Below are 144,179 nucleotides of genomic sequence, written 5' to 3' on the forward strand. Positions count from 1 at the left end.
CCAGTTCATTAAAATTCCAACCTCGTCAAGGTCGCAGTACTACAGGAGACACAGTACTACTTATTTCCCGCTGTCATACACATCGCTTTTTCTCATGTTTATTTTCTCATCATTCTCTCCAGTACATTTGAATAAAACTGCTATTAACCGAGAGCACAACACTAAAACCAAAGCGCAACTAGCGGTCACCATTACAACTCAATGATGTGATTCGGGGCATTACGTCGCGAGAAAACTGCAATCATTAGCGACGCAACAGTGGCTGCGTCTGGGGATCCATTTTGCCCAACAGAGGGTTCTTTAACGTGCGCTGAAATCTCAACACACGGCACACCACAATTAACGTCCCTCGCGGAACACAGCGTCTCTGAGGAACATCTACCCTTCCACCAAGTTGTCACCGTAGTCGGCTGGATTTGAACCCGGGATCTTAAAACCAGCAGGCGCACACGTTACTGACTGAACCCACGAGGGTGGCTCAGTGAAGTATTCCAGTTTCACTTGTCACTTCAGTGGTAGCAATACGCTAAAATGTATCGGCACAAAGTATTCTTTTTGCTCTTTGTGAGTCACAAATAAAGAATAACAAGGGGAAAGGTTCAACGCACTTGGTATCACTACTAGTAGTCAGTCTGTTTAGATACTCGGAAAATTAACTACCATCCCCACATGAGTTCTAAAGCGCTGCATATCACAGTCTATATGTTTTCGAGGATACATGCCATCAGTTTCTATGGCTGGCGACAGCTTCTACAAATATGTGCTTTTAAAAAATAGCTGAGTTACAACTACAGATACCCCTTGGTCGAAAACACACTCATACAGCTACAGATACTTCCAAAAATGTACGCAGCATTTTTATATTTAACGTTTTCCATTAAGTTGATCGGGTTGATTTAATGAGCCGTTATTAGTTGCACTACGATTAATAAAGGAAATTGCCTTGGGTCACATGATGTAATAACAATGTTTTTTCATTATTTCTTTTCTTTATGGATACTGCACACGGCCCATATACGAACTATTTCCCAGAAAATAGACAGGACACTGACCAGGCGGCACACATTAACAACAGCAACTTGATTGATTTGATTTTAAGGAAAAATAGGAGATTTTGACGTTACTAGTGTGAGGCCAGCAACTCCACATCACTTGCGCCAGTTGCACTGGTGAAAAAACTCTTGGAACGATGATGATGGTGGTGATGATTCCAGCAACTGATCTCAGCTCTTTCCTTTCCTTCTTAACATTTCTCTTTATTTGCATGCCTTCTGTTTGCACGAAGGAGGCACAGTGCTACTTCTGATACCCAACAAAGTGCATCTTAAACGGACCACGAAATGATTTTCGCGAATTCCGAGTACTCTGCCAGAAACAGTTCTCATGATCCCTCATTATCATACACACATTGACTTTTAACCGTATTCAGTGCACCGGAGGCGCTATTACCACGCAAAAATAGCGGGGCGTGACCACCGAATACATCTCTTCGAAGTGGGCTTACGTCATCAACTTCGCGACCTCTCAGCCAATTGTGGACAACGTGGGTGCATCGTTTCGGTTTGGACAACGACGACGTCGTATATCTGCCGTCGAAATGAGTAGGAATATGGCGAAACGCAAATTGTCAGCGATGGAGGAAGATATTATGCGACGCACACAGCGTCTAGGAGTCGTTCCGTACGCAGCAGCTCCCAAAAGGCCACCGACGGATATATTTTCTGACGAAGAAGCAGCTCAGAAAGAAAACGTGCTCCGGTACAATGTTACCAGATACTGTCAGTTGGCAAACTCCACTTGGATCGCCAGAGGAAACGTGACCCCCTTCCGTTGCCGCTCAAGAGATGGCGCTGCGCTCGTTGTTTGCCCGAAATTCTGCCGTTTTGCCGCGTGATCGCTCGCGCTCAGATAACGCCATTGTGTCAGCCCATTCCATTGCACGGCAACCGTGTTCCACAGTGTGACAAATTGACTTGAGGACATGTCAATTAGCAGGACATGATGTCGAGCTAGTTGGTTCAAGGGAGGGAATCCAGCGTAACATGTTAGGTGAGCACCGGAGAGACGTAGACTGGACGGGCACCTGTCGCCCATCTCACCTGTGCACGCCTTACCCGTTGTGTTAATTCGGCGTACCATTTTAGTTGATTTCGGCAGTGAGCCTTGTACACACGAAGAAGACTGATTCAGTAGTAAAGAGAGCGAAAAACAAGACGAGGATGAGTGTTGCGTAATCCAACCTCCCGCAGTTTAGTTTTCAGTAAGGATGGGCCAACCGAATCGGCGAGTCCTAGGCAGAGATTCGAGGTTCAGGTATCCGAATCCCAGTGGCCAAAACGGCGAATCGAATCCACGAAGCACGTTTGTTTGTTTCTTCTCAATATTGGCGCCTCAAGAGTCCGCGGAGAGCCAGATTGGCTCTCAAATTGATTGGCACCAAAAACGTTCCGATTTGAGGAAACTGTCGACAAAGTACCTGATCACACCTCCTCGACAGTAATGTCAGAAAGACTCTTCAGCACATCAGGTGTCATAGATCTGCCATAGGTAGAGGTGTGATAAAAAATGCATAAGCTAGACCCAGAGCAAGTGAGAATGGTGGTGTTTTTTGAACAAAAATCTGCAGTAATTTGTTTTCAGCTACATTTTTTGTTTGTTTTCTCACATTGCTCTGGACTGTGAGTTCAGGTAGGAACTCATGTTTAAAAGTAATATTTATTGGTTTTGATCATTTCTTAGTTTAATGGAAAGAATTCAGACTCATGAGTTTATGTATTTCCTGTAGTAGATGAACAGCACATTAAATATATTTAATTTAAGGAGAAGCATAAGGGGATGTTCTCTCCTGAAAGCAAAGTATTATTTAATTTGTTTTCATTAAACAAATATATAAACTTCTGCTTCAAAACACTTTTCAGTACAAGTGTTGCCCCTGGCTTTTCAAAATTGATAAGAATGATTCAAAATTCATAAGATTCGTGGATTCACAGAACCTTGGATTCGTATTTGGAAAATTCAGGATTTGTCCCATTTCTAGTTTTGAGTTTCTAAACAGAGATTCTGAAATCGTCCCACTGATCAGGTGGTCACTGAAGAACACAGAACTAGTGGTGTCCAGTAACATGTTTTTTTTTACTTATTTGTAGTTACTTTGCAAGACATGAGCAATTTCCTATCGTGATAACAAATGGCATGGATCAATTCATGGATTTAACGGAGCTCTACAGGAGAATAACTTTCTTTGTGGCAACAGCAGCCTTTTCGCTACTCTCTAGGCGTCGATTGACATCTCTAGTATAGAAATTCATGCGGGTTAGTAAAAAGAAGTTGAGTATCTCACACGTAAATGACGACATGTGCTCGACACAGCCGAGACGGGGAAGATTGCGCTGCTCGAGGTTGTCCAACACTTTCCAGAAGAGGTCTGCACAAGGGCCACATTCATCAAGAGATGCCGAAACAGTGCTGTTTACAATTTTAATTACATCCAACATTTTTGCAGTTGGATGATTTAAGCAACCTTGCTTGAAGCTTCTGTAAGCTGTTAAGTATGCATCACATGTAACTACAGGCACTGCACAGCTAATATCCCGAATACATTCGTCACATGCTTTGTGCTTTGAAAATTTATGGATTATGTACCCGCGGTGTTTCGTTTGGCATATGCATGGTCATCGTCTCTCGGAACAGAAAAATCCGTGACATTTGACACAATCTCCAACAATTTAGCTTCAATGGAGTGAAGCAAAGATGATTGCTGTGTGCGACACGTTACCTTCGTTGTCTCCAGTGTATCTTGAATGTGAACACGAACATTGCTTGGGGCACCTTGCACACTGCCACGTAGAGCTGTCTCGATGGGCGTGTACAGGCTGAGCAAAAGAAATAAATATTTCTTTTGCTCAGCCTGTACACGCCCATCAAGAAGTGAAGAAGTAAGAAGAGTGAAGTTCACCGCTGTGGGATGTGACTCGTCGCCTCCGAATGAACGCACCAATCCGAAATGTCGCTAGAAAAGATTCCAGTGTCATTGCATTGTAGTGAATTGACTGTAATACACGAATGGCAGTATGTTCTCACCTCCAAAGGACCCTGATTCAGCTTGGCCGTCAGAACATAGCTGGCACCTTCATGTAGTAGGTACTTGATGATGTCTAGCGTAGATAAGAGTGTGACCCGCAGTGACTCTGTGGTTTGTTTTGACGCAAAAAGCTTCAGGTTCTCCTGGACTGAGTTTTGTTCTGTTTTGTTGAGCAAGTCCAAGAAACCTTTAATTACCTGAAAATGGTCATTGTGGCATGACTGACAAAGCTCACTGACAGAAAAATGTTGACATGCTTTAAATAGCACAGCAGCACAGAGGAAGGACACGGTGGCACACCTGTATTTCCCTTGACTCATGTCTAACTCCTCTTGATGGCAGCTTGATGTTTAATGCATCAAAGAGGTCATTTAACAACCTTGTAAATATTTCTGGACGTTCAGAAACTTGCATCCCTGGAACCTTGGCTTCTCTGTACACCCTGAGGCCAATTGATGTCCCACGGGTAAACAACTGGTGAAAAAAAAAAGTAAAATCAGAACCATCTGTTCTCAGACATAAAAACTAAGATATCCCTTCCACCACACAGCCGTACCTGAGTACCAAGCCTGACACTCATTTTACGAAGATTGTCAGGAGCGACATGCTCTGCTGTCAGCCTTGGCACAACCCGTATATGCCTATCCTTCTCTGTTTCGTAGAGTGTGATATAATGTTGGAAGTTTATCTGATGGTCACCAGCCTGTAATGAAAAGTAAGCAGAAATTACGTGACAAATTCAGAGCACATGGATCCTTTCGTCATACCATGCCGTAAGTGTGCTTCTTTAGGTGATTCTTTATGCACTTTATGATATGCGGAACGTCACACATGAAGTACATCTTCTGTGAAGGCTCTAACGGGTGTTCGATGTAGTGGCACACTGAGTCCAGCTTTCCGGATATTCCTAGCTTGGTCCACATTGATCGATTGTTGCCAGCCCCATCACTGATGATAGCAAGCACTGGGGCATTGTTCTTGTAGAGTTCCAGCACTGCACTTATTAAAAGTTTGGAAAGGACATCCCCAGGAGCAGCTCCTCCAGTGCAACTTGCAATGGGCTGCACCCAGTCCTCAAAAAGTGGCACAAACATAAGAACTAGTGCGTGGTCAGCAAGCCTATCTGTAGCGGTGTCACTGACGTCCCCATAGTCAACAAATCCATCCATCTGATACGACAACTTGTTGAAGGCAACAGACTGCTTAAGCTTAATCTCGTCGAGAAGTAGCACACCACATCTCCTCAGATGGTGCTTTCCATGGAAATGCTCCTTGATGCTCTTCAATGCAATTTCATTGTAACCATATTTGCATGGAATGCCACTGTTCATTTGATGAAGACGAGCCCTCGTTGGAAGCGGCAGCACCTGCATGTCAGAAATTAGAGTGTAGGCCTTTGGACTTGATATCTGCAAAAGGAGACATGTCATCATCCATTCCTCGTCGTACCGTCTCCCATTTTTGGATTTAGCTTTTGCAGCCATCAATGCAGTCTTGAACAAGAGTTGTTGGTTTTGTGGGAGAACAATGAGCACGCTCCTTATATTTGCCTCACTGACAGTAGAAAGTTGTTTCTTCATGGCAGCCAGCTCTTGCTTCACCTTCTCTCTTTTCGTGGTAGCCCGAATGGCTCTTCGGCATAATGACTTTCTGCTTACTCTTTTTTGGCTGCCGCTCTGGTCTTGTTTCTTCACACGTTGCAAGAAGAGTTTGTTCAAGGTTCTACATTCACAGCAGGTGGTGTTCATTGTCAATGTTGTACAGGTATTGCGTCGCCATGTGTTCCCATCAGTGGTTGCCACAGATGACGATGTGACATCTGGGTACTGCTTTGCTGAGATCCCCCTGCACTATTTCAGCTTTTCCACATAGCAGAGAAACGACTTCAGATCTGCAAGAGTCTTGATTTCCACAGTCGAGTTGATAGTGTAGACACATGGTGGCACTAGTCGACCGTCAGCACCAACAGAAAAGCTAAGGTCCTTCAACAACAACACCGCCTTCTTGACACAAAGGGTGTTCTTCAGCTCCAAGTGGTACACCACAACAAGTGAGTCCACTACATCCACCAACCAACCTTGTAGCCGTCGACCTGATTGCGCTATGACCGAAAGCTCATCAAATAGAGATGCAGCCCTGTAATCCACGAAACTCGAAGCGTCGTAATTGTCAGCGTCAGGTGACGTATTTTCTTGATCATTTTGACAGTGCCTCTTTTGCCGCTTGCACTGGCTTCGACAGGTATTTCGTGCAGTTAGGAAAGATAGGGGGACAGCTCCGTCTTTCAAAGCCCACTTGTCGCGTGGTATGACAATCAAGTCATCACCAACATGATACACAAATTCTTTAACAATGTCTCCTTCGTCAAAATGCACATCACAGACAACACATGTGCTCGAAAGTACCTCATCAATCCTTGGAATCGCCCGTTGCCACTCTTTCACACGTACAGGATTACTCGGCGGTTTGAAAAAGTGTCTTTTTGTTGCTGCAGTTCTAGCAGACTCATTACCACTTCTGCAGCCAGTCACAAAACAATGCGGCATCTCTCCTATTCGAAGCAATGTTTAACCGTTTAACCACATTCGCACATTTGATTCAACACATTTCCCCACACATAGTTCAACACAAAGCAGACGCACTGCAACCGGGCAAACACTGCTGCGCGTGGCCTCTCGCGGCGCGCCACGGAGAGGCGACACGTACGCCGGCGGAGTTTGATAACTGACAGTATCTAGTAACGTTGCTCCGGTAACCATGCTGACAATCAACGGCTACATTACAGTTCCGGTAAGATTCTGTGTCAAGGATTACATACGATCTTAGCTCCAGGTCACGTTAAAACATAGGGTGTAGTTCCGGATCGGGACCACTCGTTTTTAAAAAACTAGTGAGAGCGTTAGGAAGGTAAATATTGCATAGAAGTGGAAGGAGGTCATATACTGAATCTAAAAATGTAAGAATTATAAAATTATGTGGACTACAAGTCTTTTATATGCATTTCGACAACCCCATCTGATTCACTTTTAGCGCAGGAGAAACACGGGAATGCTAAGCCTAACGAACTCGAAACTTGTCATGTTGCAAGAGGCAGGGTCGTTGAATTGGGCCAAATCACCTCACTTTACTGAGGTTAGTCTGGGTTAGGTTCTACAGATTGGGGGACGGGGCGCCCCTCCCCCAGGCACGCACGGGCGTCGAGACTGTGCCTCGGGTTGGATCAGAAGGTCATCAGTAAAGACGGCGGATCGCCTTCAAGAAATGGGCGATAAAATTTAATTTTTATACGTTTCATGCAATATACGAGGGTTATTCCTCTTTAGTTTTGTTACTAATTAGCTCCTCTTTCACGTAAAAGCGTTTGATTTCTGTTTTTATTCTTTTTCTTTAAAAAAAGTCAGTGGTCCCGATACGGAACTACATCGAAAACATATTTCATAGCGAAGTTTGCGAGCTTACTTGCAGATTTTGCAATTTGCTCGCAAAAAGCCGCCCGCGAATCGACAACATCCGCTGTGATTGACGTCACGGGCAGCTCGCCTCGTATGCGGGTCGTAGCAGCCGCCGTTCACGGCCGTAGTTAATATCGAATGAAAGATGGAAGTCACTGAAAAGGTTAGCCAACTGTAGAACTCGAACCCACATATTCTGGCCACCCTCAGAGTTCTCTTATATCTAATATTGAATATTTTCGCTACTTGAACGATTTTCAACTTCATATTTCATAGAATGAATGCTTTAGTACGGAGGAAAAAATTGAATGTAAACGTAGGCTTGTCAAATATCATTTCATGGTCCCTTTAAGATGCTGTTGAAACGGCCTTTCTGCCCAGGTAAGCCATGTTAACCTAGCCGGATATGTATTTGCAAGTCTACGAATACCTAATAGTAGACCGTGTCTTCCTTCGAGCAGCTTTTCTGCAAAAGACTGTCCACAATACTTTCCCTGCTTAGCATTGTTATTTTAGCTAGTTCGTTCATTCAGTAGGCTAAAGTAGCAGTATAAATCAGGTATGCAGGATCTCAACTCAAATTCGTAGTTGTATGAAGAAAAACAAAGGCTGGTTGGAGGCACCTACACCATGTCCTCTAACCCTAGCTGCGATGACCAATGTGACTCGCCAGGCCGCACTGCCCTCTACGGGACATATACTCTGCTGGAGACCACTTGCAACCGTATCATCCACTTTGAGTTGGTGGGGGTATTTACTTGTACTTGTTGTACCTACGACAGCACTAATCCGGTCATGCTTATCAAAAAGGAAACTGTAGTTACCAGTAGCAATGCGATGGAGAAGGAGAGTCTGCTGTTGTGCAAGACATGGTGATTGACACCCTTTTCACTGACAGCCGCGTGGGCATAAAGACGATGATGAGGTATATGTGCCCTCACATCAAGCATAGCTTTGATGTCTGGCGTGTTGTGAAAGGTAAGTACATACAGAAAGTACAGCATTTGTGGAACACTGACGTCTCTCTTCACATTGGGCATAAAAAAAAAAACGCCCTCTTCGCCCTTTTGTCACACAGCAAAGCACGAAGTAGTGCAGCTGTGGATTGACAGCATCGTGAGTCATGCCTATTGGTGTCCCAATACAAGTGGCGATAATGGGGACATGCGCCTGGCGAAATGGGTGTCTGTGGTGAACTACATCGTGGATGTGCATGAGCATGCATGAGAACATGCGTGACGCATGTTCTGGTGTACTACCTTTCGAAATGGCGCAACCGTTGCAGCACGTTGCAACCTCCCATGCTCTTTGTGTTTCCGGAATCATTGGATGTCTGCGGTAAATAGTTATAATATTATACAGGACTGCTATGGTCTTCTGCTATGTTTACTTAGAAGCAGACGATAGAAGAAAGCTCGATAGGTGACGCGCGCGCAGCGGCTATGGCGCTCGGCTTCCGGATAGCCTCACAAACTAATTAATAATTGGGTGTTTACGTCGCGAGACAACTGAGATCATGAGCGACGCCACAGCGGTCGGTCTGTGGATTGCTTTTTGCCCACCTGAGGGTTCTTTAACGTGCGATGAAAGCTCATCACACGGCACCCCGTATTTAACGTCCCTCGCGGAAGACGGCGTGTCTAAGCAACTTGTACCCTGCCACCAAGTTGCTGGCGTCCTCGGCCGGGTTCGAACCCGCGATCTCGGGATCAGGCGAACACGCTACCGACTGAGCCACCGAGGCCGGTAGCCTCACAAACACCATTAAGTGGAGACACCAAGGGTACGTTCCCCTGAGAATCCGGGATATGGCGCTCGGGAGCCTGCCTAACATGCCCAATATTGACTGGCAGACATCTTGGGACAGGTAAACCAATAATAAACTACATAGTATCAAACCCTACGTTGGCACCAGTTCACCAGGTATAGCCAATCGACTACATGAAGTGCTATCCTCCCGCCTTCGTCTGGGACACACATACTTGACGCATGGGTATCTTCTACGAGGAGAAGACCCACCAGAATGTAACCACTGTGGGGAACAGCTTTCGACCATACACATCCTCATCTCGTGTCCAGCGTACCAACAACTGCGTCAGCGTTATTTTGCTTCCTTTTATGGATACTTTTTACCACTCCACCCAATGCTTCTGCTGGGTGGTGACAGTTTTATACCCTTTGAGAACGTGTATAGATTTTTTAGGGATACTGGGCTTTTAAAAGATCTGTGATTTTAAATACTAACGTAACAGTTACTCCAGTTTTAATCATGAACATGTACTTTTTAACTAGCTAGTCTTCAGTGGTATTTGGTGCATTATGGCCTTAGTAGCTGATGCGTCACGAAAACCCGAATCATCATCATCATCAAGCGGGTGCTTTTCGCAAGACCGCCATCTTGTCCTCACACTTCATAGGAAACGTCATTTTGAGGTCATGTGACTTTGTTTACATGTCGCTCTAGCGCTTACCGAGATATTCACGCCGGCATAAAGCCAAGGGATGAACGTATTTTGCCGGCGTAAACTATACGGCGCTTCTTCCGCGACACACAATTAGAAAAAAAGGCTAGTAGAAGGTTAGCAACGGTTGCAGTTACTAACCTCCAACGCGGTTACTAGTCTTTCACTAGCTGAGTACTAGCTGAGAGATTTCAAAAGTAGTAACTGCTATCATTACTAGTCATAAACCCTTGCTTAGTAACTTTCACAAGTTGAATACTAATGCATTCTTTCATAGATGCTATATCAGTATCTGACGTTTATAGCTGCGCCATGCCCTTGCAAATGAACAATTTGTTTTACGAAATGGATCTGACACCGCTGCAGTGGTTGTCCAAACTATTCTTACGTTGTAATAATTGGGGACATTGATTAATTAACGCCATGATGACTGCTCATGACATCTTTTCAATCACAGAGGGTAACAAATTATGTCTTACAAAATGTGATATGCTGAAAGTTTTTATGAATAGTATGTTATTCACGAGATCTGACGTGTATAGCAACTACATAACTGATGTGCAAAAAGGCAAACTACTACTTAATTAACATGCTCTATTATAACAAGTTTTATTCTGTGCAACAAATGACAATGATGAGTAACACAAGTTTATTCGTCTACGATTACCTCTGGCTTCAATACCAATTCACAATCAGAGAACAAATCAAGGACTTGATATGATGGCAACTCATTTGGTTTCACAATCAACTGTTCTCCTGTTCTACAAACTCGTTATGACCAGCGATGCCGGTGAAACAGCACAGTTCTTAAAACATTTACAAGAAGGAACAGACTGCCACAGTACATGTAAGGCCCTGCAATCTGCCCAAAACTTGGCAGTTGGCATTTCTTCAGGATAATCACATCCAACATTTTGTATGTCCTTTGCTGTATGCAGGCAGAAGCAACTTGCCAAGCTGGCACACCATCTGTGAAGATTGTTCGAATGCATGGAGCCAAGTTTTCATGTGCAACAAGCTTGGGTTTAGTTGTCTGTATGCCCTTGTCCAACTCCAAGCATGCTAGTTCAAAGCTTTGCAGCAGCTGATGCCGTTTAGCTATAGACTTGCATACGAGTATGTACCTGAAATTCTGGTTGCGGGAAGCAATCGACTTTACATACTGATGCTTTGCTTCAAAGCGAATGCACCAGTACTGTTTAGGGGGACCCAGTTGGTTGATAATCCTCGGATAATGTCTTAAAAAATGCAGCCTTGGAATCGTTTTAGAAGGATACAGCTCAATATATGAAGACAAGAAGTATCGAATCTCATCCTGGAGGCATGCAAGGTCTTCTTGTGGCACTTCATCAGCAAAGGTCAAGTCAACAATCCTCCTCAACCTGAGATTAACTTCCCAGTGCTCGTTGTGTTGTGGCACACTGTCTGCATAAATAAGTGAGAAGAACTTGAACAAGCACCATTCTTGGGATGCAGTACCTTTGCAATTTCCCTCAGTCACAAAGCCTCTGTCCAGTGGTTCTGGCTTGTTATTTCTATCATGTGAGCCATAATTGAAATCCACCACCTTGTCTAGGTCAGAGTATGTGGTGACATTAGTAGTAATGAGGCCCCGCATGACTTCTCTAATTACGTGAGGGATAGACCCTTCGAGCAAGTCGTGCATGATGTCCGGAGGCAGTTGCGTGGTGACGTCAAAGTACCCAATACAGGTGAGTGGTGATTCACTCTTCACCCCATAGAGTGCTGTGCTTAGTGGCTTGTTCACTTTTGCACTTTGAACATGGCTGCTGTGTACACTTCTGACTTGCACGTCTTTTTCGTGAAATACAGTATTAATCTTTGTGGATAATACAGTGCAATATCTGCATGGGCGTCCTTTGCTAAAACAACAGGTGAACCCACCTAATCTGTTCATAGATAAGTTATCACCAGTAAACGCAATAAGGAGAGCTGATATCTTCAGGGTGGCAGCGCCGTCATTTATGGTAAATCCCATCGTTCCCAAAGTTGTGACATCATGCAACAGTGGCTTCAACACTGCATCAATTCCATGCTCAGTTGCAAGCTTGTACCGCGCAACTACTGCTACATGTATTGTACAGGGCTGCGATCTGTAGCGCGCATGGATGTTTAGCACACTGAAGTATACAACTAGGAGCTTGTGTATACCACGCTTCGATCCGAGGGGGTTCACAATCTCTAGCTCGTCACTGTAAAGGGCTAGAAACAATGTGTACTGGCTTCCATTCTGTAGTAGTGCTGAGATTTTTTCTTTATACATCAGCCCGTCATAAAAGCTGTGCAGCAGTGGTGACTTTTCCGTGGGTGGCAACGTGTGATCCATTGAGTTCAAGAAACTTTCAGACATCACCAAACTCCGCAGTACACCAATGATGGGTATGTACTGAAATGTGCTTGCATCACTTAACACATGTTCCTCTGGTTCGACATAGCAGAGGTTTTGCTTTGCAAACTGCTGTCTTTGGTAACTGCTCTTCACCCCTAGAAACACGTCGTCGAGGAAGTCGCAGGCGAGAAGCGTTTGCGTCGAAAACAGCTACGACTGCAGCAATGTCACTTCACCCATTAATTCCTTCATGAGTTGCACGCGTCTTAGCACACCAAGTCGTTACACGTCTGAAAAATACCTGACGAAATCGGCAGAAGAAACATATGCTTTATTAGAGCTTGCAGTGATTATCCTTTTTATGCAGCACATCCGCAACACCATACGAACCATACGGCTCCGTCGTTACTCCATTTTCTCAGATAGCCTCGTTCCCAATGCTAGCCGAACGGCCGAACCGCTGAAGCGGTGTTTTACTAATATTCATACGCGTAGTTATTTACGCCTATAACTTAATTAAATTAATGAATAATTGAGAGATACATGCTGAATACGACACAGAATTGCATAAAGACTCGTTATTCTGGAGTGTGACCCTCTTAAACACTGATTTTCTCACGTGAAACCATGCTTAACACTGGACTGCATAGACCCAATGTGATTTGTTTTGACAGCGTGAATTTCAAAGGGATGGATTTTGAAGGGTGGATTTCTTAGCGTGGATTTCAAAAGTTTTATTATTAAGAGTGGGTAACAGGGCACACACGGCAAGTCACCATATAAGTTTCTGTCTACTAATATGTTGTGTATTCAACTCTGTAGTCATCGGAAGGGTACGAGGTTCTCGGAGAGGAACAAGCACGAGCACGTTTCACGTTTTTCACGTTTTTCACGTGTTTCACGTTTTACGTTTCTTTGAGCAAAGCTCAAAGAAACGTAAAGATGCGACTTTCGGTGTTTGATTGTTGTCTGTTGGATACACAGTGAAAATATATATTAACTCATTCAATTGCTGGTTAATAACGAGCGGCACATCTATTTGTATCACACCTACACAGAGAGTCTGTGATGTGAATTCGCATTGTACGGCCAAAATCACTGCAATATCCTGTCGATGGGTATTTGAAGGAAGCTCCCATCTCTGTACAGATGTTAACTGGCGTTGATAAAACCAGGCTTTAGTGTTTCACATGCTCTTTAGGTAACAACAATGGTGTTTCCCTTCAGCGCTGCTTGAGTCTTTACCGTAGCTAATTTCCATTCTCAAAGCTCTAGTGCTGATGGGTCCATGCATATTCACCACAGGTGGCGATGCTTCAGAAGTATGGAGGTACAAACACAACGGACGCAATCCAAAGAATTCTGCGTGACCTGATGACGGATGAGGTGGCAACATATCCTTCAGTTGGCTTGCGGAAAACGAAAACTGAAACTATGTGACATTTTGTACAGCAACGCAGTATTCGGTGAGTTTTGCTTCCCAAAGCTCCATAACTTTCGTTGTAAAGCTTCTAGAGGGAATCAGAGTAAAAGTGCAATAAACTAAGTTCTAGTAATGTTGCTGTGAAGTACTGAGTACTCCCCATAGTGCATCAGGATACGAAAAAGTATGTATGAGTAACAGCAATAGAATACTGTGTGTATGATGTGTAGGACCTGACCTTACTGGGTTGTATGTAGGCCCTGGCTTTCTAATGTTATACCATATTATGCTCAACGTTTATCCGCCCCTCCCCCCGAAGCAAATGAGCACCAACCAGGTGACCCAATGTTTCCCCCAAAACTGCTGGACCAGGTGGTTCCCAATTCCCCAGACCGAAGAAAAACAGAGAAAGAAAACCTTTTGTTGAAAACAAATAAAATGGTTATGAAGAGCGCCACAATAAAAACGTCATGCCGACTAAACTGAAAGTTCACACCTGATTCGACCACATTGAACCCAATCTGGGTTCAGTCAGGTGCTCTGCAACACCTTACACCGGTATATTTACCCCCCCCCCCGAATTTAGTAAAAAGATATAACTCCCAAAAGTCAGGCCCTAGTTATACTTTTCAGCAAATTCGGGGATAAGTATTATGTTATTTTTTTCTAGCAAATTTAACTGTAATAAGATTAAATTCTACACGATGGAACCCTGTTTGGTTTGAAGTCAAGCCCTAGTGATTGTCGTGTTTCTAACATCTGTGTCATAATTCTTCTTGTAGGCATCGTGACCTCCAACCGGCTACTTAGGAATTCAACACGCAACGAAGTGGAGCACCACATAAAGTCTTGGCTGAGGCGTGTCATGGAGCGTTACGACAGGGCATCTAAATAAGTGGCAAGAGCGGAAGGACTAAGTAAGGGCAAAAGTGGCAGTCATGTTCAGTTTTCTTGTTTGGCGACATGGTCCAGCAGACTGCGAACGTGGAATGCTTTCACAATGTCTTACTATCTTGATGCATTTCCATCAGTCATGCTGATTTTGTATAACTACAAAATGCTCAACAGGGTGAACATGTTGAAAGAATGCGGAGTGGAACACTAGGCACGGACTAGGCACTAGGAAGGCGGACAAGCACGCACATTCAGCTACAACCAACATGCGTTACTTAGCCCATGTATCTCCCGGGCTCTCTAAAAATATGACTTCACTGGAAACAGGCTTAGAAGTATATAGTGGCTAATGTTATTCCCTGCGATATCAATACAGAATGACTGAATGACCCCTTCCACGACTTGATGCGGAAGGGAGACCATTACGTCCTTTTGTGTTGATATGGCTGTGAATAATGTTAGCAGCCGCTCACTAATCCTGCTTCCCGGTGAAGTCATCTTTGAAAAAAGATTGGAAGAGACATGGACTAAGTAACACTTGTTGGTTGAAGTTGAACGCTGTATATGCGTGCTTGTCCGTTTTAGTGTTCCTGTTAGCATTCTTTCATCCGCTTAACTTTAACCAACATTCCATTTTATCGTTTCTTTTTGAGAGGTGATAAAGGAACACTTCATGCTGCTGCTACGTTGTGGAGCTACAACTCTTTTCGGTCGTCTTTGAACCTCAAGTAAAACTTCACGCATGCTCTACCATGTAGGAGCAGGGTGAATACCTGGGAAACTGTTTTCTTTTTATCCCTTACAGCATTACGTGCAATTTTGTGTTATACAATATCACCTGTACCGAAAGTAAAAGTATTTTCCGTTTTGGCAAAGTCGAATTTTTGTAGGAATAATAACGTACATCAATTGTGTTGCTTGTAACCTTTTGCACTGAACAATTAGTTCTGCTGCCCTTCATTAAAGGGAAAATCATTGTTTAAAATGTATTTAGTCACGTGAGGCTTCTTTTTTTCTATGACCTTAGTTATCTGCGCACCATAAAAACCCGAATCATCATCGTCATTCTCTCTCTTTTTTTTTTTTTTTGCTGCAGCTGTTTTGTGTGACAGCTTACAATGGTTGAAACAGCATTATCTTATTCATTTCACATATTTCAAAGCATTTACTTTTCCGCAACGAACTTTTTGCTTTAAACATTTAATCTTGGTGCCATTCATTAAAGGGAAGTAATCATTTATAATGCAAGTTGTAACGTTAAGCTTTTGGGTTCTTGCTACAGCTGTTGACAGTGCATAGTTTTTTACTTTTTTCTGCGTCAGCGAACTATGATTGAGAGTGCATTATCTTGTTCATGTCATATGTTTACAAAGTGTTTACTTTTCACCAACAACGTTGTGCTTGAAACTCGCAATTTGCTGTTCTTCTGCAGTTTGGAAAATTAATCATTTGTAATGCAAGGACTCACGTGCACTTCTTTCATGCAGGAGTTGTTCATAGGTTTTCCATGTTATTTCCAGTTGATTTTGTGTGTAAGATATTACTACGCTCATTCATGTGACATTTTTCAAACATACACAAAACTAGCAGACACAGACACAAAAATTGCGTCGTCGTTGTCTGTGTCCCTTTCTTTTGTCGCCTTGCTCAAGGATACATAAAGCCTTTATACTTCTTTTGAAAACGACTTCATACTTAACTAGAGCGAATATGTGAGTACATGAAACTTCCGTTTTGTGTGACGAACTTCAGGTCGCATTTGTCGTTTCTGTAAGTGGGTTCCTCTGATTACAATGTTGGGTTTAAAGCTTTATTAGTGGCAAATCTTAGTCACTTGCTTCTAGTCATATTTGAGCCTATTGCACCTGTTAATTCCAATAAAGAAGTCATGGCAATGTGAATTAAGCAGCCTCCTTGTGTGACGTTTATTTTTTTAATTCCGTGTTAGCGCCGCTAAGCAACTGCTATCGTGTCATAGCATCTCATTTCCCACAATCAGGACACCATCTCGGCACGCTTCAACGCCAAGATGTTGAAGCGTGCTGAACAGCCGCGGTATTGTACGCATATCCCGACAGGTCCATATCATGTCCATGATATGGACATGACACACAAAGACCATACAACGACCATACCCCACACAAAGTCCATGCGATTGCTGTCGGACATCTTTTAGGAGTCACCGGGATGTCCCATGTATCTCCGCGAGATATGGTGGGATATCCTCGGGTTATCCCACATTTCCACTCGACGTCACTGTGTTGTCCCAGACAGAACACCATCTCCTACGGACGTCCGAAATAGATCCCAATGTCCATATCCGGAAATCAACCTCCGTGGGACTTCCCTCGGATACTTATGGTGGGATATCCCTAGCCGTATATCCGCGGGAGGTCCTGGCGCGGCTGTTTCACGGATAGTCCGATTCAGCTCCGTTATGGGGCGCTGTACGCTCATGTATTGGTAGAGTGAGAGATGATGATGATTCAGGTTTTTATGGCGCACGGACAACTAAGGTCATAGTGCGCCAAAGCTGTGGTGAAAAGACAATGGGGATGGTTGGTGACTATGTAAAAGCAGGTGGATTAAACTCATCGTTTTAGAAAGGTTTAGATGTTATTCATCATTAGACATTTAAACACGATACATGAGCAAAGCTGGGTAAAACTATATTGCATTTAAATAGCCAATATCTTTAAAATAGTTAAAAATTCGCATGAAGGGTAAAAGAGGGTCAAAACCCAACAACAAGGCTGGGTGAAGCGGCAACTGATATCTGTAAAACTCTTTAAAGTGATAGTGACGATGAGGTTCATGTACAGGACACGTAATTAGGATGTGCAGCACAGACAGCTGCTCCACACAGTGCGTGCATTCTGGTGGTTCCTCCCGACGCAGTAAAAAAAACATGTGTGAGGTGTGTGTGACCAATGCGTAAACGGCTAAAAACTATTGAATGGAGACGATTTTTAAAACTCGTTATGCTTCCCAAAATTGTGTTTTTTTGACAGCCAAAGCTTGTTGTTTTCTCGTGTAGCCCACTGTCGTTGCCATTTTACATTAATTTTCCTCCTCAGGACTGACCTAAGGTCTTGAGAGGGACTCTCCAAAAGGCTCACTTCAGAAGATAGCGCAACTGCATCTGCGAGTTCATTACCGGGTATCCCAAAGTGGCTGGACACCGAGCAAAAACCTAAACAGAGACCTTTTTTTATTACCTTGGTGGCAAGATATCGGGCCCTTAATACAAGATGATTTTTCTGTTTCTGTATCGTACAGATGGCTTTAAGAGAAGTCAGTGAATCGCTGTAGATGATCGAAGACTTGATATGGCGGTCTAAGATGAAGCTAAGCGCCATGATTATTGCATATAGCTCTGCAGTAAAAACTAATGCAGAGTTTGGAAGCCGCTGTGACTTCGTGCAAGATTCAGTAACCATTGCACAAGAAACGGAAGCGTGTGTCTTTGACCCATCGGTATAAAAAGCAGTGTGATCTCCAAAGCTTTCGGTTGTATAACTGAATTCTTGTTGGAGCACAAATAGCGGAGTGCCATGTTTGTTATATTTAGCTAAAGAGTAATTGCATTCTGGAAGTACGTCCCACGGCGGAGCTCCCACACACACTTGCAAAATTGGGGTGTGATACTCAATGAACTCATACGTTTCGATTCCCTGTAGCACACGCATACTAAAAGGAGGTATAACTGTGGGTTTGCTGAGATAGAACTGTTCAACCCGTGTCTCCCTCACAGACTGGAGTGCAGGATGTTCCGGATAGCCTTTCACTCTAAGCGCATGTGATGCTGACAGGTAGAACCTACGTCTCTCCAACGACCACTTCTTGGATTCGACATATAGACTCTCAACTGGTGATGCACGAAAGGCACCAGTTATTAAACGCAACCCCTGGTGGTGAACTGGGTCCAAAAATCTTGAGAGCAGATTCGCGGGCAGATCCATAGACAATGCACCCATAGTCCAATCTTGACCTCACTGTCTAAATGTAAATTCTATGCAAGGTGTCACGATCTGCGCCCCAGGATCTGTGTGACAGCATCTTTAAGATGCTTAGGGACTTAGAACTTAAACTCATTCTCGAGGGACCATGTGGTAAGCTTGTTTAGAGCTAACTGCATCTGACGCTGGCATATTGCGAGATTTGTAGAAGAAAATGATATCTGAATGTCATCTACGTATAAGGAGTATGACACGGAACGAGGAATTGCATTGGCTACTGGATTGATTTTCCCAAGGAGTAGAGTAACACTAAGGACAGATACCTGTGGCATTCCATTCTCTTGAACCAGAACACGAGATAGCGTCGTTCCAAGTCGTACATGGAATAATCTTGTTTTCTAGAAAGTCCATGATGCACCTGAGTATGCGCCCCCTGATCCCAAAAGAGTACAGATCTTGAAGGATACCATACCGCCACGCGGTATCGTATGCCTTCTCAAGATCAAAGAAAACAGAGAGGCAGTGTTGCCTTCGGACGAAAGCTTCACCCATCATTGTTTCTACTCGAACGAGGTGGTCTGTCGTGGACCGTCCGGCACGAAAACCACACTGAAGTTCAGAAAGACGTTTGTTTGCTCATTCATACGGGAAGGTCCCGGACTGTTGACAACCCATCGGCCGGAGCTTGACCAACGCCCCGACCGCCTTCGTTCAAGGTTTCTACCCTTCGCCTTACATCCCCTCGGCACGGTGTGGATAACGCTTGGGACTGGCGGCTGGGGTCCGTGGTGGCGCCACTTACCAAACACCAGTCGAAGCCGGTGCCCTCTGCGGGGGAAACAGAGAGAGGAACGCGGGACGATGTAGCGCTGCATAAATTCGACTTTTCATGGACCAACTCACTTTCTCAAGCCGAATGAGTAAGAAACACGGACGTTACCTCCATGGTGACTTAGTACGCCAAGCAGTTCCTAATTTCAATGTTGTTTGTGTACGCAATCGAACTAAATTTAGACATCTCACTCTTCATTTTGAGTCACATGCGAACACGGCTCTCGAGTGTGTAGAATTCAATTCAACTCAATTTTATTCAATTTAACGTATACATGGTTGGGCAAAGGAGTAAAAAGCTGCCAGCTGGCAACTTGACAAGGCTCCGCTGCCCACGGTTCGGAAGCAGCATTTCAGACAATGGAAACACACAGTAGAAACAGTTTAACAAATGTCTGAAACAATAGCTGGAATGTCACTTAATGAAGTCTGCTACAAGGATTATACATGCAAATTAGAATACTGATGATGATGATGATGATTAGAGTTTTATGGCGCAGCGACTACAAAGGTCATAATGCGCCAAACACGGTTATGAACACAGATGAATTAAGTTATCAGAACAAAGTGACTGAAATTCAACCTAAAAATATACTGATATAATTAAAAGTTTTCTTGCGGAAAGTAACTAAAAAGCTATAGGCTCCCAAGCAGGCCTATGTCGATAAAAAAGTTCTGAACATTCTCAAAAGGAATGACAGGCTCATCACCCAACAAGAGTGCTCGGTGAAGAGGTGTACAATGCTTATAGCATTCAGTGAAGTAGCGCTGGCGATGGGGTTCATGTTGTGGGCATGTGATGAAAATGTGAAGTATGGAGAGTTGCTCGTTACAATGGGTGCACTGCGGTGGCTCCTCTCCACGAAGTAGATGGCGGTGCGACAAAAATGTATGCCCAATTCTGAGCCTGTGTCTCAGCACCTCTTGGAGGCGTTGCTGGATTGCATGTACCTTATGCCCCATGTGAGGTTTTGTGAGATGAAGCTTGTTTACAGTTTGTTCATCCCAGAACTGCTGCCATTTTTCATTAATGGCCTTTTTTAATACACGTCTGAAGTCATGGAAAGGGATGTCGAATGGGGTAATTTCTGATGAAAGAGCTGTTGCTGCGGCTCGGTCTGCAAGTTCATTTCCTGGGATACCCACGTGACTGGGAACCCAACAAAATGTTAAGTTATAACCTCTGTTTATTATCCTATTGGCCAAAGAACGTGCTCTGTGAACTAGAAGGTTCTTAGCCCACCGCAGACTACTCATAGCTTGCAGAGAGCTAAGAGAGTCTGTGTAAATTACCCCAGATTTAATACCTGTTTGCAATATAAAATTAAGTGCCAAGATCAGTGCGTATACTTCAGCAGTAAAAATGGATGCTGCTGGATTTAAACGGTGCGACCGTGTCACTGCTGCAGATACCATGACGCAGGAAACGCTGTCAGCAGTCCGTGACCCATCTCGGTATATTTCAGTGTGGTCGCCAAAGGAATGTTTTAATTCGAAGAACTCTTGCTGAAGGACTAAGGGCGACGCATCCTTTTTATTGTACTTAGTTAAGGAGCAGTTGAACTGTGGCTGTGATTGCCAAGGAGCACTTCGTCACCCTGTTCTAGGATCCAGGAATCCTGATATAAAAAGTTATAAAAATCTTGATATTCCAAAGCTCGCATGCTAAGAGGCCATACCACTGATGGTCTGTGTACAAACAGTCGCTGAAGCCGTGTGTCTTGGACACAAGGCAGAGCTGGATTCTGACAATGGCTTTAGACTTTAAGACCATAAAGAATAGTGAGGTAAACAGGTCGTCTGTCCAGAGACCACTCGCTGGACTCGACGTACAAAATTTCCACTGGTGAGGTGCGGAAAGTTCCAAGAGCTAACCGCAGGCCCTGATGATGTACTGGGTCAATTAACCTGAGGACTGACGTACGAGCAGAACTGTAAACAACACAACCATAGTCCATCTTGGACCGAATTACTGATGCATATATTTCGTGGAGGGTTGTTCTATCTGCTCCCCAAGACCTGTGAGCGATAACTTTCATTAGATTTAAAGACTTTAGGCATTTTGCTTTTAGTTGTTTGATGTGCGGCAAAAACGTAAGCTTTCTATCAAATACCATTCCGAGAAATTTGTGTTCTTCTCGGACAGCAATGTCCTCACCATTCATGGAAAGTGTAGGGTTCGGAAGTAGTCCCTTTTTCCTGGTAAACAGAACGCAGATAGTCTTTTCCGAAGAGAACTTGAATCCATTCTGGTCTGCCCATTTGACCAATCTGTTTATTGCTAGTTGTAACTGCCTCTTACAAGTTGCCAAATTTGCAGACGAGTAAAATATTTGAATGTCATCAATGTACAGCGAATACGATATAGACGGAGGAATTGCAGTGGCTATGGAGTTCATTTTCACAATGAATAATGTCACACTAAGCACGGAGCCCTGAGGAACTCTATTCTCCTGTAGAAATGGTTGTGACAGAGTGCTGCCCAGTTGGACCCTGAAAGTTCTATCTTGTAGAAAGTTAATGACGCAGCGTAAAAGACGTCCCCGTATCCCTAAAAAGTACAGACCCCGGATGATACCATACCTCCACGCAGTATCATATGCCTTTTCTAAATCGAATAATATTGAGGCACAGTGATTCCGCCTGACAAACGCTTCTCGGATTGTGGTCTCCAAGCGAACAAGATGGTCTGTCGTTGAACGCGCATCTCGGAATCCACATTAGTACTTATCCAGACAGTTATTGCATTCAAGCTAGTATACTAGTTGGCTGTTAACAATTCTTTCGAATGTTTTGCCCAAACAGCTGGTGAGTGCAATGGGCCTGTAGCTGGTGGGATTTGATGCTTCTTTGCCAGGTTGGAATTACAGTTGCTACTTTCCATGCTGTTGGCATCTGCCCGATCTCAGACTTTGTTGAAGAAGTTTAGAAGACACTCTTTGGATTCCTCTGATAAGTGGGTGATCATGGAATAGGTGACCCTATCTGGACCAGGAGCACTGACCTTCACTGAGGACAATGCTCGCTGGAGCTCTACCATTGTGAACGGCTGGCTGTATGCATAATTTTCACCACCCACAGTTGAAATTACTTGTTTTTCTTCACGGTTCTTTACAGACAAGGACGTTTTGCTGTAATGTGCAGACCTGGAAACATTTTGAAAATGCTCACCTAGGAGGTCCGCCTGTTCGTCTAAACTCTGACATGGAACACAATTGACTTGAAGGAGGGGAATGGAGGAACTCTGGTAGCCTCCTTTTATTTTCCGGAGCCTATCCCATGCTTTCTTTGATGGGGTTCCATGTGTTAAAGAAGAAACAAAGTTGTGCCAAGAAGACCTTTTTGCTAGCTTTCGTGTCCACCTTGCTTTGGCACGTGCTTTTTTGAAGGCAACAAGATTCTGTGATGTGGGGTATCTACGAAAGGTACACCAGGCACGATTCTGTTCCTTTCTAGTCTTTGCGCAATCGCCAGTCCACCAAGGTTTTGGACGCTTGGGGAGCCGACCCAATATCTGTGGAATAGATTGTTTGGCGGCATCTATGATTGTGCTTGTAACTAAAGTATTTGCCTCTTCGACTGACATGTGTTCAAAAGAAGAGGACTGGGGGTTGGCTTCCCTTTGGAATAAACTCCAGTCAGCCTGAGCTAGTTGCCATCGGGGTGGTCGTGTTGTGAGTGTATTTGTAGCACCACACAATTGCACGATGACAGGAAAGTGGTCACTCGATGATGATGGTGGTGATGATGATGATGATGATGATGATTGGGAGTTTAATGGCGCATTGACAACAAAGGGAAAGTGGTCACTCCCTCGTGGATTTTGTTCAACTGCCCAGTCTAAACTGCTAAACAGGGAGGGACTGCACAGCGAGATATCTAGAGAAGAAAAGCTTTGTGTCGCTGCATTGACGTAAGTAGCTTGTCCCGTGTTGAGGAAGCAAATTGGCCTTGACATCAAAACCCTTTCAGCATTTTCCCTCTGACGTCTAACCTTCTGCTGCCCCACAGGGGGCTGTGGGTATTCAGGTCCCCAAGAATAAGGAAAGGTTGAGGCAGCTGGTCGCAAAGATGCTCAAAGTCTCTTTGGTGGATTACTACTGAAGGGGGCAGGTACAATGAACACACTGTAATGACCCTGTCGAGGCATATTTGTACAGCTACAGCCTCAAAGTCTGTAACAAGTGGAACGGAATTGGAAGGAATTGACTCCGGAGTAATCAGAGCCACACCCCCTGATGAACGTGAGGTGTGTGTGTGTGTAATTGAAGGTTTTATGGCGCAAGGGCAACTTGGGCCAAAGAGCGCCAAATCAATGACTTAATGACTATGAATGTTTACGATGTTGACCAATATAAAAAGCTTCTGTTCTCATCAAAAGCATGGTAAAAACGTAAATGCTATTACTTGAAAACTGTCGCTACCTGGGAAATTCATTTCATTACAGAACTAGATGTATTTTCTCAACTTTGTAGAGTCTAAAAAACCAAGGATACTGTCATAAGAGACAATCCCATCGTCACCTAGTAAAAGAGATGGATGATATGGTAAGTGATATCGATAAAATATCGGAAAATGAGTGATGCGGTGGCGGTCACACAAGGGACAACTGATAAGAACACGCAGTACGGTCAGTGGTACAGTGTTGACAGACCGGTTGTTCCTCGGCCCGGAGCAGATAATTATGCGTTAGGTGGGAATGCCCAATTCGCAGTCGTGTCAAGATTACGTCATGGTGTCTGTTACCATGAGTGAAACTTCCCCGCTCTCTTATGACTGGCTTTACCAAGTGCAACTTATTAGCTGCTTCTTTGTTCCACCTCTGCTGCCACTGGGAGAATAATCTGTGTTTCATGGCAGCTCTGTAATCTTGAAACGGTATTTGTACTGTGCTCTCCGCAGTAGTTGAGGTTGTATCTCTCGCTACTCTGTGAGCTAGTTCGTTCCCAGCAATCCCAGCATGGCTTGGGACCCAACAGAAGTGAATCACATGTCCATTTTTATACAAGCAGCAAGAGATGAAGAAGAAGAGCGTTCTGTGTTGGTTGCCGCGTTTTCCTTGCCATCATGAGGCTCTTAGAATCGGTGTAAATCACTGCCTTCTTTGTTCTTGCACTTTGTATCATTTCGAACGCTATTAACACCCCGTACATTTCAGCTGTGTACACGCTCGCCCTTGGGTTTATGCCGATTGAAGGAATATTGTTTTCTTGATGTACGGCAGCTGCAGCTACTCCATTTTTTTTGTTTTTGAGCCATCTGTGTAAAATGCTGAAAAATCTCTATATTTTTGCTTAATCTCCAAGAACTCTGACTGTATCACCAACGAAGAGGTGGCGTTCTTGTGAAACTTTAGCAACTGAAAATTGCATGAAACTTCGTGTCGCAAAAGAGCCTTGCGAGCTCGTGTCGTCAGCGCATTCCATGGAGCTGGCCTCCACGGCTTGCGATGACGAAGGTGGCGTCTGTGAAAATGGCGCCACGGAAGATGATAGCGAAACTGTAGTTACTGTTACAGGAGGTGGTGTTTGAGAAAGAGGTGTACACGTTTCTTCACTTTGTATGGTATTCTCTGTCTGTGTTGCGCATGACATCATCCTTGGTTTTTCCTTGATAACAGATGAAAAGGATTTCTGGAACTGGAAAGGAGATGCCTTCTTCCTGGCTTCTGGATAACTTAGTTTCTGTGTTACTTTGATGTGCATCACCTCTTTCTCAAACTTCCACTTTGGGCAAGACCTAGAGTACAAAGGATGGTCACCTGCACAGTTGACGCAGTGATCCGGCCCTCTGCACTCCTTGGAGTTGTGGTCCTGCTTGCTGCAGCGAGCACAGCATGCAGATCCTCTGCAAGTATCGGAAGGATGGCCAAAGCGGTTACACTTGAAGCATCTGAGTGGATTATGAATATATGGCCGCACCCCTGCGGTCACCCTACCGTTTTGGCATTTTTCACGTGTCAGATCATGCATGCAGGAACCATCAACATCCTGGATTTTCATTATTTTTTATATTTAGAATCCCATCAATTGTGATGATGAATAGTGGTACAACAAATGATTTCTACATTTTTTTTATAACTAAATTGAGTAAAATCTGGCAATAATAGGAGTGTTTCACTTTTGCCATTTTTGTACGCGTATATCTCCTGAGTATCCAGATATTCTTGTGAACGTTTTTATGCTTGAGCGTGAATCCGGGCCAGTAGGCCACGCGCAAATCTCGCCACGCACGTCCAATGTTTTGTGATATAGAAAATAGTGAACATGCTCTCTCGAACAATTTTGCTCCATCTTAGACGTGTGATTTCTCTGGCTATAAATGTCCTTTTACTCAGATTTTAATGCTCTTTCATTTAACGTAGCTATCATATGTGTGCCTCTTACAGATATTGGATCTGGACCTGGATGCATACTGAAACATTAAAACATTGACAAGAATACTTTTAAAACTCATATGTCTACGTTGCGCTTCTACGTATAAAAAATAATGAAAATCGATGGGATTGATGAAACATCCCTGCCTGGTCGGACGTGAAATCAGCCACAAGTAGTATCTAGCCCAGCAAGCTATCTAAATGTGTCTACATTTCAGGTGCACCTAGGAAATGATGTGTACGTCCCAAAAGAAAAAAATGCAGTGGGCAATGTCATCCAAGAAAGACTCTGCATTCTGTCGAGAGTTGTCACGGTAACTTTGGACAGAGAATGAGCTACAGGGTCGGAGCTTAGGTGGCAACCCAAGCAACCGGTACGCAAAAGCGGGTGTGGCACCAAAGCCTGGACTCACCCCCAAGAAAGTGCAAGCCCTTGCGAGTGAGTGTTCCCAATAAATCTTTCATTGTCTGGTGCATATTATGCTCAAAATCCAAAGTTGAATTGCAATAGGTCTCACATACGCCTCAGGTGAAGTCTGAAATTTTGTGTCTCATTTTACTTAATCATCATGCATGCCAAGGCACCTGTCACCAAACGAAAGGCATGCACACACTTCCAGACATTAAAACACTTCCTTTAGAATGTGCGTACGGTATATACATGTTTACAGGCTCTTGATGTTGCGCACTGCGTAGCTGTTTTTCTTAACTTTAAATAATCTCAAGCTCGTTTGATTTGGTTTTTATGTTTAGTATTAATAATAATTGCCTGTTGATAATGCAGCACTGGAAGTTAAGCTATAGCCTATAGCCTAATTATATCAGTGTACATGCACAAGCATTTATAACATATGGGACGCTTCCTTGAGGTGGGGGAAAACAACTGATGTAAAAACAGAATAGACACAACTGCAAATAGGTACTTTTTGCACGAGGGAACACAGCTGTTGGTGTGTCATCCGAAGTAATCTTTGACATTCCTTTTAATGTCTCTGACAAGAGAAAGGAGGAAAGGGACAAGAAACTGGACAGTCTCAAAAAGATAAGCTATAATGCAGAGCACAGTATCAAGCTGCTATGAACAGTTAATTTTTTAGGAATATGCCGATGGGGGTTCTTTGTAGATTTTTTTTTTTTTTCACTGGGCCATAACGCCCATCTGCAAAGGTTTGAGTTTGAGAGTTTTGAGAGAACAAAAAGGCTGTGATGATCTAAGTATAGCTCATAGGTTTGTCATAAACAATCTGTATAGCCTGTCTTACAGGCCAGAATTATCGTTGTGTCCAGCGGGATTCTGATGATTGTTATACAGTCTATGGTACGAGGAGTTGTTACGTTATATAAACAATAATTTAATCTTTTTATAATGCGCCGTTCGACGGAAATGCCAAAGCGATCTAAAGAACCAAGGGGAAAAAAGGCTTATTGGGACTAATCTGTAATGTAGACTTTTAAAAATTGCTCTAAGTTCTAATAACGACAAATGATCACAGAAGTCTATAATTGGTCAAATCATTTGCTGATGTTTACACATTCTGTGTTAAAATGTGTAATGAAATACTATTTGGACTTCAACTAATAATGTGTGCTGGATGCGGGCGAAACTAGCCAATTATTAATACTGCAATGTGATTTCGTTTGGGTGAATACATAAAACACTGGACATCAACATGAGATCAGTTACCAATCGTTGGTGCCCTTCAAGTGCAGCGAGAAATTTGAGTAGCTGGTACGTTTCTTCGTTCGCATCACTAATCTCGTCTAATAGAATATTTTGCTTGCGTTAGTTTCTCGCTGAGTCCACCACAGTGCAGTACAGTTCAAATAAATATATCTTGTTCATTGAGATAATTGCACGATAATACCACAAAGCAATAAAGCGCCCATAGGAAGCCTTCACTACGCCAGCTTCTCCAGCAGCCCACACGCCGCCCATGCCTACAGGTGGCGCGCTGTGTTGAGCATAACGAGAGAGCTGTTTAGATATTAAAATTCTTGTCTGTAGCCTTTCTATGTGTCCCAACCTTGTGCTGTAATTAGTTCAATGTGGTTCCTCTTTTCCGTTTCAGATGCCTATCAGAAGTATGTCGAAAGCCAGCCATCAGAAACCCCTACCCCCAAAAGGGTGAGTACGTTTGCAACTCATATGAGGAGTTTTTTGAATGATTTAAATAAAGAATGATGAACATATTTGTCACATTTCATCTGCAGTGTTCACATATCATAATCCTAGTACTGTTTCTTACACATTTCTAAAGGAAGTGCGTGAGAACGCTTAAGAGAATTTTTATAAGAAAGCATGAGAGAATGTCTGTGAGAACGTATGAGAGAATTCTTAAGAGAAAGTATGAGAGAATTCCTAAGAGAAAGTATGAGAGAATTCCTAAGAGAATGTGTGAGATAATATTTAAGAGAAATCCTGTGAGATTTTGTTCCGGTATCCCACAAGATTTCTCTTACACTTCTGTGAGATCTACATGAGAGAATCTTCGTGAGATTTTTCAGAAGGGTGTTGCTAATGTTTTCTATGATGTTCACACACAAATACTTTTAAGAAGGTTTCACGTATTACAAATAAAGCATATTTATCGTTGTCTACTTAGCGAATCATATATAAAAGCAGTTCAGTGTAACAATAAATATTTTAGCCATAGTTAACTTCAAACTGTACTCGCCTTTATCCTCTTCGGAATGCTATAAGAAATGTATAATAACTTCCTTTCGGACTTGATACAATTCACAATCGCAGTCACTAACGCTTCGACTGCTACTCACCAAGCTGCTTAGTTCCTAGTTTATATTCGCATGACTGCAGCACGTAGAGTAGCCCGCCGTATAAGGTGACGCTCACATTGCAGAGCCGCGTCTTGGCTTTCGCCAACTACCTATCGCCAACTTGCTTGCTATCGCTATCGGTGCCTGAGGCTTGAATCGCAATCGTTGTCGCAATTGTGATGAAAAGAGGCGCACGACACCTTGCACATAACCTGGAGTCGGGCGGTTCGCGGCACGCTGTTCACGTTTTCGTTGTGTTGGTGCCTTGGGTGGTCTCTTTTAAATTTCAGAGGATTGCTCAGTGGGTCCCGATAGTGCTCTGTATCGTGCTTCTTGGACAACCTTGTAGTGTTGAAGTTGAGGATCCGACTTCAGGATCCCTGTTAGGGTCTAAGCATTGGATTTCTTGCAAGCCGCCGGGTGGGCATTTTTTTCGTAACCCTCAATTGCCGAGTTACATCCTATCCTGAGTTATTTTCCTATTACATCTATCATGGCATGTCAATCCTGCCTAGAAGATCAGCGCCCTTTTCGTGTGATGTCGATGAGTTACAATGTATTTGTTTTTGTTTTCATTTGCTATATGTGGACGACGTGCTAAGATATGGTATATATATTTCTCCTGTAGCATAAGAACCTTAGTGCACATGTGAATCGGACCTTTCATGAAAAAGCTCACTCGGGGTATGCGTGTCAACAAGAGCCAACATTCTTGTGAAGAAAGCGGAGCCGTTACGCTGTAATAACGTTAAAATCCGGGCGGGTTGGTAGAATATTCTAAAATTGTTAAAACTTCCAGTGCAACAGGAACACAAAAAGGAGACGACACACGCACTGGGCACCAGAGTGGCCGATATCTGCAGAAACTGGCAAAGGGCTGAAAACCTGCACGACGTACTGTCGCACGAAGGCACACACACACAAAAGAAAAAAAAAATGGTAGGCCCGACACACAAGACATATACTGAAATAAGGTTAAATCCAGGCAGGTTGGTAGAAGATTCTAACATCTTTAAAACCCACATTGCAATTTTTCGGAATGTTCGGCAGGAGATGAGGGGGCGAAAGGGTTTGACTCGTTATAAATGTGCCTCGTTCCACGAATAAAAATCTTTGGTTGACACAGTGCGTGTGTAGTCTCGTTTTTTTGTCCCTCCTTTTGTCTTCCCCTTGCAGTGGTGGTTTAAACGATTTTAGAAGCAGTTATAATTAACTTAACGCCTAGGAAGACGCTTCTGCAAGCGATCTTGAATTAATTACAATAGCTCACGTATTACATCATGGTTAGCTGTGCTGTACAAAAGAATAACTTGTTTGGTTTGGGCAAAAAGGAAGTTTGAAGGAAAGAGTGTATGTTACCTTGGTACAAGGTACAATAATAATAGGGAAAATTATACTGTGATCGCGCAGTTCTTCTACTGTAATATTTTGAATCATGCATGGATCATGGAAAGTAAGGTCTAGAATGTGCGATGACATGAGGAATAATTGGATATTGGCAAATCGAAAGTTGGCGAGTTAAGATTCAGACTCAGATTCAGATTTTATTTATGCACAATAAACAATGTATAGACAAAATACCAACTGGATTGCGAGGTCAAAGCCTGTAAATGCAATCCATCTAACACAACAGAAAAGTGAAAATAATACACAGTACAGCCTTGTGTGATATAATTAAATGTTAGAATACACAGTACGTTTAAGCGTATAGTGACCTGATGTCAAAACAAATCAGTAACTTAGAGGCCATCTAAGATCAAAAACAAAACTAACTGTAACCACAAATTAGGAAGCGTACAGACTATGTAACAACTAGCTTTGCTCAGAACAACAGCGCGGTTAAGCAAAAATTGAAACATTTAAATATTTATGTCTGATAGGTTTTGCAACAAATATACTCTAAGGGTACTTCACATAGAGTTAAAATTAGCATTTTCCTGAAAGGTAACGGGCAAGGAATTCCAAGCTTTCCCACCGTAGAACTCTAGCGTAAATTTCCCATAATTTGTTCGTGGTTTTGGCAGTTTCACGGTCCAAAGATCGCGTCTCAAATCATAGCAAGAAGAGTAGCAATAAAAAGAAGCGATATGAGTGACATCAGTTTCGTGCAGAAGTTTGTGTACAAGGCAACATAACTTATATTTTCTAAGGGAAAAACATCCATTATTGCAAGTGAATTAAAAGCATACGATAGTGTCGTCCTAGGCGGAACACGCAACATAATACGCAACGCCTTTTTTTGTGCAAGATAAAGCGGCTTTAAGGCAGTGTTGTAAGTTAAACCGTAAACTTCTAGCGCATAATTTATATGTGAATGAACGAGCGCGTAGTAGATGCCAGTAAGTACTTTTGTTGACAATAGAGACTGTGCCCTACTTAGTGCATATATCCCTCAGCATATCTTATTTCTCACAGAGAGGAGGGAGCCAATTAAGATGCTCTTCCAATATGACTCCCAAAAATTTGGAAGATCGTACTCTGGGAAGAACCTTTGTTGAGAAAAAAAAAAGACTATGCAAATCTAACTGGACGCGACGTTGAGCGGGGCGGAACAGAACGTAACTAGATTTAGAGAAATTTGTAATAAGTTTGTTCTCAGAGAGCCACATTACAAGTTCGCTGAGAACCTTGTTGGCCTTTACAAACAATTCATCAATAGAAAGAGGCTCTACAAAGATATTTATATCATCAGCATATAAAACACTGCTCTCCGACAAGTATCCGGGAAGGTTATTTATGTAGGCTAAGAAAAGAAAGGGCCCAATAATCGAACCCTGTGGAACACCGATTGAACAAGGACTACGGTGTGATTTGGTACCACCAACATCCACAAACCGCTCCCTGTCACTTAGGTAGCTTGCAATGAGTCGTAATGCCACACCACGTACACCATAACTTTCAAGTTTAAGTAGTAATCTATTGTGGTCAATCAGGTCGAATGCCTTCGACAAATCTACGAATATTCCCATCGTAAGTAATTTAGAATCCAGATTCTGTTTAATTTTTTCAGTAACATTACTCAGCGCCAATACTGTTGATTTCCCCTTTCTAAAACCAAATTGGTGTGGGCTTAGGATACTACAGCTGCTGAAGAATCCCTCAAGTCTTTTCATGATCAGTTTCTCAAGAATTTTACTTAAAGACAACAGTAGAGCAACTGGTCGATAATTCGAAACATCAAGTTTGCTACCTTTCTTGTAAATTGGAACCACCTTAGCGATTTTCAGCTCTTTAGGAAACACGCCTTCTCTAAACATGCAGTTCACAAGTTCGCAGATAACATTTGACAACTGATAACGGAACTTCTTAAAAAATGCCACCGGTATATTATCATAGCCAGTGGCCTTCTTTGCGCGTAACGTGTTTATGAGTTATACAATTTTGTCTGGCGTTGTCGGAAAAAGAAAACACGAAACAGGATTAGCAGGCAAAGGAGAAAGGTCGACTCCACTAGGTGGCAAGTAGTTCACGCGGCTCGTGATATTAGAAAAATACTGATTAAATACATTGGCTATGTCACACCTATCACTGATTACCGTGCCTTCCTGATTCATGATGGAAGTAATGATGGGCGAAGTGGTAGGTTGGTTCAGGACTTCGTGAATTACCTTCCATACTTTGCTGTGATCTCCTGCACATAGTTTGATAGATTCAGAAAAATATCGCTCCTTTTCAGCTTTCAGTATCGCCTTTAAAGTGTTACTATATCTGGAGTAGCGAGCACGTAGCTCAGGATTATGTGGGTTCGCTCTACACTTCTTGTATAGATTATTTTTATGCTTGATGGATTTAAGCAAACTTTTCGTCACCCATTTTTTTCGAGGAGTACTACTGCGACTAGAAAAATAAGTTCGACTGGCTTTTGTTATAATGTTCTGCAGAACAGACACGAAGTAACTGCACTTGTCTTGGACCTTACTAAAGTTTGCAAATTCGCAATTTTGAGAACTCAAAAGACTTTCGGCGGCCTCATAGTCCAAAAACGTGCATTTTTCCGTCTGCATTGGAGGGTGACCCCTGGGGAGAACTACATAAACCAAATCATGATCAGTGATGTCGCATACAACAACGCCATATTTTAGGTGTCCTCTCCTTAGGTTCATGACAATATGGTCAATCAGGGTATTAGATCCAGATGATCCAAGTCGAGTTGGCGTATCAAGAAGTTGACTAAAGCCATAAGGGGAGCATATTTCTTGGTATTGTATGGCAATATTGCTATCGCCAAGCAGGTCAATATTGCTATCGCCAAGCAGGTCAATATTCATGTCTCCCATCAAAACAACATTAAGTTTCGCACTGTCTAGTACACTCATAATCCTTTCCAACTGGTCAAGAAAGGCCCGTATGTTACATTGCGGGGATCTATATACTACACCAAGTACCAAAGGCCGATTAGGAAAACGTGCGTCACAGTTAGGGCAAAAAGAAGCAAGGTCTGGGATCTCTATAAAAAGACTTTCGCAGTAGTCTACGTCGATGCTGATATCCTGTCGCGGAAAGAACGCCACATCATCTCTGACGTATATCCCAACACCACCATGCATATGCGCCTCCCGATGCTTAAATTCAGCATTGTAGCCATTCAAAGAACAGAATAATTCACTGGAGTTGCTCAACCAAGTTTCAGATAAAGCAAAGAATGTTATATGTGAGTGTACGCTCTCAGTAATTAGTTTTAATTCGTCAAAATGCTTTTGTAAACTTCGAATATTCAAATGAATAGCCGACACTGTTACATCTGTTACTAAATTAACTAAGTCACCAACACCATGCATGTGACACAAAAAAGATAGAAAAATACGAAAATAGACAAAAAGAAGATACAAGAGAGAAAAGGTTTAACAGGACCGAGCTCAGCGTCCCAGCCTCGTGAGTTGATCTTTATGCTTTATTCGCTGCGCCTTCTCTCCATCTGCGCGCCTCAGGTGAATGTGGCCATGGCGCACCCAAACATACGAAAAACTGCGCTCCCTGGCAAACTTCCGTACCTCACACAGGAGAGCTTTTTTGCTGGGAGTGAGGTTTTTACAAAGAAAGGGCAGCCCCGCATTCACCGGGCCACTATTCGGATCACGACTACTGAGTTTGCGTGAATTTGAAAGCCAAAGATCCCTAGTCTGCCGCTCCCTAAACCGAATAATTATGATAATTATGGGGGAAGCCACTGGGTTCTTACTAGAAGGGAGACGATGTACTGCCTCAATGTCCGTGGTAGTCAAACAAGTCACCTCAAGTTTTGCTGCTATTTCGTTCACGGTTTTCATTATGTCTTCGCCCTGCCCAAAGGGGATTCCTCGAATCTCTAGATTGTTGCGGCGACCATACTGATCAAGGTCATCAAGACTTGATTTGAGTGCTCTTATTTCGTCATCCCTCTCCCGTAGCTGTTCCTGCATGGACGAAAGCGACTCGCTCAGTGCTGAAATATTGTTCTCAGACTCCGTCACCCGCACAGTAAGGGCCTCGTGTCCCACTAGTAAGCTATCCATTCGTTTTTCGAGAGTGGCCATTTTTTCCAGCAGTAGCGTTGTCTTTTGACTGTTGGTACGAATTTCTGACAGGATAATGGCAAGCGACGGCTCAGTGGTAGGACGCTGTCGTTTCGAACAGGTCTGGCAAGTAGTACAAATCCATGCCCTCCGATCATTGTCAGTAGATGCCTTCCATGAAGTTTTAGGTACATTAGAGCATCTACCAATATGATAACTGTTATGACAGCTATTACACTTTACAGTATTTGAGTCATCAGATACTGGGGTCATACATGCAAAGCATAATGGTCCCTCAGCCGACATACTGTAATTCCAGTCTCGTGGGGCAAAATAAATGCTTACACAGAAAATAAGACACCAAACTGCTCACCTAAAAACGAGCAGAATACATGAGTATGCGTGCCTAGGCGAAGCCCCACAAGACTGCGGCGCAGAGCGTCCGGAGCGTCGTTTAAGTAGCTTTCCTGGGCATCACGTGACGACGATATGGTATATATGCGTCAAACGAAAACCAAGACTAATATTCCTAACGCAACGACAACCAGCAATATAACTATTCCACTCGTGTTCTAGGGAGCCTCCATGTGCGTCCCCTTTTCAGGGAGGCGACAACTCCGTCTTCTGCTACGAGCGCCGCCATCTTGACTCCCACATCGCATTGGGCGTCAACGGCGGGGTTGCGTTTGTCTCGATTTTTCGCGACAGGAAGAAGGTAAAAGCGGAATGAAGGATACAGGCGTGGCAAAACTGTTATATATGCTAGTAGAGCTGGTCATGGGTTGTAAAATATGTTGGTAATGCTTTGTAACGTTTGTCTAAGCACATCACTCCACCTGCACACGCAGTCGTATCTGGACCAACGATTTACAATAGTAAACATGGGAATGTGTATAGACAACAGAAATATGTTAATTGCAAGCAGATTTTATTACAACATCTCATTCAATAGAATAGAATAGAAATAGAAAAAAAAGTGGAAACGTAGGTCCCACTGGTGCCGTTTTGCTTGAAAACGATGTTGTTTTACCGATATGCTCCTGTCGAAAGTGCACCCTCAATCGCAGTTGTACAAATTTGTCCACAATTACACGATATAGTTCTTCTTTGTGTTGGTCACAAGTCGGAAGATTATTGTCCACGTTACTATGAATAAAAGTCGGCACAGTCTTGAAATGTGAGTGCATCGCATAAATGCGTTTCGAAGCAGATATCACCCTGAATGCCTCTTCACATTGTACGCTGCCCGAAATATACCGAAGATTCATTGCACCACGTACGGGATCACGATGCTCAATAAGCTTGTTGTGGCTTTCCATCAATTTAACGTAATTTAATTGAATTAAACGTACATAACCACTGAGCAACCGGAATATACGGTACACACTGCACGCTGCAAAGGTGCTTGCTTACCTCGCACACGTACGAGCTCCTTGTTGGTTCCCATTCTGCTGTCTTACATGCGCGAGCCAGACCTCTTTCCACTTTTTTGATGCTGGGAAGCGATACAAATGCGCACCTTTCCGAGAGTGATTGGCACACTTAGGCACACAGCACCCTGGCATTTTGCTGCACGACGTGTCATTCGAGCAACGCGCATTGCAGATCTCCACGCACGCTGGTCTTCGTCCACCAACCGAATGTATTTTTCAATCAAATAGGAACTGCTCAAACAAGAGCGAACTCTGGTTCGCGACCTACCTCTTGAGCCAACAGATCAACGACCTCATACCAACAATACGGAGATGAACTGAGCCCTAGCAGTGGTTCTCAAAGAAATAGAGAAAAGAACGAAGCACTTTCATGCGTAAAGTCCAATGCAAAAGAACTGTGACCCTAACGTGGTACACGCAGAAAAAAATGGGACGGAACACTGGTATTACCCGAGGAAATGGCTTGTGGCACGACCGATTTCTGCAGTAATAGAGGCAGTTCTGACTTGTTTTTTGCACGCTGGATTTAACATTCCGGAGGGATGAGTTGCGGTATTTGTTCCCAAAGCATAAAATGACGCTAAGATACAAAAGAAATGCAATCACTTGCGTGTACATGTGCCGGATGGCCGCTCAAACGCGCAAAATGCACAGCAGGCAATGGGCAGCGCGTAGCAAGTTGGGAGTCAAAATGCGCGCTCCGCGCGAGGGCGAGGAGGAAAGGCTGCGTTGGCACGGTTAAAGGGTGTCTCCTGCCTGAAAAGAGGAGAAGCCGCAGCAACCCATGGAGGCTCCCTATGGTGTTCAACCTAACAACGGCATCTCGGGTGCTGAAGGTAAACTTGATAATGTATTCTAAAACATTTAGCTATGAAAATACTTTGTCCAGACGTAAGTATGACACGAAGAAAATATGTATCCCAAGTTCCAAACGCTTGTCACTTTTTTGTAGGTGTTAAATATGGGACGAAAAAAATTCAAGGACGGTTACGATTCCTGCAACGCGAATTCCAGCGTCAGCTCTGTGTGGTTGAATGAGGCCGCACTAAAATTTGTACACAAAGTGTTTATTGTAGTGTTACGATTATCGCTTTGTGGTCGCTGAAATGGTGCGATGTTGTCAGAGACTAAAGGCTGGTTTAGACTCCGACGTTATCTTCGTCAGCGCCCCGTTTCGCGCCGACAGCCAGCGTTCGGTACGCCGGGCTTCCTCATCCTACCATGATCATAGTCCGACGCGATTCGGCGCGGCGACGAAAACAGCACCGGAGATTTTCACATTTCGTAGTGGGAAAGCAGTCATATCTGTACCCGCGTGCTGGAATCCGACTAAAGACAATCCGTGTTCCCATCGTTGGCACTGTTATGTTTGTACTAAATGTAATACGGCTGCTGGTACCCCCAAACATGGATACTGAATTGAATAAGAAAGTCGCACGTCTTCCCAGCTGTTCTCCTTCTTTTGCTTGTCTCTCTAGTCCATCCGTCGTTTATTATATGGGCACGGATGTTCCCTTCCAGTTTAGATCAAAAGCTCAATGGGCGACGCCATCTTGGGAAATGCGAGTCCACCGGACGCTCCACGCTCGCTGGCCACCGCCAGATGTAGAGCATAGCTCTACTCCTCCGATGGCCGCTGACGTAGTCCCGCATTTCCGCCGCGCCGCGATTCGCCGAGTGTCGTCGAACTATGAACTCACCGGTGGCGGCTCGCGGTGCGCGTCGTTACGCCCCGCTCCGTCAGACTCTAACCCTGCCTTAAAACGCTTCCGCGTTCGCTCCACAATGTTATGAAGTCATAACACTGTGGAGTGAATGCCTATTGATTTCAAAGACGTCACATTCTTGATTTGGTCGACACTGGTGCTGCTCTCTCTGTTGTATCCCTCGATTTCTGCAAGCAGTTACACAAAGTGACTACTCCTTTCCCGGCTCCATAATGAGTATTGCCGTCATCTGAACCTGTTTTGCCTGCCGCAGTACGCATCACCCGACCTACAATTGAAGACGTCTTTACCCGACTGAGTTCCTAGTTCTTCCTTCTTGTTTCGACGTAACTCTCGGTTCGGACTTTGTATGTAATAACTTCCCCAACGTTGATCGTGCCCGCCACGACATGCCCTGCAACGACCTTGCACAACGTGATGCGTTGCGGAACTCTGCGCAATCGCCAACGCGCCGCCGAGTCGAATCGGGTTCTGTCCGGTTAATCGCTTTGCGCGGAGCGCGCCGGTCACGGAACGGGAGGGGGGCTTCTGCACATAACAGCTGCTGCTGTAAATGACAATGTGGACTTCAACCGCCGTTCACTAAGAACGACATTGCGTGTGTCGCAATGCCGTTCTTACTGAACACCGCTGAAGTCTGCATTGTCGGCCTTCTTGAGAAGGAGAGGGAAAGAGTAAACTAGAGTAAAGACACTAAAGAAAGGGTAAAGGTCCTGTCGCTCATAAATAGGGTTCCCGGCTTTAGGTGCTTAATTTTTCAGGGATTCGGTGGGAGAAATGGGTGTGTTTCGGTGGTAATATTTTGAACCGTGAAGACACCCGATGGAAGCCGGCGAGGAACGTGACGGTAGCTTCGCATGCATACAGTGAACCAGTCCTTGTGGTTTTTATTTTATTTTTTCATTACAATGCCAACTGTTAAAACCAGAGGTTGATAAGTTTGTGAGGTAGATGTTAGCGATGCAGGTGACATCGCACACCGCTCTTTTCACTGTAAGGAACAAGGATCTGAGCTTTCTTGGGGAAGGCAAATCTTTCAGTCGGTCCGTGTCTTAGTTTTTAGTGTTAGTGGAATAGGCGAACAGTTCGCACTGGTACACTCCATGGTCTCTAAAGGCTCTAGCTGGGGCACTTCCTGACCGAACAGGCCTATTCACATTATGCAGATCTATTTGGAACCGGCCCGGATCCTGACTATCGGCAATATTAAGGCCCCGTGAGAAGCTAAAGACGAAATATCAGTTCTTTCAAGAACGACCACATGTCCACTGTCTGCTTCCACCCAGTTCACAGCGAAGGGACAGGAAATGAAATCAAGACATTTAAAGTCGACATTTCGATGACAATCGGTGAATAATTATTTCCACCGAACTTGTAAAAAATTTACCGGCGTACAGTTATCGATGCTTTTCGGTAAATACCGAAGACCGGGAACCCTACTCATAAATCATGGACGGCGCAACGGACCACTTCTGTTCCTTTTGCGTTGGTGTCAAGGCAAGTTTCCGAGAGGAGAATGTTTTGCACTTTAGTGCCCTGTAAAGGTTGCAAGTGGAATGTACTGTGGCATTCTTGACGGCAGATGACAGCCGCGTTGTGAAGTGAAATTTTACGTACTTTTTAGACCACAGGCATTTGTGTAACGTTCCTTTTTCCTCTTCTTTCCAACGTGTCAGGCCGGGGTCCCACAGCTTTAAGCGAGCAGCAGCAGCACGACAGCATCAACGCGGCAACATGGCAGCACAAAAGCGTTCTGCTGCCACAGGTCTGCTGCTGGAGGCTTCCCATATAGCTCCAATTGTGAATTAACGGCAGCAGCAGCGAAAGAGGCCCGAAACGCGTCGGCAACACCGCTATTGTTTACGTTCCGCAGGTGTACGCAGTGACTAGGCCAAAAAGTAAACACACGTAATAATGTAATCCTTGTCCGTGGGAATCGTGAATCGAGCTTGTGTGTGAGATGTATTGTGTATTTGTTGCTCTGTGATGGTCTGAGCCTTGTATTACCTCACCGACTCTTCCTTTCGTGACGTTCAACGTCGTTTCGTCCTCTTGCAATACTGTGCATAGGACGTAAAAAACGTGAGTTGTTGCATTAGTTGTTGCATTTGTGCATAGGAGCTTTATTTTTATGTCAACAGTGTACTGCATAGGTTCTACTGTGTGCAGGACACTATTGTGAGTTTCTAGGTGCTATAACGAAAACTCTATACAGGGAGAGTCATTCGGCCAGGAAGGAGAAGATGACACGGAAAATACCCCCCCCCCCCCCCAGAAAGAAAAAGACACACAGTCCAAGGTATCTTGCACAAGCTTTTTACTCGTGCTGAATGCTGAATGTAGCGTAGCCAACACTGCATGCCTTGAGGTCTCATCCCTTGAAAGGTATGCACACACCATTGAAACATCTCTGCAAAATAACGTTACATGTCAACCTCAAACAGATCGACGTTCCCTTCGGGCAGAGCAGCAACTTTTAACATGGGACAGCTGAAACCACACGCTCATTGATGATGCATAAAAATAGTACAGTCGTTAATACTGCGAGTCGGAAATGCTCTCATCGCCATCGTCATCTTCGCTGACCCGGCGCTCGCTATTGCGTCATGTTTATTCTGGGCTGTTCCAACAACCCTCAGCATCAATACACAGTTCCTGTTGCGCTGTCACAGTCAATATGTACATGAAAAATGGGGTATCCGTTTCTGTCTTTTTTTTTCGCTAACGACGAAAAAGAGACGGGGCAATACACAGCAAGTAAATCGTCGATATAATGGACCAAGCTGTAGACCGACATTTTTTTGGACCGAATGGACCGATGCGTTTGTGGCGTTTATCACCTATCTTTCTTTTTCTTTTTTTGAGGGCGGAGGGGGTGTTATGAGATTTTGGGGGCGCTGGAGGGTGCGGAGAAAATCCCTCGTTGGTCGTTAATGCATTTTTGGGAGTGGTCAGCATTGCGAGGCCTCATTTGCCGATCCACGTGCTACACTGCGAAGATATCGCACATAACTAATTACCGAGGTTGGAAGAAGCACTCCATTTTTTTGTCAACGTTTTGACCGCAATTACGTCAACGTTTTGACCGATATGATCATAGGGCAACAGCGTTTATGGTCACGTATGTTGACGTTCCAATGACGTGTGACCAGGACATGTCTGTAATGCACTGCGTTCGCCTGGCACGCTATTGTCCATGGACCGATGTGTGTATTGGGGTACCCCTGCGCAGGCGGCCAGTAGCCATTACAGCCTCCCTCTCGCGCTGGTCTTTCTTCTCCCTTCACTCTTACACTCATTGGACCCTTGTTATCAGAATACTCTTGGATGGAGTTCTTCTTTTCGCCTTCTCAAGTCGGGAAGAAACGCAATCGAATCGTGCATTTTACGAGGAGTCTGCTTCGCATATCATTCAGGACCCGCCTTTGTTGCTGTCACCCTGAACCTGTCATCATGAACGCATCCGTTTAAACTGTAGGCGATGGTGTATTGCAGAAGATGTTTTACGTTCTACGTTCACATGGGTTGTAAAGCAACGCTCCCACTCCCCCCCCCCCCCAGAAGGGGCACCGTCGCTCTCTACCTTCAAGCCAACAAGCGTAATACGCATACACCACACAAGTACACCAGCTGGGTGCGCAGCTCCCCAGTTTCGCTCTTTCCCCTGTTGTTGACCTCATTGGTCCCTGTCCCAAATAAGGTGATTTCATATTTAAAAAAAATCAAAATCTCGAGGTGAGGAGCATGTGGCTTCTTCTGTAGGCCCATGCTGATCTACGCATGCTGTCTTGTGAGTGGGCAGCCATTTCGTCACGAGGTTTCTGCTAATTTTACCCTTCCCCCTGCGCAGAGACAAGCTGTCGTAGTATATGGTCACACAAAAATGACGCGCGCGCCTCTTTGTAGAGAGGTGGTAGGCGTGTATGTTACCATCCAAGCTGTCTGAACCTTTCGAGGAAAATTCACCGTTCCGCGTCGCGTCTGGTCCATCGGACTTCGTAGAGGTACGTCATTTGCAGATATTACTATAAAAACGACGATCGGCGAAGGCAACGAACCCTTTGTGTATTGCATAGTTGTATTGCATAGTATTGCAACAACACTACAAGCAGCGCATTAAACAGATGCGATTGCGGACGCGTGCTCAACCATTTTACGCAGCAAGGTATGTAAAAGACTCACATACAAGCACGAGTTGTAACGCGCTGGTTCAGCCATGCTGTGAAACCTTTTCATTTATTTGCATAATGTGCGCTCCTCTCGTAGATGAGGACTGAACTCCTCTTAGTTTCAAAAACATATCACCTACCTTTCCATCATCACAAGGCATTGCATCCAAGAGGGGCTTCTTGTAACATTCGTCGGGGTTTGGATCTCCGCGGCAGCATAACAGTCGGCACTCCGCTAAACTGTTTCCCCTCTAGGTAAAAAAGACGGCACCAGACGCAAAAAAGTGAATGACAACTGCTAACAGTGAACAATACCGGATAACAACAGCAGAAAACAACTGACTCAGCGTTTCACTCGTTTTCACACGTTTATTTCAACTTTGCGGGTACCCGCAAATGTGCTCAGTAATAGCACGGTCCCTCAATGCTCTTCCTGAAGTGAACACTTTTTCTCTTTTCGTGCTTGCGTTTTGCGTGGGTAAGCAGAGGTTCTATTTTAAATATCCTGGAAATCTATTGCAATCTTTCCATTCAGTTCATATGTAATCATATGTGTTCATACGATCTACACATATCAAGGAGACTTCGCCTGACTCGAGCGCGCTGCATTTCGTGATGATTGTGTACTTCATAGATTTGATTTTGATTTGAAGTTTCCTGTGGCGCCAAGGGTTTCTTTTTCTTTGTCTTTTTTCCTTGTCTACAAAACAGCGATGACAGCGATATTCGCTAACAGCTTTTATCGGAGATGTACTGCGATGAGCGTGATTTGTTCAGCTCCTTCACGTTGATCACCGTGTGACATGTGTAGCATCAAACACTAAGAACCGTAACATTTTCAAATGATATATCTTTCAACATGGTGTCAATACAACGTGTCTTAGGGTACAACTTGCGGGGAAAGATGTAATGCCAAGTCGGTTTCGTAAAGGATGTCCGCTCATACCTATTAGTTTGTGCTGGATCGGAAGTGGGGAGAGGGAGGGGAGATGTTGTTCTTTTTTTACTTATTCATTTTTCCTTTGCGTGTGGTTCATTATGTGAGTAGCACAATTCGTCGGGTGACGAGTTCAGTTACCCTAAGTTTCTGCGGACCATAAGCTACGAGACTCTAGAGCTAATTCATGACCGTGTATAGTGGTAAAAAAATATCGTTTACATGTCTTCATCCCGAATTTGAAGCGAAAGGCTAACTCAAGAAACTTTCTGCCTTTCCACCTGCTTACCTCGTACTGGTTCTTATTTATTTGTCACCAGATACCACCACGTTGTTCTCGTAAATGTAGCTTATGGGGAATCCCAAACTTTCCGTCTTAGCTAGAATACCAGTGGCCGCTCCGAAATAAAACTCCATGCCATCATTTTAAATAGTTTTGTCGAGTGAAATGTCCTGGAACTGGTCTGACTGAGATACCGAGGCTATCTACAACGTGATGATAGTTTCTGCTGAATCTTGCCAGCCAATTTGTATTGTTGGAAAGCGCTACAATGCCACACTTCCGAAAGGAACAAGTTCTATCCTGTTAATTTACTAACCCGGCTTCGATCATGTTTGAATCTTTGTTCATTATAACTGGCTGATCAATCAATTGCAAAAAATTGGCGGGGATCGCGCGATTGGCGAAATTGGCGATCGCGCGGAACCCGAACGACGCGATCGCCCCCACGCGGAAGCAACTGCCACTCAGTAACCTTGTCTATTGGATTGAAGCGGAGTTTCCGAACCAGAAAGAATGTTGAGGGACCGTGGTAATAATAAGAAGAATTTCGTAATTCGCGGGGCATAGACTGTATTAGGGTAAGATGGCGAGCCGTTATCTTCGAGAAAACACGTACTAAATGATATTTCCTTCTCGTAGGCCAAAGATCGCAGTTGAAAGCGAGCGCAGCTGGCCGTGATCCCTGACACATGCGCATTAATTTCATGATTATTCTAAATACGTGGGAAAGCTTCGTACTTTTGATCACCTGTTATCACCTGATATCAAGTAGTGATTGTATGTATGAACATACCTGAGCGGTTGATGACTGTCACATCCTATACTCTGGGTAGGAAATGTTTCTACTTGCTAGGCTATATAAGGAAGTCAGCAATAAATCCTTTTTTTTTTTTTTTTTGCAGAAGACATACATTTATTTGGAGGAAATCAGTGTTCTTATTTCTCGAAACAGAGACTTGTTGCAAAGACGAAGAGTTCGATAAATCACATAAACAACTACAAAGAGGTCCGACGATTCTGGTCCGAATTTGTTCAGGACGCCTTGGAAAAAGCCCGAAGCCCGACGTGTTCACACACCGTCCGTGACAAAATCCGCTCGGCAAACATAATTGCTACCTTTTGTGCTAATATCCCTTATACGACGAAACTTACGACACTCAGCCGCCATTACAGCATTACTCTGCAATGCTCAGAGAACGGATGAAAGAGATGTTCTCGAAACCTGCAAGCAACCTGCACGCATGCCCGCAATCACACAGCCTTTTAGAGTAAAAGTAAGCAAACCACCTACCAGTCGAGCACGCTACCATCTGTGTAATGACAGAATGTACAAAAGAAATAAATAAAATAACGCGAACCTTGATTGCAACTCCTCTAATGTAATCTACGTCATATTTTTTTTTTACTTCCGTGTTAGCGCCGCTAAGCAAGTGTGGCTATGAGCGGCGTACAGAAGTGGGCGGATCGAGAAAAGAAAAGGGTGGACAGCAGGAAGGAGTGGGGAACAGGGGAGTTAGTATGCGTCCTGGGACGACTTCTGAGGGAACTGTGCCGACATTCATCCCCAGAAAACCAGTCTGCCAGAAAACCCCAGACAGCACAGCCGGTGCGGGGATTCGAACCCGCGTTACCTCCCAGTCTCGGCGAAGAAAGCGGCATCCCAACCACTAGGCCACGGGAGCTGGTACATCATTAAATGCAATGCCTGTAAGGCACAATATGTAGGCCAGACTACTACGACATCTGGAATTAGGCTTAATAACCGTAGATCAGACGAAACAAAAATTAAATACTGATTTAAAGCTCTGGAACCTTCGTCCAAGCAAACAACGAGCACCCATGATTTTGAGAGAGGGGCGACGTTAAAGTACGACACTTGCCACATTTGGTATCTCCTTCTCACTTCGAACGACCGCATGTTGTCGTTGAGCTTGGCTCCACCCATCCACGTGCTCACCTCATGCTCCGTGAATAATACGCATCTCCGACTAGAGCCGTTCATTATGAGAGTTTGGCCATTGGGAGGAGCTTGGCTCAAAGCGCGCCATTTGACATCACACGATGGCGCCGAGGCCAGTGGCACCATTTTCAATCAGAGCTATCGCCTTGAAATCTCCCATTCCGCCATTTTGGAGAATAAGTACGGCCTTGAAATTCCCCCGTGCTGCCACGGCTCGCCTTTCATCCCGGCCAAGTAGGCGGGGCGATGACGCCTCTGACAGCACGGCGGCTCCTCACCTCCAGGCGGCAAACGATCACAAAATGGCCAAACTCTCCTCATCAACGGATCTGTCAGTAGTGCGGCACTTAAGCGATACGCACCACTGCAGGGCACCTCTGCAAAATGCAGAAATTCGGGAAATTCGCAGTCGGAAAATGTCTAATTGGCCACGTGATAGATGTGCAAATATGTGGATGCTCACTGGTCTCCGAGAACTGTCGTCAATCTTACTTCGGGATGATTGGGCGAGGGTCATTTGATTGAGGAGCGATGAACCGAACGGAGGTGAACGTGAGAGCGGTAACCGCGTACGACGAATTCTCGACGGAAAACCGGCCACCGTCACCGTTTTTCGGTGAGCCGACGCGAGCAATAGGAACGTCACCGATCTCTCAACGACAGCGATGGACAGAACAATCCGACGACGCGCAGGAGCGGCCGCTCGACGGCAGCCAATGAGACCGCTCCGCGCGCTACCGTTCCACAAGCGGATGTGGCGGCATTTCGGATGCCCGTATCCGGTATGACCAACCTGGGAACTGGGAAGCATGCTGTCTGAGGGCGCTTTTGTAGCACTTTCTTTGCGAATATGCTTTGACCGTAAGAACTTCTTCTGTGTGCCACTATAACTTTTCTGTGTGTAGGAAAATATTTATCAGTTAATTTGAAGTCAATATTTAACACGGACTAACAGAACGCCCGCTAGAGCGCCACCGTCCGGCGCAGTGGAAATCTGTGCATGCGGTTCGTCCCGCCGTTTCTCCATCGAGTTGTCATGCCGGTGAGAAAGTTCCGTCGAGAAATCGTCGTATGCGGTTACCGCTGAACGGAGGAGAAACGTTGGAAGTTGGAGAAGTGTCAAGTCACGCGTGCTCTTTCGGACTCCGACCGTTGTGCTCGCAGACTCGCATACGCTAGCGGATAGTTTAATGGTTTGGAATGCTTTCGATTTAGATTGTAGCTAACTCCCGTAAACGGCTAATGTGAAGACGGAATGGCTGATGCAGCTGATCATCGCAACACTGGAAAGACAGACATGACAGGGAATCCCTGCACCTCCAAAGGACGTAGAAATCGTGACGAAGTGGGCACACCTCCGATGCCCCGCAGATGAACGGTATGACAGGTTTGGTTACTTTTTGTTGAAGGAAGTGATGCAGGTTTATCGTGTGAAGTGCATTACAGCATTTACAAGTCGCTCTGTAACGCTAGAGGCGTTTCACAGTTCGGTGCTTTGCCGTAACTTAGGCCGCAAATCAAATTATATGTGCTGATTATACTAGTTGTCCCTTACGTCCCAGCTATTCATTCACTGTGATCCGTCGAACGTTTGTGAAACGTGTGCCTTGGTGTTCAACAGGCAAATCAGCAAGGATTGCCTATTCATAAATAGTGCAGTAATTTTCGTCCAGAGTTATGCTTGATCAATAAAGTATCCTTATTTTCTTTTTTAGTACTCCCGCAGCAATCGGCGGCAACGACACACCTGGCTATACCTGTACCTATTGAATGTGCGGGCTGCGATTACTTTGAACTGCTCTTCAATGTTTAAACATCTAAAGGTCCAGTGAAGCCCATTACAAGACATGTGTGTGCATGTATACTGTGACTTTTTCGAAACAATTCATGAGTAGTATAGAGATAGACTGCATAATATTCGAGCGGCATAAGAACCGTGCGCTATAACGACATCCTTTTTCTAATCCAAGATGGCCGATTCTAAGCCAACACAATCCAGTTCTAAGCCAACACAAGCCAAATCCAAAGCCATCTGATTGGCCGCCATTAGCTCCGCCCACTTCACGTTGATTGGCCCATGCTAAGCCTACTGATCTTTGATTGGCTGACCGTAGCTCCGCTCCTTCACGCTAATTAGTTGGCTTGGCTCCGACCACTTCACATTGATTGGCCCATGCTAAGCCTACTGAGCGTTGATTGGTTTACCGTAGCTCCACCCCTTTATGCTAATTACTTGGCTCCGCCCCCACTTCACGTTGATTGGTCTACGCTAAACCTACTGATCGCGTTGATTGGTTCACCATAGCTCCGCTCCTTTTATGTTCATTACTTGACTCCATCCACACTTCACGCTGATTGGTGCACGCACGCCGTGCTAATTAACCGGCTTCGCTGATTGGTCCTACTGTCCAGGCGCGGCCCCGGCGGCAGCGGCCCCGCTGCGGCTTTATCTCAGATGTTCAAACTTACCTTGTGGTGTGCACCCACTTCATGCTGATTGGTCTGATTCAGACGTCTAAGCCTACTGATCACCCTTCCAATGTAAGCCTGCCGATTGGCCCGTTCTAAGCCCACTGACACCGGACTTTACTGGCTCCGCCCACTTCACGCTGATTGGCCCATTCTAAGCCTACCGATGGCTGGCCCTGATTGGTCCACGCTAAGCCTACTGAACGGTGATTGGCTTACCTGAATTTGTCGCTCCTAAGCAGCTTCGGACAAGACACACGACAATTGTTGATTTCAACCTTTATTTGGTACAACAGCCTCCCGGTCCAGCTGCATCAGAGAGATCATTGGTCCATAATTCTATGTGGACATCTCTCACGCTCACTCAGCTCCCTCGGTAGATTCCAACTGTTATTGGTTCATCTGACTGCACGTGGACGCTCACCCAGCTCCTTATTGGTTCTAGTTGGTCACAGCTCCCTCATAGGCTCCAACACCGATTGGTCCATCTAACAGCAAGTGGTCACTGCTATTGATCCATTGAACTGCAAGCCACTCATTGGTCACTCACACTCATCTCTAGACGAGATAAATTTAACTGTGGGAGATTGTAACTTTTACCATAGGATAACTTTAGCGGTGGCTGGTAGGCTCCAACTGCTATTGGCCCGTGCTAACCGCATGCCTCCACCCTGGTGCTCATTGGTTCACAACGCGCATGCTCTGACGGCGCCGAAGAAGGTTCCCTACACATTTAATAGAAATTATGCTATTGGTCCAGCTGCGTCATAGGGCATGGCTTGGTTCTGCTGTGGCTGGCCCTGATTGGTCCATGCTACTCACTTCCTGGCGCAACTCTTTAATGGCTCCACCCACTTCGCATTGATTGGTCCATTTTAAGCCTACTGACTTCTAAGCCAGTCCACACTAAGCCTACTGATCACTCCACCAGCGCTCTGATTGGCTGCTTCCAATTGGCCCTCGTTCTAAGTCCACCGACACCAGATGGCACAACTCTTCACCAGCTCTGCCTATTTCATGCTGATTGGTCCATTCTAAGCCTACTGACTTCTAAGCCGAACCACGCTAAGCCTACTGATTGTCCCTTCACACCAAAGCCTACCGATGTCTGGCCCTGATTGGTCCACGTTAAGCCTACTGAACAGTGATTGGCTAGCCTGTCGCTCCTAAACCACAATGCAGCAGCTTCAGACATGACACACGACAATTGTTGATTTCACCCTTTATTTGGTAGAACAGCCTGTGGGTTGGTTCAGCTGCATCAGAGAGATCCCGGTCATCTCTTGCGCTCATTGGTCACTCAGCTCCCTCGATAGACACCATATGGCTCATCTAACTGCAAGTGCTCATTGGCCCGTCCGACTACAAGCCTCTCATTGGTCACTTATGTCTAGAGCTCCCAAACAGGCTCCAACTGCTATCGACCCATGCCTCCATCCGCGGCCGCTCAATGGTTCACAATGAAACTTTTTCACATGCTCTGCCCTACACAGACAAGAGATGGCGCCGCTTGTCTTTGCAAGGATGGACAGCTGCCATTCAATTGGTGACTCATTTCTATCCAACTGGGTCATAGTTCTAGAGAGCCAGCGTTCTGAACAGCTTACATGCCGCCACCTGTTCACATAGACGCAGTTGGAAATGGGGAAAAACATTTTTTTCAGGGTGCACATCTCAAAACACGCTCTACACAAGTAAAGTTGGCTTCCCCCGGTTGCATGCCTGCGTTAGGTGAAGCCCGTCCCATCTGGCTGCTCACTGGTTCACAATGAAACTTTTTCACATGCTCTGCCCTACACATACAAGAGATGGCGTTGCTTGTCTTTGCAAAGATGGACAGCTGTCATTGCATTGGTGACTCATTTCTATCCAACTGGTTCAAGAGAGCCAGCGTTCTGAACAGCTTACATGCCGCCGCCTACCGCTATTCACGTAGCCACAGTTGGAAATGGGGAAATTTTTTTTTTTCAGGGTACACATCTCAAAACACACTCTACACGAGTAAAGTTGGCTTCCCCCGGTTGCATGCGTGCGTTCGGTCAAGCCCACCCCCTGACAACAAGCTTAGGATCGTTTAGGATGTGTGTGGGCTTTGCAGTTCAACCTAAAAATTGTTTCAATCAAGCAGAATTGCAAATGATGCAATGGAGCGCGTTCATCCTTGAGAACGAATTTTGTGACAGAACATAAACAAAACAAAACATTTCAATGTGCAAAAAAGTCATCGTGACGCTAATCAGGAAAGCCAGCACGCGTTCGAAATAAGCAGGAAGAAGCACATGATCGAGAAAACAACGATAGTTGATGCTGTGCAGAGAAGCTGGTTTGAGGGAAAAACAGCTTGTATGATCAATAAACCCTATAGAGCTTGGGCCTGTTTTTATTTTAGACAGCGCGCATTCAACACACGAAATTAAATAAATCGAGCAGAATGACAATAGCATAGTGACGCTATGTGGTGAAGCTCAAAACGCACTGACACTCCAACGCTTATTAAACAATGCTATGCACGCGCGTACTGAAGCTAAAAAAGAAAACTCAACCCAAGCTGAGTATGAAGAAACACAATTGCTCCCATCAGAACATTCTGTTCAAACATAGCCGGCATACACGACACAGCTCGCACTCCTGGAAGCACTCTTAGAAATATAAGTCCAAGGCACAACGTGGCACAATGAACGAGTTCATCTCGGAAAAAATGCGCTCACCTTCGCAGACGGGTCACGAGCACCATGCCGCAATATCTGAAACATGCGGCGCGTGGACAGCTCACGCGACTTTAGCCAGCCCATGCAGTTTTAGACTTCAACATAAGAAATCAACTAAATCCAGCACAAAGCACAGTGATGCTATGTCGTGACTGACGCTTATTAAACAATGCTATGCAGTGAAGCTTCGCACGTACTCAATGTTAAAAACGGACACTCAACCCAAACTGAGTATGAAGAAACACAATTTCAGATTGCCTTCACAGAAAATCCCGCGCCTCCGCGTTCCTTCTCTATACTGGAAGCAGCAATATTAAGATCGTCGCACTATGAACAAGTTCATCAAGAAAATAGGCTTACCTCATCACATCCGTATGGCGCACGTAGATTCTTGTCGCGCGACGCGCTACAGCAGGGTAGGGAAACACGGGCGCGTGGACAGCTCACACGATTTCAGCCTGCCTGCGCACACCTCACAACATGCGATGACATACCAAAATGTCGCGCGCACCTTCCAGGCACCCGTTACCGTGCCAGCCGCACGGAAAACTTGATAGCCGAAACACAGGCGCATAATATAACCCTCCGGTTGGGACCATCTCTTTTATATCAGTGCTCGCTCGTTTCCGCAAGGTTGCAAGCCCGAGAAATTGGGTCACCTTGAAGATGTGTTGGAGCCATCTGTTTTATATCAAAGAGGCACTTCATGGCCAAACTCTGCGGCGGACCCTAGCGGGAAAAAATGTTGCGGCAAGGTGATGTAACGAGAAACTGGGTCACCTCGTAAATCATGTTTTCCGAGGCCGCACGTATTAAAACCAGTGATCACACCACGCTATGCGACCACCTGCTCATTGCCGAAACAAGCACCAAGAACAAAGGGTTCGCTTATGCAGTTTCCAAATGTCCTTCGGGCGAGCGCGCTCGGGCATGATTGTGTAAACAGAATCGCACCACCCTCCAAGGGCGCATTTGAGTTCCGTCCGACAGTCGACTGTGGGTCAAGCGCACAACGAGGAAAGTTCTCATTTTCAGTTCATTGGGCAGTATTTCCTGTTTTTAGGAGGGAAAATTCTGTGTTGTGTGATGGAGAAGCTATATAGATAGGTGATAAGGAGAAGGATTATATAGCACGTACTCATCGACTAAGCGAGTATAGTTTGTGGAGAGCGCCACGCTATTTTAAAGTCATTTTATATCATATCCCAAACGTTCTGCGCGATCAAACAGCATTATGGAAAGAAGAAAACCGTTTCACGCATCACGGTGCGTGCGCGTACTCAAACAAGTTCTGGCTATTAGTAAAAGAAGTAGTTTTGGGTTCCCAGGCGGGTTCTGCATGGTGTTTCCAACGCATCAGGCGACAACGTAAACTGTTCTGCACGATCAAACAAGTCCCGCTCCCACGCGCGTGCCATATCATACCTTGTTTCAGCGTGCTCAAACAAGTTCTGGCTTTTATGTCATATGATGGTGCAGATTTGTAAGAAACACTGAAGAGATTCAAGAGGATGATCCTCCGACAGGAGAAAAGTGATGAGCATCGACTTGACAACCACAAAAGTGCGAAGGCCCAGTGTGTCGTGTGAGATGGATCAGTTCGTATGCAATAGCATGCTGGCAGATTTACAACGTCTAAACAACTTTTTAAATGGACACGGAGAAGAGAGTGATTTTAGCGACATTTTGAGAGCTATTCCCGTGCGGAGTACTCATAAAATAAGACAGTTTGTGAGATACAAGTTGGAACTGTTGGAGCGATATAGAAACGGAGAACCCATCAGTGAGACAATCATAAATGCCGGGTTTTCCATCCCCGTGGTGCGTGACTACTGGAAAAAGAACCACACGAGCTTGGACATTACCGTCGTCGAGGGAAAGGAACGTGTTGTCTCCACGTTAGAAGACGTCCTCGCTAAAGTGTTGTGAGTACCGTGTTTACTGTAAACAATTTCTTCATAATCTTTATTGTTTGTGACATAAAGTTCGCACGAAATAAATGCGGGAATGAAGCAACCACTATATTTTTATGATGTAAACCAAATCCAACTCGCGAACGCGAACTACGCGGCGTATTGCCCACATTGAGGAGATATGTAGTGACAGCGCGAAATCTTCATTGCTTACGTAGATTGAGATCATCCATAGATTTTTTATGCAAATAAAAGTTTATTTGCCTGAGCTGTTTCACTCAATCCTTGGGAATATAAACCGACCGCTCACTTGGTAAATCGTACAACAACATTGATTCCACCGATAGACCAGCATGCGTAGCAGAAGGAGAGCTTGAAGAATATCTACAGGTACAATGTCTTCGTAGCTCGACCTCCTCGAAAGTACCTTATTCCCCATACTTTGTTTTAGGGTTACTCCATGTGTGGTTATAAAGATACGCGATGTCAAACGCCCGCGTGGCAATTAAAAAAAAATGCGTCGAATGAGGTAGGCCGGACGTTCGAAACCGTCTGTTCATGCATTCAAAAATCTTTTGTGCGGAAGAAAGAGCTTTATTTTACGTGAGGATTACACAGCAGTTTCACTCGATCTTTAGGGAGGCAGCCATCCGGTTCGTACATGATACGACAGCATTCATTCCAGAGGTAAACTAAGACGTGCAGTAGAGGGAGAGCTTGAAGAATATCTATGCCCGCGATGTCTCTGTAGCCGTATCTCTTTAGGACTTCGCGTGATATCATGAATAGGTTCGCATCTCCTTTTTCTAGCTCAATTTCATGGTATACTCGTAGGATCTCGTCCACAGCATCGTCGACGCTGTCGATGGTGGTGAATCGTTTCCCGATGAAAGCTTCATAGAGACCCCGCGGTACTACATCTTCTGGAATCCGACCGAAAAACGCTGTCAAAACATCGAGGACCGTTCGCCCCGCTGAAAATAGTGCTTTTGATTAGACAGCGAAAATAAAATCGCAATACCTTTTCTAATTCGGCTGTCGATTTCCATAGTGTGTGCCTTGAATCTTCAGTGTTTCTTACAAATCTGCACCATCATACGACCATAAAAGCCAGAACTTGTTTGAGCACGCTGAAACAAGGTATGATATGGCACGCGCGTGGGAGCGGGACTTGTTTGATCGCGCAGAACAGTTTACGTTGTCGCCTGATGCGTTGGAAACACCATGCAGAACCCGCCTGGGAACCCAAAACTACTTCTTTTACTAATAGCCAGAACTTGTTTGAGTACGCGCACGCACCGTGATGCGTGAAACGGTTTTCTTCTTTCCATAATGCTGTTTGATCGCGCAGAACGTTTGGGATATGATATAAAATGACTTTAAAATAGCGTGGCGCTCTCCACAAACTATACTCGCTTAGTCGATGAGTACGTGCTATATAATCCTTCTCCTTATCACCTATCTATATAGCTTCTCCATCACACAACACAGAATTTTCCCTCCTAAAAACAGGAAATACTGCCCAATGAACTGAAAATGAGAACTTTCCTCGTTGTGCGCTTGACCCACAGTCGACTGTCGGACGGAACTCAAATGCGCCCTTGGAGGGTGGTGCGATTCTGTTTACACAATCATGCCCGAGCGCGCTCGCCCGAAGGACATTTGGAAACTGCATAAGCGAACCCTTTGTTCCTGGTGCTTGTTTCGGCAATGAGCAGGTGGTCGCATAGCGTGGTGTGATCACTGGTTTTAATACGTGCGGCCTCGGAAAACATGATTTACGAGGTGACCCAGTTTCTCGTTACATCACCTTGACGCAACATTTTTTCCCGCTAGGGTCCGCCGCAGAGTTTGTCCATGAAGTGCCTCTTTGATATAAAACAGATGGCTCCAACACATCTTCAAGGTGACCCAATTTCTCGGGCTTGCAACCTTGCAGAAACGAGCGAGCACTGATATAAAAGAGATGGTCCCAACCGGAGGGTTATATTATGCGCCTGTGTTTCGGCTATCAAGTTTTCCGTGCGGCTGGCACGGTAACGGGTGCCTGGAAGGTGCGCGCGACATTTTGGTATGTCATCGCATGTTGTGAGGTGTGCGCGGGCAGGCTGAAATCGTGTGAGCTGTCCACGCGCCCGTGTTTCCCTACCCTGCTGTAGCGCGTCGCGCGACAAGAATCTACGTGCGCCATACGGATGTGATGAGGTGAGCCTATTTTCTTGATGAACTTGTTCATAGTGCGACGATCTTAATATTGCTGCTTCCAGTATAGAGAAGGAACGCGGAGGCGCGGGATTTTCTGTGAAGGCAATCTGAAATTGTGTTTCTTCATACTCAGTTTGGGTTGAGTGTCCGTTTTTAACATTGAGTATGTGCGAAGCTTCACTGCATAGCATTGTTTAATAAGCGTCAGTCACGACATAGCATCACTGTGCTTTGTGCTGGATTTAGTTGATTTCTTATGTTGAAGTCTAAAACTGCATGGGCTGGCTAAAGTCGCGTGAGCTGTCCACGCGCCGCATGTTTCAGATATTGCCGCATGGTGCTCGTGACCCGTCTGCGAAGGTGAGCGCATTTTTTCCGAGATGAACTCGTTCATTGTGCGACGTTGTGCCTTGGACTTATATTTCTAAGAGTGCTTCCAGGAGTGCGAGCTGTGTCGTGTACGCCGGCTATGTTTGGCTCAGCTTGGGTTGAGTTTTCTTTTTTTTTTTTTAGCTTCAGTACGCGCGTGCATAGCATTGTTTAATAAGCGTTGGAGTGTCAGTGCGTTTTGAGCTTCACCACATAGCGCCACTATGCTATTGTCATTCTGCTCGATTTATTTAATTTCGTGTGTTGAATGCGCGCTGTCTAAAATAAAAACAGGCCCAAGCTCTATAGGGTTTATTGATCATACAAGCTGTTTTTCCCTCAAACCAGCTTCTCTGCACAGCATCAACTATCGTTGTTTTCTCGATCGTGTGCTTCTTCCTGCTTATTTCGAACGCGTGCTGGCTTTCCTGATTAGCGTCACGATGACTTTTTTGCACATTGAAATGTTTTGTTTTGTTTATGTTCTGTCACAAAATTCGTTCTCAAGGATGAACGCGCTCCATTGCATCATTTGCAATTCTGCTTGATTGAAACAATTTTTAGGTTGAACTGCAAAGCCCACACACATCCTAAACGATCCTAAGCTTGTTCTCAGGGGGTGGGCTTGACCTAACGCACGCATGCAACCGGGGGAAGCCAACTCTACTCGTGTAGAGTGTGTTTTGAGATGTGTACCCTGAAAAAAAAAAGTTCCCCATTTCCAACTGTGGCTACGTGAATAGCGGTAGGCGGCGGCATGTAAGCTGTTCAGAACGCTGGCTCTCTTGAACCAGTTGGATAGAAATGAGTCACCAATGCAATGGCAGCTGTCCATCTTTGCAAAGACAAGCGACGCCATCTCTTGTATGTGTAGGGCAGAGCATGTGAAAAAGTTTCATTGTGAACCAGTGAGCAGCCAGATGGGACGGCCTTCACCTAACGCAGGCATGCAACCGGGGGAAGCCAACTTTACTTGTTTAGAGCGTGTTTTGAGATGTGTACCCTGAAAAAAATGTTTTTCCCCATTTCCAACTGCGTCTATGTGAACAGGTGGCGGCATGTAAGCTGTTCAGAACGCTGGCTCTCTAGAACTATGACCCAGTTGGATAGAAATGAGTCACCAATGCAGTGGCAGCTGTCCATCTTTGCAAAGACAAGCGGCACCACCTCTTGTCTGTGTAGGGCAGAGCATGTGAAAAAGTTTCATTGTGAACCATTGAGCGGCCGCGGATGGAGGCATGGGTCGATAGCAGTTGGAGCTTGTTAGGGAGCTCTAGACATAAGTGACCAATGAGAGGCTTGTAGTCGGATGGGCCAATGAGCACTTGCAGTTAGATGAGCCATATGGTGTCTATCGAGGGAGCTGAGTGACCAATGAGCGCAAGAGATGACCATATGTACCAAATAAAGGGTGAAATCAACAATTGTCGTGTGTCTTGTCTGAAGCTGCTGCATTGTGGTTTAGGAGCGACAGGCTAGCCAATCACTGTTCAGTAGGCTTAACGTGGACCAATCAGGGCCAGACATCGGTAGGCTTTGGTGTGAAGGGACAATCAGTAGGCTTAGCGTGGTTCGGCTTAGAAGTCAGTAGGCTTAGAATGGACCAATCAGCATGAAATATGCAGAGCTGGTGAAGAGTTGTGCCATCTGGTGTCGGTGGACTAAGAACGAGGGCCAATTGGTAGCGGCCAACCAGAGCGCTGGTGAAGTGATCAGTAGGCTTAGCGTGGACTGGCTTAGAAGTCAGTAGGCTTAAAATGGACCAATCAATGCGAAGTGGGTGGAGCCATTAAAGAGTTGTGCCACGAAGTAAGTAGCATGGACCAATCAGGGCCAGCCACAGCAGAACCAAGCCGTGCCCTATGACGCAGCTGGACCAATAGCATAATTTCTATTAAATGTGTAGGGAACCTTCTTCGGCGCCGTCAGAGCATGCGCGTTGTGAACCAATGAGCAGCAGGGTGGAGGCATGCGGTTAGCACGGGCCAATAGCAGTTGGAGCCTACCAGCCACCGCTAAAGTTATCCTATGGTAAAAGTTACAATCTCCCACAGTTAAATTTATCTCGTCTAGAGATGAGTGTGAGTGACCAATGAGTGGCTTGCAGTTCAATGGATCAATAGCAGTGACCACTTGCTGTTAGATGGACCAATCGGGGTTGGAGCCTATGAGGGAGCTGTGACCAACTAGAAACAATAAGGAGCTGGCTGAGCGGCCACGTGCAGTCAGATGAACCAATAACAGTTGGAATCTACCGAGGGAGCTGAGTGAGCGTGAGAGATGTCCACATAGAATTATGGACCAATGATCTCTCTGATGCAGCTGGACCGGGAGGCTGTTGTACCAAATAAAGGTTGAAATCAACAATTGTCGTGTGTCTTGTCTGAAGCTGCTTAGGAGCGACAAATTCAGGTAAGCCAATCACCGTTCAGTAGGCTTAGCGTGGACCAATCAGGGCCAGCCATCGGTAGGCTTAGAATGGGCCAATCAGCGTGAAGTGGGCGGAGCTAATGGCGGCGATTCAGATGGCTTTGAATTTGGCTTGTGTTGGCTTAGAACTGGATTGTGTTGGCTTAGAATCGGCCATCTTGGATTAGAAAAAGATGTCGTTATAGCGCTCGTTTCTTATGCCGCTCGGTTCTTATGCCGCTCGAATATTATGCAGTCTATCTCTATACTACTTTCATGAAGACAAATAAATTTGCTCTATAAACTGGCATCGCTTTTTTCCCTCTGCTTTGGGGCAACACGTACGTTACTTAGCAACCGCAGAAGGACGACAGGCGAAGCTGACGGCGGGACAATTGAAGACGACAAACCCAAACCAGAGGAGAGAAGAGGGAAAAGGTTAGGAAAGGAGGTCGGTCTGCGTATGGGCACTACATCCAAGATTTTTCCTGCGCGTTTTCTCAGTGTCAAACCGTTGCGTGCACACCGTGGCCTCGTACGCGTCGTAAGAGACGCCCGCGAAACGACCTCCGGAAGCGCATTAGACGCGTACAGAGCGAGTGATACGCACCAATGTTGGCATATTCGTCGACCACAGATCGTATTTGTGTCGCGACGTAAAATCACGAAGTATTATCATTATTATTAGGGAGTTTTACCGAGTCAATTATGCCCGAACCAAATGACCAATTCTGCCGATTCGAGAAGCGAATGGGAAGCGAACTACAGAAGCTTTTAGCAAATCGGAAGAATCGTTCATCTCCAAATGTATTCCAGATGGACTTGAGTAACAACTGGATCATTGGCATCTTTTCTTGCAGTAAATATGACATATCGCAGTGCACTTTCAGGCTTTCCCTTTGCGGGAGTTGGGAGACTCGACCTCACGTTGATGAATCACGATGATCTTAGAGGCAGTTTTGCTTTGAAAAGGGTTAATCATCCGTGTACGAGCCTCTCTGAATAGTTAAACCAAACAGGGAACGACACGGGGACGAGCACTCTGCATAGCTGTAACGCGCCTTGCAGATACACACAAACTTTCTGACACGGACTACATGTTCTCACACCACAACCGCTGCCGATGCGTGTGAAACGCTGTAATGAATACGTCGTTACATTCAACAACTTACCGCAGAGTATATACGCTCGAACATCGTCGGCACCAGTAAACATCTCGCGCACCCACTGCAGCTCCGCTACTCGCTACTGTAAACAACAGCCGCAATCTTGCTTCGAGATGTCAATCGGTCGTGCTCGCCGAATAAAACGTAACGACTCGCGGGAGTGGGTCGTTCATACGAAACCGCGCTCCTCGCGACTCGTTCAGCGATTCGTAGTGCGCATGCGCGACACTCGAATCGGTCGTTTCGTTCATACGAAAACGACTCCTTATTATCGTCGACCACGAGCGTTTGTTAGAATGTGCCGATTGTGTCTCAAACGAATTGTTTCTACGTTTTCTGCGCTTATTCGTTCCAGGTATCGTTCAAATGTAGAAAGTAAATTTAGTATGGTGGAGAGTGTCTCAAAAATTCATGCGAAATACTCATACGCAACATGGTCTCCTTCATGGCGAACATCGCTCTGTCCACTGCTTGGAGAACGTGCCCCGACGCGCACGAATATCTGTAGGCGACAAACTCCAGCGAAGACTCCGCGCGCGTTGGAAAACTGGTTTTTCCCAGGTCACACGCACGCCAGGCGCCTCGTGAAATCGTTGGGAAAACGCTCCATGCGTTTCAGACTTTAGCACCGCTCGGCGTCGGAATCTTATTAGCACCACAAACCCCATATTGTGACTAAACGAAGACCTCGGTGCCCTTTCGGCAATGCGAAACTTGAACTCTCAGAAACTGCAGATTCCTTTTCATTCATCTTTTTCTTTTTTTCTTCCTTGTTTGTTATCTCATTCCCTCGGGAACACCGTTCAGTTTATATTTCTAAATTTTGTTGACTTCCGGGGATGGTACAAACAAACACCGACGGCTGAAAGCTATCAAAATTCAATACCATACATCGAGCTATTGGGGGACTCGGTCCCTGCATAACTTCCCATCGTTCGCGCACATGCAGCTAAAGAGTGTAAAAGGCAAGCTACTGCATTATCGCTATACAGGGTGTCTTTCTTTTTTTCGATACAGATTTTTCATTAAAAAAGCTATAAGGGCTATAGACATCCTCTTTGCACTTCTATGATCTCTGGGCCGGCGGACGTTCTTGGCCATCTGTTGCTCAACCGTCGAATGACTAATTACGTAATAATCGTGAATTAACTTTTTAATTATAAAAGCTACGAAGTTGTCCCGATTAGAACATCTGTTCATTTCAGTCACCTGATATCGTAGCCGTTTTCAGAACAAAAATCCGTTCGGTAGACCGTCCGCAAAAAATTCGTGAAGGAACACCTTTTTTTCTTTATTTTGTTCATTGCGCATATTCGGAGACCCGTCTTTCCTTCACCCCCAATGTGAGAGGGTGAAAGAGGACACTGTCGCCTCTTGCGTCCTGGGAAACGATTAAAAGAAAACAGAAAATGCAACCCAAGATATGGGCAGTTCCGATAGCGTCATCGGATACATGTGTTTTTGTTTTGTTTCCGTAAGTTAAAGCTCATCTTCGACGCATGAGGCGGCACTGTGCTCCATCACCCTCTCACATTGGGGTGAAGGAAAGACGCGTCTCCGAAGATGCGCAATGAACAAAATAAAGAAAAATTGTGTTCCTTCACGAATGTTTTGCGGACGACCTACCGAACGAATTTCTGTTCTGAAAACGGCTACGATATCAGATGACCGAAAAGAACAGATGTTCCCACTGAGACAGCTTCGTTGCTTTTATCATTAAAAAGTTAATTTTTAGGTAATTAGTCATTCCACGGTTGAGCAACAGATGGCCAAGAACGTCCGCCGGTCCAGAGATAATACAAGTGAAAACAGGATGTCTATCCCTTATTGTTTTTTGTATGAAAAATCTGTATAGAAAAAAAAGACACCCTGTAGATAATTAAGCTTAAACTTAAAAATTTACTTACTTCTGCAGGGTAGATTCCTGGTTTTTCAGGAAATGCCAGCGTGCAGTAAGTGGATGCCTTAGTGTAAAAACCAGCGAAACCAAGCTTCAGGTTGTTGAACACTTGCTTCGATACTACATCGAAGCAACTTTGATTCGTTTGTCTGCAAATATAAAGTCAAAACGCGGCGTTTATTTTATTATTTATTTTTCTTTGCTTGTTAAGTTGAGCGCCATTATCGTGTCGTCTAGTACCCAAACCCACTGTCGCACACTATCTGGATCGACCCGCAATTCTGGACGGCGCAATCCCGCTGGACACGCTGCGCCGTCCGCACTCCACGTTCGTGATCCAGGTTTTCATTTGACGTCATATGGTGAAAGCTTTGCACAATACCCACTGAAGTTTCAAATTAAAAGAAAACATTGGTCCAGGATGTCTACTTGAAATTATTCACATTAATGCAAATGCTATTTCAGCTGTTTCAGCGTTTGTCCATGTTGTTTTCTTCGTTCGGGCCGCTGCCATCACCACCTTCTTGCCAGCCTGGAACCGGCAGTGCGAGTAGACAGAAGACGAAGAAGTGAAAGGAAGCCACTGTGCCTGTGCCAACCCTCCTGGAAGTGTGTAATCATGTTCGCGAACGCGGGGCAAGTGTCTGCGTTGTTGATCTCTGTCGCCTAGACTCGCTTTGTCCGCACCTGAGGACGATCGCAATTGTTGCCTAATCACTATTGCGCGATGTGGATCCTGCGTCTGTGCGTTTTGGGTGTAAAGGAAACAGCGCCCTTTCGATCCCTATTGATTTGATGTTGTAGTGCCAAAGAACCGAGAACGATCAGGATGACCACTTCTCCACGCGTGTCCCAGGTACTTCGCTATTCTTGTCGCTTTTTCCTGATGTCACACGCAATTCCCCTCTTGATGATCTAGTGCGTTACTCTCTCAATTGCCTTCTCGTTCCAAAAGGGCTACCAGTCCATGCGCGACCGTGGCATTTTCCGCTGCACCGTTCATTATAGCTCACTCGAAATTCCGCAGTTTTACGGCGTTGTAGCGAGGTGGCTTGGTTCGCGCTAGAGTCAAATATGCCACTACAGTCGTACACGGGCCCTCTATGAGCATCAGCGAGTGCATGGCGTGCTCCTTAGGGATGCCCAGGGTGTGCTTCCACATCCTACCTTCTGACACCACTTGCAAATCCAGACGAGCAAAGATAGTTTGGAATCTTTTGTTACCATATTTATGTCCCTTTTTTATCTGCCAAAGGCACCAGGACCAAAGCCTGATACAACAGCATTTGCTTAAAAAAACGGAAATAAAACAAATTAGAATGTTAATTTAAGTTCATTTGTTTGATGCAGGTACCAAGCAGTCCACATCAAAACCGTTTCAGTACCGGTGAACGGGCTTCCGGCGTATGGAAGATGCGCTCTTAGTGCCTCGATATGCGACTCCAGCACAAGGATGAACGATCAGTCATGTGAAAGCTTGTGCAGCCTTTCATAACCTGACCTGCAACCGGAAAAAGCCGAGCCCCCCCCCTCCCCCCCCCCCCCAAGTCCAACTTTGCCGCCATCATCTCCGCCACGATATCAAAGGCAGCTGCACCTCCCGGTGGAAGATGCTCACCCTGTTGACACGGTGAACGGCTCACAGATGCGCGCGCGTTTGATAGCGAGATGTGTCCTATGGTGGCGGCGTTTTCTTTTTCAACCCAATTTTTTGTAACCACAAGAAATAATTCAGAGGTTACACTTCAGAAAGTTCTTATGAGCCAGTTCATCCAAAACACAATTAAGCAATAGGAAGTAGGGGGGGAGGGGATATGTTTATTAAGAAAAAAGAAAGGAGGAAAGGAGGAGGAAAATAGCGAGTAGTAAAATGCCGCGTCGCACCATTAGTTATGTCTTTTTCATGACCTGCCCCAGGTGCATGTTTCGGCATGTGATACCTGTATATACGTCATCCTTGGACGCATAACATTCTCATACGATAAGATAAGGTTCTGTACCATACATATATATACATAAGCCGGGTGACACATCATTATCATTCCTTATAATTTGGTTGTACACTCGTCACCCGTTATCCCAAAATAAATCTCAATATATAAATATTTCTCCCTCTGGCACCTCGGTCAGTGCAGCCCGCTGTCTTCCTTTCAAATTCAAATTAAATTTATTCAGGTTGCTATGGTGTAAATATAATCAATATGAGGAGGAGCCAGAGGGAAGAGATCCCGGTTGAAGGCTCCTCCCAACAATGATATCACACAATAATAAATGCATTTCACAGAGTCATGTTCACAACAGCCAATATTATTCAAATGAATCCTAATAACTATAAAAAAGTCACAGACGTGACACACGATTATGTTTAAACAACATTACATTATACACACACCATTATACACAAACCATCACATTACAAACAACATCCTTATTATAAACAATACACTATACAAATAATAATAAAAATAACAAAGTTACTGACGTAACACACAAACATTATTAGACAAGACGTAAAGTGGCTATGTGTTTTGTGTGAGATGTATTTTATAATCGAGTATTGAAAGGGATAACCACGTCATGGCTAGAAATTTACGCACATACATCTGCGGTAAGTAAGTGACGTCTAAGTGATTTTTTAAACAGGTATATGTTGTTCATGAGTAAATGTAAATGAAAATTTGCCATAGTTAGTTATAGTTTTGGTGTATTTAATATACCACTCATCCCAGCTCTGGTACGCACTAAACTTTTTTACACGTATGTTAGTGTAAGAAGGGTGTATCTTGCATTATACACCCAGATCACACTCATATTACACCCCTTCGTGGCTGACCCTCTCATAGATGGGCGTGAATTGGGTGCATATCTACATTGGTGTGTTTAGGGTGTAATAAGGGTGCAATGGTTTAGGGTTGTTTTGCCTGATTCTAAAATGTTTAACATTGTCATGGAATGTGAATGGCGTGTACACTGAGTCTTCATGTTCCCTCATGCCAAAACAAGTAAGAAACTCAAACCTTACCTTGATGCAGAGTTGATACACCAAGCAATTCATCAATTCAGTGTTTTTTTTCTCATTTTCTTAATAATCTAATTAAACTTAGACATCTCACCCTTGGTTTTGACTGGAATACGAGCAGAGCGATTGAATTTGCAGAGGCTCGACTGGTGTCGACTTCATGTCAGAGCACTAATTCCATATTTCATTTTTTACTGATATGTTTAATGTGAGAGACAAATCCGATGAAGTATCAAAAGTATCAATCCAAGGAATCAAACTTCATCCTGATATGTTATAGGTTTGCGTTCCAGAGGTAAGTCTGTCGGTGGGGTTACCTCTCGATTGGGTGCATCAAATATCATAGACACTGTGTTGCCTGCATTTATGCTTCGTTTATTATTAGTGCACTCGTCAATTAATCTGTTAATATCGAGCTGTAGTTTGAGTGACAATTCATTCATAGTTTTGCCAGTTAAAAGCAATATTTGTAGCAAGGTGTTTAGTTGTATGGGATCTATTGTTAGTGTAAGTGATTTAAAGTCAAGGCTAGGTTGGGAAGACTTAACAAACCGAAGAAGGAAACTTAGATTGGAACTTTTAGAAAATATCGTAAATGATAAGACGGGCATAAGGAAGGAAAGATATCTGAAACCCCCTCTGTATATTTCTCCAAGATCCCATCACTACAAGAAAATGCCGCCATATAGGTGCAGAACAGATGTTTTTCTTTACTCGTTTTTCCCGAAAACGATAGGCGAGTGGAATCGTCTTGAGTGCTGACCGGAGAGGTCGGTCTGCTGTGTTCGCATAGTGTGTTACAGGTGTTTGTGCTTACCGATGTCAATTGGTTATTGTTCCCCGCTACTGTAATGCCGTAAGGCGGTGTAGCGTATACGCATCAATAAAAAAAATATGGTGCCGTCTACTCAAAGAAATACGTCAGAATTTACAACTGATTTGGCAAGATCATTGATGTGCAATGAAAGGAAAAGTGGACCTAATATTGAACCCTGGCGAACCCCGACATTTGTAAGTACAGGAGGTTAAAAAATATATTGATATTTAACGATGTGTATCCGGATACATAAATAACTTTCGATAAGCCTAAGAGCAGGACCAGTTATTTCATAGCTATATGTAACTTATGTAAAAGGATCCTGTGATTTACGCGGTCAAGAGCCTTCGAGAAATCAACGAATAAGGAAAGAACAATTCCACCCGTCTAGTGATTGTTTTATTCGTTCACTGAAAGTCAGTAAAGCTGTCTCTGTCAATCATCCGCTGCGAAAACCAAATTGGGTTGCACATAGTATGTGAAATCTGTCTATATAATTGATTATCGTATTATATAGCAACCTTTCTAAGATTTTGCTGAGGGCCGGGAGAATAGAAATGGGTTCGTAATTGCTCTCTGAAAGACTACCTTTCTTGTGGATTGGTACAATAATGACCCTTTTAAGTGCTGTTGGAAATTTTCCTCCTTTAAATGACAAGTTAACGATATGTGATACAGGGGCAGATATATAATTTTTAACAAGTTTTAATCTGGTGTTGCGCAAGGAAGATATGATGGTTAACACTTCCGATAGTGATGTGAGTCGTAAAACGACAGACTAGGACTGTCGAGGCAGTGTAGAAGGAGTTAGAATATCAGGTGAGCGATTGGTAACAGACGAAAAGTAGTCACTAAAGGCAGCAGCAGTATCGAGACGGTTGTATAAACAGATACCGTTATAAAAAATCTGATCTGTTTGTTTCGGCTTGTTGTGACGACATAAGAATTTGTTGACAACTTTCCACTTGTCTTTGATATCTGTGTATGATGTGATCTGGGAATGATAATAATCCCGCCCGATCGAAAAATCCATCAAGACTCCATCAGAAATTCTAACGGTCCATTAGAATATTTCGATGGACCATCAAAACAGCTTGTTGGCACATTAACAACTCCTAGTGGTCCAACAGAACTGTTAGCGGTCCGACAAATGCTGTCCCAGAGCCCATCAGGTGGGCCGAATGGCCCCACAAAAAGGCCTGATGGTACCACGGGGCCCCTGACGGCCCAACAAAGGGTATCTTACTGCCCATCAGGTGAGCTTAGTGGTCCCACAGGAGAACTTAATGGTACGTCAACGAGGCTTTGCTGTCGAACAGGTGGAGCCTCATTGTAGATTAGGAGCCCCTAACGGCACATCAGAGATGTGGAATAGCATGTAACCGCCAAAACACTCCATGCAGGACGCCGTAAAGGACAGAACTGCCAAAGCTAACACTGAACATGCGTCCTGTCCTAGTCCTGTCCGTTAGTGTTTCCTTGTGTCGAAAGTTCTAGCAGTTATAAAAAATGAGCAACGCTGTAGCCGGCGTGCTTCCATTATTCAATATGGGAGCTCACATTCTCCTGACAGGCCGAGAAAACTCCGACATTCAGGCTACACATTTTTTATGCCGTCATACTCATTACGACTCAGAATATTCTAATATTTCTTCAAGACGCAGTCGTTCGTGATATGTGACCCCCATAAAACTTCCCTAAAACTGATCAGCTCTCAGAGACTCAAGCTGCGAACGCTCCAGCGTGTAAAGACGATTGAGCATCGCGCGACGCTCGCAGCCTATAAAAGGTATTAACAGAGATAAAAAAAACGTGCTGGGAAACAAACAAAAGGACGACACAACACACAGTACAGACTGACGAACAATATTTTAATTGACAGACCTGCTTCTTAAATAACCTGAGCCTGCAACGCCCTTTTCTGAAAGGCTACTCTTTTACACCCTCAAGCCTGCCTAGTAACTTTATCTTTTCGAAAGCACAATACTTATCAGAAGTCCGTCCTTTTAGCAAATCCTACGTCCTGTACTTTCGAAAAGAGGCACTAGACACAGTGTAAGAGGGTAACCTTGCAAAAGAGGGCGTTGTTGGCTCAGGTTATCGAAGAGACAGGTCTGTCAATAAAAATCTTGTTCGTCAGTCTGTGCTGTGTGTTGTGTCTTCCTTTTGTTTGTTTCCCAGCACGGGGTTATTTAGCGCTTTTAAAGTATGGAATACCGAACAGCCCAATTTTTAAAAATTTTCCATAAAAGGCCACGTGCCATGCGCGAATACCATAAGCATCCATAAAACGACTGGAAGAAGAGGTGGACGTCGCTTTCTGTATATCCACAGGATGTCGCGTGTCGGCAGTTTCAAAAAAAAATTCCTAGTCTTGACGGAATTCTCTAATGGAATGGAGTGTTGCGAGAGAGAAAGAACGCGCGGTGGCACTGAAGGAGACCGATTCTCGATGGATCTACAGAATGTCTAAACCAAAATTAGTAAGAAACACTGACGCTGTCGTAGTCTTGAGTTAATACCCCAAGCCATTCCTTACTTCGATGTTGCGTGTGTGAGTAAATTAAATAAATTTCGTCACCTCACCACTTCTGTTCAATCGCCGTAGCAAAGAGGGCTATCGGATTCGCCAAATCACGAAAGACAAGCTATAAGGATAGTATACGTGCTATCTGCATCCACTTCTATTTAGATGCCAATGCATCAAAGGAAATGGACACTGCCATCCTAAGTGAGGTTTCGGTCCTTGTATTCTGGAAAGCGTTTATTTTATTTTATTTTTTATTTTTCTGTTCACTTCTTGAAATGCGGCGCGCACTGCATATTTTGAAAAGTCTTAAAAACAAAAGACAGAATCAAAGCAAGAAAAAATAAATTCTGTCATGACAGGGGTTGGAAAAAGACAGAAAGAAACACATTTTTATTTTTTACTTGTGTGGACCTCCCATCAGGCCATTAGACCCTAATGATCCCATCAAACCGCTAAACCGTTAGTCCTATTGGAGATGTCCGAAATTACGATAGGCCTATTAGCCTAATGGTTCCATTAGGATTGGCTCTGATGGATTTTTCGATCGGGAGTTTTGAGCGGTATATAGGGTAAGGTGGGGCAAGATGAGAGACGGTGCGAGACGCTACATTTTTTGCTTGACGCCGCCTGTCTCAGAGGCGCTTAGCTCCATGTGCTTGAAACTTCACCCATATGTGGCTCTGCATGTGCGCTTTATTGCACGTGATAATTGTCCGGATTGGTGTATGCGTCGAAGACAAAAAAAATCAGTTACTTCTGCCAGGAATGTGGAGACCCGTCAAAGGGGCGCGATTTTCTGTGCTCCTTTTTCTCATTATCTGTGCAGCAGCGTTTCGCAGGCTGACCCCCGCATTCCCAACCAACCCTGAGGGCTCCCTATGTAACCTCTAGCCCTGAGGGAGGAGAATTTTGTTTCCCAAAGCGCCCGTATCTGGAAGGGGCGCCCCAAGGGAACGCGCCAGCCAAGTGAGCTCGCGAGCTCACTGTACGCTCCCTGAGGGACACTCGCCTCGAAACAAACATGGAGGACATGTGCATTTGTGGATCGCGTCGTACGATTCAAGCGTTATACCCTCACGGTGTTATTGCCGTAGTGACGGTGCGACGAATTCGGGACTGGGGAAACTACCTTGTGCGGTGCGACGAATATGAATTCAAAAAAAGGTAAGTTGTGTGTGTATGAACACTACAGACTACACTGAACATCAGGAGGGGCACGGACAATCCTGGCTTCCCTTGTCCGCCGATTCAGTGATTGTTACAATCTGGCCGTTTAGTACAACACACGCACACACATCAGAAGACGATGCTGAGATGTGTACATATCATATCCGCAATATCCAACGGTTGTACAACATCTCAACACAATACTGACATGAAGTAGCCCGCCACACAAGAAGTTTGCAAGTCAAACGCGAACAGAACAGGAGATACCAAAGTAGCAGACGACAGCCGTCGGAAGCGGAAATGAAGCACGGTCCTGCGCATGCGATTCTGCTTCGTTCTACGAGGAATCGGGCCGAATCCCCTTCGAGCCTCCCGACGGCCAGCCCTTCGCTGAGGGCGGGTATGTTTACGTTTGAGAAACGCATGCTGCCCTGAGGGGATGTTCGCCCTCAAGGGACCCTGGGCTACGGGCGCCCTGAGGGTGAAGTCGCGGGTGGTTTTGGAATACGGCCCTGATTCTGTCAATGTAAGTTCACATCCTAGTTCTTTATTCATTCGTCTAGATATATATTCGTCAAAATATGGGCACTCTTGGTTATCCGGTGTTGAACAGAAAAATTAATGCATCCGATGATATGCACGGTTCAAGACGCGACAATTTAATGTAATTTAAATTTAATATAATTTATAAACGGATAAGTCAACTATTAGTTCTCTTTAAGCTTGTTCCTCAGAGACATTTCTTTTTGCATATCGTCTAGGATTTTCCAGCAAATTTTCCTGTTTCCTGGGATATTTCCAGCAAAGCAGAAGCGCTCGACAAAAGCGAGCGACCAGCGACACTCACTGGGGATGCGTTGCTTGCAAAGGCCGTTTAAGCAAAATAGCTGGGTTCTGTGTGGTGTTATTGTACATTATGTGGGCGGTGAGCTCAAGGGGGTTGTGTAGGGTCCCACAGGCTTTACTTTGTCCGCTTGGAATACAAAAACTAACTTGTGTAGCTCATTACGACGGCGTGTCTCGTCTTGCCCCACGCAATGCCTCGTCTTGCCCCACGCAATGCCTCGTCTTGCCTCATGCAATGCCTCGTCTTGCCTCATGCAATGCCTCGTCTTGCCCCGAGAGTTGGGGAAGATAACGCAATCTGCATTTTTTAATATCTTGTTCTATGATTATTTTAGACCGTCTACGGATGTTCTGCATTTACAGGTCAGAAGCTCTAGACCCCTGAGAATATGCCTCTGGCTAGTTCCCTTTTTTAGCACGAAAAATAAAAATTACATGTTCAAGTGCAAATTTCTGTCTCATCTTGCCCCACCTTCCCCTAACCCTGGACAAACACCTCGAGTATAAAATATACCTTGGTTTGATAGTTAAATTAAAAGGATGTTTCTTTTTTGTACTTTTTTCCTGGGTTGTGTTTCTTTTTAATACTCCTTAAGATACCGGATGTAACCCATGGGGCCCCAGGCCCGAGGTATTTGTTCCTTCACGAAGATTCCGAACTACTAGCATCTAAAGCAGAAGTTACGTTTTATAAAAAGAGCTGGTAGGCTTCATCGGCAGATGGACAATTGTAAATAGGATCCCAGATAGTGTGTTGAACATGGTCTATAAAACGTACGGCATTACAGCTTTCAATTATCGCTTGTTTTAAGCACTCGCGATATTGCATTTCAGCAGATACAGGGTAATGATCCGTAATATGGATTTCGAGCGCCTCAGGTTTCTGTAAATTACATCAACATCAGTGCTGCTTTCTAAGGGCGTAGGCTCACAATGCGCAAAGCCCATAGCGCTGACCTTCTCTTGTGTGCGGACTTCGAGAATAAGCACCGAAAACGAATTGCTGCGCGTATGGCAATAGCAGCAAAGGGGTGTGCCAGTTGCGCTTATGTAACCTAAGAAAAGCGTTACCTCCAAGCAAGCAGGCGAGCGATTCCGACTTTTTGTGCCGCCACTGCTTTCGCTATTATGCAGGGAAGATTTCGTCGCATATGCAGGCGACCTACCGAGCGTAATTCCTGTCCTTGTACATTGATAGTTGCACTTTCTTTCGTAATCGTAATAAACCACCAGATCTTGACTATCTCAAATGTAACATGAAGCCACGAAACACGAAGGAACGAAAGAAAGTCCGCTGTCTGCCATCGATGGCGCTCGTCACGAACCTGCCACCGGAAGGGTGAGGGGAAAACCCCCACAATGAGCTTCAGCCACTTCTAAAGTGATTTTTTGTTTCAGTTCGCCATATGAACTTGTCATGAACAACATGTGTGAGGAACATAATCTACGTCACGAGCAAGAAAATATGAAAAAAAAAAAAAACATGCTACCTAATATGCTCGTTTACGTCTCACCACCCCTCCATAAATGCGCGTTAGGAACTCTGTCCAAGATTTTCCAACAGCGTGTTTTATACGAATGGGAAGAAGGTTTCAAGGCGAACAGAATGATGGTTGCTCCCATTACTTTCTTCTATTTGCAGAAAAGCAGTTACGCGCCGAAAAAGAGCGAGTTTTAGCAAACGACTCAACTTTGCGATTTTCTATGTAGCTAATTGCGAAACCGAGAATCTGAAAGAAAGATCAAGCTGTAGAACCGTAGATATGTAGTGAATGTGAAAAAAAAAAAAAAAAAACGGCATGGGATGAATGGTTACGAAGATACAAGGCCTGAAAGTTGTGAGGAAGCGCAGTGCACGAAATCACCATCCTTGAAGATTATTAAAAAAAACAGTTATAAGATATTTTAAGCTATTTCCTCTGCAATGTACAGCAATGTACCCCATAAGCACTAGGCTTCAATATATATTGGTAGCAAAAAAATCGGAGAGGTCGACCGGACCAATCTGCATGAATCTGCGTGAAATCACCCTATTATAGTGTGTCATTGCATTATGGTACGCATGCAGTCTGTCAATAGTCAACATTATCAATAGGTACTTTTCTGGGGGAGAGGGAATGATGTCGGGGGAAGGTGTTGTCAGCCTGCTCGGTAGTGGCGCCTAGGTGCGCCTAGGGATGGAGAAGCGGGATGGGTGAAAGAAGGAATGTAGAGATGATGGTGGCACGGGAGAGGGAGGGGGTTTGTAGACCCTCTTTTCCGGAGATTTGAGTAGTCCAACAGAACAACCCACCACAGACAACATGCGAGCATCCCTCGGTAGCTTTCTTTGGGATGCTCGCTGCATACCACGGTAACCGCAAGGATTGTTGGCGAAGGATTGTTGGTGGGGGGGTTGTTCACCCCCATCTACCAACCCCGGTACTTTTCTGAGTTTCTGTGAGGTGTGATATCGCCCAACGACCATAACGAAATAGTGTCTTTGTTCCGCAGTAGCTATCGATGATGCATGCGTGTTATGCAGCTTAAACGAGGATACAATGATTGTGGAATAGTAAACTCAATACCTATTTTAACGCGCTCGAAAAAGGTGTGACGTTTTATTGCGTGACCCGCCGATCCCGAACTTGATCGAGGTCGTGATTCTGCATGTGTGCTGAACAGAAAGTGCAGAATTACACTGCCGTTCAAGTAAAAAGTGTCCCCGCAGCAACAGTTACATATCGCATCCTATGACATAGAAACCTACCTGAAGAGTACTCTAAACTGCTCTTTGGAGCACTCGGAAAACTTGAAATGATTCTCCCCGGTGTCCTTGTAGCTCATTATGTATCCCTCGTTCCAGGGGCACCGTTGAGATCCTTGGTGTCCTCGAATACGCAAGGACGGACCGCTTCCATCATGCACCGCTCCTAGACTAAAACAGTGGAATGAAGTCTCCTTCGCAATACATCTGGAGTACTCACAGGTGTGCAAGTTCATGCGTAACGGTGAAGGTACCGTCGAAGGAACCCGGTATGTCTTCTCCTGCCGCCACGTTTTCCTTCGTGCACAAGCCGCCGAGGTTTGCAATTCCTACAATATTGTCGTTATGCGTGAACCTTCTAGCCCTTGGCAACACGTGCTTTCTCTTTTTACGCGCTCCAGAAAGAATAAGGGCCGGGTCCCATAGCTTTATGCGAGCAGCAGCAGCAAAGCAGCAGCGGTGCGGCAGCAGCAACACGACAACATGGCAGCAGAGCAGCTTTCTGCTGCCGCTGCTCTGCTGTTGGAGGCATCCCATAGCTTCCTTTTGAATTAGCGGCAGTACCGGCTTAGGAAACACAAAACGTGTTGGCAACTGTGGCATTGTTTACATTTCGCACATTCCAAAGGCGTACGGAGCGGCTAAACCTTTTAGTGCACACACCTAGGAACGCAATCCTAGGTGAAAGGCGTTTGTGTGAGAGATACATTGTGGATTTGGAGCTCATAAGTGAACTTTGAGATGCGTTTGGTGGTCTGAGCCTCGTATTACCTGATTGACTGTCACGTTGATGTGTAGTCAGTTTCGTGACATTCAACGTAGGTTCGTCCTACTCCTGTGCAGAACAGTCCTTGCTGTGTTGCGTGGAGATTCTTCTACGGGATTTTGTCGTATAAATATTGCCTCGTTACTATAGTATTCGATATTTTGATTTACGGTGACTGTCAAATGCGTACGTTGCTCTTAGTGAAATAAAATTGTCTAACGAAAACAAAGGACCCTTCTTTTAGTATTCACTTTCTGCCTGTTTTCACAAGGAATGGGTTCATTATCTATCTCTATCGAACCATTTCTTGTTGTCTGAACGTTGTCTATCTCCATCTAACCCTTTTGAAGGGTCAGTTTCATTTACAACCACCTAGCAATGTCTTGGAATACCGACCACAAGAAATGTGGTCGGTATGGTTTTCACACGGCATGGACGTGAAAGTAATTTGCTTGTACGTTATCAGGTCACGGGTTTTGAAGTACTTTCCAGAAAATAAGCGAACATGTTACAACTGGTACACAACATATGTATCACGTAAGTTCGGTTGAACATTTTATTGAACTTTATGAACTGAATTATGTCCTGAAAGCGCACTTTACGCAGTCCCGATGATTGAACACTCGCTCCAAACTACTGGCAATCACAAGCGTATCCAGGTCTTCAGAAACAAATCACAGAACAACCAGACACAAACCTTCTGCCGTCACTCACCGCCATACTTACCCTAAACACCGTCGAACGAAAACAATACCAACCAGCCTCCTGATTGGCTTTCGGGACCGGCTGCTCAGGCTGCAGAGCAACAGGGCAGCACAGCAACCAAAAATTCAGATACGAGAGCAGCAGGGAATTTCTGCAGCTCGGCAGCGCTGCTGCTCTCGCCCAGTGCTATGGGACCGCTCGTGTCGCTGCAGCTCTGCTGCTCCGCTGCTGTTGCTCTACTGCTGCTGCCCAAATCGAGGCTATGGGACCCCGCCTTAACGGCTATACGAAGTCACAGACATGGTGTGTAGATCTGATGAAGGATGACGCATGTTTCATGATAGACAGGCCTGTGCGACGGGCAAGACCAGGGGCGGAGCCAGGGAAGATCCTCGGGGGGGGGGGGGGCACTGAAAAAAACAGAGTAGACGGGGGGGGTCGCTATGTAGCAGGAAAATTCGCCGTGCGGCAGGAAAATCTGTCGGAATGGGGGGTAGAGGTATGTCTCGGGGGGGGGGGGCCTGGATCCGCCCCTGGGCAAGACAAGTAAACAAACACAACACGAAGGCACAAAACCAACAAGACGCTTAATCGATAACAACTTCGAAAACATGTAGACGGTACGTGGGAGGCAGAGAGAGAGAAGCATATGGATTTGAGGACAAAGTAAAATTGAAAGAAGGGCACAGGAGGTGTCTGAAGGCCGGGTGGATACAGGCAAGGTACACTAATACAATTGCCCACATTCTGTATGGTCAAAGCTTTATTTATGGCCAAAGCAAAGAGTTATCCACCAGGTAGCCTGCATCTCCACCATTCTATCTACGATGCATGTTTGCATGTGACAACGAAGACAAAGTCCGAAGAAACACGGTTGAAAAGAATGATCGAGGGGTGACCCCGCTCAAGCGCATTCGGCGTTATCATCATTAACGGCTTTGCATGCGGTACATAACAATGTGCTTGTACATATTTGAAATGATAATACTACAGAAAAAGCAGTGACTTTCAGAAAGGTCAATAGCGCAGAAGTTCTTTTGTATCTGATTGGTCATGAAGAGGTCGCTAATATCAGCGAAGATTGCAGCGTCTTTCGCAGAGAGCGTAATATTTGACAGTCGTCTTCGTTATGCTTTTGCCACATCATAAATCAGGGAATGATGAGGCACTTACTGGGCAGAGAGAACGGACCAGCGGTTTCATGTTCAGTCAGAAGAAGCATGCTTACTAAGAAGAAGAGTGAAGCAACTTAAATACCTGCGGCTCGCTTCTCGATGCTTTCGTCGAAGAGTCCGACAGCAAATATGTCTCGCCTGGAACAGTGAGTGCTCAGTTGTGACTGCTAAATTCGAAGATTACAAATAACAACATTACCCGGTCATCAAGTACAACGTGTCGAAGTATGTTGCAATTGATCCGTCGTGCGCATATTTTTCTAATGCATCCAGTACAGCATCATCGTGCAGAGACCCTTCGAGTGTAAATTTCGTGCGCATATTCTGGATGTAGGGTTCGCTCTGAAACAGTTTTACAGCAGTGAGAATCCTCGATATCCTCTCGCAGTGTCTTGTCACCTACTTGACTCGCTTCGACTCCCACCAATATAAGACGTATTTTTGGATCTTCGACAGTTTCGTATCTCAGATTGACCTATGCCACCAAACGGAAAGAAATGTGTTTATGATTGACAATTTCATGCGCCTCGTACACATCTCTTCCTAACGCTGCTATTGCACTCGAAGCGTCAAGTCCTTTAAATGTTCCGTTTCCTCAAACATTTGAATGTGTCTTACAACCTGTGTGTCTCATTGTTCGTTATTTTCTCACATGCTGATCACCAGTCACACGAAGATTTCTCTCACCTTTGCAACAGGAACGCTCCTCAATATTGTTTGCTGAACGAGCGCAAATTAAAAACAGAAAGCTTATCTGAACAGCGAATGTTTTGTATTGTGTCGATTACACGACATAACAAAAACAACAATCACTCTCCAGCCACGAGCCTGACAGAAATCGTCGCCCACATACGGCAAACTCGGCGGCTCTGCCCAGTACTTGCTGTTGCTCGGCCTTGAAGATGGGGAAGTTACGACAATGATTTTCCTTGCAGTTCAGGCCGAAACTTTCTCGGCGGGGCAAGAAGGAGCACTCCGTCGCGGAGCAAGGTGGTGGTGAAAGGTCTCGCCGTTGTCGGCCTCACAGAGGTGGGCAACGTCACGACTGACTCCCTGGGGTAATGTGCGTCCTGGGCCGACTTCTAAGGGAACTGTGCCGACATATGTCTGAAAGCGTCTGAGGAAAACCCAAGAAGTTGATCTGAAGCGACCAGTGAAACACGTGAGTCCAATCCGAACCGAGTAGTGAACATGCTTTCTCCGCCGCGGAGCAGGAACGGGCGCTAAAACTCGACGAGTCGAATCCGCCAGAAGTCGTGTTGCCCTTTGGGGTAACTCCGCGTTCTGTTTCATTGGACGCAGCACTAATTACATGCTCGCAACATGTGGTAGAAACACGGCACGGTCACACTGCATGTACATCTTTCAGTGAAAGATATAAAAGAGATTATAAATGCGTAGCCGAAGAAGTAACAGTGTTACCTCGCGCCTCAAGAGCCATGCCTTGATAAACATAACAGGTTTAGGCAGGCGATGTGATGTTGGCTTGACGACGTTAAAGGAGCAGTCTAGAGGCCGACAACTTTGTTTCTGTTTTTGGTCAGTATGGAATGTTAGGCGGCCGAAAACCGTTTTCCCACAATTAGTGCAACCGTAGCGAAATTGGGACGCCTGCAATAGCTCCCCGAACCTCCCGTGCGCGAAACACCCTCCTTCGCCTTCACGATAGGCACGTGACGAGCGCCACCACGCGCGTCACTATGTGACGCAAGTGGTGAGGACGCTCCTCATTGGACCTGGGATCACATGATCGAGGTGAGCAACATCGCGCAGGCCGAATCGTCTGTTACCGCTTCGGAGACGCCATGCGTTCTCGGGCTACGTGATGTCTGAAACGGAGGGATTGAAGGCTGTCCACGACACAACCACGATTTTTTGGGACCGCGGACACCACGGGAAGAACGAGTGGTGCAGCCCGAAATTAACTGCGCTTGTACAGCGAAAACCCCGTGCTTCTCGACAGTGTGCAGCCTGTTCGACCGTTTTCACCGCGCAGTTGGTTCAGTGGCTAACAGGTGGCGCCACAATACCGCCGCCATCGCTTGCTTTCTGCTACGGTGAATTCTGAGATTGCACAGAAGCCACGGATATATTACTCTTGTGATCGTAATCTTATTTTCTCAGGCTGCATATATGCTTTGTTTCCTTTAGAAAACGTGATATAAATCATATACAGAATAGAAAGGAACAAGAAACAGCTCGCAATGTTCGTAGCAGACGCTTTTTCCTACGAACGAATGAGGGGCTCTCTACCACCAATGTCAGAGTAGGGTGGGTGTGGTCTGGAATTGGAGCGCTCCGGCCTGTCACCGCGGCAGCGATTTTGCAAATTAATTGCACCGCGGTGAAACAACTTTGGACAGAAATATTTTGTGGGAATGCTTTTCACATACTGCTTTACAAGATGACAGCAGTTTTTGGCCATGTTAGATACCACTTTAATGCTCCTTTAACATTGCCATGAGTTTGAGGGAGAACACAGGACGAGAAGAACACACGACAGACTGTCCGCGTGTTCCTTCTCGTCCTGTGTTTTCCCGCAGACTCAAGGCAATGTTAACGTTATCATGCTTTCAATTCTGCTCCTTCAGGTGCGCGCATGCAGCACACTGAGGGAATACAAATTTTAAGTAGTACGTCATAGATATGGAACGCAAAAAGTTAGACAATGCATGTAATATGCTGGGTGCGTCTGACGAAGTCTATAGTATGTAAGTCTGAAATGCCACTGGCTCTCTTTCTATTGCACAGTCACTGGTTAAGAACCAGTACATACGAATATTAGCCGATCGGATCGGCACACCCCACAATGCGCGTCCAAACCCTTGCAAGGCATCACGAACAAACTTGGTGTGCTTTGGTTCGACACACATATTTTGCACCGAGAGGGGACCTAAGACTACATTAGAGCTAACCGTCACAACGTCATACCTCGAAAACTACTATACGTTGTGGACAAGTTGAGAAAATCAAAGTATTTCGGAGAAATCTGGATTTACAATTTTTTACAAGGATTTATAAGGTTTGACTGGCCTTCCTATTTTTTTTTGTTAAGGTATACAACACTGGTTATAACGATTTTATACTTCTTTCCAGGCCATGTACCTCTTTAAATTTATCTGAAGAAATGAGTGAAGTTGAGCATTAGCAGCACTGCTCAGCCTGGCAGCGCTTGCAGCTTTAACAACAGCGCTGATAATCTACACATGTCTTGCACTGTGTCAAAGCCAACAGGTGTCTTACAGCTAGTAGCGTGAGCAATCTGTATTATCGATGATGACTCGGTAGTATGAGACGCGACAAATGCTATAGTCTTTCAATAAATGCACTTATTTATTTATTTTTTGTCGCGAACACCTTTTTTGAACTCCCTTGTTCCTTTATCTACGTCAGCGGTACAACCCTCCGCCGACACGTTCGTGCGTGTTGACATGTCTGCTAACTTAGTGCGAAGGGCTACAGAGAATATACCGTAGTCAACGCTAACAGCGTACATGGATTGATAAGACATACCTCAGAATCGACATCCTGTCATATGATGAGTTAAGTTTTACGGACGCATGAGCAACGGCGGCTATGATGCACCATCTCCCACATAAAGCTTCTGGAAAATATTTCGCTTGCATCGTTGTACCATATACAGGGTTGCCCAAGATAAAGTTCGGGTTGCTAATTAACCCACGAAGGTAGAACCAACGAACGAATCCACGTGGGTAGCATAAAGGAACAAAACCGGTCGTGGAGTGGAGCCGACGAGATTGCCCGGTGCCTCCCCTGGTCCGCACTGGTCCCCACTGCCGTCGGCCTCATCCAGCGCCAACTATTGGACACGGAGATAACCGTGTCCGGCGCACCATTCGTACATGGGTATAAGTTATCTTAATAAGGTACCTGGATAACTTACTCGTGAAATACCTTCCCTATTGGGACTCTTTTTGTGTGTGTGTGAATACAAAGGTTAAGGAGAGGGAAAATTATGGATTGAGATACCCGGATCATACCGGGTGTGTGCAGAAAAACGTAACCCGCATTTAGGCACTTAGCTTGTTGTCTACCTAATAACGAGTGCGAAATCTGCAGAAAAATCGTGGAAGCCATATTCAGCTTAAAAATATAGACAGAGCAACGAAAACGTCGGCCTCCGGGCACCACAATAGGGCAACATGGCGGACGCAGGAGTGTTGTATTCAGGTACTGCTAGGGGAGCTATCGGTGCAGAAATCGAAACGATGTCCCACATTGATGCTAATCGGTAGTGCCCCTAGCAGTGCCTCCACATAACTCTCCTGAGACCGCCATACACTACCATGCACTGTCATGACCGCCCTATTCTAATGCATGGAAGCCGATGTTTTTGCGCTGTGTTTATTCCTTTTTTTACACTGAGTATGGCTTCCAGGATTTTTTCGTAGCTTTCGCACGCATAAATACGCCGTCGTACGCCACCGGAAGTTCCTCGGGTAAGTAGACAACGAGTTACATGTAAAAATGCGCGTTACGTTTTTCTGCACATACCCACCTCATATATCGCAATATATTGGGTGCTTGGAACCTAGCAGCAGGCTGTGGCTTGCTGAATTCCATTCACAGATTGGGGTGACTTTTTTTTCTTGTTTTCGTTTTTCAAGTCGACACCCAACCCCCAAATTATTGACATGGTATGTGCAGTGCTGGACAATAGTTTACGGAACACGCTCCGGCGCATTCCTTCCTCACAGTGACACGCTAGCAGCGAACGGTACCGTACGGACTTACAAACAGGTGACTGCGTTGCCCATAGGTACATGTATGTAAGTCCGTACGGTCCCATTCGCTGCTAGCGTGTCACTCTGAGGAAGGAATGCGGAGCGTGTTCCGTAAACTTTTGTCCAGCACTGTACCTGTGCCTCCTGCAAGAATGTGCAAAACAGATATACATCAGTTTAGGTAGCTATGGGATTCAAAAATTTTACTGCATATTTTCAGAATCAGTACATTCTAATTAAATCTTCAAATTCGAGTGTGCAAGAACATCTAAAAGCTCCGTTCTCACTTGGGATCATGGGATCACGCTGTTCTCGCAGTTCAAAATATGCAACTTTGAGCACATTTGTGTGGCACAGCGCCTGAAATTCGTATGATTCTATGAATTACGTTCTTCAGAGTGGTCGCGTGCTCCTTGCAGCACAAGCATTCGATCTCCTTCGTTGTTACGAAACACACTGACCCCTTCAACAGCAAGTGCACAATTAAAGATCACGACATGAAAGCTACGTAGAACGTCGCAACAGCATGCAAGCTGGCTGATGTAACTCATCAAACTCAAAGATATGATACCGTCGATTAAATCTTGCACAAAATGCAAATGTGATTGATCGTCATGAACGGTAAAAGCTCATTTACCAGTCCGTCGAAGTAAGACGTCTAACGCTGCTAATCTCATGCATGCCCACTTTCCGTGAAACTTCCACTGCCCTGTGAACTCGCAGCACTGACGAAGTTTCCAAAGCAAGGCTCTTGAGCTAAGCATAGTACAGCAGCATTCCTTTTAAAAGCCACTGAAAAGCTCAGTGGTCATTGTCATCACCATGCTTGCTCCAACGCCCACTTTGAGAAGCACCAAGAAATGCGTGTGTCATCATGGTGCAATGGCGAAACCACCGGAGCTTCCTGTGCGGACATTCCTCCAATGAACATCTAGCCACGTTTTACGTTACATGCACTGGAAGACCGCTGTATATGCAGGTCGCCGCCGATCGGATGAGTCCATGGGGAAAAGCAAAACGACTTTTCACTTCCTCGTTTGGAATAGTCCTGCGTCGCAGAGTCGAAACATTTCGCGTGTAGCGAGTCATCATGCACTTTCCTATTGCTTAAAAATGAAAAGTCGCCCTCAGTTCTGGTCATGGACGCTTTAAATTTCATTACAAATCGTTTGTAATGCTGCTATTGATTGAAATAGTCACCATCGTAGTTCACCTGCAATCGCTACCGACAACGAATCATTCCAGACCAGCGGCATGACCGAGCGGGTTAAAGTGTCCCGCTCGTCGGTGGTAGCCAAGGTCGTGCTGAAGACTCGGAGGGGGTGGGTTCAAATCCTACCACCGTCTGTGCTGTCTGACGTTTTTTGCCTGCGTTTTCCGTAAACTTTCCACGCGAATGCCGGCACAGTTCCCTTTGAAGTTGGCCCAGGACGCATACTAACCTCCCCTGTCCCCCACACCTTCCTGCTGTCCTCTCTCCATCTGTCCACATCTGTACGCTGCTTATAGCCACAGTTGCTTCGCAGCGCTAACACGGAATAACAAAAGAATCATTCGAGGAGCACGTTCTCGCAGGTATGTCTCCTAATTATGTTGCAAAGTTCTTAAATTATTTCTGTTGCCAGTATCATTTAATTTGTGCACTGACCACTGCAAGACATGGTATCGGATGTGCCATATTGTATTTTGCAGCCCGATATCCTGTTTAATCTACACGGGAACACCAGGGCAACGACGAGACAAAGAGGTAACACGGGAACATCGAAGATTATACTTTACGCTGTTGAACATGATAGCCAAGTAGTTGATAAGTTGATGCGTTGTATTGAAGAACCTGTTGTGATATGTGTCCGAAATGACGAACACCTCAAGGTACACTGTATCTGGGAGATCGTTCCGGGGTTCTGCATTAAAAAAAAAAGAAAAGCGAAGCTGATGAATACCAAAATCTAAAAGTCGGCAGCTGGAGATAAACTAATCGGACATGTTATTTTGGGCTCGCTTAAGTTACCTTAGATGAAGTCTCAGGCTGTATTCGTACCAGGGGTACCCGTAGTACGTAATGGTGGCCGATTGCCCGATCTATCAGAATTATGTTTGTTATGCAAATTGTTGATGTCGGCAGAATGAAAGCAAGTTTCTCCAGTCCGCCTTTACCAAAGCGCTCGATTTCCCACTTTCTGACTTCATAGCAACAGGTCAGGCTTATACCAGGAACAACAGAGAAATGTGGTACTAGAGGCGGTGGCTCAGGTATACGTACAAATGTTAGTTCTACCATTTTCTAACTTTTAACAATACCAAGAGACCAGTGGTATGTTCAAGCCGCCGTATGAACCCCTCAATTATTCAAGCCATGACCATTCAACCTCTGAGTAAATTCTACTTCTAGAATAACGAAAATAATAATTTTATGTTTGCTATGGTGCCCAAAAACAATCCATAGGGCCTTCTGATTGGTGCGACTCGAAACGTAACATAACAAAAACATATTGATAGTGAACAGTAGACTAAAATGTACATAATAATACGTAGTGGGTAACAACAGATATGAACATTAGTGAGGTTAGCAAAGTGTTACCGCATTAATGTTTGCGACAAACTTGGGAGCAAAAACGTAAATGATGTGCTGTTGCGACACATTGTTTAAGATGAACAAGGAGAGGTCGATAGAATTAAGCCTGAAGAAAGAGTGAGGATTAAAAAAAAGAAAAACATGACATCTTCAAGCACGTGACGGCACTCGAAACGTAATGCTTTGCAGTAAGTCAGGATAATCAATGATGACATGTATGAAATACAAGATACATAAATATACAAGATATATATACAATATAACATGACGATCTCTACGATCGTCGAGATATTAAGTTTGCTCTGAATGTGTGCATAGTTGTAGTACCTAGAGCTACCACGGTGACGAGTGTGATCTACTGAGATGAAACGTCCCTGAACGTATTGTATATTTCGGCACACTGCGTGTTATAATATTTCATTATAATTTCTTCTGATACAACAATTTATTCTGTAACTATTCAACATACTTTGAAGTCTCCTGAAACTCCACTCGATCATACTGATAAACATAAAACACATACATAAACTGATACTCGATAAACAAAGGTCCCTTCTATCTCAGATAACAAATACAAGCCTGCGATGTATCAGACATAGACTGTTCTTTTGGGAAAGGAACAGTCTCTGTTCCGAATATCGCTGACTCTTGTCCTGATGCTCTTCCATTGGCAACCTGCTGCAAAGTTCTAATGCACGCGAAGGCATGAAAGCGATGGACAGTGTGACAAATGAAACGAAAGAGAATAGATACGTATTGTTGCCTACACAGTACTTTGCAGGTCACTTACCTATTCTAGCATGAACTTCTGCGCTGACATCTCTCCTCATCCGCACTGAAAAAATAAAAAAAGACGGTTTTGATCGTTTTTGAGAGTTAAATGGTAAGTTATTATCCACACTTGTTATATAAATAACAATCGCCACAAACAAAACGTGATCGTGATAACAGGTTGCTCTAAAAATATGCTTTGCTTGTTTGGTCTTCGTACGCTGTCTGACGAAATATGCACTACTTAAAGCAATTGAAAATGTCATTTCTTTGTTTCTTTAGCGGGCCTGGTTGGGCTAGTTGGTAGTGTTTGAGGGAAATCGAAACGGGGCCATCCGCTTTGCTGTTGTATTCCTCTTTTCCAGGTACGAGATGCTCCTCTGAAGCCTTCACCATGAGAGGGCGAGCCTCCACGATGACAGTTCGTTGCGATGTGGCCTGGTTTCCACAACTGTAGCACTTGAACTGTTCTTGATCCTTCGGCTTCGGATAGCTTCTCACCTTACATGCACTTTCATCGATAGTTTCATTCTCGATTTGTCGTTGCTCTTCACGTAAGACAGCATATCTCACCTTCTTGGGTGAGATCGGATATAAAATAAGAAACATCAAAACTTCGTGCCGCTCTTTTGTATGACCTTGGCAGTCCTTTGGAAGCGTGTCTGCGAGGGAGGTTAAATACGCTGTGCCGTCTGCAAAGATTGCGGCACGCGTGAAGTACCTTCAGGGGCGACAAAATTAATACACAGAGCGGCCACTGTGGCGCTTCTCATGGGCGTAGATGTATCGTATCAGATCTTCATCCTTGCTCGTTTAAGGAAACCGCAGAAAGAGGAGAGGGAGAAAGATAATCTTTCCCACGAGCAGGCACTGAACAGAAGCCAGTAGTGATGGGAAGTCCGACTCATTTTGGTGAACTGGCTCATTTCAATCAGTTCACTTTACTGATTCGTTCAAATGATTCGTTCATGAACCAGTGAGTCACAGTTTTTGTGACGTCATACTGCTATTATAGCCAGCTCATGGGCACATCGTGGGTGCTATCTGCTGGAATGCAGGCTCACCGGTCACAGCTGTGTCAGTGAAAGCCTTCGTCGCTGGACGGGCTACCGCGTCCGTCAATGCTTGACATGGCACGACCACTTCAAACTGTACAAGAAGAAATACCTATCGCCTGAGACAGCCTTCCATCCCGTGCACAAGGAGCCCACAGTTCCCAAATCACATCAATTCATGAACGACGACAGAGCGCGAGTTCTAAACAGCGAGCCAACTCATAAAGCCACAGCGGCTACATCACACCAATGCACAGCGAGCGAGCACAAGGAAGAGACGACACATACACACAAGCACAAGAGCTCACTGCATCCAAAACCGGAGGACTGAAGCGGAGGATCACAGCGATTGAAAACATTGCTGTTACCGTGATCGGCGGCCAAACAGACAGTAAACAGAGCGGTAGTTACTCATGTGGATCATCTCAGGACTTCTTTCAGACTTGATCGTTGGTCTTACTAAGTATACTTGCGATTAAACACGTTGTACAGGCGCTATTTATGTAGCCTACGTTGTGAAACGTGAGACGACGTATGGAGCGGCAATGCTTGTCCTTCTGACAGATCGCTTCATTGCACCACCTGATATTCCCAGGTAGCACACACAGTGGTCCTGTATTGCAAGTTGTCCAAAAAGTCCAAAAAGTGCGAGCCTTTGAGGTTAACTAGCCACGGGGGCACGACAAGGCGCCCTCTTCTTCTTCTTCTTAGAGGGTGAGTGAGGTCAGCCAAAGTTCGTCATACGAGAGCCACGGCTGCAAACAACAAACGGCGCCGGCGAGACCCCCTGAACCGAAAAGCGCAGCGACTACACAACACTACACCGCCCACTGGCGCTCCGATACCCGTACCTCACTCCCTGCCTCCAGCTCGTTCTCCGACCCGGCGATCTAGCACTCAGCTGCTTAGTTCGTCAGTTCCCCAACTCTCGATTATCTCGAACACTCTCGGCTCGGTACGAACGAATCACCCGCGCCTCCATGGGTCTCTCTACCTTACGAACTGCCCTCCCCTCAACAGTACGCCGTACGCCCTCTCCGCCTCCACATGCAGCATTCGAGTAAGCATGGCAACAACGTCCACAGATGGCGCGATGGGCTCGCCGCTGTTGTTTCTTTTTTATGTGTGTTCGTGCTTGTTGCGATTGTGGATGTGGTCTTGGTGAGCTGGTGAACTGTTGAACTGATATTTGCGTGATCGAAGAATCGACACGCACAGTTCATTCCGGTGATTCGTTCACTGTGATCGAATCATTCGCGATTGACACATCACTAGAAGCCAGTCATCCACTGGAGAGCTGATGCGAGCGTGCCGAGGTACTGTGCGTTTGTGGTCCCTCAGGTAAGGCTCGGACTGGACAGCTCCGGCTTCAAATCCCCGTGGACCTTCGAAGTGAATTCACTGTTTAACTCAATTCGTTTAGATTTCCTTGGCAATGTTGGCCGAGACGTAGTATTGGCTCCATACACTGCATTTGTGCGACCCTCGTCTGATGAAGCACGAGGGTCGTACGCTACGGAGTACAACGCTGTTCTACTCTTGCAGTCTAAACGTGAGATTGCACAACACCTGTGTTAAGGCCTTCCTTATTCGCGGTACCTTTCATTCGCTTTTTTTTCTACTTCCAGCCGTATGACTGACAACGGTTTCATCGCGCGAGGTCATCATGTCTTCTAATAGAATCGAACTTTCAAACTTGGGTTGTGTAAAAATAATATATCCTACGCTGTCGATTTCTTAGCCTCCTCATGAGAACGGTAAGTCTTGCAACTTTGCTCTTGCGTATTCGTAATCGTAACAGATAAGAACGAAAGAAACAGTAAAAGCAAAGTCTCACAACAAAAATTTCCACATATTTTCTTGTCTTGGGGACGAAACAAGTCGTATGCGGAATCTGAAACAACTTTTAATGTAGTTACAACATATGCATGAAACTTAAGCTTCTTCTGGTCAACTAGAGTAGGCGACCTGCTATCACTCTTTTTTTTTTTTTTCGTGTTTCTTCTCAGTGACACTCGAAAGTGAAAAGGGTAGCGCTTTCAGGAGCAGATGAAGATATCAAAACCTTCTTAGGTCATACATAATTCCTTGCGTGTACGTCATTTCATGAGTTCGACACGTACTGAAAGTCACAATGGCGTCGCCCTCTCGGACATCCGAAACAGGTGAGGTCGCACTGATATACACTTCCGGGAACGACTTTTGTCGCTGGCCTTTGCACCTTGTATTGTCAGCCAAAGCGCGTGTCGTGAAAGAACTCAAGCCGTTACCTTTACTGCATTTTCACGTTGCTTGCCAGTTGATTATTTCCGAAGCTCATTCAATGAGGTCATACATACAGTGCTTGGTGAAGTGTATACCAAGCTCCAGGTACCTTTGAGCCTTGTTGCACACAAGGGCTCACTAAATATCTCGCACAGTATTCACTCGCGAGCAGTCGTAAGAGTGCCATCCGATCGGCACTCCCGTCGGGTTCTACTCTGTCAACCTCATGACCTCGTGACATTAACCGCACTCATTCTCTTACGGGTTCACTGAGGGGATTTAGAACAGGAGTCCCTACGACATGTACCATTCGCAGACGATAGCGTGCCATACGAACGCAACGTGTCGTGAACAGGTTCGGGTCACACGCCATTGCAAACGTCAACGTGCACGCGATAATGAAAAAGGCGGCGCCTATGAACGGCGGCGACACCGCTTGTAAACAGCGCGATTACTGTTTTTATGCGTCGTAGTGCAGCTCCTCTAGACCTCTGCAGCTGTTTTTGTACAATATTCTTGCAGTAACACAAAGGGATTTACAAACGTTGTCTCCTAACGCTGGCAACTCACCATGATTCGAAAACGCTAGCGCTAAGACTCATTCAGCCGGTGCTATTCTCCCATTGACTTGGGAGCAATCAGCTATCACAACAGTTACATCAGCGAAATGCGCTCACAAGTTTGTACTGGCCGGGAAATGTCGGCAAGCGGCAAAATAGAATGTCAGCAAATTCACGTGAGCACAAAATGATGCTTCCTGTAACATGTTTGTGGGACAAGATAGTGATCAGAACTGCCATTTAGGCCTGTTTGTGACTAAGTTCACCATTAAAAGTGCTAAAACTTAGAAACAGGGACGACGACACAAGACCACAACACCTCAATGCGCTACTTTGAACCGGTGCTTTGAAGTGTGTTGGTGTCCGCGTCGTCGTACTTGTTTGCAAGTTTTAGCACTTTTTAATCAAGCACTCATAATATTGTGATTTTGGCACGAGCGGCTTCAACGCGGTATAAAAAAAAATGACGCTTATTAAGCATCCCTGCGAAGCTGAGAGGCGGTGATTGAAGACCTCACTCGTATTCGATTATTGATGTTGCAATAAGGCTTGATATTTCTCGTGTAGCCGGCCGCATTGAAAAAATAAAACTTTATGAGGACGTCTTTCACTGCTCGTTTACATAATCGGGCAGATATGCGGGACAGTGCCAGAAAACTTTGCTCATAGTGTAAACGATATTTGTGGAAGACATTTATGTTAAGGGCCCTTTTTTGTGATATCTGGGCACACAGCAAGCTTGGAAACAAACAAATGGAGTACATCAAACGCAGCAGTCAATAACGGAGTGAAATTTCATATCCGTATAGCTACAAAAGTAGATTTAACTACTACTGCAAACATCTAGTTAACAAGTAAGCTATAATTTCCAAACGTAGTTAGCAGTTTTGGCAAAACTGCAAAAGATGTAGATATTGCCCATCTCTGTGTAAGACGTCTGAGTTCAAAAGCAAGATCCTGTGGTTTAAGCCCCGCTTGGTGCGTAGGGATTTTTGCAAATGTTGGGAAACCTGTGTCTGAAGAGATAGAAAGTAGTAAACCGTAACGAGTCGTGGCCCACACGATGCTATATTTGGCTTCGTTAATAGAGAGTTTTAGCAGACCGTTGATAGCGTGGCTTGCGTTGAATCGTATCAACCGGAACCAATCAGTGGAGCCACGTAGGGCTGCGATTGGTTCCGATAGACACAATAACCTAATCAACGGTATACTAAAAATCACTAATGACCTTCCCATAGGCGGTGCCTAACAGTTTCAAAATATGCATGTACGGGTATTGCGCTGCGAGATTGGCACTCCACGTGCACACATTCGTACAAAGTCACCTTATTATATGTATAATAGTATCGAAGGAACGGTAACAGAAACGGTATATTACCGAAATTCGAAATGATAACGATAACGGAAACGCGTAACACGTTCCCCCGTTACCGGAAACAGAAACTGAACGGAAATAACCGTCCGGTATTGATTTCGGGTAATGTCCTTTCCTGGTGTGCAATGTGACTGACTTTTCATTTTCTATTTGTGTTTTGGTGACCCCATTCCCTGTTATGTCCTGAAACACATGCCCCCTATACACCACCGACTCCACTACATAGCACGAGGACGCAAGGCTACGTTTTTTTTTTTTTTTTTTTTTTGCATCGCATCGCAGGTCGGGCTTGTAGGCTGAGCGAAGGCGAAGGAGAATGATGGGCACGACCTCAACCAACGCTGAGGGTCGGGATGAGCTTTCAGCGCGGTCTTCAGGTGTCGATGAAAGCGCTCGACCAGCCCGTTGGACGAGGTGTGATAGGCTGTCGTCCGTATGTGACGGGAGCCGAGAAGTGCGGTAAGGTCTTTTATAACATCCCATACACACGAGCACAGGAATAAAGAACAGAAAAGTAAACAATATGTACAGTTTTTGGACAAAAGTTTACGGAACACGCTCCGGCGCATTCCTTCCTCGGAGTGACACGCTAGCAGCGAATGATACCGTACGGACTTGCAAGCAGCTGACTGGGTTACCAAGGCACATGTATGTAAGTCCGTACGGTCCCATTGGCTGCCAGCGTGTCACTCTGAGGAAGGAATGCGCTCAGCGTGCTCCATAAACGTTTGTCCTGCACTGTACAATCAACATGAATGATCCTTCCAATTCTTCCGGTTTCGCAGTCGTGATGCCGAACAGAGTTCAACTGGGCAACTCTAATCCACGGGTCGACCACCGTTGCGTCCCGCATTATCCTAGTTGACTCGCGGCGCAAAACTCCACACTGTTATGGTGAACATGGCTACGGGTTGACAGGTACAGCGGACGATTTCTTCCGATAACTGCAGCGCGCGGAATAATTCCGCATGAGCTTTCTGTTTTACAATCGTCTACTCCTCGTTTGGCAAATGTAACGGACGACGAGGCATGCGCAATAATTAGGGGGCTGTCTCCTTTGGAGTGGCGGGCGAGTTATTAGGCATAAAATTTAGTTTAGTGACATTTAGTTTTGTTTAACCAATTAGTTTCGTATTTTTATCATTCCAAATTAAATCAGTCACACAAACTGAATTTATCTAATCTGTACACGTTTAAACAGCATCGCGAAAACGTTACAGAAATGTCTTAACTCTGACAAATACAAAGAACCGGAAATCCCTAAAATTCTACGTCACAAAAATAAACTAACAAAAATTTAAGAAGGTTGACAACAGTCACAAGCGGAATACTGTTATCGAACAAGGATAAATCTGCGCGTCTGTATCGCCGGCAGCGTCGAACCAGGCAGACGCACGTCATCAGTAACTGAAGCTGGAACGTCGTGCTTTTTGAAGCTATCAGTTCTGCATTCAAGCTACTGTTGATTCCTGTTGTCGTTTACCATCCCTCGATGCTGTGCATAACGCGGATACACAATATTTACACTGCGCGAGAGTTACGTGTAGCTCACGAGTGGCATGTCACGGAACTCAGCCAGGGCAGCACTCAATATTAGTCCAATATTGGCACTATCCCGGTTTCATTTGGCCTATGGGGGCCCAATCAAGCCAACGAAGCGCCAATAAATGGCAGTTTATTTGCTATATTTGTGTTATCTTGGCTCAACCGCACCAGACCACCTGAACACCATTGTTATTGAAGCCCGAACCATGTCGCCCATACCATTACGTTCTAAAATCGCTCAATGAACGATGGCACTTGATTGGTGCTAAATTGGACAGCCATCGAACCAAAGTGCCAATGTAGCCAGCTTTAAACCGATGCACCTTCATTGGCACCTCATTGGCAACCCTGAGCACAGCATGGCTCACTTTAACATTATCAAAATTCGTTATGTGAGGAAAAAATAGAACTATATTGATAAATTTTAACTTGTGGTCACGCGAAATGTTCTGGCAACAAATATTTCTATTTGTAGGGTTTACATGTTGCTAAATTTGAAATTATTCGAGTTACACTCCTGTCACACGGCAAACTTAATGTCATTCCCAGCGAAAGAGATTTGCACTGAATGGCATTCGTTCTATGTCACACGGTGAAACCAAATGGCAATACATGCGAATAGCATTCGCCCAGCGAAAGAGTTCGGGGAACTCATTCGCTTTTCCCTCTCGCACTGACTGCGCACCCTCGCAGTAGAGAGGTAGCAAAAACAAGAACGGTAAACCGTTTGAAGAAATAGAATGAAAAGTTGTAATCCAGTATTTTATCACGAATTTCATAACTTTTGACACGAAGGAAGGAATAGGCTTAACACTCTTTCTCGAACTCCCATCGTTCCCAGTCGCCAGTTTGCAAAGTGTGGCGCAGATTGGCATCTTACTTGTCTTTGCTTGTGATACTTAGCCAACTGAGCGTCGAAAGCTAGCGCAACGCTTTTGCGAAATAATCTAATGCTTGGCTGGTTTCATGAAAAAGATATAAAAACACAACTAAAATACGTGTGTAATGCTTCATATGTTCGGCCCAGACACGTAGAAGATACTACAAAAAAGTATTTAAAATACGTTACTAAATACTGCGCACAAAATGTATTTAAAATATAGTAAAGATAGTTAGATATGAAAGCATTTAGAGTAGAGTAGTAAATACCATGAGAAGTATTTAAGATACTTATAAGATACTCAAAAATAAACAGGCACAGAAGTGTCAAAATATGCCTGCAAATTAGACAAAGGCCTTGCAATGGCCTCCTAGAACGTAACACACAAAAAAGTAGTGTAGAACTCGAAGTTGGAATGCAGTGCAAGAGGACAATAAAAGGCTGAGCTATTTTGGATAACACGTCGGACACACACAGCACAAAAGAGGAGTCGTTGCACTGAGAGCCCTGTTTTAAAGTCAGAACACACGTGGTGTTTCAAGCCAAATGATAACAGCGTGAACTTCCTTTGAAAGGGCCTGGAAAGGTCAACTGTCGTCAGGTACGGAAAAAAGAAAGAAAAAAAGGAATGTCCATCTAAATATTCGACTAAAAGGAAAGGGTAATTAGAGTACTGAGTACTAAATACTGAAAATAGTATTTTAATTACAGTACAAATACTTTTCACGAAGCGTACTCAGTTTGATACTAAGATACCAACAAAAGTATTTAAGATACAGTATTTAGAGTTCGGTACTCAAGATACCTCCATGTCTGGTTCGGCCCCGGCCTCTTAATTATCGACAGTGACATCATTTGCGAATGACATTCTGTTTCTTCGTGTAGCTCGATGAAAGACAAACGAATGACATTCGGTGGGACTCTTATTCGTTGGGAATACAATTCAGCTTGTCGTGTGACAAGGGTATAACACACTTCAAGGCACGCACAACATACGTAGATATCGGCTTTATGGCCCGTGAAGCAGATAACGACAGTGGAAGCGGCAGTTCAAATAAAAAACACAGTATTTGGTACGTACAGCGGTAGGCTGTTGTACGTAAGACTCCTCGAAGCAATTACAGATGCATTGTAAGTTGCTCAGACATATGTCCCTCACCGTTACAGGAGTGCTACACCCACTTTTACTGGACAGCCTCTATGTTGAGAGCAACGAATGGTCACTCTAAAGAAGGAGATTTTACTTATCTGTTTCGTACTCTTTGAGGGTAAGAGGTTATCCCAATAACCCAGTTATTACCTGCGTTGGAGGCACGCGCTTCAAGCAGCTGTAACCTTAGTAAGCCCAGCATTGTTCCCCCATTTAGCATGCGTGTTCTTCAGGGATGTGAGGATTACAGTTTCCCACATAATGATTTCACCATAGTAGAGGCTAGTCCTCGGGTCCCGCCGTGGTAATCACCTCCATGTTTCAATAGCTCCCTGACTATGTTTAAGAAACAGAACACACCACCTGTTGTGCTCCAGCAGGAGTTTGAATCCCTTAGAGAAAGTATTGGGCAACACAGAGCTTTTTACACTGACGGTTCCAAAACACGCACCTCAGTCTCATGCGCAATGGTAACCGATGGACTCACACAGTCACATCGTCTACCTCGCATGCTCTCAGTTTTTAATGCCGAAGTATACGGAATAATCCTTGCACTGAACTACATCTTAGAAAGTCACACCAAGTCGTCAGTCATTTACACAGATTCTCTGAGCTCTTTTCAAGCAATAGGCAACATAGTGATGTCCAAAAACCTCCTTGTGCAGAAGGCACAGTGCCTTGCTGGTAAGGTAATTAAAAAGGGTCTCTCTTTAACATTCTGCTGGGTACCCAGTCATGTGGCTATACCCGGGAATGAACTCGCTGATGCAGCTGCTACAGCTGCTCTTTCACGTGAGGTGAGTCCTTTTGATGTACCGTCCCAAGACCTTCGGCCTACACTTATGAGGGCCATAAATAGCAGATGGCAGCAGCACTGGGATACACTACACACCAACAAACTTCACCTGGTTAAGCCCACCATTGTAAAACCGACACAGATTTTTAACAGTCGTCTTCATGAAGTTGTTTCTGCCAGGTTGAGAATTGGGCACACTCATTTGACCCACAGTCACCTCCTCCGCAATGAAGAGGCTCCGCATTGCATGCGATGCGACGAGACAAAATCAGTCCTTCACATGCTCATTACATGTCCATCACATGAAACACACCGACTTCACATTTCCACGAGCTCTACACATACCACACACCTCTACATCCATCCCTTTTGCTGGGGGATGAGGCTCTTGTACCATTTGAACGGGTGTTTAATTTCTTTGAAGACGTCAGTGTTTTAAACGCATTGTAGTTTTAGCTTTATGTCCTTTTGTTCTCTAACTGTACAGTTTTATCTTAGCTGAATCACTATACCTTTAACTAGTACTTTCCCTATCATTGTCTTGGCGCATTATGGCCTTCGTTGCTTATGCGCCAAGAAAACCTGAATCATCATCATCACCCACTTTTACTCCAGGTACGGGTTGCATGTGTAATTGGTACGGCTTGCAAACTTTGCCAACGATTCCGATTGGTACTGCGATGCATCTCAATGAAGGCTACTGAGGGATGATCGCATATGTTTCCTGTGAATGGCTAGTTCTGAGGGACTACCCAGATCCCAGAGGGAGAAGGATCTTATAATTCCACTCCCGCGTGCCACCGTTGGCGAAGTTGGACAAACACACATAAAATATTATAAAATAAATGAAAAAAAAAGACGCTGAGTGTGATGGCGTTCCTGTTTTCGTGCTGCACATTACAGAGGTTTAGTAGATCGTACGGTATCGCGTTTGCGTACGTAAGGGATAGCGTTAATGGTTCTGCGCACGCCCATAATATAAAGAGTTGCTTCGCGCAGTGCGCAGATCCACCAACGCTATCCCTTACGTACGATCTACTACAACTCTGTATTAAAACTAGACTTGTATGGCAGTTAACAGCTACAGATCATACATATTTTGCATTTGCTTACCACGCGCTTGCAACATTAGACCATTATTGGCAGTTTCATTGGCGGAATATCGGACCGCGTTGCACAGCCAATATCGGACTAATATAACTTACATTGGCTGCTAATGTTGCAACGATATTGATCCAATGATGGTGTGTTTCCTGGGAGGGCTCACGCTGATTCGCTGATTCACTTACCTGCACTGTTCCTAAAAGGATCTCGCATGCGTATGCGGCTGACCCTATGTGGGACTGCTCCGTGATCCGACCTCGGCTCTCCCAGTACGGGTTCAATTCGTTGCGTCAAGCTTATCATACCTGTCTGTTTAAGTAAAGAGGCACGACGTCGTATGATACATAAGAACCTTATAGAAATGTCACAAATGTCCAAACGGGGGAGAAGGAAATGAAACACTCGTACCAACTTAATGACACCGTCAGCGTCATCCAGCATCAATGACGCCATCTTGTGTGGGTCGCTGTATAAGTTTTCCTCAATTTTAGATCCATCAATCTATTTTCGAAAGAAAAAGAACATAAACACAAAGTAGGAACAAGTCATAAAGATTACAGCATGACCGATAGACAAATGATAGATAAGAAGCACAAATGCGCAAATGAAACATGAAAAAAAGTGGTCTTAATTAAGACCACTTTTTTTTCATGTTTCATTTGCTTTCATTTCATTTTCATGTTTCATTTGCGAAAAATACTTAAGTATTTTTCGTGCCGTACTTATCGCTCAACAGATATAGCGACACACCCTTTCCTCCTTCACAAACAGCCTTGACATCTGGTCACATGACGTCATCCGTAGGATACCGGCACTGTCGCCAGCAGGCAGATGTGCTGCCATCGGTCGCTATATTGTAGATCCCATGCAAGTAGTCACCCATGTCGCACTCATAACCTCGAGGGACCTACGGTATGGCGGCGAGGTGACGTCGGTGAATAAACCCTATTCCGCGTTGTTCTTGCTAGCGGGCGGCCTTCGTTCATGAAGTGCACGCAAGAGACCGCTCTGATCAGACGCGTTTTTTGCGCGACGGAGAAAGGTCACGCGGTATTTTTGGAAATCCGCGGGCATTTCTTAGGACCCGGGATAAAAAAATGAAGCTTAACAGGTAGCCAATTGCAGCCATCGGAATTCGTAACCTCATGTCACCGTGGACAACGCTTTCACTTTAATCCTAATAATAAAAATGTTACATGTATACTTTCAATCAATGAATTTCTTAATTAGAAAAAAAAAAAACGCTTAATATATTTTCACGACTGGTAACCGCGTGCAGACGGTCTCATTCCAGTGCGATGCGCCATTTTTTTTATTTTTAAGGCGGTGGTGTCCAGTTTAAACGAAACACTCTGTATATCTCACAAGGCGTCCTCAATCTCCTTTATCTCGGCCGCACACCCTTGTGACTTATGCACAGGTGCGGTAGCTTATGCGTCACCGTAAAACCGGGACCCGGGTGTGAACACGAGGCTCATTTTTCTTATGGCGCCTGTCGTGAAGACAGGAAACTTTGCCCCACAACGAGTGTAAGTAAAGTATAACGCGTCCAGACGTCCCGATATAGGCGGGACAAGTTTCGCCTTTAAGGTCGTAGTCCCGCTGGCCCACCAACCTGCTTGTGGGACGGTGCTTTGTCCCGCTTTGGCTGCAACGAACCCCAAATGACCGCACCCTCACCCCAAACCCCAATCCAGAAGATGTCGGTTCCAGTCCTACAGCTGGCTAACCTGTTCCCGCCAGTGACTTCCATCTTTCATCGTTAATTTCTTAGGCAATTTGAGGCTTTGTATGTATTTGTCCTTTCGATGTTGTGCCAGCCTCAGAACATCAGTTGTCTCATGCCGAAATGGTAATTCGGGTTTAGGTAACTTATTCTGTACTTACATATTTTTCTACGTAATTTCCATTTTCATCACTGTTGAGTGCAATCATTTTGGCAAACACTGAAGCTTTCTCGAGGCTCAACGTCTGCTCGTCTGTCAAGCGAATAAACTTTCGACCACCTTCTTGTCTGGCTTCCAGCATTGTCGGATAAACAATAGAGCCATCAGTGATTCCTGAAAGAAATGGAGTGGCGTACGAAATCGAGCGAAATACTTCCACTTTTTTGTGATTTTAAGTAGTTACGTACGTTGTAATAGCCTAAGAACCAGCATTTTTAAAAGTATGTGAAGAAAAATAAATGAGGTGTATTTTTATTTTACTACTTAATTCACTGTTGCTAAGGCTGTAAAAAAACTATGTCCTTGAAGTTGTTGCAATAGATTGATGCAAGCGCTGTTCCTAGAAATACCAGAACGTTTTTGACTGGAACCTTCATACCAACTTGGGAAACGGCAGCGAACCACCAGATCAGCGGTGAATGGCCTATCATATCATCAACCTATGTATATACAGGGTGTCCCACCGAAAAAGGGCCAGGGGCTAAAAAAAGGACGGAGTGCTGGACACAAATGGAACCAATTGTACGTGTTTAGCAGTTGTGTGGTCTATCCAAAAAATTTTTTTCATCGCCCCTTGTTAATTAATTAGCGGTAATTCATTTTCTAACTTTTCAATTATAAAAGCTACGAAGTTGTCTCAATGAGAACATCTGATCTCTTCGGTCGCCTGGTACCAAAGCGGTTTTCAGAACAAAAATCCGTTCGATAAAAATGGTGTTCCTTCACGAATTTTTTGTGAACGATCTATCGAACGGATTTTTGTTCTGAAAACGGCTTTGGTATCAGGCGACCGAAGAGATCAGATGTTCTCATTGAGACAACTTCGTAGCTTTTATAATTGAAAAGTTAGAAAATTAATTACCGCTAATTAATTAGCAAGGGGCGATGAAAAAAATATTTTTGGATAGACCACACAACTGCTAAACACGTACAATTGGTTCCATTTGTGTCCAGCACTCCGTCTTTTTTTTAGCCCCTGGCCCTTTTTCGGTGGGACACCCTGTATGTGTCTATGAGTGTGTGTGGGGGGGGGGGGTTCACGTCACAGCATGGCTACATAATCTGATTGCGCAGCCCGCGAGGAGTGTTGAGGACAAAAAGGATATTAAAGCACGGGCGTAAGACAGGTCTGTGCCTCGAAGTCCGGTACTGGGCTGATACTGGGCATCGCAGTTGACTAGCGGGGTGCGATTACGGTCCGACAACTGGGAGCGAACATCGACAAAATAGTACGCGGTCGCTGTCACGTCGTGGTGTAACTTGAAAAATAGATTGCACCGTTTAGCTCGCTTAGGACCAACTGTATTCCTCTGCCGTTCAAGTTCATCAGGAAGAAAAGTAGCCGAAGCTCTTTGGCTGTACGTAGAATATGTGCTTACAAGTGCTCAAACGCTGCCATACCAGCACTGGACAGATGTATCGGCCTTATTGGGCCATCATTAGCAGTGCGCAGGTTGGCGACTTCTGGGCGAGTGGCGTCTGAAGGCCACGTAGCGCGTGATGTCCTCCCGTCGGACAGCACGTGCTACGTCACCTTCTGACGCCACTCGCTCAGACGTTGCCTACCTGCGCAATATGGCCGATTCAGATGTCCAGTGCTAATATGGCGGCGTTTGAGCACTTGTAAACCGTTATATTTCCTAGCTGGACCATGTCCAGATGAGGTACAACACCTGACTTGGGTCGAAAAAATACTTTTCGGACACGGAAAATGGTGTGGTTAAATGAAATTCGTTTTCAGTATGCCCCTCTCCTTCCTGGAATGAAAAGAGGTACGTATCATTCGCCGTTCATATCACTTACTATTACATCTTCGTGACTGACACCCGTGCGCGATCTCCGAGATAGTTCGTGGGCGTGATAGTGAGGCCCGGGTCCCATAGCTTTATGCGAGCAGCAGCAGCAGTGCGGCAGCAGCAACACGGCAACATGGCAGCAGAGCAGCTCTCTGCTGCCACAGCACTGCTTCTAGAGGCGTCCCATAGCTCGTTTTGAATTAGCGGCAGCAGCGACGTAGGAGACCCAAAACGTGTTGGCAACTGCGGCATTGTGCAACTGCGTGCGCTGTAGCTAAGCCTTAGTACACACACGTAGGAATGCAATCCTAGGTGAAAGGGTTTTGTTTGTGAGATACATTGTGGATATGTAGCTCATAAGTGGACTTTGAAATGATTTTGGTAGGTGGTGGTCTGAGCCTCATATTACCTGATTGACTCTGTGTTGATGTGTAGTCAGTTTCGTGACATTTAATGTGGGTTCGTCGTTTCGCACTGCTGTGCAGAACAACCTTTGCTGTGGTTGTGTGGAGATATCTACGGGATTTTGCCGTATAAATGTCGCCTCGTTACTAGTATTCGATATTTTGATTTACCGTGACTGCCAAATGCGTACGTGACTGTTAGTGAAAGAAAGCTGTCTAACGAAAACAAAGGCCCCTTCTGCTAGTCATCACTAGTTTCTGCCTGTTTTCACAAGGCAACGAGTTCATTGTCTATCCCTATGGAACTTTTTTGTTGTCTGAACATTGCCTATCTCTATCGAACCCTTTTCAAGGGTCAGGTTCATGTACAACAACATAGTTCGCAAGTCGTCGAGCCCCACAAGAAATGTGGTTCGTATGGTTTTCACGCAGTATGGACGTGGAAGCAATTTGCTTGTACGTTATCACTCAGGGCACGGCTCATAAAGTAATTTCCAGAAAACAGGCGAACATGTTATCTGCAACTCTGGTACAAGATATGTTTCGCGCAGGTTTGCTTAAGGTTTGCTTTGCGAGTGAAAATGCAACATAGTTCCATGATTCTGCCAAAAGGTTTTTTTTTCTCTAGGACTGTTCTTTCTTTTGTGTATTTATTACGCGCTGTGGAACACATTTCAGGGTATATATGTTTTACATAGCAACAAGCCCAGCTATCTCATGCGTAGATGGAATTAAAACACCAACATTATTTTTATGAAAGATGGCTCCGGCTACTGTTTACTCATTTCCTCTTCAAATGACCATAAATACGCTGGCATAATTGTCTCTCTTCCCAATACTCCTACCTGAAGGGTTTAATCTACAAGTTCTTAAGTGTTAGCAATAACTTATTCTGCTCTAATCAATCGGTTTAAAAAGAATGTTCTTTCTTACCTGCAGCGTGTCGCCAAAACAAAAGCGTCAGAACCAAGGTAACCGACATTCTTCTCAGAACATGAAAAGAAGGCTAAGGTTTTACGATTTAATTGCACGTGGTCCAACGAAAGCGCCTTCTGGAAAGCAAGTAAACTTTTTGTCTGCTCCAGGTGCTTTTGCTGTTACTAGGCCCTCCTCACATATAATTATGATGTGAACCTTTTGTAAGGAAGCCAATTAATCGTTTGAACAACAATTGTGAGGTGCTCATGACTTTTCGAGAATGTCAGGGCAATGGAGAACGATCATCCAGACAGTGAAAATTATCAACGACATAATTTTGATTTTATTTTATTTTTCTTAAAGGAGCCTGCCAACAGCTGTGGGACAGCCAGGGGCAGCGCACCGCGTCGGACCGTACAGTATCAGGCACAAAATAAACTCACATAAGCCAAAGATCATTTAACAGACAACAACTCCTAAAATATTGAAACTCCATAGAAATATCAATCTCAGGACAAGAAATACTATTGTACAGAGACTGGATCCGAAAAGTGGGCAATATTGGATGATTAGCACCGGGATAAAATAATGGACGTTGCCTTGTAGTATGACCCGAGCAATTAAAATAATACAACATAGATAAAAAGTAATAATGTGACACAATCGTGCGTTTTCGGCTATAAGACACAATCTTGCTTTTTAGGGGATTCAAAAATAAGTCATTCACTTTACAACAAGCGTTAACGACCAAGACGTCAGTCTGCGAAATATAGCAATCTCGAATGCAATTAACCTCACGAAAAATATTGGTATCATCAGCAAATTGCAAAATGTTAGAGTCTTTAACATGGGTCTAGGTCGTTGACAAATAATAGAAAAAGGAGGGGACCAAAGTTAGAACCTTGGGGTTACCCAGAAGTAGAAGAGTAAGAAGCCGACAAAACGTTCTGTATTCGTACCTAATTTAGACGATCACATAAGTAGCTCGGAAACCAGGAGATATAAGTACCGCATAAACCATACAAGGACAACTTCAACAGCAATAACGTTGTCCTAACAGAATCAAAGGGCGTCGACAAATCAAAGTACACTGTCAACTTGGGAACGGCTAGAGACATGCCTACCGACGATATCCATAAAAGCACAGAGGTTAGTTTCAACTGATCATCCTGATAAGAACCCATGTTGAGCATCACAGAACTTGGGCTTAAAAAAGTCCATGGATCTAACAGAGACGATTAACTCAAATACCATGGAAAGAGTAGGGTAAGGTGGGGCAAGATGAGACAGTAATTTGCAATTGAATATGAAATTTCTATATTTGGTCTTTTCAAAGAAAAAAAAAGAAAGAACTAGTCATAGGCGTACTCTCAGGGGTCTAGAGCTTCTCACCGGCAATGCCAGTGACGTCACTGGAAGAGACCAAGCAGGGAAGGGCCATTTCGACCGGAAGCCGGCAGTTGGTTTCGAATTCGATGCTTTATGAAAAAACACGAACGAATTTTGCAAAACTTTTTTGGTGTTTTCTCCTTGAAAGGCATCTCCAAGTGGATATCACATTAACTATAGAATTTCGGATTCCTCGCGGACACCACCTTTAAGCTGGAGAACTCCCGAATCAGGTTCTACGTGAAAGGGAAACAACTCGGCGCTTCCTCCGTTTGCGTCCGCACAATCGAGTTACTTTTATCGAGTGGCTCAGATGACACGCTGGAGCCCCACTGGCTTTGTTGCTAAGGGTGTAACTCCGCCGCAAGCCCCTTGGTCTCTTCCGGTTCCGCCCATCTTCGTTGTCTCTCGGATCTTCTGGAACGAAGAGACCAAGTTCCCCTAGAGTCCTTTGAGACCATTCTTGTCTTCTGGTAGATGGGAATTTTTCCACTTCTACAGCAGTATACACGTATGACACTTCCAGAAATGGCAAGTACGCATCGGCCTCCGCAATATCATCCGAAGGCAGAGTGCAAGGATGATGCCTTTCGCAACCAACCTCATCAACAGCTGCAAGACTCTATGTCATTCTATTCTTACTTCAACACATAGTTGATTTCAGCCCGCGAGAATGCTCAATGTCTGCACTGCAAGCTATTGAGAACACAGGCACACAAGGCCTGTCCGCACTCCTAGTCACGTACGTGTGAATGGCTTACCAACATGTGTACGAAGCAGGGCACAGGCTCGTTCTCCACTGGGTTCCAGGCCAGCCCATTGTGGCGCCGTGGGGAATAAACAGACTGACGGCTCTGCAGAAGCAGCTCTCTCATCTAGCAGACGAACAAGTACGGCACTGTTGAGAGAGCGTGGCTCCATTCTACCATGAGTAGTGGCACTCCTGGCTTCCCGCCAATGGACAACTAACATTTACTCCACGTTTATGCTTGCCAGAGTTGATCCGACACTCGCTTTCCGGACGGCACAAAAGACCTCTCGACAAGAGGCTGCATTAATTCATCAGACGCGACTCAATGTGGCTTTTACAGCTCAGTGGCGAAACCGCTTGCGACAAGTTAAGTCTCCATGATATTGTCATTGTGGTGATCTGGAAGATATAGAGCACAACCATCTCCATTTCCCGCACTACCAAACTTTTCTAAATGAGCTGTACTCTCGCCCTCTCACCAGGTCGAAATTGCTTGGTCCATGTTCAAGTCCACCTCACCAACGCTCTGCCCTAAAAACTCTCCTAAACTCTTTGGACACCGTTCCTCATATATTTTACCACATTACCACCAGCAGTGGGGTAGAGTATAGCCCCAGGCGATGAGATCCAATGAAATCCTTTCCGATCATCATCATTAAAACACAGTCGTTGTGTTCATTCTTAATTATTTAATACTTTTCTTGCTTTTGGAGCATGTGTGGTCGGTTTATTGCAGAACGAGAAGCGTTATACGTGCCCATCGATTGGGTACCAGGGCACATCTTTGACACGGCCAAGCTTACTATATGCCTGAAAGATGTACGGATGGAACATTGTGTCTGCTGGATGTCTTGGCAACAACCGCGACGTCCAAACGATACAGCAACCCTGGCCCTGTTCTGAGCGGTGAATATGGTATTTCAACCGAAGCTCAGACCCACTTTTCAACGGTTCAGCCATCTTATTTTGTTGATGTTGGTTCAGCGAAAACCCATGTAACAGTAGCCATATCAATCTTGTAAATAAACTGTGAATAAGTGTGTTCTATGACTTGTAATTTTCTTTAGTTTGGGGGCTTGGTATGGGAAACACAGGGCACCACTACTGTGAAAGGCACATCCACATTGCATTCTGGTCTCCTGGAACAGACCATTGGCAAGGATACGACAAGGAAGCCAGACACCGCAACAAGGCGCAATGTTAAGCAAAAAGCTGACGATGAGTCATTTACCAGCTACATGTATGATGTTCTTGCCATTTACCGCCGTTATCGATCCTCAAATGTCGCAGGGACATAATGTTTTTGCTCTCTTGAAAGGCTTGTCTCCTACCCTAGTTACCTCTGTTGCGGCTAAGGAATAACGTAATGTCCTAGACCTGGCAAACGACTGTACCCGGATGGAAGAACACGGAAAGGAAAGTATCCACGATGACTCATATTCACACCATCCCATCGGCGCTTGCGAAGACAACTCACGTCCGACCGGTATCGCACGCTGAGGCACTGTGAGGGGGAAATAGTTCGCGAAGAAATTTCTGCCCTTTCGTTCGGCACTACAAATAGCACCGCAAATACAACCAGTTCCAATGCTAAGCCCGATCATATGGTGAACGAGTTCTCGGATATATGGTGAAGACGGGGCTGTCAGCTATCACGATGCCCCCTTCACGAACGTGCGCTAGTGTTCGGCCGTAGCACCTCGTAGTGTTGAGCCGCCAGCTCAGTCATGGTCCTGTAGCTCACCACGTGCAGGACCGAACCACTACCTCCCGCCCATTAACCGCTACTGCTGTCGTTTCCCTGGTCATATCTCCCGATTGGCAAGTACGCTAGGACTCCGGCTCAAAAACATTCTACATTGTTTACTAGCGCATTGTGAACTACTTGTGCAGGTTGTACTAGAGCAACAGCTGCTGCTCCGAGTTTATCTCTGTAAGTCTGCCTCACTTTATTCCAAAGCATCCCTACCAATGTTGAACAGCCGCTCTACTGGGACACTGCAAGGGACCAACGCTTCCTCCATACTGCGGGAACGCTGACCACCGAAGTCTTTTCTTGTCATCAGAGTAGCGGTAACGTTTTATATTGTAGACATGACAAAATTAAGTTTAATTTGAGGACCTTTACGAGGCTAGAGTGCCAGCGTTTACTGCTGTGCGAGGGTACTGCGAGAAAAGTCTGGCATATGCTGAGGTTTCACCACCGGTAGCCTCGAGTCGAGGGCCACCTCCGAAAGCAGTGGACGCGCCGCGAGCTTGTTTCTGAGTAGCGGTGGTACCTACGCCCTTCTCACATCTCTATTATTCCTTTAGAGCTACGGGCAGTTGTGTAAGCCACGAATAACAGGCGACAAATGGTAGTGAAAGAAAATGCGCACGCTTTTCAAAATTATTGCGAGAAACTGACGACTCTGGAACTAACTAGCTATTGTACAATAGCTAGTTACTTCCAGAGTCGTCAACTTTCGTCAACACTCGTAACTTTCAGCTGTAACTAGTTACAGCTGCAAGTTACTTTCGTTGGAAGGCTAACTACTTACAGTTAGCATACTTCTAAACTGCTTCCCAAGACGGGTTACCTTTACGGTACCTTTAACATTGAAACTTTATGTGTTTCAAAGGCGGATGTATAGCACTTGAAAGGAACCTTCTGACTGAGGGACACCGGAACTGAATTTTTGTGCTGCCAGTCACATGAAAATTACATCATTTGGAGCCGATTTGTGGTAGAACAGTTGGGGCGAAGCGAATATGTGCCGAAGTGGAGGCCCGCGTGCCTTATGTGGCCCGCCTGGGGTTGCCCAGCGGCCCGCGTGGCCCCCGAGCAAAAAAAAAAAAAAAAAAATCGCCCAAAGCTTTATGAACGGTCGTAGCGGTTTCACTAGGCTTTGTACTCGTGCAGCTTCTTTGGCGTTAATCAGTGGTAGAAAGCTGTTGCCACTGACCTATAACAGCTGACAACTCTCTCACTAGAAGAGACGAGCAGGGCCGGGGGGCACATAACAACAGCGAAGACGACAAAAGTAACACAAAGACAGCCATGGAACGTCGAACTTCCAACTCTTAATCATAACCACACATTTATTAATGTGACAATAGGTTGAAAGTTTCGACGTTGCCTGTCTTCTCTCTGTTGCTTTCGTCGTCTTCGTTGAGGAATTTTTAAACCTGTGCCTGCATCTGATGTTTACATGATTAATATTACTAGTACATTCCTACTAAAATTTCTAAACAAGCCTTACTGGCCTATTTGTAATACTGGAACCTTCAATCTCACGAGAAACGGACCGGTTCAGTCGCAGGCTTGGTGGTCTCCCCAGTGAATTCGGGCGAAGATTCTTCGAGTGCAGGAGGCTTGCAACTAAAGTTTTTGGCTCGCCGTTTTCCGCAGTTGTTGACAACATGGCTGACTAACAAATGGAACTGAGTGGAGGAAGGGAGTTGCCTCAGGACAGAAGCCGCCGATATTTCGAACAGAGACTGTTCTTCTGGCTGTATATTGAAACAACCCATTCTCGTTTGTACCCTCCGCGTCCCTACCCGTTCTCAAAACTCCCTTCGCGGCACGCTCTTCTCAAAACTAACCATACCGGTTTTTCTCAAAATAACCCTTTCGTATAACTACCCTGCTTATTTCAACCCAACGGTGGTAGTTTGCGCTTTCTGCGTGCGGGTTTTTAAATAGGCAATGGAACATAGCTTTTGTTATTTATTTATTTTTCTGCTCATTTTGTTTTTATTGTAACCGCTGTACGACGCATACAAAATTTTCTGAGAAGGGCTACAGACCACAGAATTGCTTCGCTTCGTTTAAAAACTGGAGCATCGTCAGCCTCTCGTTGTTGAGGTCCGATTCGAGTTGCTCCAGCTTTCTGTCTTTATGCACCCATTTTCGATCCCGGGCACGAAGGCTGCCTTCGTGAGATAGTTGCAGCAGGTGGATGCTGTTCAGCGCTTCGTCCTTCTTGATAAGATCGACGAACGAATATATATTTGGGTGCGCTTTGTTGACCCGTGCATTAATTTTTCGATGCCACGCTTCAAGGTGGTTGTTTGTCCTCGGACCACGGTTGCCGTTGTGATTCCACTGATGAACTTCGAAGTTTCCCTCCATCCACGTGCTTTCGAAGTAGTCGATTAGTCGATCGACGTTGGGCTCTCCAGCTTCCTGTCCATCTTGCCGAAGCACTGCCCACGCACGCGGCACCATAGGGGGTGGGAGGAAAGCGAGGGACACCATTTTCCGGACCAGCGACTTGACTGCGGGCACCTCGTGGTACGTGGTTTGCAACGAAAGTCGCTGCACTGCGGCCCACACTCTTTGGGAAAAGTGGAAGTGACATCCACGATGCACGGCGCTTGGGAACACTGTTCTCAATGCTTGGATAAGTCCCTGTTCAAAGTCGGTGAAGAATAGCGTTGGAGTAGGACTAGCGTATCCTGCTGATATGCAAGCGTCTTTCAGAAGAGAAAGTGCGCACGAGTAGATCGCCGTCGACCTCCCGGGCAAAAGGACATAGGCACAGGGAAGAAACCTGCCGCCAACGGACAGGTGGACAGTCAGAAGTTGGTCGAACACTCGGCGAACAACGAAGAATGTTCCGTCTAAAAAAATCTCATGCGCCTGAGCAATTAGCTTCAGGCCCGTGGGGGATGCAAACCCCAGAATCCGTTGGTCGACCGACTGATCTATCACAAGAAAGGGCTGACCGTCCTCCGTTACTCTGTAGTGGTCAGGCAGGTCAACGTCAGCAGCCGAACTCGGCAGTGGTGGTTGAAGCTTGTTCTTTTCTCGGTATATAGTGTCTTTCAGGCTATTAAACGTAGGAAGCTCCCCTAATGCGTCGCGGTCTGCCTGGAAATGAACGAAACAAGCACTCCAATAAGGGCACAGAGTTGCGCGCACTTACGCGGCTTTCGGCACGTGACAAAATAATGAATGAATGAGCACGTGATGAATAAAATGCTCACAGTTTGCGATATCCTGAGAAGCTCGGCATTGTACAGTTCTGGGGCTGCAACATGGGGGCTTTGCCTTGCTTTGTCCTTCAGTACTCCTCAGAACTCATCTTTAAGCGCTGCCGCACTGTCCGCGGGATGGTTGTGCTCGTCTGCAATGCGTGCACACCCACGCATAAAATTTAAATATAACAAATACTACAACGATTTATACCGGCTGGGAAGCCATGCTCTAGAAATTAAGAAGCCGTATCTGCACATTATTTGCAGTTCATTACAATGGACTGGTACTTACGGAGACGTCGTCGCACTTGCTCGCCTTCGGTGATGACGCTAGCTTTGCAATTACCAGTCAGGTACGATGCGCACCGCCACGCTGGGCTTCCGTTTTGGTTCGTCCGTTTCTTATGATATCTATAACCTTTCAAATGTAAGCACGGGTTCTCCTTCTGGGTCTTTAGAATCACAAAGTCCGCCATGGTCCTCCAGTCGACACGTCTACAGCAGCAATGAGTGTTTCAACTTTGAACCTACATGCACATGTTTCGACATGACCCAGATACGGAGTTCTGTGCAGAGCTCCTAGGACAACCCGCTTTGAAGAAGGGCCTCTTGATGTAGGTTGAAAAAAGAAAGGGTATTGTGATACGGGTCGAAAGAAGGAGGTTGTTCTGAGTAAGGGTCTTTTGATGAGGGTCGGAAAAAGAAAGCCGTTTTGAGCACGGGTGTTTCAAGGAGGGCGTGCTGAGGCGGGATTTTCGAGAATGGGTAGTTTCGATAACCAGCCGTTCTTCTTCTGGGCACCGTCCTCATCATTGGCATGGTATTTAAAGGGTTAGGTGTGACATGTTTAAAGGTTCATGCGAATTGTGGGTCAACAGCCCGGAAAACAAAGTTCTCAGCGCCCTCTCATTAAAGGGACTATGAAATTTCCCGAACCCCCATACTTTTTTTCGATGGAAACTGTTCTTCCCGCAGAGAAACTAATATGCCACAAATTTTTCCGGACGAAATCGCTCCACTCTGCGAGGAGCGCGCGCTGGAAATGTCTCTTCCGCGTTCCTCCTCTCCCGCGCATATTTCCCTGCCGATGGTGTAACTGTACGGACCGCACTTCGGTTCCCCGTTACGTCACCGGTGTTGCACAATGGCAAGTAATGCCGCGAGCTCGCGCTGTGGCTGCCGCCACTGCCGATCACGCGAAAGCTGCTGTCATGGAGATTTCCACTCCCGATGAACGCATACGCGGGATCCTACGGCGCATGCTCCTGGCGGGATTCCTCGGCTCGACAACACGTCACGATGACGTGTTGCTGAGCCGGCCGTGGTCGCGTCAAGTTGCCCGTTGTGTCTCCGCTCGGTAGCTCGCCACGGCGCGGCGCTACCTGTCCTCCCTTCGCCGCTCCGTTTAAATTCGCTCCCGAGAAATCCGCTCGCGCGACGAAAGTAAAATTTCGGTTCTAGACTCAGAAAAATGTCTTCTTTCGAACGAAACGAAGAAAAAAATCGTTTCATAGTCCCTTTAAAACCCACGGTGTACCTTCGATACATCGATGATATACTGATAATATGGGAACACGGGGAACATGAATTTCAAAAGTTCATAGATCTACTGAACACCGCGCATAGCAACATAAAGTTCACATCACAACAGTCAACTCACTTAATTAACTTCCTCGACACCACAATATCACTAGACAACGGCAACCTCATCACAACCCTGTACAAAAAGCCAACTGACAAACAACAATACCTTCACTTCAAGAGTCACCACCCGCGTCACTGTAAGGTTGGAATTCCTAATGGGCAGAGTGTAAGACTACGCAGAATTTGTTCAAACGACACAGATTACGCTGAGAAGCTTGACGAACTCTGCAGTACACTTGCACAAATGGACTATCCAGACTCCCTCCTAACCGAATTCCGTCGCAAGGCACTCACACTCGATCGAGACGAGGTTCTGGAAAACCGAAAAAATCTTAACGCGTACCAAATAAGCTTCATCACAAGATATTCCAACGCACTTCCAAACATCAAAGCCATTCTACAGAAGCACGAGCCCCTCCTCCAAAGCAGTGACCGACTTAGCAATATATTCACAAACCCCATACAGGTGACATACCGACGCGCAAAAAACCTGGCAGACTCCTTGGTCAACGCCAACATCAGCACAACGAGCACCCCGTGCACGGGAACACGACCCTGCAACCTCCCGCGCTGCAAAACATGCAAGCACGTTCAACACGCTAACTCCATCAAAAGCACTGCAAGCAATTACACCCACCCCGTTAACCACGCATTCACATGCACAATTTTTGATTTGATTTGATTCGGGTTTTATTGGCGCATCAGCTACAAAGGCCATAATGCGCCAAATACCACTGAAGACTAGTTAGTTAAAAGGTACATGTGTAGGACTAAAATGAGTAACTGTGCATTAGTATTTAAAATCACAGATGCGTTAAAAACCCAGTATCTTTAAAAACCTATACACGTTCTCAAAAGGAACAAAGCTGTCATCACCCAGCAGAAGCATTGGGTGGAGGGGCAAGAAGGTTCTATAAAAGGGAGCAAAATGATGTTGACGAAGATGTTGGTACGCTGGACACGTGATCAGGATGTGAATGATCGAAAGCTGTTCCCCACAGTGGTTGCATTCCGGTGGGTCTTCTCCTCGTAGAAGATACCCATGTGTCAAGTATGTGTGTCCCAAACGAAGGCGAGAGGATAGCACTTCATATAGTCGACTGGACATACCAGGTGAACTAGAGCCTACATAGGGCTTGATACTGTGTAATTTATTATTGGTTTGCCGGTCCCAAGATGTCTGCCAGTCGTTATTGATGCATCTTTTTAGACATAGTTTGAGGTCTTGATATGGAATTTCGAAAGGGGTTATGTCACTTGTTAGCGCAGCCGTAGCAGCATGATCAGCTCGCTCATTGCCAGGTATCCCAACATGACTGGGTACCCAGCAGAAGAGTAGCTGATAGGCCCTATTAGCTATAGTGCTTGCCAGGCTCCTTGCACGAGCAACTACCAGGTTTTTAGTGGGGTGTATGTTACAAATAGCCTGCAGAGAACTGAGAGAATCTGTGTATATTACTGATGATCTCATGTGATTTTGTAGGATGTAGTTGAGGGCTAAAATTATTCCATACACTTCAGCAGTAAAAATAGACATGGTGCTCTTTAGACGGTGTGAACGTGTAACTATTCCAGTAACCATAGCACATGAAACCCTGGTATTTGTTTTTGATCCATCAGTGTAGAATTCAATATGGCTGCCAAAGGTTTCCTTTAGGTGCTCAAATTCCTGTTTCAATACAATGCTTGGCGTATCACGTTTGTCGAATCTGGTCAGTGATTTATCACATTTTGGATAAGGTTGCCATGGTGAGATTTTTTTGCTGCACTCAAGGATCATTGAGTTATATTCTGAAAAGCAATAGTGCTCAATTTCCCGCGACATGCGCATACTAAATGGCAATACCGCTGAAGGTCTGTTCAAAAAGAGCTGTTTATATTGTGTGTCTTTTATAGCAGGGATCGCCGGGTTTTGTGGGTAGCCTCTAATCCTTAATGCATACGACGTACTCAGGTAGAACCGCCGTCTTTCGAGAGACCACTCATTGGCTTCTACATAAAGGCTCTCGACTGGCGAGGTCCGGAACGCTCCAAGGACCAGGCGTAGTCCCAGGTGATGTACAGGGTCCAACATTTTCAGAGTAGAAGGTCGTGCTGACCCATACACCACACAACCGTAATCAAGTTTTGAAAGGACAGTGGAGACATAGATCCGGTGTAATGTATCGCGATCTGCGCCCCATGATCGGTGTGAGAGTACCTTTAAAATGTTCAAAGACTTAATGCATTTTTTCTTGAGAGTTTTCAGGTGGGCTGAGAAAGACAGTTTTTCGTCGAAAATGAGACCGAGGAATTTGTGTTCAGGTTTTACGCTTATACTTTGGTTGCACATAGAAAGGGTGGGCTCTGGGAACATTCCCCGAACCTTCGAGAAACGAACACAAACTGTCTTGTCGGGAGAGAATTTGAAGCCATTTTCCTGAGACCATCTAACCAGCTTATTTATTGTTAGCTGTAGCTGACGTTCGCACACCGATAAGTTAGAGGAGCAATAAGAAATCTGAATATCGTCGACGTACAATGAATACTTGATTGATGTAGGGATAACACTTGCTATAGAGTTCATTTTTACGATGAAAAGGGTCACGCTAAGTACGGACCCCTGCGGGACACCATTTTCCTGGATGAATGGACGAGATAGTGTTGTCCCAACTTGTACCCTGAAAGATCTCCCCTGTAGGAAATTGGTAATACATTGGAACATTCTGCCACGTATACCAAGTGCATGCAAGTCTCGAAGGATACCATATCGCCATGCTGTATCGTATGCCTTCTCTAGATCGAAGAAAACAGACTTACAGTGCTGTTTCCTGACGAAGGCTTCTCTAATGGTAGTCTCCAAACGCAAAAGTTGGTCGACTGTTGAGCACGCAGCTCTAAAGCCACACTGATATTGATCTAAACAATTATTTTCTTCCAGAAAATACATAAGGCGGTTGTTGACCATGCGCTCAAAGGTCTTCCCCAGACAACTTGTCAGCGCTATGGGTCGGTAACTGCACGGATGCGAGGGATCTTTTCCTGGCTTCAGCAGTGGAACTATGATTGCCTCCTTCCAGCCAGAAGGGAGAACACCTTCTAGCCAGACAAAATTAAAGAAATCCAGGAGAGAATTTAATGAAGTTAACGACAGATGTTTAAGCATGGAGTACACTATGCGATCAGGTCCAGGTGCTGAGTTTTTAGGGGATGACAGAGCCCTTTGTAGCTCCGCCATTGAAAAAGGTGAGTTGTAACCACACCTCTCATCTAACCCACTATCAAGTGTTTGCCTTTCAGCAGATGATTTAATCTTTAAGAAATCTCTGCTGTAATGGGATGAACTTGACACTCGTTGGAAATGTTCCCCGAGGGCATTGGCCTGCTCCTCCATACTTTGACACACGGTACCATTTATTTGTAACAGTGGTACACAGAAACTTGTATAGTCGCCCTTTATTTTCTTTAGTCTGTCCCATATTATTTTTGATGGAGTTGTAGCATTTAAAGATGATACGAAATTTCTCCAAGATTCTTTCTTTGCTTGCTTTCGCGTCCAACGTGCTTTCGGTCCAGCTCTCCTGAAAGCAATTAGGTTTGTTATAGTGGGGTGTCTTCGAAAGACACCCCACGCTCGGTTTTGTTCTTTGCGTGTGCTTTCACAATTGCTCGTCCACCAAGGCTTGGAGCGCTTGGGGAGTCGGCCGGATGTTTGCGGAATGGACTGTTGAGCGGCATTTATAATGGTATGAGTGATCAACTTATTTGCCTCCTCAACATTCAAACCCTCAAAAGCAGAAGATGGGAAATTGGCTTGTCTTTCAAATATGTCCCAATTTGCCTCTTGTAATTTCCACCGTGGTGGACGTGTTCTTATGTTGTTGGTGTGACCGTGAAATTTAATAATGAGCGGAAAATGGTCGCTACCTCGGGGATTCTGTTCGACTGTCCAGTCAAGAAGCTGAAAAATGGATGGGCTGCATAGTGAGATGTCTATGCAAGAAAAATTGTGTGTCGAAGAGTTCACATAGGTAGGTAGCCCAGTATTCAGAAGACAGAGTGACCCCGAAAGGAGGACCCTCTCCAACATTTTCCCCCGTGCATCTAGTTTTGCACTTCCCCACAAAGGATTGTGGGCATTCAGGTCGCCTAAAATCACAAACGGCTGGGGGAGTTGATTGCATAGATTTTCGAAATCTCTTTGCTCTATTACCACTGATGGGGGCAGGTAGAGTGAACATACTGTCAAAGTCCTGTCGAGGCACACTTCGACTGCTACTGCCTCCAAGTCTGTAACGAGTGGAAAGTGTTTTACGGTTATGCACTGCGGAAGGACTACAGCCACACCACCAGATGCACGTGCGCTGTCTGTGCGGTCCTTCCTGAAAACATTATGGCGACGGAAAGGGTTTAAGTTTTCTTTGTGTAGGTATGTTTCTTGCAGGCAGAAGCAGACAGCTCGGTACTTTTCAAACAGATCGTGTACATCATAGAGTAGAGGCCTCGACAATTCCACTGAAGGAATACCTGTCCCATAATTAGAATGGAAATAAGGAAGAGCAAAGGGAGTCTGCACATTGGGCGTTAAGGGGGTGTGACCCTTGGCGGGGGAAGCCTCTGTTTCTCCCTTGACTTGCCTCTACCTCGACCTCCACGTTTTTCTCTTTGCTCCTTCCCTTGCGAAGGAGCTCTCTGGTCCAGTGTACATGGAAGACTTGACGATGATTTCTGCGACAAGCAGTCATCATCGTCAAGCTCCATTGAGTGTGTGGCAGTCTGCGATGAGCTCCCAGTGAGCCCATCCCAAACTGAAAGCCCGCCATCAACCTCCGTGGAGATTGTGGAGGGAGCCTGCGGAGGCGAACTCTCCGCAGACTCTTCTTGTGTTTGGGGAGTGTGGAGTGGAGGCCCACAGGTTTGGGTCCCCACGGATACTCTGAGCGATGCCACTCCCCGGCGCACCGCTTCAGAGAAAGATCCTCTTTTCTGAAACTCCATTTGTGTCTTCGCTGCTTTGTATGTCAGCTTCTGTACAGTTTTAATTCTCAAGATTTCTTTCTCGTCGCTAAAGCGTGGGCAACTTCTTGAATAGGATGGATGATTGCCTTCACAGTTGACACAACGTAAAGTGTTTTTACACGACTTTGGAGTATGGTCATTGTCATCCCCCGCGCACTTGGGGCAGATCAGGTGCCCACGGCATAATTGGGAATGGTGGCCAAATCTCTGGCATTTGAAACATCGACGCGGGTTAGGTATATAGGGTCGGACATTGCAGTTTACATACCTAGCCTTAATTTCTGTAGGAAGCGTGTGCAACTGGAAGGATAAGATGATGTGCCTGGTTGGTATTTCTTTGTTGTCCCTGCGGATGGATATCCGTTTGGCACTGATCACCCCTTGGTCTTTTAAGCCGTCCTCGATCTCTGTTTCGGAGCACTGCAGTAACTCCTCGCTAGAGATAACACCTCTGACTGTGTTGAGGGTGCGGTGTGCAGTTACTGAAACTGGAATACTACCAATCTGTTTTACTGACAATAGTGCTAAGCTCTGCTGCCTGCTCTGGACCTCAATCTGGATGTCACCAGTTCTCAATTTCTTTGCACTGTACACTTTACCAACTACTTGTTCAAGAGTTTTAGCGACGAGAAAGGGAGAGATAGTAGCTAGTGGTTTTGTCTCATCTTCAGCATGAATGATCAGTATCTTCGGGAAATACGGTTCTGGAGAGGAATTAAAAAACTGCAATGTTTGCACATCGGTGCGGTGCCTTTTGTGGCGCCGATCATGTTTTTTAGGGTTTGAATTATCCATAAAGGAGGGAAGTTATTCGGTGCAGAAGTGTGTCACCCACCATGGAGCCCAACGAGGGAACGTGTCCCACACGTTAACACTGCCTCTACACTATACCCGAGTGCAGTTTTCTAAAGGAAGAAGTACTGCCCAAGGTTGACCCTTGCCGCCAAAGAAGGTGAAAGGGGAAAAGGAGAGAAAGAAGGAGACCAAGGAAGAGAAAGTAATGAAAAGGGAGATGACGACTAGCTGAATAATCCTGGCCGGGTCTTCCAGGACCACCCGACTATGGGAAGCAGGGGCCAAAGCGGTGTGTTGCTTTCCCGGAGGGGCCCCGAAGGGTCCTAACCAACCTCCGGGTCCGCTCAACCACCAGGATCCCCCTTTCCCCAGACACGGGAAAGCCACGCACAGCTATACGTGGGGGTCTCCCTCCTGCGGCGACCCAACCGTGAGTGCAGGAGGGGGCTACTGCGGCTGCTGCCGGGCGATGGGGGCGCCAAGTTCCCGACGCCGGACACATGCACAAGCTCCAATGTCATATACTGCATTGAATGCGGCGACTGCTCTATGCAATACATTGGTGAAACCGGCCAACAAATGAACAACCGCCTTACCGGACACAGAACCGACACGCCCAACAAACTCCCCAAAGCAGTCGCCGAACACTTTAACGTTCCTGGTCACCATTTTGACAACATTAAACTATATATTCTAGAAACCGGTTTTAGATCCACACGTGACAGACGTGATAGGGAGTCTTATCTCATATACAAGTTCAACGCTCTTCACCCATCCGGTATCAACAAATCACAAGGCACCCTAGAAACACTTCACAAATAAAATATGCTTTTCCCTTCTACCTCCATTATCATCTGTTATGTTCTGCATGGCCACTGCTTTCTACTTTCTTTATTGCATGCCACAACTTTGTATTACAACTATATTAATAAAAAAAAGAGAAAAAAACTTTTGCTCGTTCTGAAATTTTCCCCACGTAACCACTAACCTCCTTATCTTTCGCTATGCTTGCCAATTCTTGCCTGTTGTCCCGTTTCATCCACGTGTTCGTGAACCTTCCATTTTTCTGTAACCGGTCTGTAGCCTAGATCACAACGTTCACATAATCCCCTCCACACTCTAACAAAGCAGCCATTCACTCCGGCCGTAGAAGCCCGTACGGAACCTTTCTTCCCTCCGGGCTGTTGACCCACAATTCGCATGAACCTTTAAACACGTCACACCTAACCCTTTAAATACCATGCCAATGATGAGGACGGTGCCCAGAAGAAGAACAGTCTCTGTTCGAAATATCGGCGGCTTCTGTCCTGAGGCAACTCCCTTCCTATATTCTACCGGTTCGCTGGATTTCTACCCAAATGGAACTGAGTGACCTGCAGTGCGATGCACCGATAAAGAACAAGTTCGCTGAAGTTGGTGCGGCTTCGTTTTTGTCTTACGTTGGACGAAAGTTATCTGAAGGAACGTATGTTGTCGAGGAGAACGCTGTCGATGTATGATACAACATACATCTAATAATAATAAGTTGTGGCTTTATGTCGCAAGACAACTATGTCAACGTACGTCTTCGAGCAGGTGTTTTCTGTGGTGAACCTGAATGAGTTACACTCACTAACGAACACCTCAACGCAGTCCTCATTGTAATTGTGCAATCATTTAATGCACGCAATAGTTAAAAGCAAGATGTGCCAAATTTCCTCATGACACAGCAACTAAAAAGAATTGCTGACCCTGGGATTGAGCAACGCTAGGTAACTCCAATATATATGTTATATGTCGTTTTAAGTTTTGTGTTGTGTCATCTATATCAGAAGCAGACTACCACAAAGCCGTGGTATGCTGCCAGCGTAGTTCTTCCACGGCTCAATGCTGCCCGCGGCCATGAATGAGTTCGGCACCCGTGACTTACGGGAAGAGAGTGCAGAAAATATATATTAGCGTGTTTGCATTCAATTCGTGCTAAAGACCTCTCTAACATGGGCGGAAGGGGGCGGAAATTGCAGAGGCTGAGGTAATAATTAAGACAAACACAACAGGAATGCCTCCCCAACGCTCAAGATATGAAAGACGGCATTTGTTGAAAACTTGTCAGATATGCCAACAGAGGTCTTGAAAAAAAAGAAGTTATTTTGTGTTTCAAATAGTATTTTTCGAGTTTGTAATGACGATGCAGCGGACGTTCTCTATTATCCAATGACGTATGGCAGATATTTTTATCTGGAGCGCCACATTCCGGAAATAGCACTGGAAACTGGACGAAATTTCGAAGATCTCGAAGAAGAGGTACCGCGCACAGAAACACGAAACTTTGTTGATTACGGGTAATATACCACAGAATAAGAGGCGTGGTTATTTTACCTGCGAATCGCAAGAAAAATGAGTTAAAAACTTGATTTATTGATTCGTTCGTGCCCAAGAACAGCCACAGGGGCCTTGGTGTTGGTGCACATAAAGAGAGGCAGAGAAGTAGCAATTACCATACAATGGCAAATACCGCAGATACATCCTAAACGCGCACAAATACGTACAACACAACGACAGAATACAATACAACACAATGAGTACTCGCAAATAGACATTGAGTGAATTAATGAAATTGAATGAATTCGTGCCAGTACAGGTAACAATCAGTAAATAGAAGAGAATCAAAGAGAGAATAGATAGAGAATAAAGAATCTATAGAGAATACAGGTAACCACAATGCGCTAGGGTATTATACAGGTAACCTGAAGGCACTAAACTATGATAACACCAACAATGATAATACTGTAATAATACAGGTACCCGGAACGCACTAAACTATGATGCGCTATGATACACAGGAGGCAATGACACGCTTGAATGCAAGCAAAGCCGAAACTGCGTTTTTTGCACGGAGCGCAATATTGGCTGTTGAATGGCGTTAACCCAACACAGCTAAGATAATTAGATAGAGAGAGAGAAGTACCATAATCCAGTATGTTGAATCTGCCGTTAGCTGTCTTGAGGTTGTGAAAACCCGAATGAAAAACGCTGCGCTAGCTAGCTGATGTATATCTTTTTCCTGCCAATTTAAATAACTTTTTGCCAATAATCACTTGCGTCCCGAAGATTTTTCTACTCCACCAGAGCGAGGCGCCGCAGTTAATGGCTTACAGATTACATTTTTCAATGGGCGCTTTCCTTATTTCTTCATCTCTTAACAACAGTCGAGAACAAAGACCCCCCTGCACCTGATGTGGTGGAGCATTCCGCATTGTCCTATCCTTTAAATCAAGAGATTATGGCAGCTCATTAGCAGAATATGGATTTACAAAATACAATTTCGGCGTAGCATTCTTCACAACAGCAACGACAGATACCACAGCGCATTCATCACTAGACAATAGAATTACATAATTGACAAACCTTTTGAGGCAAACCAAACAGCTTTGTCCGGAAGTTCTACAGAAGTGATTAGCAAACCATCTTTTGCCTATAGGCTTCGTGCATGTGTAACTGCGGCTGACAGGCCCGGTCGCCGTGTCGCGGCGCTCGCCCGAGTGAGCGCCGTGTCGTTTTCTCAATGAAAGACATGGAAGGCCGCCATTGCAGTACGGGTAGCCGCTAAGGGTATAGGAACTGACAGGTACGGCAGTTCACCACCAGACAAAGTTTTATGCCTTTCCCAGCACTCCATATGAAAGACAACGAAGGGAACACTACGGGGGGGATATATTTATTAGACGAAAGGAAAAAAAACGCGGGAAAGCGAACACTGGATTCGACTTGTACGCAGGCAGAAGTGCAGAGAGAACCGCCGCCGCCTAGATGCATGTGTAGGTAACGTGAAAGCGTGTGAAATATCTAATTTTACAGTGCAGATGGATCCCACTGGAGACCTGCAGCGCATTCCATAATCTGTAGTGCGCATTTTTTGGGGAAACCAAAGTCTAATGAGAAGGACAGCCCAAGCTACAACCCTTCCATCTTTCCACACATGTGGGGTGGAAAGATGGAAGGAGGGCATTTCATGGGCAAAAGGACATTTCTTTTGTTTGGTCTTTTTTTGGTATCGCGTATGTGAGATGGAGATGTTTCATGGAGTTTCAGAACTCGTCATAAAGCATTCTTGCAAATGCATTTCTCACTGTGTAACTCTCGAAAAGCATGACTCCCTGCATGTTGCCTTGAAGACGGCTGCTTGCAATTGCTGTCATGTGAAAATATGCAAAGTGACACGAACTTCCACTATGCAATGTTTGTTCCAGAAAAAAGCGCCGGATGGATGTTGTGAAACAAATACAGGAAGTACGACCTGCATCTCTGCCATGCTGCATTGATCTAGATGAAATGCCTGCCACAAGCGTCGGCGAGTGTACCCCTCACCAGGATGTCGTGCCACCCACTGAATGTAAAACTGTAATTATGTGTATAATATTCTCAGTGCTCGAACCTGTAATATTTTTTCTTACTGTGCATGGCAGTGTTTAAAACTATCATTTGCTTTCTTCCCTTTTGCAGGTGGCAACAATGAACACTAGGAGGACTTCGTTGGTGGGGTTGTTCTGTTTTGTTCCCTTGAAGGTGGAAATGCATCAACTTAGGCACATCACACGGCTGCAAGAGAAAGGCAACGTCATGCATCCCACTATGTCAAAACAAGCAGTGTGGTCCCAATTGCAAAGAGCCATTCTTTGGATCAGATTGAGGTTTTACTGGCGCATGAGCAGCTAAGGCTATAATGCGCCAACACCATTCTTTTGTGGTTACAGTTCACTGTCGGGACGGGAAAGTACGCTGCAAGATCTCACGGCGGTGACATTTCAGGTATTTGTCATGTTGCTCACCATACTGCCAGACAACTCGAGGAGGCCTCATGAACTGCCTTTACAGGACAAACTGCTGCCTTTTCTCATAACAAGGAATCATGGCACTCCATTTTCCTTTTTCAGTGCAATCTTTGGTGTACACAGCACTGCTGCATCCCACATCTTCCAGCATCCAGCAGCTAAGGACTGCAACTAGATGGAGGACATTTTGGTCACTACGGACTGCCATTCAACGAACAATGCTCACCAGTTTCTGTAGACTGTACCCAGAATGCAGGTTCATCATAGACTGTACAAAGTTGAAAACGGAGACGCCACCCTCTGTGGAGTAACGTAACATGTGGTGCTCCAACTACAAAACAGCCTACACAGTAAAATACCTCATTGGCATCGCACCAAATGGGCTGATTACATTTGTGTCTAAAGGGTATGGTGGCCGAGGTGTAGATGCAGAAGTAATAGTTAACTCATGTTTTTTCCTCTGTTGGAGCTTAGAGACGTCGTCCTTGCCGACAAGGGATTTCCAGGAATACGTACTGGTGTGGGATCTTAGCAAGCAACACTTGTCATGCCCCCATTTGCCACAAATCCACAATTTACAGAGTCTGAAGCTGATGCAACGTACAAAACAGCGCCAGTGTGCATCCAGGTAGAAAGGCTGATACAAAGATTGAGGATATTCGATGTATTAAATCGTATGACCCCACATGAACTTACTCCATTCCTTGATGACATACAGTACGTGTAGAAGGCAACATTTCCTTGAGCTTGAGGAGGGACGATAAGGACGGAAAATAGCAACAAGACAGGACGAGGCTCAGCCTCTTCCTGACGTGATGGTAGCATCGCCTGTCTGGAAGGTGCATGTCCCAGCTTGCATGTAAACTGCCCACCGTGCAGCTGTTGTAGCGGGAAAAAATATGAATGAAGTCGGCCCAGTGTGAAAAATGTGAATGAAGTTGGCCCAGGTGGGATGGTAGTATCGCCTGGCTGGAATGACAGCGTGCATGTCCCAACTTGCATGTAATCCGCCCACCGCGCAGCTGTTGTAGCGGGAAAAAATATGAATGAAGTCGGCCCAGGGTGAAAAATGTGAATGAAGTCGGCCCAGCTGTTGTCAGTGTGCATGTCGCTACTTGCGTGTAAACCGCCTACCACACGGCTGTTGTAGAGGGAAAAACTGCGCGAGTGAATTTGGCCCAGGTTGAAAAATGTGAATAAAGTCGGCCCAGGTGTGATGGCACCATCGCTTGGTGTGGTTGCCAGTGTGCATGTCGCTACTTGCATGTAAAGTGCCCACGCGCCACCTGAAAGAAAAATGCGAACGAAGTCGGCCCAGGCGGAAAAATCGCCAAAGAAGTCGGCCCAGGATGAAAAATGCGCAACGATAAGGGCACGCTCAGCCCTTCGGCCCGCTGGTAAGCACTCGGACTGCCCCTCACCTGCGCGCCACCCACCGCGCGCTGGAAAAAAATCGCAAAAGCAGTCGGCCCAGGTTAAAAAGTGCGCAACGGTAAGCAAATGCAGTGCCCTCCGCCAACGTGCCGACCACGGATCACTTCACAAGAACGTGATTAATTAAATTTGTGCCATATTGGAATATTCAACTTAGCTATTGTGCTTGAAGTTACATACATCTATCAACTTTGTAATTAAAACTCCACTATGGTGCTCACATGTAATAATGTGAGACTTTTTATAATAAAACTTGTCATTTTGATTGTAATCGTATTGATTAAAAATATCTTCTTTGATTAAATGTGCTACCCCATTTTAATTCTGATTCATTGAAAAATTGTGTGTATGAACGTTTATATGAAAATATTGTGTATGATGTGTGATACCCTTTCAATGCTATAGCATCATACCTGTAAAAAGTATATTCTTTATTATGTGTATTGTATTGTGTTTCTTCTGCTTCAGGTTTTTTGGCTGGGTTTTTCTCCTTCACACAGAGTCATAACATAATTCCCGGAACTAATGACTTTAATACATATATTTTCACTGGTACTTTTGTGCATGGCTATCCTTTGCATGTCGATATTTGCATGTAAACCGCCTACTACACACCTGTTGTAGCGGGGGGGAAATTTGCAAGTGAAGTGGGCCCAGGTGTGTAGAAGTGGGCCCAGGCGGAAAAATTACGAAAAAAGTCGGCCCAGGCTGAAAAAAATGTGCGAGGGTAAGCGCGCGCAGCCCTCCGGCCACGCGCCGCCCACCAGCAAGCGCGCGAGCAGTCCTCCACCCGAGGGCCACCCAACGGGCGCGGGAAAAAATACGCGAGTGATGTCGGCCCAGATGCTGTGGGGGTTCGAACCAGGCACCTAGGGTCCGCGCTGGACCGCACCGTATACTACTGACGTTATCCACGAATTCGAGCGAGGCGTCCAGCCTACGTGACTAGATTGAGGCCTTCTATGTATTTGTCCCTTCTACGTTGTTCCAGCCTCAGAACATCAGTTCTTTCATGTAGATATACTTGTTGAGCGTGTTACGTAGGGATGTGGTTTCCGAACTCAAAGAGATGTCGCCGAAAGAACTGGGTGCACGGTGCTCCAATAAGAGGGACGTGGCTTCGCGTTCGCTCATTATGGGAGGGTCCCCGTTCACGCGTGGCCTGGCATGCATCGCACGATGCGAGAGACGTGTCCAGCGCCTGATCGAGTAGAGGGTCCAATTCCAGGGATTTCACGTCACGTTACCGAAGTTGTATCGTGATTTATTTTACGCGAAAGAAACGTTCAATTCCGAAAGGGCTTCCCTCAAATCCGTTTCCAGATCCGAGGTAACATGAAAAGACTTTTTGCTTTCGACCGTTTCCTCGAAAGAAACCTCGAGTTTCGTATCCGATATTTTAAAAATCATTGCTTATGTTAAGATCCAACAGGCCGACTTTATAGTGATCCGAAAGCTGAAGCGGACTATCGAAAGCTACCGAGAAGGCATTGAGTTTATTCGAGGGAAACTTGCCCATGTAGACGTTGGAGAGGAGGCGAACGTAGATGTCCGATGTCATTTCCCAATCTCGACTACGTCGCTGCTCGGGACCCAACTGTCGCCTTCTTTGTTGTACCCGAGCCATCGAACCAAGGAAAAACTCTGACCGTCGACTTTCTTCTTTCTCAACACTTTAGTTACTGGCCACTTGTGGTCGTCGTCGCGGGTCACCTGTCGGGTCACCGTCGCGGGTCAACATCTGTTCACTTCCTTACCCTGGCAACCTTCCAGGTGCATGACGGGAGGGGAGGTGTCTCTCAGGCGGGAGACGGTGAAAATCTGAGGTGACCAATTCCCTTCCGAGATCTTTTGAAAAGCTTTTCTGTGCAGTAGGACCCTAATTTTATCCCCAACTTTAAACTTCTTTTTCACGGAGAGTACGACGAGCTTACGTTTTATTTTATTGAACAGTTGCAATTCCTTTTCGAAATTTACTTTGGACAGGCTGATACCCACCGTTCTGTGTTTGGTGTTGTTGTAGTCGCGCATGATTTTGGGAAGCGCGGAAACAAAGTGGTATTTTCTGGTCACCCTAAAATACCTGAATATTCCGTCAAGCAAAGGTCTTATAAATCGTTCGGCTTGTGAAACCTTGATGGGTGAAAACGTGGAATAGAGGACCACCATTTTTCGTGGGAGGTATTACTTGATAGTCGTGTTGTAAAATTCCCCTCCTCTATCGCAAAGGATGCGTGTAGGAACGTTACCTTCACCAAAAAAGTCGTATCATCGCCTTTTTCATTCCGGCAGGACGTTTTTTCTTTAGCGGGAAGGTGCGCATAAATAGGGAGAGTGATTTATAGAAATTTCCGCTAGGGGAACACCTACATACCAGTTACCGTTCCTATTGCCCGTTCGTTCAGATAAGCTATCTCAACGGGGAGTAGACGTAACGGTAACCGGCGTTGAAATGCTTGTACTTTGAAAAGTCGACGAGATCCATTTGCGATGAAAGATGGAAGTCACTGAAAAGGTTAGCCAGCTGTAGGTCTCGAACCCCCATCTTCTGGATTGCCTGTCCAGGGCTCTACCAATTGAGCTTAGCTAAGCATGTATTTGTCCTTTCTGCGTTGTTCCAGCCTCAGAACATTAGTTCTCTCATGCTCGAGATCCATTTGCCAGACGTCGTTTATCTTGAGGGAGATGATGCATCTCCTGTTAAACTTCTTCTCACTGGATCGTGGAGAGCATATGCGTGCAAATTGCTGAGTCTTTCTCAACGTCCTTTTGCTCAAGTGACATGCTTTTCTGTAACCTTCCATGCCACCCAGTCCCTTTCTTCCTGTCCTTATATATATATATCCTTCCATATGTCGACCACGCTACTGAGGCTTGCTGTTGAGGGTCGCAAGATTGGGGCAGGGAAATGAGGCATAGTAGTTTCGAGACTTTCGGGAACCAGGAAGATTTCTTCCCCAACTTACGTTGTAACAAATAAATGACCAGTTCGTAAACGGAGGAGTGCCAAATAGGCTTGCCCGACACGGAGACGTCACCCTCTTCATCTCAGGAGTTGACCTTTATTATTTCCGCCCTTTCCATTTCCACTTCCTCTCGATCGACGTCTGGAGAGGAGTAACCCGATTGAAAAAAAAACATAAAAGTCCATATAGATTATGTAGATGGGTAGAAATCCAGCGAACCGGTAGAGATGTAGGAAGGGAGTTGCCTCACGACAGAAGCCGCCGATATTTCGAACAGAGACTGTTCTTCTTCTGGGCACCATCCTCATCATTGGCACCCACACAACCACTGATGTCTCGATGACGTCCTGAAATGGTCAGAATGTCTTCGTCAAAAAGTGACATAAATAGGATGTCCTGTGGATGTCTACTTGCGATGTCCGGAGGGACAATAAGACCATACGTCCTGCAGATATCCTGCCGTCATCCTGTGGCTCATGTCTCGTGTCAAATCAGAACTTCCGTGTAAAGTCATGTGGGATGGATTCCCTAAGTACGTGGTAGGTGTAATTCTCTTCAGACATGCATGCCACGTTAATAAAACAATGTGTCGCCCAGGACGCAAATGCCCCGCCTCCTGTCCCCCTCCTTCCTGGTGTCCTCTCTGCATCTGTCCACATCTGAACGCCACTGAAAGCCACAGTTGCTTCGTGGCGCTAACGCTGAATTAAAAAATAAATAAAAATAAAACAATGTGCATATTAGCATTATAGCAAAACAGCTTGAATAAATGAAATTGATCGGCAAAATAAATTGTATGTGCTACATAATGTCTAGCCTCTATTTGACATACTACAAAAATATTTTAGTAATAAGCCAAAACTCATTTTATTTCCTATATGATTTTACATACCCGCACATGTGGATATGTTGGATGATACAGACTCTCTGGGACACTGAGATGCTCAAAGACACAAGTATATATGTAAGGTATGAAGCAGGGAGTCTTGCCTCAATTGGATCCCACTAATCAATCACTTTAGGCTAATTATGTGTAGTTCCAAATAGTACAGAACAGAACATAAAACCAAATGTACAACAGTATATTAAAATGGTTAATGTCCAGAGCATCATCGTACGGACTGTGGTTGTAGTTTTTTGGCAAATTTCACTGCAAGATTTGTGCGCCAACGTAAGAGCAGACAGTTCTATTTTTGTCTACTGAAGTGCCTGACATTCAAGTGTATTGACAAGAGTAGGACCTCTGAAGTACTTCACAAGCTGTGATGAAACAGATAGCATCAAATGCAATGAGGTATCAAAAGTGCCATTGTTTCTTGTCACTTAGGCAGTAGTTGTCATTGCATTATACAGTTTGTGGGAAATGTGCTTCGGTACTATTGCCTGCCTAAAATATGCCTCAACATTGCTTGGTGGCAGTTAGTGTTTGTGCTATCCTTTACACTACCCTGTGATATCCTGATGTTAAGATGGAAGCAGTTCTATTTTTTGTGTACTGAAGTGTCTGGGCAGGCTTGCCTTATGAGTAACCCTTGTTAACTTTTGTATGGAAGCATAGAATACTGAATAAAATTTCTAGTCACTGTGAACAGGCATGTGTGATGGAGCGGCTTGCATTATAAGGTGTATATATAGCATAGGGGGGAGGGGGCATACTACATTAACGTCCTGGAATGCCCAGGAAAACATCCTGAAACACCCAGAAAATCGTCCTGAAAATGTCATAAACGACGTCACGAGGATTGCCCAAACCAAGTCCCAGGCTGTTGCAATGACAGTACGAATGATGTCCCGTAGTACGTCAGTCGGACTATTCGGGATATTTTATGGACGTCCTCAAGATGTGCGTTGGTTGTGTGGGCATGGTATTTAAGGGGTTAGGTGTGACGTGTTTAAAGGTTCATGTGAATTGTGGGTCAACAGCCCCGAGGGAAGAAAGGGTCCGTACGGGCTTCTATGGCCGGAGTGAATGGCCGCTTTGTTAGAGTGTGGAGGGGATTATGTGAACGTACTGATCTAGGCTTCAGACCGGTTACAGAAAAATGGGAGGTTCACGGACACGTGGACGAAACGGGACAACAGGCAAGAATTTGCAAGCATAGCGAAAGATAAGGAGGTCAGTGGTTACGTGGGGGAAAATTCCAGAACGAGCAAAGCTTTGTTTTTTTTTAATATTAGTAATACAAAGTTGTGGCAAGCAATAAAGAAAGCAGAAAGCAGTGGCCATGCAGAACATAACAGATGATAATGGAGATAGAAGGGAAAAGCATATTTTATTTGTGAAGTGTTTCTAGGGCATGCCTTGTGATTTGTTGATTCCGGACAGGTGAAGACCGTTGAACTTGTACGTCACGTCTGTCACGTGTGGTTCTAAACCCGGTTTCTAGAATATATAGTTTAATGTTGTCAAAATTGTGACCAGGAACGTTAAAGTGTCTGGCGACTGCTTTGGGGAGTTTGTTGGACGTGTCGGTTCCGTGTCCGGTAAGGCGGTTGTGCATTTGTTGGCCGGTTTCACCGATGTATTGCATAGAGCAGTCACCGCATTCAATGCAGTATATGACATTGGAGCTTGTGCATGTGAATGCGTGGTTAACGGGGTGGGTGTAATTGCTCGCAGTGCTTTTGATGGAGTTAGTGTGTTGAACGTGCTTGCATGTTTTGCAGCGCGGGAGGTTGCAGGGTCCTGTTCCCGTGTACAGGGTGCTCGTTTTGCTGATTTTGGCATTGACCAAGGAGTCTGCTAGGTTTTTTGCGCGTCGGTATGGGGGGGGGGGTCACCTGTATGGGATGGGTGAATATATTGCTAAGTCGGTCACTGCTTTCGAGGAGGGGCTCGTGCTTCTGTAGAATGGCTTTGATGTTTGGAAGTGCGTTCGAATATCTTGTGATGAAGCTTATTTGGCACGCGTCAGGATTTTTTCGGTTTTCCAGAACCGGTTTTCCAGAATTGGGTTAGGAGGGAGTCTGGAGAGTCCCTTTGGGCAAGTGTACTGCAGAGTTCGTCAAGCTTCTCAGCGTAATCTGTGTCGTTTGAACAAACTCTGCGTAGTCTTACACTCTGCCCATTAGGAATTCCAACTTTACAGTGACGCGGGTGGTGACTCTCGAAGTGAAGGTATTGTTGTCTGTCAGTTGGCTTTTTGTACAGGGTTGTGGTGAGGTTGCCATTGTATAGTGATATTGTGGTGTCGAGGAAGTTAATTAAGTGAGTTGACTGTTGTGATGTGAACTTTATGTTGCTATGCGCGGTGTTCAGTAAATCTACGAACTTTTGAAATTCATGTTCCCCGTGTTCCCATATTATCAGTATATCATTGATGTATCGAAGGTACACAGTGGGTTTTAATGAGAGGGCGCTGAGAACTTTGTTTTCTAAGAACCCCATGAAGATATTTGCGTATGTGGGTGCAACAGGTGTGCCCATACGTGTACCGTGTACTTGTAGGTAGTATTCGCCATTGAACTCGAAGTAGTTCAGTTTAAGGACCAAGTCCATTAGAGCGAGTATGGTTTCCGTGTCTTTTCTGATGTTTGTTGTAGAAAGGGTATTGCAGAGGGCTGTGATTCCGTCATTGTGTGGGATGTTAGTATACAGTGATGTCACATCCAGCGTGGCTACCCGGCGTCGGGAAATTGGTGCCCCCATCGCCCGGCAGCAGCCGCAGTAGCCCCCTCCTGCACTCACGGTTGGGACGCCGCAGGAGGGAGACCCCCACGTATAGCTGTGCGTGGCTTTCTCGTGTCTGGGGAAAGGGGGATCCTGGCAGTTGAGTGGACTGGGAGGTTGGTTTGGACCCTTCGGGGCCCCTCCGGGTAAACAACACACTGCTTTGGCCCCTGCTTCCCATAGACGGGTGGTCCTGGAAGGCCCGGCTAGGATTATTCAGCTAGTCGCCATCTCCCACGTTCATTACTTTCTTCTTTTCTATCCTCCCTTCTTATCTTTCCTTTTCACCTTCTTTGGCGGCGAGGGCCAACCTTGTGCAGTCTTTTCACTCTCTTGAAACCTGCACTAGGGTATAGTGCAGAGGTACGTGTTAGCGTGCGGGGCACGTTCCCTTGGTTGGGCTCGATGGTGGGCGACACACCTACTGTGCTGAATCTCAACACTCTTTATATGGATACATCAAAACAAAAAAAAACTGATCGGCTCCTCAAAAGGAGTCGCACCGAGAGACAGACACTGAGCATCACTGACCTATCGCCAGAACCCTGGTTCCCCAAGTTCTTGATTATTCAGCCAAGTGACGAAAACACCTCACTGGCAAAAGTATCACCCTTTCTCGTGGCAAAAGTTCTTGAACAGGTCATAGGCAAATCCTATCAAGCAAGAAAACTGAACTCTGGTTCCATCCAAGTAGAAGTACATACAAAGCAGCAAAGCATAGCACTTCAGTCACTGAAAGCGATAGGGGACAACACTGAACATCGTAAAGGGCGTGATTTCAGAGGATGAACTGCTTTCCTGTTCTGAATCTGAAATTGAAGAAGGTATGCAAGAACAAGGAGTTGTCACAGCAAAACGAATATTCATCCGCAGAGATGGCAAAGAGATCCCGACTAAACATATCATATTATCATTCAAACTTCACTCACTGCCCTCAAGTATCAAAGCCGGCTACCTCAATTGTAATGTAAGAGCATACGTCCCAAACCCAAGACGCTGCTTTAAGTGTCAGCGCTTTGGGCACAGTTCACAAGTCTGCCGTGGCCATCCTGTTTGCCCAAAGTGTGCAGGGAAGGACCATACACCAGAAAACTGTAACAACGAATTCCATTGTGCAAACTGTGAGGGAAACCATCCGGTGTACTCCAGGTCATGTCCCCGTTGGAAAGATGAGAAGCAGATAATTAAAATCAAGACAGAGCAGAACCTTACATATAAAGCTGCAAAAGCACAGCTTGACTTTGCAAAGAAAGGTAGTTTTTCCGACGTGGTGCGCAGGGGGGTGGCACCACCGAGGAGGTCTGTGGAGACTCAGACCTGTTTTCAGGTAACTGAGACTCCACTCCACACCCCCCAGCAGGATGTGGGAGACACGCAAGTGCCTCCCACGTTGCCAGTGGCTGATCGAGAGACTGGCCACAACAAAGGAGCCACGACCTCGTCCAAGGTCGATGGCGCACAGTCTGTTTGGGACGGGAACTTAAAGGTTCCTTCCCAATATCTCATAGTATGGACGTCGATGATGATGACTGCATGTCGCAGAAGTCGTCATCGAGTATATCCAGCTTGCCTGAAAAAGAAAAAAGAGAAAGAAGAGATAAAGGGAGAGGTAGAGGCTTTAAGCCTAACGCCCCTTCCAATGAGCAGCGAAAGCCGGTCCCCCAAAGGGTGCTGCCACCTTAAACATAAGTTATGCTTCAGGTAGTAACCCTTAATTTGTTGGTCCCTTTAGTTACCTGTATAATGGGCATCTCTATATTGCAATGGAACTGCCGTGGCGCTGCTCAAAACTAAGATGATATTTGTGCCCTACTGGATATGCATAGGCCATATATCTTCTGTCTGCAAGAAACCATGTTGAACACACACACAAAACTATTTAAACATCACACAGTCTACCGTAAGGACCGCATAGGTAGCACCGGAGGGGGTGTTGCAATTGTGGCTAACTCTGGTGTAATCATAAAAGAGATACCTCTAAATACATCTTTTGAAGCAGTGGCTGTTAGGGCACAACTGAAAAATCTGACAACTGTAGTCTCTCTTTACATACCTCCAAACAGCAATCCCACACTAGGCGATTTTCTTGACCTTATCAATCAGTTGCCAGAGCCATTCTTTATTCTGGGAGACCTAAATGCACACCACCCTCTCTGGGGCACTGAAAGGAGAGATGCACATGGCAAATTAATTGAGGAAGTATTAGACACTACGAACATCACCATCTTGAACAATGGTGACCCAACATATTATAACACTACACATAAAACATTTTCATACATTGACTTGTCTTTAGCTTCCTCAGGAATGTCGTTGGACTATACCTGGTCCGCAATTCAGAATCCGTATGGGAGTGACCACTTTCCTATTCTTATAGAAACACGATCGTTAGCACTAACGTTGGAGGTGCGTCCACCTCGATGGAAACTGGAACACGCAAATTGGGACACATACAGAGAACTGGCAACAATCGATCATGAACATCTGATGCACCTATCAGTAGATGATGAAAATGGAGCGATTACACACACCATAATAGATGCAGCATCAAAAGCGATCCCTCGGTCCAGTGGACGACTACGTAAAAATCCCAAACCATGGTGGAACGAAGAGTGCCGCAAAACACGTCAGGCGCAAAACAAAGCCTGGAACTCTTTCAAGCGTGCTCCAACAACAGAAAATCTGATTGCGTTTAAAAGGTCAAAAGCCAAGGCCCGTTACACTAGAAAACAAGCCAGGCGAAAATCATGGCAAGGGTTCGTTAGTGGCATAAACAGCCAAACACCAGCAAAAGCTGTTTGGGAAAAAATCAGAAAAATGGACGGAGAGCCATAGGGCTTTTAGAATTCCTCTTCTTTCTACGAGTAATCCAAATAGCACGTCCCTTAAGGATCAGGCAGATCTATTAGGTGAACACTTTTTCAAAGTGTCCAGTTCTACTAGGTACACAAGTAGATTCTTAAAGCACAAAGAAAAGGCTGAACGAAAGAGGCTTTCAAGCCCAAAGACAAAAGAAGAATATGACTGTGAGTTTACGATGTGGGAGCTTGAGGCGGTATTGTCGAGCTGCAAAGCAACAGCTGTAGGACCTGACAGTATTCATTATAAGATGATACAAAAGCTACCACCTCCTTCACTGCAGGCTCTGTTGTCATTCTTCAATAGGATTTGGGTGGAGGGCAAAATCCCTAAGGATTGGAAAGTAGCAACTGTGATTCCGATTCTCAAACCCGGCAAAGGCCCGAGCTTTGCAGAAAGTTATCGGCCCATTACTTTGACGAGCTGTCTTTGTAAAACATTCGAACGGCTGGCTAATAACCGATTGGTATATATTCTTGAAAGTAATGAAATGCTAGACCGCTTTCAGTGTGGGTTTCGTCGTGGCCGATCCACACTTGATCAGCTGGTTCGTCTGGAAACACAGATAAGGGAGGCTCACATTAAGAATCAGTATTGCTTATCTGTGTTTTTCGACCTAATGAAGGCTTATGATACCACATGGAGATATGGAATTTTACAAGACCTCATAAATTGCGGAATCGGAGGAAACATGTACCATTGCATTCAAGACTTTCTTTCTAACCGAACCTTCCGAGTCCGCCTCGGAAATACATTATCAGACCTGTTTGTACAGGAAAACGGAGTCCCTCAGGGCAGTGTCTTGAGCGTTACGCTTTTTGTCCTGAAAATCAATTCCGTTGTACGTGTCATCCCTCCCACAGTCCAGTACTCATTATATGTAGAAGACCTGCAAATAAGCTTTCGTTCGTGCAACCTTGCTATATGCGAACGCCAAATACAGGTAGCCGTTAATCGCCTTACCAAATGGGCCGATGAGAATGGCTTTAGATTTTCTTCTGAGAAATCTGCTTGCGTCTGTTTTCATCGCAAGCGTGGCCTGCCTCCACAACCGAACTTGCTCCTTAGTGGGGAAGCTATTCCACTGAAAACAGAGTATAAGTTCCTTGGTTTAACATTTGATTCCAAACTCACATTCAGGGTTCATATTCAGAAACTAAAGTTACGTACACGGAAGGCATCTAATATCCTTAAAGTTCTTTCACACAAAATATGGGGTGCAGACAGAACGTGTCTCCTACGTGTGTACAGATCACTGATACGTTCAAAGATAGACTACGGATGCATAGTCTATGGATCTGCCCGATCGTCCACACTGAAATCTCTTGCCCCTGTTCATCACTCAGCCTTAAGACTTGCAACTGGTGCATACCGTACGTCCCCAATAGAGTTTGTATGTCAACGCAGTTGAACCGTCTTTAATGTTTAGGAGGAAATTCTTAACATTGTCTTATATGGCAAAAACTTTCTCACTTCAAGACCACCCTTGTCAATGTATTTTGGAAAATGATCACGTGAATAGATTATTTGAAAACAAGCCAAGGTGCATTCCAAGTTTTCCAATTCGTGGAAAACAGTTTGCGCAAGAGTGTGGAGTTGAGCTTATAAAAGAACATATAATTCGTCCTCAAAATGTGATTGCGCCATGGAGGAAAAAAGAAATTCTATGCAATTTCAAGTTAGAAATGTACAATAAGAAATCTACCCCTTCCATTGTTATAAAACAGGAGTTCTTGAGAATAAAACACAGCTATAGGGACTTCGCTGCATTTTACACGGATGGCTCTAAATCATCAAACGGGGTAGCAGCTGCAGCCGTCAATGAAGTGGGTGATGTGCAGCACCTTAGCCTTAACCCAAGAGCAAGTGTCTATACGGCCGAGTTATATGGGGTCTTTTTAGCACTCGATAGAATATCGAGCGAAAACAAAAAGAAAACTGTTATTTACACAGATTCAAGGAGTCTAATGATGGCAATGAAAACAAAAGAGCAAACTAAAAATGCTCTTTTCCATAATCTAATTGTACGCCTTCACAAACTCTCTGCAAAAGGGTATGACATACACTTTTGCTGGGTCCCCAGCCACGTAGGGATTGCTGGAAATGAGCTAGCTGATGCTGCAGCAAAGGCTGCATCACTGTCTCCTCCGCAAACTATGCAAATTCCCTTTCAGGACTACAGACCAGCTCTAAAAAAGGCTCTCGTATCACAGTGGCAGCTGACATGGGATACAGAACTTAGAAACAAGTTGCATTTGGTAAAACCAGTAATTAAAGAGTGGGAGAGTTCCTATCACCGAAATCGCTTCTTTGAAGTCACACTTTCCAGATTAAGAATAGGGCACACACACCTAACACACCAGCACCTTCTTCTTGGACAACCGCAGCCAGAGTGCCAATACTGTCAGGAGCCTCTAACAGTTATTCACATTTTAATAGCATGCCCAGCGTATGAGCAGTATCGTTTTACCCACTTTGCACGATTCTATCAGTATTGCATACCATTTCATCCCTCGCTTTTGCTTGGCAATGAGCCTATAGTACCTCACGTGAATGTTTTAAGGTTTTTAGATTGTATCAAGATCTTACAAAGTATATAAGTATTTTAGTCATCATTGATTTTTTACTTTTCACAAGACACCTCTAGAGATAAGTTTTACATATATGCATATATTTTAATGTCTTCCTGATTTTAAACAAATCACTCATTAGTCATTACATAATCCATGAATTTTTTTCATCAGTGACTTGGCGCTCTTTGGCCTAAGTAGCCCTTGCGCCAGAAAACCTCTAACTACATACATACATACATACATACAGCGTGGCTAGTATTATGTCCCTACCAAATGTCCGAGTGTTGTTTATATCTCTGATTATTCTGGGGAGGTGGGGTGTGTCTTGTACATGCGATGGTAGTGTTGTCGGAATATGGTTTAAATAGTGGTCCAGGAATTTCGAGAGTCTTTCTGTTGGTCTGTTGTTAGTAGATACATCCGTGAACCTCCCGTTTTTCTGTAACCGGTCTGGAGCCTAGATCACCACGTTCACATAATCCCCTCCACACTCTAACAAAGCGGCCATTCACTCCGGCCGTAGAAGCCCGTACGGACCCTTTCTTCCCTCGGGGCTGTTGACCCACAATTCACATGAACCTTTAAACACGTCACAGCTAACCCTTTAAATACCATGCCAATGATGAGGACGGTGCCCAGAAGAACAGTCTCAGAACAGTCTCTGTTCGAAATATCGGCGGCTTCTGTCCTGAGGCAACTCCCTTCCTACATATAGATTATGTATGGACTTGTGTGGACTCTTACGACTTTGAATGGAAATGCTATGGAACGCTATGGAATGATATGGTCTTGCCAGGAATTGCTATGGCAGTCATATGGTCTTCAAACACTACGAGTACGGACTGCTATGGTGCACGTATGGAATCCATATGACATGTGCGGACTTCTGTGGTGGCCGTATGGATTCCATAGAGAGTGTGTACGGAACTCCATTGCAGCCGTTCAAAGTCCGTAGAGCGAGTCTGCGGACTTCTGTGACGGCCGTACAGATGACCATACGGCAAAATATTGTGTGTATGGAGTCTCTTGGCAGGCATAGAAAATCACTCATATTTAGCTGAAGCACGACTAGATATAAAATGTACACGCTATACGCGCATCACGGTGAAATGGTTGCTGCTTTGCGCATGCCGCAACTAACTAACTGCCGGATCTAAAAATAGGCAGACAATATTGAAGTAACACATCTATGCTGGCCCTTTGTTCATATACCGTTTTCTGCGTTCCGCTAATCGTGGCGATTTTCTGGGGACATCACGAGTTATCTCTGTTGTGATTTGACATCATTCGCAATGCCTTCAAGTGAGCGTTCTGTGCTTTCATAACACGGAGCAGAACGGTGTTTTCATAACATGAAAATGCCACGATAAAACACAAACCGAAACAGACTAACTGCCGGCTGACAATGGCGATGGTCGTCATCATATGGCGCTCTGATTATGGGGCACTGTTATTTAATTTGAGAAAAATGATGGTTAATTCTTTGCGCAAACCCGAAAATCGGTAGGAAATAATATTTAAAAATTACCCGTTAGAAGATGCACTTAGCCTAGGGGGCTACGTGTCGCTGTGTTTTTGGTTTGGGGCGGTGATGGCGGACGTAGGCGAAACAAATTGTTTCTGTGTGATCAGTTTCCTTTTTCAGCAAAACCTTTCTTGGCTACACAACGTATTTTAATCTGCGTGCAGTGAATGTCCTCGTGATATTTGCGGACATAGTGGAGGTAATTATTACAGTGTCAAGGAGTTTGCACTTCCATGGCGGATCGGTGGTCGGTTTTAACCCAACGGCTGTTTATGCCCACTGGCGAAGAAAGGATGGACTGTTATCCCGCCAAGGTGCCGATAATGAAAGGTGAACACATAAATATTTGTTTTGATGTGATAATCAAGTGATACTGAATGTTACCTGTGTTTGCAAAATGCATGCGTGAAGTTTGAAAATCCGTTGCGATCCATTCAAACAAAGGAACATCACTCCATCACGAGAGGAGAGCAAGATTCGCTAGAATTAGCAACAGTAGTTTAGGTATCGGGACCCGGCTGATTAGCTTTGGAATAAGCGTTGAAATATGTTACGTAATCGTCATTGCACACCAGGGTGTCGGAGCGAACCGAAAACCGGAACCGAAAACCGAAAAAAAAAACGCTATTTTGGTGCGAACCGGAACGGAATCGAAACCGTATACGTTTTTTTTTGTTCGCTCAGGAGGGAAACCGAAAAATATATTTAACGGTTTACGGCCCAAGAAAAAAACTTCGCCGGTTTGGACTACGGATAGGCGAATGAAACAGACGTCGTGTGCTCTGAAGTCATGTCATGGATAGTATTCGAGGGTTACGGTTACGGTGGAATGTATGTCGGTATAGTATGACCCTTAGGCTCCCTTTGTAATGGTGTATCGTTTGCGCACGCACACAGACTTAGAGGTACATGTGACTCTCTAGCAATGTGCCGTAGTGTTCGTTTTAATTTGCTCCACGCAAACTAAACAGCGACCCAGGGGGGCTGCATAACGGCTTCTTTATCGGTAATGTCGTGCAACGCGTCCCTTGTTGGAGAGCAGCTAAGTTGAATACATTTACGTATATGCGAGGGCAAGCCCGTGCGAAGTGGCAACTCTTTTGTGGACAGGACACGAAGAAAATAAAACGGAGCCGTCGAGCGCGTTTGTGAGTGAAGGTATTCCTCGATTTGCGTCCTACTCGTGCGGTGGTGCTTGCTGGCTAGACAAGAGCAACAGACATTCGGATGGGACGCGATCACTCCAATCCAGCAAGAAAGTACTTTACGTATGACATCACGACAAACAAGTCCGTTTGTAGCATGTGCTTCAAGAAAGGAGAAAGCCCATTTGAACAGACAGTAACCTACAGGAACCAGGAGCTACCAATTTCACATGATGATGATGATGATGATTCAGGTTTTCCTGGCGCATAAGCGACGGAGGCCATAATGCGCCAAGACAATGGTAATAAAAGTACAAGTTAAAAGTATAGTGATTTAGTTAAAACAAGACTTTACAGTTACAGTACCAAATGACATAAAAATCAAATAATAAAACTACAATGCAGTTAAAATGCCAATGTCTTGAAAGAAGTTAAAAACCCGTTCAAATGGTAAAAGAGCCTCATCCCCCAGCAAAAGGGAGGGATGTAGAGGTGTACGATAGGTGTACAGCTCGTGAAAATGGTGAAGTCTGTGTGTATCGTATGATGGACATGTAATCAGCATGTGAAGGACAGATTTCGTCTCGTTGCATTGCATGCAATGCGGAGCCTCTTCATTGCGGAGGAGGTAGCTGTGGGTCAAATGCGTGTGCCCAATCCTCAGCCTGGCAGAAACAACTTCATGAAGACGACTGTTAAAAATTTCTGTCCGTTTTACAATGGTGGGCTTAACTAGATGAAGTTTGTTGCTGCGCAGTGTATTCCAGTGCTGTTGCCATTTGTTATTTATGACCCTCATAAGTGTAGGTCGGAGATCTTGAAAGGGTACATCAAAACGACTGACCTCAGATGAAAGAGCAGCTGTAGCAGCTGCATCAGCGAGTTCATTCCCGGCTATACCCACATGACTGGATACCCAGCAGAATGTCAAAGATAGGCCCTTTTTTATTACCTTAGCAGCAAGGCACTGTGCCTTCTGCACAAGGAGGTTTTTGGACATCACTATGTTGCCTATTGCTTGAAAAGAGCTCAGAGAATCTGTGTAAATGACTGACGACTTGGTGTGACTTTCTAAGATGAAGTTCAGTGCGAGGATTATTCGTATACTTACTATACTTATACTTATCCGTATACTTCGGCATTAAAAACTGAGAGCATGTGAGGTAGACGATATGACTGTGTGCGTCCATCGGTTACCATTGCGCATGAGACTGAGGTGCGTGTTTTGGAACCGTCAGTGTAAAAAGCTCTGTGTTGCCCAAGACTCTCTTTAAGGGACTCAAACTCCTGCTGGAGCACAACAGGTGGTGTGTCATGTTTCTTGAACATAGACAGGGAACGATTAAAACACGGAGGAGATTGCCAGGGCGGGACCCGTGGGCTAGCCTGCACTACGGTGAAATCATTATGTGGGAAATTGTAATCCTCACATCCCTGAAGAACACGCATGCTAAATGGGGGAATAACGCTGGGCTTATTAAGAAAGAGCTGCTTGAAGCGTGTGCCTTCAACAGAGGAAATGGCTGGGTTATTGGGATACCCTTTTACCCTCGAAGAATATAAAACAGATAAGTAAAATCTTCTTCTTTCGAGCGACCATTCATTGCTCTCAACATAGAGGCTTTCCACTGGCGACGTGCGGAAAGCACCAGTTATCAGACGCAGTCCCTGGTGATGCACTGGGTCTAATATCTTCAGGACAGATTTCCGAGCAGACCCAAAAACAACACATCCATAGTCCAGTCTAGACAGCACTGTGGACACATAGATCCTATGTAGAGTGGCACGATCGGCCCCCCAAGATTTGTGGGACAGCACTTTCAAAAGGTTTAGGGACTTAGAGCATTTAGTTTTAAGGTTATTGATGTGTGATAAGAATGTCAGTTTGCTGTCAAGGATGACCCCAAGGAATTTGTGTTCGCTTTTAATAGTGAGGTTCTGTCCGTTCAGCTTAAGAGTAGGTGGAGAAAACAGTCCTCTGACCCTCGAGAAGTGAACGCATACCGTTTTCTCATGTGAGAACTTGAATCCATTCTCATGGGACCATTTTGTAAGCTTATTTAAAGTTAGTTGCACCTGTCGCTCACATGTTGCTAGATTCGTGGAAGAGAAAGAAACCTGAATGTCATCCACGTATAATGAATAAGACATGGTAGGTGGGATTATGCTAGTTACTGAATTGATTTTCACCAGAAACAGAGTGACGCTAAGGACGCATCCCTGCGGCACCCCGTTTTCTTGGATGAAAGGACGGGATAGTGTTGTTCCAAGCCGTACTCGAAATGTCCTGTTTTGGAGGAAGTTTATTATACACCTAAGAAGGCGTCCCCTGATTCCAAAAGAGTACATGTCTTGTAGGATACCATACCGCCAAGCGGTGTCATACGCCTTTTCAAGATCGAAGAACACCGACAGGCAGTGCTGTCTACGGACGAAAGCTTCACGGATCATTGTTTCTGCTCGTACGAGGTGGTCAGTTGTGGAACAACCCGCGCGAAAACCACATTGCAGTTGAGAAAGACATTTGTTCTCCTCTAGGAAATGGTCCAGCCGAGCATTGACCATACGCTCAAACGTTTTGCCGATGCAGCTGGTGAGAGCGATGGGTCGATAACTGGCCGGGCTTGAAGGTTCCTTTCCTGGTTTTAACAAAGGAATTACAGTAGAAATTTTCCACGCTGACGGTAATATACACTGGACCCAAACCTGGTTAAAAAATTGGAGTAAAACATCTTTGGATGCCTGAGACAGATGGCTCAGCATAGAGTACATCACCCTGTCTGGGCCTGGTGAAGTTGCCTTTGTGTGCTCTAAGGAACGATTAAGTTCTACTTTGGTGAAAGGCTGATTATACATCAGAGTGTCTCCACAATGCATTGAAATTTTCTTCTTCTCTGCACTACGCTTAATTTTACGGAACTCATTGGTGTAGTTAGAGGAAGAAGAAACGCTTTCAAAATGCTGACCGAGAGCATCGGCTTGTTCCTGTAAGCCTTGACATGGCTGACCATTAACTACTAAAAGAGGGGTAGCACGGCTCATGTTTACACCTCTGATCTTATGAAGTCGATCCCAAATAAGTTTAGAAGGTGAGTGGGAAGATAGGGAGGACACAAAACTGCGCCAAGAGGACCGCTTTGCTTGCTTGCGCGTCCACCTGGCCTTGGCTCTCGCCTTTTTAAAGAGAAGAAGGTTTTCACTCGTTGGGTATCTTCGAAATCTACCCCACGCACGATTTTGGGCTTTTCGTGTTTCTCCACACTCCTTGTTCCACCAAGGTTTCGGTCGCTTTGGCAAACGACCGGAAGTTACGGGAATACATTGTGTTGCTGCGTCTAGGATGACATTGGTAATGACACGGTTTGCTTCGTCAGTCGTCATCCTAGTAACAGGGATTAAAGAGAGGTTGCATTTATCAGAAAAAGTGTTCCAATCGGCTTCTTGAAGTTTCCACTTAGGGGGGCACGTTGTCAAGATATCTACTTGAGGCATATACTTCAATACTACTGGAAAGTGATCACTTCCCAATGGATTTTCTTGCACTGCCCATTCTAAAACATTGAAAAGAGATGAACTACAGAGAGACAGATCTAATGCCGAGAAAGACTGTGTAGCGGAGTGTACATACGTAGGTGCCCCTGTATTCAAAAGACAGATGGATGATGAGAGCAAAAATTTCTCTAACATCTTGCCCCGACAATCAGTCCTTGTACTATCCCAGAGGGGATTGTGCGCATTAAAATCGCCTAAGAGAATGAAAGGGGTTGGTAGTTGGCTGCATAAATCTTGTATGTCCTTTTCTGTAATGATTGCTGTTGGTGGCAGATAAATGGAGCAAATGGTGACTATTCTGTCGAGGCACACCTGCACCGCGACAGCCTCCAAATCTGTAGCGAGATTAACTGCCTTGGCTGGAATAGATGCTCGTGTGACAATCGCCACACCACCGGATGCGCGAGTTGTATCATTTCGATCCTTTCGAAATATGTTGTGTCTGCGTAAAGGAGTTGGGGCGCTTCTATTCAAGTAAGTTTCTTGGAGACAAAAGCATGCTGCATTGTAAGTATCGAAAAGATCATGAACATCATCCAGGTTTGAAAACAAGCCGCGGCAATTCCACTGGAGGAAGTGGCTCATAATAGTGGCTACTCCAAAGAGAATGAGAAGGGAGCGCAGCATTTGGTTACGCCGACTAAGAAAAACTTGTTCCATTTAGGGAGGTTGGACCCTTCGCAGGGGTTGCTTCTGCGATTCGCCTGTCTTTGAACCTCTTCCTCTGCCTTTTTCCCTTTTCTTCTTTACCTTGTATATCAGGGAGGCTTGATGATGACTTTTGCGACATTCTGTCGTCATCATCTTCCTCCATGCTTTGCAAGCCCTTTTGGGAGGTGGCTTTTACGCCCCCGTCCCAAATCGACTGTACGCCATCGACCTTTGAGCAGGCCGTGGCGGCTTCTTTGTGGCCAGTTGGACGGCTGGCCTCCGTTATGGCAGGGGACACCTGAGTGTCTCCAGCTTTCTGTTGGGGAGTGTCGAGTGGAGGCTCAGGACCCGGAAAACAGGTCTGCGTCTCCACAGACTTCCTCAGTGGTGCCACTCCCCTGCGCACCACGTCGGAAAAGCTACCTTTTTTGTGAAAGTCGAGCTGTGCTCTCGCTGCTTTGTAAGATATGTTCTGTTCTGTCTTGATTTCCAGTATCTGTTTTTCCTCTTTCCAACGTGGACAGGCCCGAGAATATACTGGGTGGCCACCGTCACAGTTCGCGCAATGGAAGTCATTAGTGCATGACTCAGGAGCGTGTTCTTTTCCTGCACATTTGGGACACACCAGGTGTCCTCGACACACTTGAGAGCTGTGGCCAAAACGCTGGCACTTGAAACAACGGCGAGGTTTAGGGATAAATGGTCTTACATGACAGTTCACATAACCGGCTTTGATGCTTGAAGGAAGTGTGTGCAGTTTGAAAGAAAGGACAATATGTTTTGTGGCAATTTCCTTGCCATCTCTTCGCATGACTATTCGTTTTGCGGAGACAACACCTTTGTCTTTCAACCCTTCTTCAACCTCTGATTCAGTGCACTCGATTAGCTCATCTTCTGAAATGACTCCTTTAACAGTGTTCAGTGTACGGTGTGCTGTAATGGTTACCGGTATCTCTCCAATATTCTTTAGCGACAAGAGTGCTGCACTTTGTTTCTTGTTGTTCACTTCGACCTGGATGTCCCCTGTACTCAATTTCTTTGCCTGAAAAGCCTTTCCTATCACCTGTTCAAGTGACTTTGCGACTGTAAATGGAGATACTTTAGACACAGGTTTTGTTTCATTATCCGAGTGGATAATCAGGAACTTGGCAAACCAAGGTTCTGGACAACTTATACCAAGAAAATTCAATGGTCTTTCCTCGGTGCGGCTCCGTTTTAGGTGCCGATCAGTTCTTTTGGAGTTGATATTATCCATAAAAAGATACAGGTATGTTCAGTGCAGCAGATGTGTCGCCCACCATCGAGCCCAACTGAGGGAGTGTGCCCTGCACCCTAACACTTGTCTCTGCACTATACCCAAGTGCAGCTTCAATGAGAGATTGAAAGAACTGCCCAAGGTTGACCCTTGCCGCCAAAGAAGGTGAGTAAGGAAAGAGAGGGAGAGGAGGAGATGAAAGGAGAAAGTAAGGAAAGGGGAGATGGCGACTAGCTGAATAGTCCTGGCCGGGCCTTCCAGGACCACCCGTCTATGGGAAGCAGGGGCCAAAGCGGTGTGTTGCTTTCCCGGAGGGGCCCCGAAGGGTCCTAAACAACTTCCGGGTCCGCTCAACCACCAGGATCCCCCTTTCCCCAGACACGGGAAGGCCACGCACAGCTATACGTGGGGGTCTCCCTCCTAACGGCGACCCAACCGTGAGTGCAGGAGAGGGCTACTGCGGCTGCTGCCGGGCGATGGGGGCGCCAAGTTCCCGACGCCGGGACCAATTTCACAGCTGTCTATTAATTTTAAATACAATGTATGCGGAATAAACGGGTTTACATTTTGTAACTTTTTTTGTGGGGATGAATATTCCCAGCAGAAGCGGAACCAGTTAAAAACCGGTATGAACCGTTATTTTTTTGCTCCGGAGCAGAACCGGTACCGGATCGTTTATGATGTTACCGGAACGAAAAACGTTTCGGTTCGACACCCTGTTGCACACACAAAAGCGCCTACCTTTGAGGATTGCTGGGCTCTGACTTAGTCGTGCGCGCATGCGTTGGAAGCTTACATGTTTGTGTTTGCGGTGTGCCTCGGCTACTTCTCGTCGTTTAGGTAATTACATGTTTGAGATGCACGTTCTTGAAGGTGTGGTTGATGTCGCTGGAAAGTACAAGTGCCCTGTGTTGTAGTCATATAGCAGTGTTGGCCCCAGAATCGTAACAAATTCGCCTCTAAAAAAATCATCTGTTATCTTGTCAAACCATTGCCTTTGTCTTTCTAACCTCTTAGATAAAAGAACACGTCAATTTCTCATAAATTAAATCAATTGGATATGGGAGTAATTCATGATTAAATGTTAACGAAAGTAGAGTAGGTTGTTGACTATAATAAGTCACATGTCTATCCAACACGATGAGAATGAGCCGAGGTAGGCAACAGGGCGTGGACAACACGGCGTGGCTCGCTTGCTTACTGAGGCCATCCTTCCTTTGCTATAAAATCTTGTTTTAAAATTGGTGCTATAACTCACAAAGATATCCTGACATATATATGAGCATGAACGTAGTTTTGTGTACTTGTAATGTTTCTACACTGAATTATTTACATGCACGCCATGCTTTGTATGACTGACTCGTCTGACTGTGCCTTCTGTCAAATGCTGTTTTCCAGAAAACATACCTTATAGAGGCAGTGTGACGTCCACAAGCAGGTGCCACAGATGTTTTATGCTGGTGACATGGATGCAGCTCTGTGGTAGGACTACGCTTTAATACGTTTGGTATCATTGGGAAAGAATGTGAATTGCATTTTGTTTCTCATCACTTCTCACATGTACACAGACAACCATGGCAGCATCAGTATAAAATGCATGAAGTCAAAGCTTGGACCTCTATTAATTTTATTACTCCCAGTCTGCATTTGTCAATGTTTTTGCAATTGCACTTTTTTGTAGGATGTTACTATGGAGCAAAAGTCTATGTTCGTAAAGGCGTCTAGTGCTTACGTTAGGTTCTGTGAAAGCTGCTGACACCACACAACAAATACTGTGGCATGAACAATGAAATTTACAACTCAACATTGCTGTATGTATACTGCACAATCAACAGCATTCTCTGTAAACTGTTTTCAGATTGTTTCGGATTATTGTGTTCGTTCTGGTAGTGTCCACAGGCACAGGGCAATCCGAAAACAGTTTACAGAGAATGCTGTTGACAGTGCCTATAATACAATTAGCACTGAACCGATACGAACCGTCATCTTTTATTACAGAACTGTCTTTCTAGTACTCGTGTAAAATCTTGAACGAAAATTTTCGGTTTGGCAATTTGGCTGCTAGTGTAACTGTATTTATCACAATGCCCATCATGAATAAGTACACTGACCAACATGCCCTACAACTTTTGTTCCGTTCTATAAGTTGTCGTCGTAAGCATGACAACTACCCTGCACTGCTGTTGTTTTGCCAGGCTCCCACTGCTGCACTGTACACCACGCATTACATAAGCTTCTTATTCTATATGTTCCAGAGCTGTTTATTTCCATATTGCTGACGAGATCTCAGTATGGTGCAGCTCTCCAATGCTAGTACAGCAATGCCTGAGTTGTAAATTTTATTGTTCATGCCACAGTATTGTAATTTTATTACAGTGTGTGTGAAGTCTAGCGGTACATTTATCAGGCCGGTCACAGATGTGCTAATGGCTTACCACACTATCTACGCAGCAGGCCACAGGCTAGTTCTCCAGTGGGTTCCAGCCCATTGTGGTGTCGTGGGGAACGAGCAGGCCGACAGCGCCTCAGAAGCAGCACTCTCGTATCGGAAACGGACCAGTATTCTTCTGCTGAGAGGAGACCGCCGTTCAATTCTCCGACGCCTAGTGACACCCCTGGCTTCCCGCCAATGGACAACCGACATTCTTTCCCCATCTATGTTGAGCAGAGTTGATCCAACGCTCGCTTTCCGCATGCCACGAAACCTCTCGTCAAGATGCTGCATTAATCCACCGAATGCGTCTCGATGTGGCCGTTACAGCTCAGTGGCGTTACCGCTTGAGACAAGTTGACTCTCCCACCTGCTGCCACTGTGGTGTGCTTGAGAATCTGGAGCATATTCTTTTCGTTTGCTCCCACAACCAACCTTCCCGAACCACACTCTCCGAGTCTCTTCGTCAGCTGGACGCTCGCCCCTTCTCCTTATCGAAATTGCTTGGTCCCTGGCCTAATCCAGTCCAGCAACGCTCTGCGCTCAAAGCTCTTCTGACATTTCTGGACACCATCGGACTTCGATCGTCGGAGTATGGCCTGTGGCGATGAACCTCCCCACTCTCCAAAGCCAAAATAAAGTTGTTGTTGTTTATCAGGCCGGTTTAAAAAATTTGGCAGAGAGAAGGGACAAGAACAGTGTGGTCTCCTGAGGGGCCCCATGGAGCGTGACTGGAAAACGGTGCCAGCAGTTGAAGGACACGGTCTCAAGGATGTGGGCAATGGATTTCCGCAAACTGTCAGCCGTCACAAGTATGTGTATTTATTCTGCAGGAACATTGAGCATTTTTTCTATTTTGTCGACAGTATACACTTGTTAGGAAGCAATGTGGTGACATTTAACGTTGCTTGAATTCCTGCCTCATCTGTCAAAGCTGTCCACCAGGAGTCACCATGCAAAATATTTTCACTCTGCTCTACGTTATAGCTGTGCAGTTGAATTTACAAAAAAATGTTGGAGAAAGCAGTTGCAGATGGTGAACATGATGCTGTTGTGACGTAGTGAAGGCGCCGTACGTTGTTTCTTTGTTTTTCTTTGATTGTGCAGTTCACGTGCTGCTTTTACATTCTTGAGCTATGCTGCTGGACATCATTGGTCACATGAGCGAAGTAGCATACGTCCCAATGTTCTCTCGTTCTGCGATGTGCTTTCTTCACGAGGCGAATGATTTTTCAAGTGCGTGCAGAACAGAGCTCTCTCGCTTGTTCTGTACGTCACCTACGCTGAGGGTTCTTCAGCAGGAGCTGCGTGTTTGCACTTCAGCACTCCTTCAAAAGAGCCCTGAGATGACCTCTTTGTTATTTGTTTTTGCGGCTGTGGGGGCTGTTCTGAAACAAAATGCCTCTGTTTTTGGCAAAGCTCTCATAAATCCTCCCATTCTTAGAAACATATAACCCATCAGTATAAGCCAATCGGTATGAGCTGAGAGATGTTAGAAAAGCGCAGGTGGACATTCTGACTTGACGCAAAGACATGCCTTGAGGCTGTCAGAGGCAGCTCTCTCTAGCTATTGTTGCACAACACACCGTGCAGGAAAAATATTTTGTGTTATGTTTCCTGAGGGACTGTTTGACAGACGAAACCGGGTTTGGAGCCGGATTAAATGCCACCTCATTGCTCCTCCAATCCCGTACCAATAATTAATATGGTGTGATGCTTGCTTGTATTTTTCAGCATTTTTTGGGGGTGGGGGGCTGAGGAGGTGCAGATCATGTTTGCATTTAATGGGGTGCACACTGTTTTTGAGGGACATAATATGCTCCTTTCAACACTTTCTAAGACCATTTTTATGTTTTGTAGAGTTCCTGCAGTATCCCATTGATCCTAGTAGCTTTACTTATCAAGCTGTTTTTGTGTTATACAGTCGCCGATCGATAATTGGGACTCCAATATTTTGAGTTTTCCAATATTTCTGACAAACTCGTAGCTTTACCAGGAGCCTCATAGAACTCGTGTATTTAGACTTCCAGTATTTTCAGAATGTTTTTCTGGGTTCCTGCTCAATATATCATACCAGTTTTGTTCTGAGCTGTTGCTCTGTTGAGCTGAGCTCAAAACGCTTCAAACTTTAACAGAAAGCTATTTCCTAAATTTTTATTCAGATGTACAGGGCATCCTGTTACTTTTGAAGTGATTTTAGTGTGTTCAGGGCACTTACTGTGTGAAAGCTAGGTGTGGGTATGTGGGTGCAAGTTTTATTATAAAGTTTACGCTCTGCGTACTATTCATATGGAAAACCTCATTTTCTCGGTTGTTCTGGTAAAATTGCTCTATGCTACTGTGCACTAAAATGTGACGTCGCCATAGATATAATTATTTTATAAATTTCAGGTTGCTTCCGGCAGTACGCAGATCAAAAACCTTGTGCTAAAGGGAGGGACCTTAGCGACAGACTGAACCGGGTGAATGGATACCTGGCAGACATGCTAAAAAAATGTACAAGTGTTTCCATGACCATTAAATGTTCAGAAAGCAAGAAGCAACTGTATGTATTTCATTTAAATTAGGCGCTACATGCCCATTGGGGACCATTCATTTACGGACTCAATGGCAGGCCGTACAGAAGGGGACTGTACGGTGGCCGTTCAATGCCATAGGTCATTAGAGTCCGTTGGGGTCGTTCAGTTATACCGTTCAACTTTGAACGGAGACTTGTATGTTTTTTTTTTTTCAGTAGGGAATAGTCAAACTCATTTGTAGCGTCGGATGTCTTGTTTTTATTTTCGTACGGATCGAATCCGTACTACTTGAGTATGCGATAGAGTGCCTGCAGTATGAGCTTCGCTTTGACGTTGCCACTCTCCTTCGAGGAAAGAATGTTTCTGATGGCTCTGGTCACTTCTGTCACGCCCTGTCCTCGCGGCTAAGAGAAATAGCGCTTCAAACGTTGCAGATTCTTCTGAATCTTTTTGTGGGCAAGCCATCGTAAAAAGCGTTTGCACTTCTTCAAACGCGCGAACGTATCTGGAGCCAACGACACCTTTCCGTTCAATACATTGAGACAACTTTCCGAGATGTGTTTGATGTCAGACGAGGAAGAACGTCTCAAGACTTCGGGACGGCGCGGAGAGGGTAGAGTGGTGAGCACTTTGAGTAAGGTGAGGTGAGGACGGAGATTAATCTTGGAGCGTAAATATATTGATGCTCGCCCGCAACTGCTACGTCCGCAACCGCATACTGCTGCGTAGCCTGTGATCCTTGTGCGTATAGTTGTGAGGATCAACGAGTATATAAGCGTGGGGCGACGACATGGCTTGTTCATATGCGTCCACAAAATAGTTTAATCATTTCCTACCAAACAGTTGTTGT

At 45.2% G+C, this 144,179-nt stretch overlaps 2 protein-coding genes, 1 long non-coding RNA gene and 1 pseudogene across 3 annotated transcripts; all 4 read right to left on the reverse strand.

The window, feature by feature from the left end:
• Positions 1 to 3,221: 3,221 nt before the first annotated feature.
• On the reverse strand, positions 3,222 to 6,627 carry LOC135365847 (uncharacterized; annotated as a pseudogene).
• Positions 6,628 to 39,555: 32,928 nt separating this feature from the next.
• LOC135378443 (venom metalloproteinase antarease TserMP_A-like) lies at positions 39,556 to 97,580 on the reverse strand. The gene is made up of 14 exons (XM_064611485.1): positions 97,415 to 97,580; positions 94,223 to 94,395; positions 92,744 to 92,836; positions 92,521 to 92,644; positions 81,625 to 81,669; positions 80,039 to 80,163; positions 73,918 to 73,989; positions 73,714 to 73,856; positions 73,597 to 73,652; positions 71,089 to 71,197; positions 70,872 to 71,039; positions 59,751 to 59,892; positions 41,565 to 41,675; positions 39,556 to 39,665 (listed from the first exon to the last, which is right to left on the reverse strand). The coding sequence occupies exons 1-14, from the start codon at positions 97,461 to 97,463 to the stop codon at positions 39,627 to 39,629; spliced, it is 1,449 nt and encodes a 482-aa protein (XP_064467555.1). The 5' UTR covers positions 97,464 to 97,580; the 3' UTR covers positions 39,556 to 39,626.
• Positions 97,581 to 103,320: 5,740 nt separating this feature from the next.
• On the reverse strand, positions 103,321 to 103,779 carry LOC135378057 (uncharacterized). Its single transcript, XM_064610903.1, has one exon. It carries the CDS (start codon positions 103,777 to 103,779, stop codon positions 103,321 to 103,323), a length of 459 nt encoding a protein of 152 aa, XP_064466973.1.
• Positions 103,780 to 126,325: 22,546 nt separating this feature from the next.
• On the reverse strand, positions 126,326 to 128,733 carry LOC135365856 (uncharacterized). Its single transcript, XR_010413965.1, has 3 exons — positions 128,642 to 128,733; positions 126,556 to 126,972; positions 126,326 to 126,389 (listed from the first exon to the last, which is right to left on the reverse strand). It is a non-coding gene; the product is annotated as an uncharacterized LOC135365856 (long non-coding RNA).
• Between the last annotated feature and the right edge of the window lie 15,446 nt (positions 128,734 to 144,179).

This window comes from Ornithodoros turicata, chromosome 1, assembly GCF_037126465.1.
Source record: "Ornithodoros turicata isolate Travis chromosome 1, ASM3712646v1, whole genome shotgun sequence".
NCBI lineage: Eukaryota > Metazoa > Arthropoda > Arachnida > Ixodida > Argasidae > Ornithodoros > Ornithodoros turicata.

What these genes read in the sequence shown, in the direction of transcription:
- LOC135378443 (XM_064611485.1), bottom strand. Translation starts at nt 97,463, where the DNA reads ATGTCGGTTACCTTGGTTCTGACGCTTTTGTTTTGGCGACACGCTGCA. An exon ending in ACGTTGTACTTGATGACCGG is followed by an intron (nt 73,653 to 73,713) that starts GTAATGTTGTTA and finishes TCACTGTTCCAG; the next exon opens with GCGAGACATATTTGCTGTCG. An exon ending in CATCGAGAAGCGAGCCGCAG is followed by an intron (nt 71,198 to 73,596) that starts GTATTTAAGTTG and finishes ACAATATTGTAG; the next exon opens with GAATTGCAAACCTCGGCGGC.
- LOC135378057 (XM_064610903.1), bottom strand. Translation starts at nt 103,779, where the DNA reads ATGGTGTCCCTCGCTTTCCTCCCACCCCCTATGGTGCCGCGTGCGTGG.